The 129,484-nt window shown below is 44.0% G+C and overlaps 2 protein-coding genes across 2 annotated transcripts; both read right to left on the bottom strand.

The window, feature by feature from the left end:
* Positions 1-566: 566 nt before the first annotated feature.
* On the bottom strand, positions 567-47,399 carry LOC308661480 (complement factor B-like). The gene is made up of 18 exons (XM_081316413.1): positions 47,163-47,399; positions 34,609-34,818; positions 32,771-32,956; positions 29,422-29,595; positions 26,183-26,278; positions 25,220-25,356; positions 22,889-23,027; positions 19,982-20,134; positions 17,023-17,124; positions 13,184-13,321; positions 12,503-12,597; positions 10,663-10,783; positions 10,392-10,539; positions 9,027-9,106; positions 8,491-8,609; positions 5,972-6,104; positions 2,771-2,820; positions 567-1,118 (listed from the first exon to the last, which is right to left on the bottom strand). Exons 1-18 carry the CDS (start codon positions 47,218-47,220, stop codon positions 939-941), a joined length of 2,319 nt encoding a protein of 772 aa, XP_081172539.1. The 5' UTR covers positions 47,221-47,399; the 3' UTR covers positions 567-938.
* Positions 47,400-53,974: 6,575 nt separating this feature from the next.
* LOC308664609 (complement C2-like) lies at positions 53,975-111,861 on the bottom strand. Its single transcript, XM_081322002.1, has 18 exons — positions 111,580-111,861; positions 105,508-105,741; positions 101,830-102,015; positions 99,395-99,568; positions 96,391-96,504; positions 95,367-95,503; positions 90,740-90,881; positions 87,221-87,352; positions 83,817-83,906; positions 81,240-81,380; positions 78,308-78,405; positions 77,579-77,690; positions 68,279-68,429; positions 65,730-65,809; positions 62,448-62,539; positions 60,017-60,143; positions 57,451-57,500; positions 53,975-55,012 (listed from the first exon to the last, which is right to left on the bottom strand). Exons 1-18 carry the CDS (start codon positions 111,617-111,619, stop codon positions 54,824-54,826), a joined length of 2,289 nt encoding a protein of 762 aa, XP_081178128.1. The 5' UTR covers positions 111,620-111,861; the 3' UTR covers positions 53,975-54,823.
* Between the last annotated feature and the right edge of the window lie 17,623 nt (positions 111,862-129,484).

Here is a 129,484-nt window from a genome sequence, read left to right on the forward strand (position 1 = left end):
TCCTTTTGTGACCTTCTGACAAGCAAACTCAATGGGGAAGTCAGATTCATTTAGCAATCGTGTTACTTAACAATCACAGTTATTCAGTTAACAACCAAAGAAAGGTTGTAAAATGAGGCAAAATTCACTTAACTGTCTTGCTTAGCAACAGAAATGTTGGGCTCAATTGTGGTTGTAAATCAAGGACTACCTGTACTGTGTTTTCTTTTATCTGAATCAGATGTTACATTTTATTTTTATTTTACCTTATCTTTTGATACTGTCATAAGACTACTACATTAATAAACTACTATTACTACTTGCACAGGGCTCAAGGCACCCTCTGGGAAGACTCGATGCTGCCATCTTGGGGCGGCCAGCAGGGGGCAGCCTTCTTGCCACTGCCAGGTAGTCTCTGCCAACTCAGTGCCGCCATTTCTTCGCAGGACATCTCAACACTGGAAAGTCGCTGCCAGAATAACTCACTGAGGGTGCTGGATGGAGAACCGGACAAGAGAGTGGGCAAGCTGGCTGTCAGAGGATGGGGGCGAGTCATCGTAGACTGGGCTCAAGGCCCCAGTTGCAGTCACCATCTTGATTTTTTGGACCCCCCTTGCAGACACTTCTGTATAGAAACTAAGCCCAACCATCTCAAAGTAGGAGGTAAGCAAAGGATAACACATATCACATTTATTTTTTTTTTGTCTATACAGTTACAGTTGCATAGCTGTTGTTAACATAGAACAGGGGTCTTCAGACTTGACCCTTTTATGACTCATGGACTTCAACTCCCAGAATTCCTCAGCCAGAGTGCCTGGCTGAGGAATTCTGGGAGTTGAAGTCCATGAGTCATAAAAGGGCCGAGTCTGAAGACCCCTGACATAGAATTTACTTGGCAAGATTTGAAGAGAATGACTTCTATGTACAGAGAGCACCTGAGTGGGCTGGGAAGAACAAGTCTAGATGAACTCTAGTCCCTCATCGGCCAGCTGTTCTTTGAGCCAAGGAATAACTTTGAAGAGGTTGAGGTGATAATCCCTGGCAAAGGAGGGATTATGCCTCTGGAATTTTTGGGGTTCCTCACATGACGCAATATTATGACCGCAGACATCAACCACACCCCAACTAATCACGCCAACCTACAGAAGAAAGAGATAGAAAAACATGAGAAATCCCACCCTCGAATCTGACAGCTTTCACTGAAGGAAAACCACCATTAGATAAAGAAACAAAAACAATACCTCTCTTACGTGACTTTGCTTTGTGAAATTATGGCTGCGAATGGACATTCAGTCTGAAGATTCAGAGATAATTTTTGGAACTGCGGGACATGCGACCAACTTACACACAGCTCAAAGATAAGATATCTAAATGGCATGGGTCCGGATTACCTTAGGGAGCACCTGCTACCAGCATCAGCTTCCCATCGTCCTGTGCGCGCCCACAGGGAGGGCCTCCTTAGGGTTCCGCCGGTTAGGGATTGCCGGCGGGTGATTCCCAGGAGGAGGGCGTTCTCTGTGGGCACGCCCGCCCTTTGGAATGAACTGCCGATGGAACTTCGGACTGCCCCCGACCTTCGCTCGTTTCACCGGGACTTAAAAACTTGGTTGTTTGAACTGTCTGGCCTGGACTGAGGGATTTTAAATTTAAATTAATTTTAAATTTTAATTTTAACTTTATCTTAATTTTGTGGGCTTGTATTAATTTAATTCTATTTTAGTCTTCCTTTTTGTATTGTGTTAACTTGCCCTGTGAACCGCCCTGTCTCCTTCGGGAATAGGGCGGTATATAAATTCAACTAATAAATTAATTAATTAATTAATATCTACGGAGATTCTCATTCATTTCTGTTACGGTTTTCCTGAAAGTGCTTTTTATTTATTTATTTTATTTATTAATTTGATTTATATACCGCCCTTCTCCCGGAGGACTCAGGGCGGTGAACAGGGCAATACATAAAAACTAAATACAAAAATTAAAAATTATTAAAACGTGATTAAACAATGCCCATAATAAATTAATACAGATTAAAAATTGAAGTCCATTTATAAAAATCCCACCCAGTCCCATCAGGCCAGGCCAGCTTGTTTAAAGAGATGGGTTTTAAGATCGCGCCGGAAGGAGCGGAGATCGGGCGCCATCAAGAGGCAACTGGACTTTCTTGGTTTTTTTCCTTGAAGACGTTTCACTTCTCATCCAAGAAGATTCTTCAGTTCGCTCCTCATCCAAGAACTGAAGAAGCTTCTTAGAGGAGAAGCAAAATGGGTTCAGGAAAAAAGAAAGAAAGTCCACTTGCCTCTTGAAAAGACACCTTTGGAACAGAAAGGTAATAAGAATTTCATCCCGGCCATGATCTGAAGCCGACAGGTTGAATCTAGGGCAGGGGTGTCAAACTCAATTTCATTGAGGGCCGCATCAGCATTGTGGTTGACCTCAGGGGGCCGGGTGGGTGTGGCCAGGATGGGCGTGGCCTCCTGGGTGGGCGTGGCTAGAGTGCGTATGGCCCACTGGGTGGGCGTGACCAGCTCTACATCGTTCGCATCAAGGGTGCCTATGGGGGCCTGGGTAGGAGTGGGACAGATCTGAGGGTCTCTGGCAGGAGGAGGGTCTCTGGGCCAGGGCCAAGGCAGTGGGGGCCGTTCCCTCACTGTTTCCAGGATGGCTTCGCAGGCCACATGAAACCACTTCGCGGGCCGGATCCGGCCCCCGGGCCTTGTGTTTGACATGTCTGATCTAGGGCATTCACACACACAAGCTGTGGTCTAGCAGTTTTGGTGAACTAACCACTCACCTGAATATAACGCAACTTTTTCTGAATAATGAGAGGACCACCAGAGTCACCTGCAAGCCAAAAGAAAAAGAGATTTAATCAAGGGACTGAGCTGGGTATGGAGAGATCAGATCTATAACTCACACAGGAATCCAACTCGTCGGAGAATTTCAGACAGATATCAACATGTATGCAAATGTAGACGTCATTCAGTGATGTAAAAACTAGAGGATGTATTAGAGAAGGGATTGGGAACCACCTGCATGGTCCCACCCCATATAGCCTTGACTATACGCACTTTTGTTGACAGGGTGATGTCTCTGCTTTTTAGTGTGCTGTCTAGATTTGCCGTGGCTTTCCTCCCCAGGAGCAAGCGTCTTTTAATTTCTTGGCTGCAGTCCCCGTCTGCAGTGATCTTGGAGCCCAGGATAAAATAAAATCTGTCACTTCCTCCATTTCTTTCCCATCTATTTGCCAGGAATTGAGAGGGCTGGATGCCATGATCTTGATTTTCTCAATGTTAAGTTTCAAACCCATTCCTGTAACCTGATGCAATTTGAACCTAACCAGCTCACATCAGAAAACTGCTTCCAAAGTCTAAAACCTCTGTCTCCAACCTTTCTGGGCTCGAGGACCGGAGGGAAGGAGAGCAGTTTCAAAATTGGTGTGTGTGTGTGTGTGTGTGTGTGTGTGTGTGTGTGTGTGTGTGTGTGTGCATGCGCACGGGGCCATGCACACTGGCACGGCACTAGCAGCCCCGTTTGTGCGTGCAGCATGCGCTGGTGCGTGCACATGCGTGAATGACTGCACTAGTGGCCCTTTCGCACATGTGCAAATGGGCCATGAAAATCACCTGGGCTAGTGGCGCATGCACAAACGGGCTGCAGACACCTGCCCTGCGCTAGCATTCTTGTTTGCACCCATGTGCATGTGCACAGGGCTGCGGGCACTAGCGCAAGTGAGGGGAAATACGCACCTACGCATGCATTCACCAGCTAGCCATTTCCACAGCCTGCAGACCAAGAGCCCAAGCCCGGTCCCAGGCCACGGACCATAGGTTGTGGACCCCTGTCCTAAAAGTATGGGTAAAGGTTTCCCCTGTTCCGTCATGTCCAGCTCTAGGGCGCAGTGCTCATCTCTGTTTCTTAGCCAAGGAAGCCAGCATTGTCAGAAGACATTTCCTGTTCTGATTCAGGGTCAGCCTGTGGGTTCGGCAGTTGGGTCGGACGAATCAGAGGAGGAGGGGGGTGTTGAAGACCTTGCTGAGGGGGTTGAAGATCTTGCGGATGATAGCCCTCAGGCAGGCCCCTCCCACTTGGTCACCATGGAGACCCAGCTGTGTGAGCCTGACAGTGTGGATGAAGATGACCCACAGCTGGCCCTGTTCAAGGACGCCCGACGCAGGAGGCAGTCAAGTAGGAGTAAACAGAGGAAGGCTGTGGGGCTTCTCGGAAGGAGGCAGAGAGAGGCCACGCCCTGAACTCTTTATAAAGGGAATGTTTAGGGAGGGCTGGTTTGCTGAAAGCAACCGCTCAGATAGTGTTTCAAAGCTCCTGTATCTTGGTTTGTGTCTTGTTTGTTTTTTGTAGTAATAAATTTGGCAGACGTCATTCCAGCCTCTTGCCGTTTATAAAGGGGTTGCCTTTTCTGCAGGGCCGGTAGCAGGCTGGTACAGAACATTTCCATGGTCATGTCGCCAGCATGACTCATATGCTGAAGCGGACAGAACGCTGTTACCCTTCCATGGAATTGGTACCTATTTATCTACGTGGATTTGCAGGCTTTCAAACTGCTGCACTCAGGTCTTGAACCTGGACCTGTCAGCTTTCCAGCTGACAAACCTAGCGTGTTTAACCATCATGTCCCCATTTCCCAAAGGGTGTAGGGTGTAGTTATATTAATGAACTGATGCATTTACACTGAAAGACCCTGAAATACAGGGCTTCCTGCCTGAGCAGGGAGTTATATTAGAAGACCTCCAAGGTCCCTTCAACTCTATTATTTCTGTTACAGTCCATTCAGAGTGAAATATACAGTATTATATATTAATATATTGTATATATTGTAGAGATGGAGGTCAAGGATATGAAGGGACCGTGTGCAGAAAACTGCCTGCCTTAGTATCCTGTTATCCGCATGTCTATGAGCTCATTCCAATTAGCACTGCCAAGGACTGCCAGGAACCAGCTAGATATGGGAGACTCTGCCCTGGCTGGGATGTTCGGATGTTCTCTAAGATTGACTAGGGAGTACACCAATAAACAATGCTTTTGCTTTGCGCTCTTTCCTGCTTGTTAAAACTGTATGAATACAATAAACTCTGCGTAGGCAGACAGACATTTTGGGACACCCTGTGATGACTGGTCTCTGAATCCAACATATATAATATATTAATACCTGCTGTTATGCTCATGTGAATGTTACTGTTGAAAAGTCCAATTTTCTGTTCCCAGGTGTGTCTCCATTATAACTTCAGCCCAGAGCCAAAAGGAGCAGAAGGGCATTCTCTTAGATGCTTGCAAACAAAGTGTCTCCTTGCTTTTATATTCTTAAACATCTTTAATAAATAATTCCCTTTCTTCCTGCAAATGCTGCTCTACTGTTAGGTATATGTCTGTGGCCTAACTGGTTGGGTTGGCAATATATATGAACTACGATTGTATCATTGTGATAGAACTGTAATGTATCACTTTAAATGTGTAATGCATTGCATCATATTTTCTAATGATTGGCCAGCACTGTTTCCTATGGCCATAAGAGGGAGCTAGAGACATCGCTTCTCTCTCACTTGCTGTTGCTTGCTGTTTATCGTAGTTTGTGGGTTTGCTACTGTTTTGCTAAACCTGAAGAACTGTGTTTGACTTAAGGACTGGTAAGAAGACTGTATCGGATAATCCTAGGACTGTTGTTATCTGCTATCATTTTATTACTCGTGTATGATCTGGACTGTTCTTTCCTGGACTGCGCTATTGTCTTATCCCACAAGTAAAACTTTGTACACACCTCAGTGTATCTGTGCGGTTGCTGTGTAAACTTAACTACTCTCAGTATTCTCTTTTTCTGTGCAAGCTCTTGTTCGCTCAAGAGTTGCTCTGCTCATCCTTGTCATCTACTATGACTTGCAAGATCAGTTGCCATGAAGCTTTGGAGGTAACTTGGTTTCAAGAGGGCTAAAGGGTTTCTTATACCCAGGAAACAGCAGAGAGTACCATTATTCCTCACCTTTGCACGTATTGGGGTCCAGCACAGGCTCCTGTCCCCCCGTGCAGAGAAAGTTATCAGTCACTACTTCTTTGATATTGGTAATGTTTTTGTAGAATTTGACATTCCTAGCATCTTGTTCACAAGCCATTTTCTGGAAATAGAAAAAGGAAATAGAAAAATTGAGCACATCACTACAGATTATCACTAAGAGGCATTACATGTTGTTGTTAGCTGCGAAGTCAAGTCCGACCCATCACGACCCAATGGACAACGTTCCTCCAGGCCTTCCTGTCCTCTACCATCTTCTGCAGTCCATTTAAGCTCACGCCTACTGCTTCAGTGACTCCATCCACCTCATTCTCTGTCGTCCCCTTCTTCTGTTGCCCTCAACCTTTCCCAGCATTAGGCTCTTCTCCAGTGAGTCCTTCCTTCTCATTAGGTGGCCAAAGTATTTGAGTTTTAGCTTCAGGATCTGGCTTTCTAAAGAGCAGTCAGGCATTACATAGTTATCACATTTAGCCCCAGTTCATTGGAGCGGGGACTGTTGGAATGCAGTCTTTAATGAGTCCCAGTTTAGGGTAAGTACCAAGGTCTCTACTCATGACATTGCTGCAACCCTCTTTCTTTTTGACCACCGTCTCCTTTTTTCTGGTTCTCAAGAGATGCTGCAAGCTGCCTTGTATTCTCTATTTAGCTCACCCAAAGAACAGCTAAGGTTCTTGAACGACGGCTATGTTAAAATCCTGGTCCATCAAGCCTAATTTTCAGCTCTGGAGAATTTGGAGAAGTTATGAAAGGACATTCGATAAACACAGCCCGTTTGGGACAGATTTACCATTTTAGTGAGAAATAAATTTATATTAATTTGTAGGTCAAACTGCTCTGTCCATTAGGAATAGCAGGGTTGGGGTGGGGGGGAGAGAAAACAGTACTTGGCAAAGTGGTATAATCCAGCAAAAGGAGTCTCAAGAAAAGAGATGTTAAAAAAACAAGGTCAGCTCTGGTTGGCCTTTTGGCTTTTTTGACTCCCTTCTGGGCAGATAACCTCAGACAAGATGATTTATTTAGTTGCATTATCTTGGCCCTTTTGACTCCCGGCTGCAGGTACCCCTTGAAGGGAATCTGGTGTTTTTTTTCCTATAAGAGAGTTTGCCCATGAAAATGTAGACCTCCTCTTAAATCAAGATCAGGATTTTTCCTTTTTTATCTATATACAAGATTCAATCACCATTGAAACCAATACAATAATTCAACGAAATGGACCCTGGAAATAGATGTTATCCAACTTGATAGTTATTTAGTTCCAGAAACAACCTGGAAAATATTTATTTGAGATTTTATTCTGGTGTTTCTCTCTCTCTGTGTGTGTGTGTGTGTGTGTGTGTGTGTGTGTGTGTGTGTGTGTGTAAAACAGTCATATAAATTCTCTACATTTATTATTAATTTGATATATTCAATTGAGGCATTGGCTGACTCCCAAAGGAAGGAAGGGAGGGAGGGACGGAGGGGGGAGGAAGGAAGGAAGGAAGGAAGGAAGGAAGGAAGGAAGAAAGAAAGAAAGAAAGAAAGAAAGAAAGAAAGAAAGAAAGAAAGAAAGAAAGAAAGAAAGAAAGAAAGAAAGAAAGAAAGAAAGAAAATGATCAGGGAGGGACACAGGGAGGAAGGGAGGGAGGAAGGAAGGAAGGAAGGAAGGAAGGAAGGAAGGAAGGAAGGAAGGAAGGAAGGAAGGAAGGAAGGAGGAAATATCAGGGAGGGAGGGAGGGAGGGAAGAAGGAAGGAAGGAAGGAAAGATCAGGGAGGGAGGGAGGGAGGGAAGGAGGAAGGAAGGAAGATCAGGGAGGGAGGGAGGAAGGAAGGAGGAAATATCAGGGAGGGAGGGAGGGAGGGAGGAAGGAAGGAAGGAAGGAAGGAAGGAAGGAAAGAGGAAAGATCAGGGAGAAAGGAAGGAAGGAAGGAAGGAAGGAAGGAAGGAAGGAAGGAAGGAAGGAAAGAGGAAAGATCAGGGAGAAAGGAAGGAAGGAAGGAAGGAAGGAAGGAAGGAAGGAAGGAAGGAAGGAAGGAAGGAAGGAGGAAAGATCAGGGAGGGAGGGTGGGAAGGAAGGAAGGAAGGAAGGAAGGAAGAGGGGGAGGAAGGAAGGAAGGAAGGAGGAAAGATCAGGGAGGGAGGGCGGGAAGGAAGGAAGGAAGGAAGGAAGGAAGGAAGGAAGGAAGGAAGGAAAGAGGAAAGATCAGGGAGGAAGGAAGGAAGGAAGGAAGGAAGGAAGGAAGGAAGGAAGGAAGGAAGGAAGGAAGATCAGGGAGGGAGGGCGGGAAGGAAGGAAGGAAGGAAGGAGGAAAGATCAGGGAGGGAGGGAGGGGGGGAGGAAGGAAGGAAGAAAGGAAGGAAGGAAGGAAGGAAGGAAGGAAGGAAGGAAGGAAGGAAGGAAGGAAGGAAGGAAGGAAAGATCTGATATCTTGGAGCCTTCAGGTGTTAGATTTGATTTAAGGGAGCCTCACTCCACCTAATCTTGTTAGAGTATCTTGCTCAAAGATCTCACCTTTTCGCTATTCTTGATCTGAACAGGCCTGCGAACTAGCCCGGCACCGTCTTGGTTTTCGTACTTACAGTTGGTTACAAAGAAAGAACGAATGTTTCCCACAGGTAGCAGCTCATTCTCTGTTAAACCAAACAATATGAAAAGAGCTTAGTGAACTGCCAAAGGAAATTCCTTCCTTTGGAGGGAAGAGGAACATCTAGTGAGGAGAAAGAAAGAAAAGAGGGGAAGATGCTGGATGAATCAGGAATACCGTGGACCAGTGGTGGCCAACGTTTCAAGCAAGTTTGCTCCAAGTCCAATTCATTCATGTATGAGGTCGAATCAACCTAGGATGCAGCGCAACATGTTACAAGAGGGATGCAAAGAAATTCAGAGAACAGGTTCAGAGAAGAGCCATAAAGGAATTCTGGGAGTTGAAGTCCACAAAACTTGCCAAGGTTGAGAAATGTTACTTTGGAAGAAGATTTGGCCCTTAGGGAACCTACTGCTCTTCTGCCCCATGTTGGTTACTTTTAACACACAAACAATCCTCTTACCATGGTCCTGACACGTGGTTGTTGCGAGAGGCTTCCTCAGAGCTCGGGTTGTTCCTTGTGTACATGGTAAACAAATTGGCCTGTAGGGGAGAATATAGAACATTGAATAATAGAGTTGGAAGGGACCTCGGGGGTATTCTAGTCCAACCCCTGTTTGAGCAGAAGATCTTATTTTAGGGATCTCCAACCCCCAGTCCGTGGACCAGCACCGGTCTGCAGCATGCCAGCAACTGGGCTATGCAAACATGCGAAGCCCCATCCTCAGGATGCAGGCAGCACGCAACCCCCCCCTCCAGTCCATGGAAAAACCTTTCTCTATGGAACCATTCCCCAGTGCCTCAAAAGTTGGGGGCTGTTGCCCGAAATAATTCCAGGCAGATGGTTGTCCAGTTTTTTTTTAAAGCCTTCAGTGATGGAGCACCCACCACTTCTGAAGGCAATCAAGAAGTGCAAGGAGACATCAAAAAGAGCCTTGGTGGAGCAGAGGGCTAATGCCTCCTTAAGTAACACCAGCTGCCTGCAATTAGTGCAGGTTCGCATCCCACCAGGCTCAAGGTTGACTCAGCCTTCCATCCTTCCGAGGTAGGTAAAATGAGGACCCAGATTGTTGGGGGCAATTAAGCTGACTTTGTAATAATGCCGCTTGGGGGGTGTATGCAAGCCCTAATAAGCAGGCATATACATAGAATGAAGGCTACTGCTAAGCTTGTAAGCCACCCTGAGTCTTCAGAGAAGGGCGGGATATAAATGGAATTAAAATTAAAAAAAAATCAGCTGGGCCTCATTATGACTCTTGAGTTTCTGCCCAGATCTTTTTAAATGGAATTATTCTTCCCCAGGCACTAATTAGTCTTTTATGCATAACTTCTTCCAACCTAAAATAAAACAGGAAGCCCCGTGCTGGCTGAGGGATTCTGGGAGTAAAAGTCAACACATCGTAAAGTTCCCAAGTTGGAAAAAACACTGATTTAAGACATACCACCCCACCAATTTGCCTTTTAAATAGGAAACAACCAGCTCATCTTTGATAATAAAAGACCGAGATTAAAAATACCACACATTTCGTAGAACTAAATCAAAACCCAGAGGACCCAGATTGTTGGGGGCAATTAAGCTGACTTTGTAATAATGCCGCTTGGGTGTGTGTGTGAAAGCCCTAATAAGCAGGCATATACATAGAATGAAGGCTACTGCTAAGCTTGTAAGCCGCCCTGAGTCTTCGGAGAAGGGCGGGATATAAATGGAATTAAAATAAATAAATAAAATAAAATAAAACCAATGTCTTGATTCTAATATTTCTTTGAGACAAAACTGAAAGGGCTCTGCCGTCTCTCTCTCTCTTTGTGTCTTCCTGCGAGATCTCACCTTGCATTGAAAGAGTAGACCACTTTTTCCTTAAGTTTTATCAGGGCGATGTCATAATCATAGAATTCAGGGATTCCGTGATTTTTCAGCTTTCCGATCTGGTATTTTGGGTGGAGTCGAATTGCCTCCACAGGATACTGTTTCCTGACTAGGAAATAGGAAAGTAAAACATAAGACTTCCTGCTGTCTTGGGCTGCATAGCTTATCGCCACATGGTGGGACCATCAGCTGCCCATTTGGCTACTCCCTCTCAAAAGATAATTTTGTTTACCAATTGTGACTGTGATCTGGTCAGCCGTATCTTTCACAGTGAAGCAGTGAGCTGCCGTCAAGATATAATACTCAGAAATGAGGGTTCCTTTGCAGTGTTCAAACCCTACCCTACCGGAACGCTGTGATTGGAAGAGAAAAATCATTATGAGTAAGTCGCAAAAGCTTCCTACATAGATTTCCTTGGAAATAATCCCCATTGCATTCAATAGGATTTACTCATTATTCAACATTAATTGAAGAATTTGTACTATTCCCATAGCGATAGCACTTAAGACTTACAGTATATACTGCCACATGGTGCTTTACAATAGTCCCTGGGTGGTTTACAACATCAGTATATCATTATAGGGTCAATGTTTTGCTCCCTTGGGAACGTTGGGAAATAATTTTGAAGTTCAAACTTCAAACATCTAAGAGGATCTCCCCACTTGCATCCCAGTCAACATTTTTTTTTCCTGCAATGTCCCCATGAAACTGCCTCCAAGTCATTTTCAGCCCATGAATAGATCAGACATAAATAATCCTTCCTAGGCTGGTAATATTAAGGTAATATTTTCATCCTTATTCCAACATTGTGGGCGCCCCGGATTTATGGAATCGGTTGCCGGTTGAGCTCTGGATGGCACCCGACCTTCACTCCTTCCGGCGCGATCTGAAGACTTATTTGTTCGAACAAGCCAGCCTGGCCTGATGGGGGATGGGTTGGGATTTTATTGTTGTTGTAAATATATTTACCTACTGTTTTAGCTTGGGCATTTTGTTTGGTGGAGCAGTGGGCTAATGCCTCCTTAAGTAACACCAGCTGCCTGCAATTAGTGCAGGTTCGCATCCCACCAGGCTCAAGGTTGACTCAGCCTTCCATCCTTCCCAGGTAGGTAAAATGAGGACCCAGATTGTTGGGGGCAATTAAGCTGACTTTGTAATAATGCCGCTTGGGGTGTGTGTGAAAGCCCTAATAAGCAGGCATATACATAGAATGAAGGCTACTGCTAAGCTTGTAAGCCGCCCTGAGTCTTCGGAGAAGGGCGGGATATAAATGGAATTAAAATAAAAATAAAATAAAATAAAATAATTCTTTTTAACTTTTGTAATTTTCTACTTTTATATGTTTGCCCTGTTCACCGCCCTGAGTCCTTCGGGAGAAGGGCAGTATACAAATAAAATAATAATGATAATAATAATAATAATAATAATAATAATAATAATAATAATAATAATAATAATAATAATTATTATTATTATTATTATTATTATTATTATTATTATTATTATTATTATTATTATTATTATTATTATTATTATTATTATTATTATTATTATTATTATTATTATCCAGTAGCAGCCTCAAGATAATCTAAAATCAATGAGGCATCATGGAGAGAGCCCGTAAGAAACAAGGAATATCAAATCTTACTCTGGTTACAGGGAGTCCTCAACAACTGAGCCCAAAATTTCTGTTGCTAAGGGAGTCAGTTGTTAAGTGAGTTTCCCCCCCATTTTATGACCTTTCTTGCCACACTTGTTAGGTGAATCGATGCAGTTGTTCAGTTGGCAACACGGTTGTAAATTCCCTGTTGAATTTGCTTCTCAGAAGGTCACAAAAGCTGATCATGTGATCCCAAGACACTGTAACTGTCATAAATGCAAATCAGTTGCCAAACATTCGAATTTTGATCATGTGACCGTGAGGTGGTAAGTATGAAAAAAAATATATATCCAGTGCTGCCGTTGTAACTTTGAACAGTCACTAAATGAACTGCTGTAAGTCAAGGACTATCTGTATAACTAAAGAAAGCGTTCTTCTCTGAGCTTAATTCTATTCCAAAGGCCACCCTTACCCTGATGGAGATATTGGTGTTCCAGGGATTCTTCTTTTGATCTTCTGTTTTGTGTTCTTTTGCCAAGCCACACATAGACAAAGCTTCACTCTCATCTGGAAATAGAGAGGCACTTTTCTCAGACCTTTGAGTTTTCTACATAAGCTGAAGGCCTAGGCTAGGCAAGAAACTATGACTGAGGGATTCCTTGAAAAGGATAAGAAGGGTAATAGGAAGATTAGGTAGCTATGGAAAGTCACAATCCACACTAAAAAGGAAGCGGGGTAAACTCTGGAAGGGTGGGTTCTTACAGGGCAGCACGGTGACTCCGAGGTTAAGATGCTGGGCTTGTCAGCTGGAAAGCCAACAGCTCAGGTTCAAGACCTGAGCTCCAAGAGAATGGGTGAGTTCTGGTCCTCGCTCCAGCTCCTGCAACCTAGCAGTCCGAAAGCATGCAAATGCAAGTAGATAAATAGGTACCACTTTGATGGGAAGGTAACTGCGCTCTGTGACATCATGCCAGCCACATCACCGCGGAAATGTCTTCAGACAGTGCTGGCTCAATGGCCTGGAGACCCCTACAGTCAGCAATGACTAGCGGAGTCAAATCTGTAGGGTCCCTAAACTCAGCGGTTTTCCGAGAAGGATTACAAGCCCTATAGAAGCCTACAAACAAATCAACAAAAGGTAGGTTCACATTACCGATCATTTCATCAAAGGCTTTTTGCAGGTCTTCAATTTTCCTCATTATGAAGAGATGCTGCTCACCAGGTTTTTGTGATGCCAAAGCATTCAGGACATTCTCATTGGTTTCTTTTCCAACACCAAAGGCATAAACATCTGCAAGCAAGCATGGATAGGTTGGGAGGGAAGTACTAATGTTCCTGACCAAAAAAGGCAACAGTCGTTGTAGTGGTGAGTCCTTAATAAAGTGCAGCATTGCAATTTTTGTCAGTCTTCCTGGCTAACACCAGGCTATCAAAAATCTTTAGACATTTCATTGTGACACTTCGGCTACTAGTTTTGGCAGACTTCCAAAGCAGCTGGATTAAATGAGGATTATTATTTTTTTTACTTCAGACAAAAATAAAGCCACACACAATAGTTTGCCCACTGCCATTTTCAAAGTTGTAAATTACCTTGATCTTTTTTATTGCTTTAAACTGGGCTCTTCAAAGTTGGCCCTTTTATGACTTGTGGACTTCAACTCCCAGAATTCCTCAGCCAGCATGCCTGGCTGAAGAATTCTGGGAGTTGAAGTCCACAAGTCATAAAAGGGCCAACTTTGAAGACCCCTGGTTTAAACCCATAGCTTCTTTCTTCTAAATCTCTGAGTTGACTGACACTAGTGGCTTGAAGCGAAGTGGTTGTTGAACCATTGTGTTCACATCTAGCCTGGAAACTGCTAATTTTATACTCAACACCTACACTTAGGAGTTTTCATCTAGTATCAGAATTCTCTCAATGATCCATCACTATTTATTTATTTATTTATTATATTTTTATACCGCCCTTCTCCCGAAGGACCCAGGGCGGTGTACAGGGCAATAAATACAAAAACAGGATACAAAAGTTAAAAGCGATTAAATAAATGCCCAAGGGTAAAACAATAATTAAGATGTATTAAAAAACCAACCCTAACCCATCAGACCAGGTCAGACTGCTCAAATAGATACGTTTTTAGATTGCGCCGGAAGGAGCGAAGGTCGGGGGCCATCCGGAGCTCAACCGGCAAGCGGTTCCATAGGTCTGGCACGCCCACAGAGAACGCTCTCCCCCTGGGGGCCACCAATCGACATTCTTTGATTGGAGGCACCCTGAGGAGGCCCTCTCTGTGGGAGCGCACTGGACGGAGGGAAGTTGACGCCGGCCGCAGGTGTTGCCGTAGGTAATATGGACCCATGCCATGTAGGGCTTTGTAAGTTATTACTAACACCTTGAATCTCACCCGGAGGGCAACCGGTAGCCAATGCAGCTCGTGGAGCAAAGGTGTAACATGGGAGTATCGGGAAACCCCCAGCACAACTCGCACAGCTGCATTCTGCAGCAGTTGGAGCCTCCGAGTGGACTTCAAGGGCAGCCCCATGTAGAGAGCATTACAGAAGTCTAGACGAGAAGTCACGAGCGCATGAGTGACTGTACGCAAGGCATCCCGGTCTAGATAGGGTCGCAACTGGCGCACCAGGCGAACCTGGGCAAAGGCCCCCCTAGTCACAGCTCCAATATGCTCTTCTAAAGAGAGCTGTGAATCTAGAAGGACCCCCAAGTTGTGCGCCCTATCTACGGGGGGTAATAGCTCACCCCCCATGGCCAGAGATGGGATAATCGGAATTTCCCGGGATGCCGGCACGAACAGCCACTCAGTCTTGTCAGGGTTGAGTCGAAGCCTGTTCCTCCCCATCCAGACCCGGACCGCCTCCAGGCAGCAGGACATCACGTCGAGGGCATCACTGGGGTGGTTCGGGGTCGAAATAAAAAGCTGGGTATCATCAGCATATTGATGATACCCAACTCCGAAACCACGAATGATCTCACCCAGCGGCTTCATATAGATGTTGAACAGGAGAGGCGAGAGAACCGATCCCTGAGGAACTCCACAAATGAGAGGTCTCAAGGTCGATCTCTGCCCCCCTGCCAACACCGACTGCGAGCGTCCCAGAAGGTAGGAGGAGAACCACTGGAGAACTGTGCCTCCCACTCCTAACCCCCTGAGACGTCGCAGCAGGATACCATGGTCGATGGTATCAAAAGCCGCTGAGAGGTCTAAAAGGTCTAGGACAGAGGAGCAGCCCCTGTCCCGAGCCCGCCAGAGATCATTCACCAGCGCGACCAATGCCGTCTCCGTGCTGTACCCGGGCCTGAAACCCGATTGGTACGGGTCTAGATAATCAGCTTCATCCAAGAACAAAGGGAGCTGTCGTGCCACCACGCTCTCAACAACCTTCGCCAGAAAGCGAAGGTTGGATACCAGACGATAGTTGTTTAATATTGCTGGGTCCAAGGCAGGCTTTTTAAACAAGGCAATTATGCGTGTGCTTAATCAACAGAAAAGTAGGAACTGTCAACCATCCCATTTGGCCCATTCAAACAAAGAAACTCTTGGCTCTTTTAAATTACCAAGGGTATAGCTTTATTGAAAGATCCATATAGGTACAGCACAAGCAAAGCCAGTTCTGGGATTTTTCCCGCAAAAACCCACATAGGTAAAACCCTTTTTCCCTCTCTGGGCTGCCAGCAGTTCATAGTTCACCAATTGGGTTCACCAATTGGGTTCAGTTCTTTTGTTTGGGGAAAAGACTGTCTGAGCCACTCAAACATTTCATAACTTGACCTTGGTGTCTAAGGTCTCAACGGCAACAGAAGGCTCTCTTGCATTCCAGAAACTTCCCTCCCCACTTGGAAATTTGCCCACCTCCCTCCCTTGCTGTTTGGCAAATTATAAGTGACAGCTATTTTAAGAGCTTTGCTACTTTAAAACAATTATACTGAGCGTATGGCATCTGAAGATTCAATTCTGATAAGCTTCTAGGAATTGAAAACAGTGATATACAAGCATGACCAAAAAATAAATAATCACATATACTTGCCAACCTGCCAACAAAGGTGTGTATAGTCAAGGCTATGGTCTTCCCAGTTGCAAAGTATGGCTGTGAAAGTTGGAAAGGCTGAGCACCAAAGTATTGAAGCCTTTGAACTCTGGTGCTGGAGAAGACTCCTGCGAGTCACTTGGACTGCAAGGCGATCAAACCGGTCAGTCCTAGACGAAATCAACCCTGACTGCTCTTTAGAAGGCCAGATCCTGAAGTTGAAACTCAAATACTTTGGCCACCTAATGAGAAGGAAGGACTCACTGGAGAAGAGCCTAATGCTGGGCAAGGTTGAGGGCGAGAGAAGAAGGGGACGACAGAGAATGAGGTGGCTGGATGGAGTCACTGAAGCAGTAGGCGTGAGCTTAAATGGACTCCAGAAGATGGTAGAGGACAGGAAGGCCTGGAGGAACATTGTCCATGGGGTCGCGATGGGTCGGACACAACTTTGCAACTAACAACAACACTTGCCAAACACAATTCTTGATTTATCAAGTCAAATGTGGGCCACAATCCTTGCATAATGTCTGCAAGTTCTAGGTCCATAAGTATCACCCAATTATTTGTTCCTTTGTCTTTCAGTAATCCCACCCCCTGGCAGAGACAGTACATGCATTAATTTCCTCAGGGCCAATGTACGATCTTCAACTTGTGTGCTAATCTCACTAGGTTTTATATTCAACCAGGAACACAGAAATTGCTTTTGTAATATCATTTACTCTCTATTTTTCCTTGGGTTAAGATGCCAAGAAGTCAATCAGACACTCATAGAATAAAAGCAGCAACAACACAGTGGTTTAAGGTTTAAAACACTGGATTTATACTTTCTGACCTTGGCCTATAATATTGCCAGAAAGTCTTATCACAGGCAAGTGAGGCCAAACATTGAGAAATTCTGGTTTAAAGTACTTTTCTCCCCATTTCCTTCCTGGTGTGTACATCGTCAGAACTTACCTAAGAATTCATTGCGAGAACTGGAGCCGGATTTCTTAATGCTGAGGAATTCCTTAATATCATTCATGATGGGAATTGGATCCCCGCCCATGTTGTAGCGACCTGAAGGTTGAGAGTAGCAGTTACTATATGGTAGAAGCGATCAAGTTGCCCTTCAAAACTCTGACTGTGGTCCCACAGCTCTTCCAAAATTTCCATGGAACTGTAGAAATAATTCACTTCATTCAACTCAAATGAACTTGAATCACTGAAATAAAATTAAGCTAGAGGTCGATTTCTAAGAACCCCACTAATTTTTTGATATGCCATTTAAAGATTAAGTAATGATCTTGATCCAAAAAGGGTTTGACTTCCCCCAAGATTGTGTGTTGAACAACAGGGCAATCTTTTTCTCCTACTGACAATGAGCTGATTTTGCTGCCAAAGTTGGTTTTTTGGTGGTGCACCCCCTAGAGTTGAATGGGAACATTTAGGAATGATTCAAGACAATCCTTGGACAACCACGGACCCACCTGTGAAAAGGAATTTTGAGGACTGCAATTCCTGGTAGGAGCAGCTGGAGAGATAGATCTCCATCTTTTCCTCTCACCTGATTGATTTCTTTGAAGCAGGCATGGCTTTTAACTACACTCTTTGAAGTTTCTTTTTTAATTTGCTTTTTATTTTCAAAAGTTAACTGACTGGTTAAATGCAGATTTATTCTAACCCCTTGCTGGATTTTACAATGATTTTTTTGTGCATATGTCTTTTTGTTGTTGTTGTTGTTCTGCTCTGTTGTTCTGAATAACTTTCGCTTTCTCTGTAAGTACGTTGCGGCAATTTTCTGGATACTGAAAGTGACTTGACTGGATTCACATCTATATTGGACTTTCATTACAGGGATTTTGCATTTTATTAACTCTCAAAAAGTTCTATTTTTTAAAAAAATGGATCAAAATTTCCTCCTTTCCCCCTCCCCCCTATTTTTACTGTGAGGAATATCACCTCAATATTCTTTGTCTTCTCTCCTTGAAGAACTCTTTATGTTTGGCTGCTAAGTTACAGGAGAACAAACAATGCACCAATGTAAAGCCTCAGGGAGGCCTTTGAAAAAAGAATGCTTTTTACCTACAAGTTCAAACAGACAAGGCTAAAAGAAATATGGACCTTACAGATTTAGAGCTGATAGACTTGATGAGTGATAAATTGGATTTTTTAAAGAGCATTGATGGAGATTGGGGAATGGACCTATTATATATCCAACTGGAAAACAAATTTGATTGGGCTTTTTGGGATGATAGATCAACTTTGGAGAATGGATTTACTGTATTTAATCAGACAACAATTGATAAGGGATGTTATGAGGAAGCAAATCAGGATATTTGTTCCAGGATGGATCAGAGATAACTGTTGTGGTGATTTGAAATTATAAAGAAGTCGTGGTAGACTTTCTGCAAGTTAAATAAAATAATAGATTGTTAGTAGATTTTGAAACTTTAATTTTGCTGTTGCTTTGCCTGTTGACTGTTCTTAATATAGATAGGTGACAGGTCAGATAAGTTACAAAGAGAGATAGAAGTTTAAAAATTGGGGGCTTGGTTCCAAAAGAGGGGGAAACTAACATTGTTACAATATATTTATCAATATTCCACTAAGTTGGATAATATATGTATGTGTTTGTGTTTTTGTTCTTTTTAATGTAGCGTTTTAAATGCTCTCTTTATTTTTTGTTTTATTTTTGTACAATATTTTAGACTCTGTTTTAATTTTTTTAATAAAAAGGTTATTTAAAAGGTGGGGGGGGTTCAGTGGTGGGATTCAGCCACTTCGCACCAGTTCAGCAGAACCAGTGGCTAATTTTTTTTTGCGCAGGCCCAAAATGGATTTCCGGAAGTGGCATCCACACAGAGAACTGATTGTTCACATATGTGAATCCCACCACGGGGGGGGGGGGGGTTACACACATAGCAAGAGGTTTGAACCTGTGGATTCTGGATTCTGAGGGGGGAAAGGATAAAAATACAAAGCAACTTTTCCTGAATATACAGATTAAGAAAAAAAACCTGGGCCATGTCTAAATTTTATTTAAACTGCAAATTAAGGAATATATTGATTAAATAAATAGCATAAAGTTTCTTTCAAACAAATGTTAAAGTAGCAAGTATGTATCCGAATTATCAGCCAAAATGTTGGAGGTGTGGTGATGAAGATGCAACATATTTTCACGTATGGTGGACTTGCAAAAAGGTTAAGGCCTTCTGGATTAAAATTTGGTGGAATATGCAGAAGATTTTCAAGCAAAGGATAAAGTTTTGTCCGCAACTTTTCTTGTTGGGAATAATCACAGATGCTACGGTTGTGGACACTAAGTTGATGTTGAATTTAATTACGGCAGCAAGACTTTTAATAGGTCAGTATTGGAAGAAAGAGGAACTGCCGACCATAGAAGAATGGACTTTAAAGGTTTCCGACCTGGCAGAAATGGCAAAGATTTCGGCTTATTTGAAAGATCACTCGCAAGAACGTTATATTATGGAATGGAGAAAATGGATTGAGTATATCCAGAACAAATATAGGGTTAAGAAGTTTCATGTAGCATTTGAATAAGTCTTCCTTCTCTTTTTCTTTCTTTTTTTTCTTTTTTTTTCTTCTCTATATATATTTAATATTATTAAGGTTTGTATTATCCTATATAAGCTAGAGAGTGATAGATTTTAGAGTTTATGGTTGTTAGTATATGGTTGTTTATGATTGTTTTTTTCCCCTATACCTTGTATTTAGCTCTGGGAAGTCGGGGGGGGGGGGAGGGGTAGGGAGGGAGGGAGAGGGGAGGGGGAGGGGAGACTGTTAAAGATAAACTGTATGTTAAAACTTTTCAATAAAAAAAAACAAATGTTAAAGTACCTGCCCTATTAAATATTAAAAAGTAGCTGCAAAAATTAAAAAAAGAAAGTTTTTTTTTAGGTGTTCATTTTCTCACCATCACTCAGGAGAATGATCACATGGCGTGTGGAATTGGAAACAGGAGGAGGATTTAATCCACGTTTCTTCTCGTTAGCTTCCTGGGCAAGCATCATTTCATAGACAGATAACAAGGCCTTTTTCAGGTTAGTTCCTGATTTTTTCTTATGTTCTAGGGAAAAAAAGGGAAAAGATAAAAGAAGAAAAATGAACAGAATTAATTGCAGTTGGCTAGCTTTTGCAGAAAGGGACGCGGTGGCTCAGTGGGTTAGGACGCTGAGCTTGTCGATCAGAAGGTCGGCAGTTTGGCGGGTCGAATCCCGAGTGCCGCGTAACAGAGTGAGCGCCTGTTACTCGTCCCAGCTTCTGCCAACCTAGCAGTTCGAAAGCACGTAAAAATGCAAGTAGAAAAATAGGGACCACTACGGTGGGAAGGTGCGCCTTTGGCGTCTAGTCACGCCGGCCACATGACCACGGAGACGTCCTCGGACAAGCGCTGGCTCTTCGGCTTTGAAACGGAGATGAGCACCGGCCCCTAGAGTCAGAAACGACTAGCACGCATGTGCGGGGGAACCTTTACCTTTACCTTTACCTTTAGCTTTAGCAGATCTCATTTGCTATTCAGGCTACATATGTAGCAGCAATATAACCTAACTCAGACATGTCAAACTCGCGATGTCACGTGACGTCACGCCGATGTATCAGGACTGTTTTGCCATTGCTGGCAATGGGGTGGGCGTGGCTTCCACATGATGCGGCCGGCCGGCGGGCCGGCAGTTTGACACCCCTGACCTAACTGAACTTCAGACTTTGCTTCAGAAAAACAACAGTTGCTGTTCTTCAGTACTGAACATTTCTCAGTCTCAAGAATTCCTTTGTTATTAAACATTTTGAATGCATATTAATACTTCCTAGTTGGTAGAATGCGGACAACAGTATATTGGCTACTACATGGGTAGTATATAGGGGGACTCTGCCCATTATTTTTGTATTTCATAACAGTTGTAAATAGGGTTTATCACATGATCTACCTGATTTTATAATCTTGTTTGCAGTGGTCATTAAGGGAAGGATTGCAGACAGCTGGTCCATTGCCAAGCAAGGGAATTAATTTAAGCCAGGCCTCTCAGGAGGGGGAGGGCCTGCCTGCACATGTACCAAGGCTCTGGTTACAGACGGGACTCACGCTCACCTTTCAGCCCCTCCTGAGTGGGATGTGGGCTGGTAGATGCAGGCGGGGCTAATCCCTTCTTTGGCCATGACATGTCTATAAATGCAGCAGGGCCATGGTGGGGAGCAACCACTGGCCGGGCTGCTGCCACTGCCACTGCTGCTGCTAGGGGGGCTGTGCCAGGCATCCATCCCACCCAGCCAGTGGAAGGCACATTTAAGTGTCCCATAGAGTGAAACGCCTGGGGCCAAACATCCCTTGGTGAATGAGCTGGGAAAAGCAGGCAGGGCAGGAGCAACAGTGGAGGCCTCGCTATGTATAAATGCTGGTGGTGGGTCAACTACAGTGGAGGCCCATGAAGAAGTGGGTGTGAAAATTTGGCTGGTGCAAATTGTCCTAGACCCGTGGTGGCGAACCTATGGCACGCGTGCCACAGGTGGCACACAGAGCCCTCTCTGTGGGCACATGCGCCATCGCCCCAGTCCTAGGCCTTCAGCTGGGTTTTATAAAACCTTTTTGATTTAGGCCTCTGCTGCCGTGTGCAAAAAAAAGGTTCAATCAATCAATCAATCAATTTCAACTTCTTGCGGGGGGAAAAAAGATCTCGGAAAGTTGGAATTGATTGATTGAACTTTTTAGTCCCACCCAGTTTGCCATTACCACCGCAGTGGTACCACCCAATGGGCCACGCCCACCCAATGGGCCACACCCACCCAGCAACCAATGATACATAAGTGGGTTTTGGGTTGCAGTTTGGGCACTCGGTCTCTAAAACGTTCACCATCACTGTCCTAGACCCTCCTATGAATCCTGTTCCTGTAAGAAACCTTGAACTTCTGACATTGGTATTGGCTGACAATCCTGACCTGGCTCTCAGATCCTTGGACTGATTTTGGATTATTTCTCTGTGCACTCTTTTGTAGAGTAACAGCAAGTCGTCTGGGCAGGCATTTGAGACCCTGTTTGGTTTGCTTGTTTTTTACTATTACCGGTATTATCTCTTGACCTTGAGTAAAATGAATTATCTAGCGGCTAAGTATAAGTCACTAGGATAGGCTAGAAGTCTTGCAGGTTGCTGTAGGTAAGTATAAAAGTAGGAATCATAGACGGATATTAGTTTCCTGTTAGACTGCAATGGATGGTGATAATGAAAGAACCAGGAATGACCTTGGGGAAAATTGAAGAACGTTTTGATTAACCCCAATTCAGAGGAATTTTTTTTCCTGCTAGATTATATGAGGGTATTGATGAGAAGAGATGAGAAGAATACAAAAAACAACAACACACACATGGTTATTCCATTTGGAGATCCAAGAAGGGTGATTTTAGGGGGGGGGGGGGGAAAAACCTGTTGGTTTCAAATACATGGTTGAAATGTAAATCTATTCATGCCTACTCAGCAAAGAGGAACTGAAGCATGACTGATGATAAAAGGCAGAAAATTTGCAAAGCATAAAAGGAGAATGTGAGGTTCTGAATTTGAGACAGACCATACTTTAGTGGCGTATAAACAAATTATAAAATTCCCAGCAGAATTTAGAGAGGGAATGTAAGGGAAAAGACTTAAGGATGCAGACGTTGCTTGGAATAGAATGGAAAGGGTTAGAGGAGTGCCACGTAAGTGTGTGAAGTTACCCATTCCAAGTAAGAAAAAGACTTCTTTTTTTGAGTTATAAAGTTAAACAGGTTGTGGATGAGCAAAATGTTCTCCTAGCCGGATCTATCTCCCTGGCAAAGATCAGGAATATACCTCACCAGCAGTGTTGACATTCTCCAGTAGCTCAATCACCTTGGCTGCATCAGTGCTCTCTGCCTGCATTGTGTTCAAAAGCTCTTTGGTGTGTGTGGCAAAAGTGATGAGGGCGTAATTGGGGGAGACATCATAGCTGGAGATCTGCAAAGGGAAGCCAGAAGACAAAAATAAGCATGACTAGGTTCATTAACATTCAGTCCCAAGGGCAATAGAATAGAATAGAATAGAATAGAATAGAATAGAATAGAATAGAATAGAATAGAATAGAATAGAATAGAATAGAATAGAATAGAATAGAATAGAATAGAATAGAATAGAATAGAATAGAATAGAATAGAATAGAATAGAATAGGAAGGGACCTTGGAGGTCTGCTAGTCCAGCCCCCTTGCTCAAGCAGCAGAACCTATACCATCTCAGACAAGTGACTATCCTGTCTCTTCTTAGAAACCTCCACTGATGGAGCGCCCATGATTTCTGGAGGCAAGCTGTTTCAATGGTTAATTGTTCTCACTGTTAGGAAGTTTCTCCTTAATTCTAGGTTGCTTCTCTCTTTGTTCAGTTTCCAACCATTGTTTCTTGTCCTGCCCTCTGGTGTTTTGGATAATAATTTGACCCCCTCTTCTTTATGGCAGCCCCTCAAATACTGGAGTACTGCTATCATGTCACCCCTATTTCTTCTTTTCTTTAGTCTAGCCAAGCCCAAGTCCTGCAACTGTTCTTCATATGTTGAAGTCTCCAAGCCTTAGATCATCTTAGTTGCTCTTCTCTGAACTTTTCCCAAGGTCTCAACATCTTTTTTTTTGTAGTATGGTGGCCAAAATTGGATGCAGTATTCCATGTGTGATCTCACTAGAGTTTTATAAAGCGGTACTAATATTTAGTGTGATCTTGATTCTGTGCCTCTGTTTATACAACCCAGGATTGTATTAGCTTTTTTGGAAACTGCTGCACACTGCTGGCTCATAGTCAAGTGATCGTCCACTAGGACTCCAAGGTCCCTCTCACAGTTGCTCACCTAATCTGTACTTATATCTTTGATCTACTCTACTCTACTCTACTCTACTCTACTCTACTCTACTCTACTCTATTCTATTCTATTCTATTCTATTCTATTCTATTCTATTCTATTCTATTCTATTCTATTCTATTCTATTCTATTCTATTCTATTCTATTCTATTCTATGTTAGTTTCCATCCATTACTACTTCTCCTGCTTTCAGGTGCTTTAGAGAATAAATTGACCCCTTCTTCTTTATGTCGGCCCCTTAGAAGACTATTATCATGTCATTCCTAGTCATCCTTTTCACTAGACTAGACAAACCCAGTTCCTATAACTGTTCTTCTTATGCAGGATCCAATCTGGGTCTGGTACCAGGACCAGAGGTTTTGTCTTCCGAGCTTTTGGACTCGTACTGAAGCCCATCCAGAGAGACGTTCCCCAAAGATGAGTTCCAGCACAAGTCCGAAAGCTGGGAAGACAAAACCTCTAGTACTGATGACCGACCCAAATTGGATCCTGCAACATTATCTTGGGACACATGCATTCCCCTTCATTTGTGTTCTTCTTATGCTTTAGCCTCCAGTCCCATAATCATTTCAGTTGCTCTTCTTTGCATTCTTTCGAGAGTCTTAACATCTTTTTTATATTGTGGCAGCCAAAATTGGGTGTAGTATTTTAAGTGTGGTCTTACAGTATATTGGCCATTTTGTTTAAGAGATTAGATCTTACTCAAGAGTTAGGGCATCCTTTAGTTCCCACTAGTCTATTTCCCATCTGGCTTTTCCTTTTAAAAAATGTTTTTAATGATGATGATGATGATGACGACAACAACAACAACAACAACAGACTACACTAAGCTTTAGCCTCATTTCTGTTGGTTGGAATGACCTCCAGCTTTACAAAGCTCCCTATGGCAGAGGTCTCCAACCTTGGCAACTTTACAATTTATGGTCTTTAACTTCCAGAATTCCTCAGCCACCATGGCTGGCTGAGGAATTCTGAGAACTGAAGTCCACAACTTGTAAAATTGCCAAGGTTGGAGACCCCTGCATGGGATGGTGGAGAATATTTTGTGAAGCTAACAAGAATGTTATGTTGGGCCAGGCTCACATCAACAGCCATTTCTCAGTGGCTCTCCACATTTCCAGTGTTTCCTTGAACTAAAAAAAGGTCCATCTCTGCCTTATAATGTCATCATGCTTGCTGGGGAATTCTGGGCATTAAAGTCCACATGCCTTAAAGGGGTGAAGTTTGATAAACCCTGGTTTATAACTAGTGCCAGTACCTTCTTGGTACAGGACTGAGCAAAGAAATTATCTGATTCTTCTATACCTTTTCAATCAACTTGATTGTAGCATTCTGTGTACTCTTGAAATCCTCTAGTTTAATACTTTTTGAGGCATCGAGGAGAAAGTAGATGTTCATTGTGCCTCCTTTCTTAATGACAATCCTTCGCTTCTGTGTAGAGGCTGGAAAGGAAAGGAACTAGTATTCAGGTCGTTTTTCCCCAAGTTACATGTAATTTTGATATTTTGGACATTCTACCACAATGTACTGCTGCAGATTTCTGCACCACAATGTACTGCTGCAGATTTCTGCACCACAATATACTGCTGCAAATTTCATTAATGGAAATTACACCCAGGAGCTATTCCTTTGATAACTAGGAACACCTCTGTATTTGGAGGTGAGATTTAATCCAGAGCTGCAAGATGGTTCAAAAGGAGGTAGCAGACCAATATGTCTATGAGTAACAGCAGCTGCCAATCTAACAGGCATCCACAGAGAAACAACAAGCTTCATAGCAGTAGACATATGCCCAAGATATTATGGGTAGAATCTTCTGCCTTGGAAGAACCCCAGGTATTTACTTCCATTTTTCCTCAACTAATGATCAGCTTGAATATTTAGAAAAAATATTATGCAATGTTTTAGTTGTAATGCTTTTAGCAATTCTCATAGAAGAGAATCTTTGTCACTCAGAGTTGAGCGACAGAGTCCTTGGCGCTTTCTAAGCTTGGTTGTTAGCTGGCAGACATTTCATTACCCAACTAGGTAACATAATCAGTGTCAATGAGTTCTGTGAATTAATGTTCTTGAATGGAAAGAAGAGGGACTGTTTTTAAACAAAAAATGCTCGGTGCTCTCTTTGCTACATTGAAATGACATTCCATTAAATTGCCCTAGAATATTTACTACTCAGAGAAATTGAGAGCATCTAACAACGTAACTGTGCTCGCTCTTCTTATGCTAGGAAGGGAATTGTAATTATCCATTCCATTTACAAAGACTTACAGATATTTCTATTGGCATCTGCAGCTTCAGCAGTTTCAGTCAAAGATGAGATGAAGTTGGAGGCAACCTCTTCTGGGGTGTCAAAAGCAAATGGCTCTGGGAAGGAACAAGAGAAGGCTCAATTAGCAACAGATCATAAAAGAGAATGCCCCAAAATAAATAGAACTAATTTTTATGCAAACCTATATTGAAATATTAAGAAGGGTAGTTGCACATTTTGCTGCTCTGGGGCCCTTTGAGATAAGCATAGGAGACTCTCTAGTGTTCTCAATTTGGTCCATTTTAAGGAGACTATAGGTAAAGGTAGTGGTTCCCCCGCACATGCATGCTAGTCGTTTCCGACTCTAGGGGCCGGTGCTCATCTCCGTTTCAAAGCCGAAGAGCCAGCGCTTGTCCGAGGATGTCTCTGTGGTCATGTGGCCGGCATGACTAGACGCCAAAGGCGCACGGAACGCTGTTACCTTCCCACCGGAGTGGTCCCTATTTTTCTACTTGCATTTTTACGTGCTTTCGAACTGCTAGGTTGGCAGAAGCTGGGACGAGTAACAGGCGCTCACTCTGCTACGCAGCACTCGGGATTCGACCCGCCAAACTGCCAACCTTCTGATTGACAAGCTCAGCGTCCTAACCCACTGAGCCACCGCGTCCCTCATTACATATGTAACTAATATTTCTGTTCTGGTATATATATAGCTTTTATGGGCTCATCTATATGTTTTGAGTAAAAAAAAACTTTATTATTACTGAAACATTCTTTGAGATAATTGTCTCTTCTCCCATTTCCTTGATGACTGTTTTTTTTTCTTTTCTTACACAAAGCTTGCTTATATGTTGGATGATTCCCATGGAATATCACTTCCCTGGAGACACAATTGATCCCCACCTTGTTACTTTTCTGAAAGGCTCTGAAGACCTGATTCTGTCTGTGGATGTGGGGACTCAAAGCCAACATGGAGCCTATCAAGTGATTGATATGCTTGCATTTCTTGCCACCGATAGGGTGGGGGAGGGTTGTAGGGGGTTTATGCTTTGAATTTTTTTAATGTTGCAAGCTAGGAGCAAGGTGGTCACATTGTTAGGACGCTGGGTTGGAGGTTAGCAAACCCACGTTTGAGACCTAAGTGCTGCTGCATGCCGGGGTGAGCTCCTGTCATTCGCTCCAGCTCCTTGATGGGGAGCTGGAACGAGCTACCCCACCCCAAGAGCAACAGTGATGTCACCGTCCAATCTGTTCAAACCCGGAAGCCCCTTAAAAGGTGTCTCTGACACAAATGGGACAGGATATTGTAAGCTGCCCAGAGTCATTGTGTGTCAGTTGGGCAGCCGTATAAATTTGCTGTCATGGTTCCAATGAATGAGACAAATCAAACAAATTGCAGGCATATTATTTATCTAAAAAGTCTTAGTAATGAAACGAAACTTCGGCACTCATGGAGAGATGCCAGAATCTGAAATCTCCTCCCCCAAAACCCATCATAACACAAACACAATCCCCGCCCTTATCTACACGTCATAAATCACATTATTCAATTAGTTTTACATATGAGGTTTCACTTCCCATTCTGTACATGGGTTTTTGCAATCTTATCACCGGGTGATTCCTCCCTCCCAAATGAAGCAAAATAACAGGCTGTCTCTTATATTGTCAGTGAAAAAACATGTCAATGTTTGCAGCATTGACATTTGCTTACTGAATAAATAAACAATAAATACATATGCACCGCAATCAAAAGAATCTTTGCCAGCCACAAATCTAAAAAAATAAATAAATGAATTCCCCCTGAGGTAAATACATATCACAAGGAGGTTTCTTTCTTGATTTTGTATTCAGCTTTCAGATGACGGCTATTTTTCAGATGCACATTCCCTAAAAGGATATTTATTGTGAATTCTTGACTGGTGATAAAGCAATGCTCTGAGATTTGACCCAATCTTTGTGTTGCAGTTATGGTGTTCCTTAGAGCGAACTAACTCTAACAGAAACCCAGGGCTGATTCCCCCCCCCCCGCTACATTTCTAAGCTATTGCATAAAGTAGTAAAAAAAAAATCTTCTGTTCATCTGGAACAAGTTCCTGCAATTTCCTTGACAACGTTTTCCAGAAGTGAGTTGTCATTTCTCCTTCCTAGGGCTCAGAGAAAGTGATTGGCCCAAGGTCACCCAAGTGGCTTCGTGCCTAAGGAACGCACTGCCTCTTGGTTTCTAGCCTGGTGCCTGAACCACTACACCAAACAGGCCCTCAGTTGTGTAATAGAAATGCCTTAATAGCAAGTAAAAGGGGAGAGAAGTCAGGCCACCTAACATTATATCTGAAGCTTGCCTCTGACATAACCCCTGAATGCAACCACCAAACCAAACCATGATGAAGGTGCGTTATTCCTATACAATAGTTTTTGTAATCGAGAATTCCTCGCACAACCCCAGGCTTCACATCTTCAGTACAATAGTCCTCGACTTACAACCACAATTGAGCTCAAAATTTCTGCTGTTGAGGGAGACATTTGTTAAGTGAGTTTTGCTCCACTTTATGACTTTTCTTGCCACAGTTGTTATGTGAATCATTGCAGTTGTTAAGTCAGTATCACGGCTGTTCAGTGAATCCAGCTTCCCCATTGACTTTGCTTGTCAGAAGGTTACAAAAGGGGACCGCGTGACCCTGGGACACTGCAATGGTCATCCATATGAGCCTGTTGCCAAGCGTTCTAACGTAAACCGTGTGACCATGGGGATGCTGCAACGGTCGTAATTGTGAAAAATGGGCACAAGTCACTTTTTTTCAGTACCGCTGTAACTCTGAATGGTCCCTAAATGAATGGTTGGAAACTGAGGACTATCTAGAGCAGGGGTCTTCAAACCTGGCTGCTTTAAGACTTGTGGACTTCAATTCCCAGAATTCTGGAAGTTGAAGTCCACAAGTCTTAAAGCTGCCAAGTTTGAAGACCCCTGATCTAGAGGCTCTGTAGTTTATTCAGTGGTTCCCACTGGGTGGTGGAGTATGTTTGTTTTTGATAAGCCAGAATGTTTATGGTTGAATGCTGGTCTGTTTGCAGAGCATCCAGATTTTGATCGCATGACCATGGGGACGTTGCAATGGTTGTAAGTGTGAAAAACAGTCATAAGTCACTATTTTCTGTGCCGTTGTAACTTCGAACAGTCACTAAATGAACTGTTGTAAATCGAGGACTACCTATATTTAACCCCAATATCCATCCCTTCAGATATTCTTTCCCCTTTGCTCACGCCGACATTCTGGTTCTGCTCCACTCCAGCTTCCTGATTCTTGGCAAATCCGTTCACTGGATCCCACAAGGACGAGACCACGCTCACAAGTGTAGCGGACACGATATTCTACCCGATATTCATTGCCTTGTTTTCGACTACCAATTGGAATACCGGGGTTAGGGCAATGGCCAGCTAGGTAAGAGAAGAGAGGACACCGTTAACAATTAGTCATTTTGAAGTATATGCATTTAGCAGCAAGTACATTATGCATGAGGGACGTGGTGGCTCAGTGGGTTAGGACGCTGAGCCTGTTGATCAGAAAGTCAGCAGTTTGGCGGGTCAAATCCCGAGTGCCGCATAACAGAGTGAGCGCCTATTACTTGTCCCAGCTTCTGCCAACCTAGCAGTTCGAAAGCACGTAAAAATGCAAGTAGAAAAATAGGGACCACTACGGTGGTAACAGCGTTCCGTGCGCCTTTGGCGTCTAGTCATGCCGGCCACATGACAACGGAGACGTCCTCAGATAAGCGCTGGCTCTTCGGCTTTGAAACGGAGATGAGCACCGGCCCCTAGAGTCGGAAACGACTAGCACGCATGTGCGGGGGACCCTTTACCTTTACATTATGCATACATGAAATATCTTTCACTCCTCAAAAAGCTAAGAATTAAAGCAACAAAATGTGGGGTTCAAAAAAAAGGGAAAAGAAAAGGATGTCTGCTTTCTCTACTCTTGTTTGTATTAGTTCTTGAGGTAATGAACAGAGAGAGAAGACAAGATGGGAGAATTAAGGGGGGTGGGTAACTTATTATTATTATTATTTAATAAACTTATATACCGCCCTTCTCCCGTAGGACTCAGGGCAGTTCACAAGGTTTTTTAAAAGAAAACAATACAAAAATTAAAAACAATTAAAATGATTACATTAACCTTGAAAATAAAAATCCCAATAAAAATCCAATTAAAACCCCAGTTAATACCCTCAGTCCAGGCCAGAAAGCTCAAAGAGCCAAGTCTTCAGGTCCCGGCGGAATGAGCGAAGGTCAGGGGCAGTCCTAAGCTCTACAGGAAGCTGGTTCCAGAGGGCAGGCGCACCCACAGAGAAGGCCCTCCCCCTGGGTATTGTCCGCCAGCAATCTTTTACCGGCGGTACCCTGAGAAGACCCTCCCTGTGGGAGCGCACAGGACGAAGGGAACTTGATGCCGGCAGCAGGTGTTCCCTCAGATATCCCGGACCCAAGCCATTTAGGGCTTTATAGGTCATCACCAGCACCCTGAATCTCACCCGGAGGGCAACCGGAAGCCAATGCAGCTCGCGGAGCAGAGGTGTTACTTGGGAGTATCGGGAAAGCCCCATCACAACCCGCGCGGCTGCATTCTGCGCCAGCTGAAGCCTCCGGGTGGTCATCAAGGGCAGCCCCATGTAGAGAAACATATAAATTGAGGCATTTGCAACGATTTGGTCTTAATTTTGGAAGATCCATTCAAGGGAATAGTTCTGGATGATCTTCAGCCAGCTGGGTGCAGTTCTCTTTGGCTCGGTTTCTTACCCCAGTCTCTGCAAGACCATTAGCAGAACAAGGGGAGGAGTAATGAAGGGATTTTATTATGCTTAAGGTTGATGTTAGCAATATTGATATTTGTAGTGATATTTTGTAATCGTCTTTGTTTATGCGCAAGCAGCTATGTAGGTGCTTTATATTGGGAACTTAGTTATAGAAAGGCAAATGTTTCATGCTTTAGGTGCAGGGGATTGCTCACATGAAAAGAGCATGGTCAGGGGAGGGGGAAAAGCAGTTATAGTGGAGCCTGGGTTGTTGTGTATGAGTCATCATCTAGGAATTATTTTTCTGTACCTTTCGGTTCCTAGTACCAAGACCAGATCTCTTTGTTCTGGAAAGGTATAAAAGGTGGAAGACATCTTTCCTGGTTGTTGCCTTCATCTCTCTATCCGCCACAAAGACAGATGTGGCCACCCAACACTATTTTGATCAAAATAAAAGTTGTTTGCTTGCTGAAACCTCGGCTCAGGAGATTCTTTTCGCTCTTTTAAATTCCTGAGTAAAGCTGGGGCAATTGTGAGGCTAAGCGTAAAACCTTACAGTAACTTTTCATATATATTTTTTATTTGCAAGCATGGTTGTGGCAGCGGCAGTGGAACACGAGGAGGAGAAAGCGAAGCCCATCCCTGCAGCCCCCTTGCCTCCATTTCTGTGTCATCCCAGGACACTTTGGCAGGAATACTTTGCAGAGGCTGGTCTTGGGCCTGGTCTTGGTGGAGGGTCGATGTGTCTCCAATGCCCTGGGTTGGGGAAACTTTGGGTGGGTTGGCTGGGTGCAATAGAATGCCCTTCTTTCCTGCCCACTTATATACATTGATTTGTGCTTAGATTGTAAGCCGCCCTGAGTCTTCGGAGAAGGGCGGGATATAAATGGGATTAAAATAAATAAAATAAAAATACCCAAATTAAACGTAAATGAAATGCTGATGCCTCACTTCCACACTGAATACAACCGGCCTTTTCTACAGGAGCATCACACAGGAGTCCTGCACAAGAGCATGCAAGTTTTGAGGGAATTGACCCTGCATGACGTCTGCGTGTGCCAGAATGTGGAAACGAGGCATCAGCATTGATGGCTATTGGCTAATGGAGGTAGTGACAGATTTTATTTTCCTGGGCTCCAAGATCACTGCAGATGGGGACTGTAGCCAAGAAATTATAAGACGCTTGCTCCTCGGGAGGAAAGCCATGGCAAATCTAGACAGCACACTAAAAAGCAGAGACATCACCCTCCCAACGAAAGTGCGTATAGTCAAGTCTATGGTCTTCCCAGTTGCAATGTATGGCAGTGAAAGTTGGACCAAAGGAAAGGCTGAGCGCCAAAGAATTGAGGCCTTTGAACTGTGGTGCTGGAGAAGACTCCTGCGAGTCCCTTGGACTGCAAGGCGATCAAACCAGTCAGTCCTAGAGGAGATCAACCCTGACTGCTCTTTAGAAGGCCAGATCCTGAAGTTGAAACTCAAATACTTTGGCCACCTAATGAGAAGGAAGGACTCACTGGAGAAGAGCCTAATGCTGGGAAAGATTGAGGGCAAGAGAAGAAGGGGACGACAGAGAAGGAGGTGGCTGGATGGAGTCATTGAAGCAGTGGGCGTGAGCTTAAATGTACTCCAGAAGATGGTAGAGGACAGGAAGGCCTGGAGGAATGTTGTCCATAGGGTCGCGATGGGTCGGACATAACTTCGCAGCTAACAACAACAACAGGTGTGCCTATTGATAGTTTAGATGATGGAAGATTAAAAACTGTAGTGTTTTCGAAGACAGAAAAGGAAAGGAAGTCTGAATGGCAATTAATTTTCACACTCACTTCCGTCATCACAAATGGTTGTTTTTCCACTCCACTTCCCATTGGGAAGGCAGAAACGGACTTCAGACCCCTTCATGCTGTATCCTCCATAGCAAGTAAATGTGATGTTCTGGTTTATACTGTAATTCAGTTCTGGGGGCTCATAGAAACCATTTTCAAATTCTGAAATCCTGGGACAATGAATAGCTGAAAAAGAACAATACGTTATCAGTAATCAGGATGGAGTGCTTCAAGATTATATTCTCTAACTCAGGGCTTTTCAACCGGTGGTACGCGTACCACTTGTGGTACATTAACACGTGGCAGATGGTACACAGCCCTGTCTAGCCAAGTGTAGTGGAGGAAGGAAAGAGCCAGCTCAGGCAAGGACTTATCTAACTCATCCCACCTCAACAAATTAATCCTCTCCTCAATTTCTTGAGCTATTTCAGTATTCAGCATATGAAATTGTGCAGAGGTGTTGTCAAGGCTCCCCTAACTGGGACCTGCATATAAGGTAAAAGCAACACCTGCAACACCTTATAACAGAATTTCAGACTTTCTATGTTGCTGAGAGAACCAGCAGGACAAGGAGGATTGTACTTCCTCCATCCAGCCCACATTGCTGGGCGTCCATAAGAACAACCCGTGTAGTTGCCTTAACCCAGATTGAGAGATAATATGCTTCGTTCAAGATCTTCTGTAGTTGGCACCCTACCACCATCTTTGTCACCTTCCCTCCGAAGGGATAACTTGAGAAGTTGTCAGAAGTTGTCTAGAATAGCTGGACCAAAGGATTAAACACACCACTAAATAAATGTCCATGGAGATTCTTAATCATCCAGGTCATGGTTGTCCCAAAGGTGCTTTTGCAAAAGAAAATTGGATTTATTTTTTTTTGTTTTATTTCCCTTGAAAACGTTTTGGTTCTCATCTAAGAGCTGCAGAAGCTTCTTGGATGAGAAGCAAAATGTTTTCAAGGAAAAAAACCAAAAAAAGGCTAGTTACCTTTTGAAAAAAGTACTTTTGGGAAAAACATTCCGCTGCTTCTTTCAATGCTGGGGCACCACCCCATTTATCAAAGAGGTGTTCACGCTAAGCTGTGTTCAGAAATAGACTGACAGATAATAAATGAAGAGCATCTTTCTGGCTATAATGTCACTAGTGCAGGGGTCTTCAAACTTGGCCCTTTTATGACTTGTGGACTTCAACTCCCAGAATTCCTCAGCCAGGGCCACGTTTGAAGACCCCTGCATTAGTGGCACCTCAACACACAACGAAGCAGCTATTTATATTCACTTATCCCAGGGGTCTTCAAACTTGGCCCTTTTATGACATGTGGACTTCAACTCCCAGAATTCCTCAGCCAGGCACACTGGCTGAGGAATGCTGGGAGTTGAAGTCCACACGTCATAAAAGGGCCAAGTTTGAAGACCCCTGATCCCAATCCCATGGTTAAAGAGAGTCACTGATGATACTTTTTAAAGGACCACATACTTTGTGGAGATAGAATAGGGTTGGCAATCTAGACTGTCCAATTTAAACATCTAGTATTCTCTTTGAAGTCAACCCCAATTCAATGAGGAAGAAAGACTACTAAGATAAGATGATACCATTTTTTTTAATAGTAAAACCGTTAGGTCTCATCTTTGGAGTAAATGCTCAGCATCTCTGGTAGCAGAAGACGAGCAGGAAGGTTTCAGATGGAGCTGAAACACATTTGGATGCCAGCAAAGCTATAAGTCCCCCATGAAATCAAAAGAGGCCCTAAAAGTACGAGCTCCAGAACACGACATCCCCTCATTGTGTCATTGCTTTCATGGCCAGCTCTTTTTTTAAATTTAGAAATTAAATTATACCTTTGCACCTCGCCTGGGAGACGACCCTGTTATCTCTATTTTTCATAGTGCTCCAGTACTTGTTCCACTCGCATGTCCGGTACTCAGTAGGGTATGGATATTGGCCTTCTGGGCATATATACTGAAGCAATGTGTTGTTCTGCAGCAGTACTGTTTTGCCTCCTATAATTTCATATGGCTTCGTCAAATTGCAATGAGCATCCACGACATCTGATGGGAAGAAGCACAAGAAAACATTAAAAGGATTCCAGTGTCAACCTTTTTTCTAAGTCAGCATTTCTCAACCTTGCCAACTTTCAGCCAATCAGAATAGAGCTGGAAGGGACCTTGGAGGTCTTCTAGTCCAGTCCCCTGCTCATGCAGGTGGCTGTCCTTAAAAACATCCAGTGATGAAACACCCACAACCTCCGAAGGCAAAGCTATTCCACTGGTTAATTGACCTCACCGTCGGGAAGTTTCCCCTTAATTCCAGGTTGCTTCTCTCCTTGATTAGTTTCCATCCATTGCTTCTTGTCCTGCCTTCTGGTGCTTTGGAAAATAAATTGACCCTGTTGTAGCATGGGCGACCACGTGGACACAGGAATGAGTCAACATAGTACAAGATACCTTTATTGATTACAAGATGGAACTGAGTCCCAAAACCCCCAGTCCCAAAACCCCCAGTTATAGCCTACTGATGCCCATGAACCCAGCCAACCCGATTGCTCTGTTTTCCCGCCTGCCAGGTAACACCCAACCCAGTGTTGTATATTTCCCGCCGGACAGGTTGGCCAATCAGGACGCCCAACCAATGCCACCTGGTGTTGTGGTGGCTATACTAGCCTGGCATTTCTACATACACAACACCCCTTCCCCCCAAAGAGACAACTACTACTGTTAACATTCCTAAACTACTCTTCCTACCCACTACCCCTTCACTGCCTCACATAATCCATGAGGTATGCCGGGGTTTTGTGAGTCCTGGCCGGGTACCTTCCCGGCTGCTTTCCGGCCGCTGCTTCGCTTTCAAGGGTTACCTCTCCAGCCAATGGCTGATCCCCCTCATGTGTTAGCTCTGTGGTGAGTTCCTGCTGAGGCCATTTCGCTGGTACAGTTTTACTGTCTGTTTCTGATGGCATTGCCGGCCTTGATTGGGATGTTGTTGGCTTTGCTACTTGATTAGCTGCTGCTGCTGCTGCTGGAAGTGATGGTTGCCATCCATCTGAAAGATCCTGTAGTGGTTCTATAGATGACCCTTTTGGCTGCTGTGTATAACCCTTTTGTTGTTGTGGGAGGTTCTCCGGTGCCCGCTTCCTTAACTGGTCAATATGTCTTCTGACCTGCCGGCCCCCTTCCCCCTCAACAATGTATGACAACGGACCTATTTTATCCACCACCACCCCTTGAATCCACTTCTCATCCACCACCCCATAGTTCCTGGCCCACACTAAATCACCTACTTTCTGGCTGTGTTGGGTTGTTCCGCCTCTGCGGCCACCCTGTCTGGGTGTAGTCAGTCCAATCTGGTTATTAGTCTTCTTCCCCAGCGTAGCTCGGCTGGGCTCTTACCCATCACTGTACAGGGTGTAGTGTGTTGAGCCAGCAAAAATTGCGCCAGTCTCTGATGCCAATCCCCAGCAATAATTCTTCGCAGTGCATCTTTCGTTGATCTTACATTTCTCTCAGCCAAGCCATTACTGGATGGGTGGAACGGTGCAGCCGTTGTGTGTCTAATCGAGTTGGCCTTGAGGAAATCCTGGAATTTGGTAGATGTGAATTGAGGCCCATTATCAGATACAATTACATCAGGTAACCCATGTGTGGCAAAGAGCCCCCTCAGCACCTGTATGGTCTTAGCAGACGTCATACTTGTTACAGGCACCACCTCTAACCACCTAGAATAGCTATCCACGACCACTAAGAATAGTTGCCCTTGAAAGTGTCCAGCATAATCTATGTGTACCCTGGACCACGGGTTGTGTGTGGTTTCCCACCTGTGCACAGGAGCATGCGGTTGCTCAGGTCTGGATCTTTGACATTGACAGCATCCTGCTACTTGTTGCTCAATGTCTTTGTCCAGGCCCGGCCACCACAGGTAGCTCCTTGCAAGGGCTTTCATGCACACAATTCCGGGGTGATCCTCATGTAGGTCTTTTAAGACTCTACATCTGAGTTTGTCTGGCACTATCACTCTGTTGCCCCATAACAGACATCCTTTGTGTGAGGACATTTCATTCCTCCTCACAAAGTATGCCTGAAATTGTGGCCCAGGGTTTTTTTCTTGCCAGCCGGATTGTACCCACAATGCCACTCTACTTAGCACAGCATCACTGGCTGTGCCAGCTGCAATATCCCTTTCCGTGAGAGGGCATTCAGGGAGTTCTTGTAAGGCCAAGACTTGACCTACTGGTGCAGGATCAGGGTCAATTACTGGTAAGGGCAATCTGCTTAAAGCGTCTGTATGTCCCATATCCTTTCCGGGTCTGTAGACAATTTTGTACGTATATGCAGAGAGGAATAATGACCATCTTAACATCCTTGGGGACATTATTTGCGGTGTTTGTTTGTCTGTTGTAAATAGTCCCAGCAATGGTTTGTGGTCTGTGAAGATGGTAAACTGTCTTCCATATAAATAATCATGGGATTTTTTAACACCTGCTACTATTGCCAATGCTTCTTTATCAATTTGCGTGTAATTCCTCTCTGCCCTGGATAAGGTTCTGTAGTAGTATGCAATGGGTTTCTGTTCCCCATTTGCTTCCAAATGGCTTATTACAGCGCTCACCCCATATGGTGATGCATCACAAGCTAAGCAGATGGGTTTGTTTTTCATAAAATGTGTTCCTGTGGAGCCACTTGACAGTAACTGTTTGAGGTTCTCAAAACTCTTAACATGAACCTCCTTCCATGCCCAAGTTTTTTTTTTTGTATAGTAACCTGTGCAAAGGTTCAGCTATAGCAGTCTTATGTGGCAGGAATGTGTGGTAAAAATTAATTAACCCCAAAAAGGCTTCTAACTCTGCCTTATTTTTTGGAGCTGGAGACGATTTAATTGCTTTGATTTTAGATTCAGTAGGGTGAATGCCCTGAGCATTGATTCTATAACCCAAGAACTCCATGGATGCCACTCCAATGGAGCATTTCTCCCTTTTGAGCTTCAGGCCAGCTGCCCTAAATCTTTCAAGCACAGCCCCTAGCCTGTTAGCCAATATTCCCTCATCCTCTCCAGCAATTAACACATCATCAAAATAGAGACAAACCCCAGGAATACCTTTTAAAGTTCTCTCCATCACCTCTTGGAAGATACCTAGGGCTGCTGAGATGCCAAACTGCAGTCTGTTGACTCTGAATGCCCCCTTGTGGGTTACAATGGTTTGTGCATCTGCAGTTTCTTTGGTTACAGTTAACTGCTGATACGCCTGCGCTAAATCTAATTTAGCAAAGATGGTGCCCAACTGGATAGCTGAGAGGACATGCTTCACCGTTGGAATCGGGTAAGCTTGCGGATTTAAAGCCCTGTTCAGGGTCGCCTTATAATCCGCACAGATTCTAATTTCCCAATTGGGTTTGAGGGGGGTGATGATGGGGGTTTCCCAGGGCCCTCCTTCCACCGGTTCTAACACTCCCTGGCCTACTAACTTTTCCAGTTCGCTCTCAATCTTGTGCTTGAGAGCAAATGGAACTCTCCTGGCCTTAATTCTGATGGGGAGAACCTCCGGGTTTAAATTAAATTTAATGGGGGGCCCCTTGTACTTGCCCAATGTCCCATTGAACACGTCTGCAATTTTTTTGCAAACGTATTCGAGGTTCTTGGGTTGAATTGAATTGATTCCCCCTAACCAGATCCCTAACACCCCGAACCAGTTAAGCCCTACCAGACTAGCTCTCCTGCCCTCAGTTACCAGTAGTTCCAATGGGCCTTTAAATCCCTTAAAACATACTTCTATAGTGGCCTTGCATTTTAATTTAATCGGGGCCCATTGGAAATCTGCTAACTGAATTGGAGTGGGTTTGAGGTGAATCCGGCGGCTGCTCTTTTCCACAATGGCAGACAATGTTTCCCACGAAATAATTGATACAGAAGCCCCCGAATCGATCTCCATCTTGCAGGGAATTCCCTGCAACAGGACCTCGATTCTAATTTTAGGGCCTAGCATCTGATTTATGGTAGAGCGGCCCACGGATACTACGCCCCTTCCCTGGTTAGTGGTTAGTGCCTGGGGCCGAAGGAGCTCTGTGCCGCGACGCGTAAAGGGTTTGGTACCTGGTGCCCACGCTTCTAAGTCGTGGAGGCTGTCACAGACCCAGCTTCTGCAGATGGCCTGGATGTGACCCATCTTGCCACAGGCGCGACACTTTGCACTGCGGAACCTGCATGATGCTCTCGAGTGGTTTCCTCCACAGCTGCCGCATTTCTGCTCCGCATCTCTGCGACTGTTGTTTATGTCCTTCTGTGATCTGGTTGATGTTGTTGGCCTCCTTTGCCTTCCTGCGATGTCGCGGTGGTCATTTCAGATTGGAGTCCTCTTGAATCTTTGGGTTATTTCGTCTATCTCATTTTTGAATTCAAGGTCTCCCACTCCGCCGTCCACAAGGCTTTCTTGGTGAATAGAGCCACTCGTGTCATTGCTATGAAGGGGGAAATCTCGTAGGTCGGTGGACTCGTGTGTCATTGTCATCCAGGACCTCTTGAAGGTCCCCGGTGGGCTTCGCGATCACCTTATTTTGTAATCGTTCATCCCTTAACCCTAAGACCACTCTGTCCCGGATCCTCTCGTCCAGGTCGGCAAACTTGCATCGGCATGCAGCTTCTCATACTGCTGACACAAAGTCTGTAAGAGATTCGCCTGGTAACTGATTCCTACACTCGAATTTCCTTCTCCAATAGAGCTCAGATCATCTAGGCATAAAGTGTTGGCTCAGTCTTTTGTTTAATTCGGCGTACGAAACTGAAGCGACAGTGTCAGGGTGGCACAGTCCCACAGCTACTTTGTAAACTGCCAGTCCGCTGAGGGACAATAAAAATGCCGCTTTCTTGCGGTCCTCAGTAATGCCGTTGACTAATAAGTATCCTTCTACTTGCCCCACATAATCTTCCCATTCTTCTGGATGCTGGACATCAAATTCCCTCACGCTGCTGAGCTTCGACATTCTTCCGCCTTTGTTTGACGGCTTTTAAAATTTCCCACGGTGCGCTGCAGTCTCTCTGCTTTATGCGGCAGACGCTGTCCGGCTTTTCCGGAGTCCTGACTTACTGCGCTTCACGAGATCCCACCTTCATCACCACTGTTGTACCATGGGCTACCGCGTGGACACAGGAACTAATCAACATAGTACAAGATACCTTTATTGATTACAAGATGTAACTCAGTCCCAAAACCCCCAGTGTCCTCTTATAGCCTACTGATGCCCATGAACCCAGTCAACCTGTTTGCTCTATTTTCCCGCCTGCCAGGTAACACCCAACCCGGTGTTGTATATTTCCCGCTGGACAGGTTGGCCAATCAGGACGCCTAACCAATGCCACCTGGTGTTGTGGTGGCTATACTAGCCTGGCATTTCTACATACACAACCCCTCCTCCTCTTTGTGGCAACCTCTCAAGTACTGGAATACTGCTATCACGTCCCCCCTAGTCCTTCTTTTCTCTAGACTAGCCAAACCCAAATCCTGCAACATTTTTGTCTCCACGTCTTGAATCATCTTAGTTGCTCTTCTTTGCACTTTTTCCAAAGTCTCAACATCTTTTTTTGTAACATGGTGGTCAAAAATGGATGCAGTATATTATTTAAGATGTGTGGAATGAAGTTAAAGTTGATGGTTGAGAAACACCATTCCAGATCCTGAATACCCAACCTTTAGGCTATATGAGTTTTAATTTTGCTTTTGATGACTGCAAGTCAATCTTGACTCCCAGCAACTACATGAAAAAGTCCATGTCGTTTTCTTGGCAATGTTTTCCAGAAATGATTTTCCCTAGAACTGGGGGAAGGGACTGGCCCAAAGTCTCCCAGTTCTGACTTCAGGCCTAAGGCGGGACCAGAGCCTATACAGGTAATCCTCGACTTACGACCACAATTGAGCCCAAAATGTCTGCTGCTAATTGAGACAGTTATTAAGTAAGTTAGGTGAGTTTGGTCCCATTTCTTGCCACACAGTTGTTAAGTGAATCACTGCAGCTGTTAAGTTAGTAACATGATTGTAATTGTCTCAAAGGTGCTTTTCCAAAAGGCGAATGGAAGAGAGAGAGAGAGAGAGAATAGCTTCCTTTTGGCTCACTGAGGTGGGGAGAGGATCCCTAAGGCAGTGTTTCTCAGCCTTAGCCATTTTAAGATGTGTGGACTTCAACTCCCAGAATTCCTCAGCTGAGGATTTCTGGGAGTTGAAGTCCACACATCTTAAAATGGCTAAGGTTGAGAAACACTGGCCTAGGTTTTGAACCTCAGGAATGTTATATAGATGGCTTCAGGCAGCTAGTTGGTAATTGCTGGCTTTCTGCTTTAATTATAGATTTCCGTGTATCTGTAATAAACCTAGCTTATCAAGAACGGTGTCCTTGAATCTTAGCATTTGAGTCAGAGGGGCAGAAACTGTTTTTCTGTCCTCAGGAATCAGAATTTGGAGTCAACAGCAAACTTTGGTTTCAAATTCCAGCTAAATGCAATGATAAGCCTTCAATCGGGCTCCTGAGGAGTCAAAAAAGTCAAGATGGCGATGCAACCACATGATGGAAGCCTATTTCTTATGTGCAAAGGGCAGGGATTTGATCCAATAATTTGGTTAAGGGGGGAAAATGGTCCATTTCCATAACCTCAGTGTGTTATGTGGACGCAGCCAAATGTGTAAAGGTTTTCAGGTCAAGGTGTACAGGTAGCCCTCAACCTATGACTGAAATTGAGCGTGGAATTATAGTTGTAAGATGTGGCAGATCACCACTTAACGGTGCCAGATTTGACAGTCTTTCTGGTGGCGGTTGTTAAGTGCATGCGGCAGTCATTAAGCAAACCTGCTTTCAAAGGCTGTTTTATGGCTGGAAATGGGAAGTAAATGATGGAAAATGGCAAAAATGTCAAAAACTGCAGCCACATCACCCCAGGAAGCTGCAATGGCCGTAAATGTGAGCTGATTGCCAAGTATCCAAAGTGTGATAAATTGACCACGTGGAGCTGTGACCATTGCAACTTCAGAACTGGGTCCTAGGTAGTTTTGGGCAGGTACATTGTAACTTCAGACGGTCCCTAAGTGAGGACAGCCTTTATAATAATAAACCTTTGTTGTCAAAGTACAACATGTGTACATTGAGATTAGCTGAGCCTCCCCCCGTGCTCTCTCTCCCCAACACACAATGACAACAAACCCTCCATCTTACCACACCATGTGAACCAACTACACCACACACCGGCCTCCCAAGTCAATTCTGCATAAGTTCACAGAGATTATGTCCCATTTAAAAGCCTAACAGCCCACGGATAAAAGCTATTTTTCAGCCTGTTGGTACGGCTGGCTATACTCCTATATCTCCTACCGGATGGTAGGAGAGTAAAGAGATACCGTCCAGGGTGTGAGTCATCCCTGAGAATCTTCCTCACTCTTCCAAGGCAACGAGCCCTGGCGATGTCATCCAATGGTGTCAGGGAACAGCCCACAATGTCTTGTGCTGTGCTCACTACCCTCTGTAATACTTTCCTGTCCGCGGCTGTCAGACCAGCATACCAAACCACAATACCATACGAGAGGACACTCTCTATAGTAGACCGGTAAAAGAGGGTCATTAGCCGTTTTTCTACCCTGTTCTTCCGCAAGACCCTAAGAAAGTGAAGCCTCTGTTGGGCCTTTCTAGCCACCTGGGTTGTGTTAACTTTCCAGGTCAGATCTTCACAGAGGTAGAGGAGATACCTTCCTTTAGATTTCCCTTGCAACGCACAGGCAGGAAATCAAGATGGCAGCCTCAGTCCTGCTATTTTTTTTACTTGCATTGCAAAACAGGGAGAGTTTGATTGTTTGGCTGCGGCTGCCATCTTGACTTTTTTGCTTCCCTCTAGGGGACATCAGGAACTAGGCTAGGAATTTGAGGTTTTGTCCTCCCCTGTTGCACATTATTTTCATTGTTTGAAAAACCGTTGTGAGCTGGGGTTGTTACCTGAGGTGAAAGCTAGCCTCAGCTTCTTTTGAAAGGCAAAGGTTAACTCAGGGTTGAGTAAAATATTACTCAAGATCTGAGGACTGTGGTGTTATATATAGGTAGTCCTTGACCACAACTGAAATCAAAATTTCTGTCGCTAAGCTTTCTGTTAAGTGAGTTTTGCCCCATTTTACGACCTCTCTTGCCACAGGTGTTAGTCACCCAGTTGTTAAGTGATTCTAGCTTCTCCACTGACTTTGCTTGTCAGAAGGTCGCAAAAGATGATCACGTGACTGTGGGACATTGCGACCGTCATAAATATGAGCCAGCGCCATCCATCCAAATTACAATCACATGACGATGGAGTGGTGCAACGGTCTTAAGTGCGAAAAACAGTCATCAGACACTTTTTTCAGTGCTGTTGAAACTTCGAACCACAAAAGATTGCAAGTTGAGGACTACCTGTACTGAATGTATTTACCCTAAGTTATTTGTTATAAGTTATTTGTTTGCTTGCTTGCTTGCTTGTTTATAAATAAATAAATTTTATTGGCCACCATCTTACCATAAGTAACTCTGGGTGGCTTAAAGACATAAAAAGTACATTTACATTAAAACCTGTATATATTAAAAACTTAAAGTTAAGGACATCTTGATTCAATAAACTTCTTTCCCCCTTTCCTTTACCCTGAAGTCCAAGGAGCTCATTTTTTTTAGGTCAAGCTCTGAAACTATCTTGCCTTAATACAATTCCCCATTTTTTAAAAAAAGGGATATGAAAAGAGAAGTAACCCAGGGCCATTTTACCTCAGGCAGTGCAGTACTAAGGCAATCTGGAGTCACACTGGTTTGGGAAGCTGGTTATTGGTCTCCCCATTCCTTTGCATGGGCTGCATTGGGGAAGGGTGGGCTTAGTTTGCATTTGAACCCCCCCCCACTTCCAAAATCTGAAATTGGTCATATTCTATAACCCCACATTTTGAAAGCTGCATCAGGACCCCATCTTTGCGGAAAGAAAGATGGGGCCACCCTTTTCCTTTGGCTGTGGGATGAATAGGGTACTCCTCGGCTTACGACTACAATTGAACCCAAAATTTCTGTGGCTAAGCATGACAGTTGTTAAATGAGTTTTGCCCCCATTTGATGACCTTTCTTGCCACACTTATTAAGTGAATCATTGCTGTTGTTAAGTTGGTGACAAGGTTGTAAGTGAATCTGGCTTCCTTTGTCAGAAGGGTGCTCACAGGAGCATAGGACACTGCAACCATCACAAACATGAGTCAGTTGCCAAGTGCCTGAATTTTGATCACGTCACCATGGAGATGCTGCAGTGGTCGTAAGTGTGAAAAAATGCCATACATCACTTTTTTCAGTGCCATTGTAACTTTGAACAGTCACTAAATGAACTGTTGTAAGTCGAGGACTACTATAGTCCGTGAGGCAAGATTCTCTCCCTTCTCACTGGCAGTCCAAAATCACAAAGGTCTGCTGAAGTTTATTAGAATACAAGGAAATGCAAGGCATTTGGCCTTGGAAATAAAACATAGGGGATGGGGTCAAAAAAGTCAAGATGGCAGCTGTGGTGCCCTGCCTCCCCAAAACCGGCAATGTGTATAATAGAAATGTGGGCTTTTAGCAAAATGCATTATGGGGAGGGGTCCTTTGTGAGCAGGTATGTCCCTTTAGAACAGCAGTTTTTAATCCTGGCAGCTTTTACATGTGTAGAGATCAACTCCCACGATGCCCCATCCTGACTAGTGAATTTTGGGAGTTGAAGTCCACATATCTTGAAGCTGCCAAGACGGAGAAACTCTGCTTTACAGAGAAGCCATCTAGTCCTTTGGGTGTGGTTGACTTATTATTATTATTATTATTATTATTATTATTATTATTATTATTATTATTATTATTATTATTATTATTATTATTATTATTATTATTATTATTATTATTATTGACTTAAACTCCCAGCATCCCTCCCCATTAGCCATGTATACTGGAGGTTGCTGAGAAATGAAGTCCTGTAATATTTGGTAAGCTATGGATTACACCCCTCTGAGAGACAAATTGATTTATCTTTTGCATGTGTGCAAGCGTGGGTATAATATTGACAAATTCTTCCGATTGGGAAATGTCCAGATGAATGTTGCAGGTCTGTCAATAACCCTGCAGTTTAGTGTACTTAGTCTAATAGCTAATCCCGTTTGTTTAGGAAGGATTGTTTCTGAAAGTCCCATTGCTGCTGTCAATATGGCCTGCCTCACCATAAGCCTCAAACCAATAGCCAGAAACTTTCTAGGCCTTAGGGCCCTCTTTATTTCTGACAGAAGCAGACCAAACAACAAACAAAAACCACTATAAACGGCCTAAAAACTGATTACAATCTTGCAAAAAGCAAACAAGCTACTTTAAGAAAGAGAACACAACCACTCTGCTTTTTAGCAACAGCAGTAGCACTTAGACTTACAGTATATACCGCTTCACAGTGCTTTACAGCCCTGGGGCCTATCTAAGCGGTTTACAGAGTCAGTATATTGCCCCCAACCATCTGGGTTCTCATTTTACCAACCCTGGAAGGAAGAAAGTCTGAGTCAACCTTTTATCTTTATCTTTGTGGTAAATCTCAGTTTAATTCTTACTTAAGATATACTAAGCCTTGTGTAAGCTGCTGTTAAAATGCAGAAGCCAGTTAATAAACCTTCCGCATAAATCAGGAAAAGTGCTAGGCTTATAAACCTCTCTTTCTGAGATTATGCTTTTCCGGTGCAATTATTTTTAAGGAGGACTATAATGGTTGTTATTTTGTTTCTAAAGATTGCTAGCCACCCAGAATCATGTGTTTGAGATGGGCAGCTGTATAAATTAAATAAACAAATAAGATTAGTTAAATAAATGAAATGTAAGCCTTTGCCCGTATGTAGCTTTTCATACACTGGAAAAAGGGGAAAAACCAGGTGATCACACCATGCTTTATAAATGACAAATGCCTTATAATAATGCTGAAAACTTCCTTGTAAGAATAAAATGAAACCTATTGTGTATGCATTAAATATATATGCCAGTGTAAAGGTTACGTAAACAAAAAGATATATTGCATTCACAATTTTTACACTTAAATGATTTTGAAAAACATCCAAGGCATTTCAACAGATTTTGAAACAGACCTTTGCCCATTTCTGTCTTTTCAAATGTGCAGTTCAGAAGAGAAATGATAATGTTTGATTTCAAAATTCAAAATTCATTTTGAAAGCTTTCTCCTCTCTTAGACTCCAAAAATTCTGTGTAACTATCTCTTGATTGTTTTTCATAAATATTGCATATAAAGCACAGACATTGTCATATAAGGTAGAATAGAATAGAGCTGGAAGGGACCCTGGAGGTCTTCTAGTCCAGCCCCCTGCTCAAGCAGGAGAACCTATACCATTTCAGCTAAGTGAATGTCTATAAGGCTGCCTACATCACTGAATGTTGGTTCTTAAAAGCTGCCTCTTATTGAAGAACCATTATAAGTCCTCCATCCAATATTTGTGCATGTCAAAAAGCAGTTAGAAATATTTTTTATTGAAATTTATTTTTATTTATTGAATATTTTTTATTAACAGGATTATGATTAAACTATGATTAAATCAAAGATGCACAGTGAAAAAAACATAGAAAGTACAAAATCTCTGCTAAAAAAAAATCACAGTTTACACACACAAATTTACCATGCATAAAAATGTTGCCATATTGTGGACTATTGCTATTGAGATAAACCGTCCAAATTTGATAGAACTGTGGTTCCTCCCTCTGAAGTTTCATTATTCTAACTTTGTGATTTATTTATTTTTTTAGCATAGCAATTGAAGAGGCCTTGTTAATCCACAACACAGTTGCAGTATTATCTAGAGCAGGTAACCCAACACCCCCCCCACCCCCCACCCCACCCCGATCCGTGGACCAGTACTGGGCAGCGGCATGCCAGCAATCGGTCTGCACAAACAAACAAAGCCCCATCCATGGGATGCAATCATCACACAAAACTACACACCCACCGGTCTGCAATAAAACCTCTCTCCATGGAACCGGTCCCTGGTGCCCAAAAGGTTGGGGACCTCTGATCTAAAGTTTTCTTAAGCTGGGCAGTTAATAGCTTTAGCTGCTAAAATTAAATAGACAATCAATCCCTTGTTTTGAAGATGTCAAAAAGCAGCTATGCAGAATACAGGTAGCAAAGACTGGCAAAAAAGGAGAAAGCAGCAAATATTTACTAGCAAAGAGTTAAAAAAAAACTTTTTAAAACATCATTATTTTCATGTGACAACCCTTCTCCTACACCCTCCTGGCTTCATTTTCAGCAGAATAAAAGTCTGAGTAGTTTCAGGCTTCAAGAGCCGTTAGCTTCCTCCAAGCACAACCTTGCTCTAGGTACCTGGAGGAAACTCACCGGCTGTTTCTCGAATTTTTTAGCTTACCTGTGCCAAGTGCCCCAAGCACAATGGCGATGTAAAGGAACGGATGAGCCCTCTGCATTCCTGCCTCTCTTTCTCGTCCACCCTTCAGTTTCTCTGCTGCTATTTTGGTATTGACAGCAGCCGTGCAGGGAGCTGCTTATGAAATGTTGGTTTTCCTCCCTCCAAACGTGTTGCTGGCTAACCCCACCCTGACAAAAGCAGCTGAGTTTTGGGAAATCACACAGTCCATTAAGCAATTCTAGAGACGGGTGAGGTCAGAAGACCTTGGTCTGCAGGTGGATAGGAATTCCCAAGATTTTGGGAATGAAATTGGGCAAAACTGAATCTGGGAGGCAGGAAAGGAGGAAAGGTCAACTGGGAAATCCCCAGATTTAATATTACAAAGGAAAGTTTCACAATTTGAATTATGCCAGAGGATTACTGCAGTGTATCAGGACCCTGCTATTGCTAAGCAATGGCGTCTATGCTGGAGCCCAGGCCCATGGTTCTTACTCACCACCACCCACCCTCCTTGTTTGTTCTTCTAGTCTCCCACTATTAATCAAGACAAACTACAATACAAACAGCAATTTTTTTGGCATGTGATAATTAAACATAATTTCTAAAGACTTTATCAGCATGGACTATGAGCACAATATGAAGTCTAACTGATTTCAACTCAGGATAATTGATCTCAGGATTGTCTGGGAGTAGGCAGTGCAAACAAAAGCAAGGAGACACACATGGTCTGTACCAGTCCTTCAAAACAATGCGAAACACAGAGTTTCATGGCAACATTGTGAAGAGATTGGACAACCATTTGTGTGAAATGGTATAGGGCAGTGATGGCGAACCTTTTAGAGACCGAGTGCCCAGACTGCAACCCAAAACCCACTTATTTATCGCAAAGTGCCAACAATTTAACCTGAATACTGAGTTTTAGTTTAGAAAAAACAACTCATACATTAACATTTTTTGTCTTAAAGAAAAACACAATAACAGAGCTTTCAATGATACAAACAACTTTTTATTGAAAGGTAAAAGTTTGCAGTTGGCATGCTTTTGAACAATTAACGTGATTTTTGCTGTTGTATGCATGCTGATAATTTGTCTAACCTTGGCTCATACTTTGTAAGTTTGAGAGCAACACATGCAGTACTCAGGTCATCTGTTAGTCTGTTTCTGGTGTCAGATTTGATATAATTCAAAGCTGAAAACAGCTGCTCACAAGCATAAGATGATTCAAACAAGGTAAGGAAAGCAATCCCAGGTGCTTTCATTGACTTAAAATTATTTGGCAGAGAATTCCACACTTTAAGGATTTCATTTTCAGAACTAACTGTGCTGTCCTTTGTCATCCCTTCTATCTTCTCAGGTGTCGTAGAATTTATTTTTCCAGATAGAGTTTTTTGGAAATTCCAATAGCTCCATTTCCAGATTTCATAAATCTAACCAGTGTAAGCAGGAAAAATCAAGTTCTTGAAATTTGGCTTTATCTGGAGAAGTAAAAAAAACCCCAGAGGGTTGTCTCCCTCTTACAGAACTGTAAAAATCTGTTACAAAATTTACCCTTGCAGCTGCTACAATGTTAGAAAATTCCTTATAGATTTCCTGATGGCTTGTAGGATTGTCTGCAAATGTAGAATTTTCTAAATGCATTTTTAGATTTGGAAAATATTTCACCTGCTGACTTTCAAGGTCTCTCTCAAAAACCTGCAGTTTTCTCTCAAATGTTTTGATATCACAAAACATCCTTTCGGCTGATTTCCCTACATCTTGCAGTTGTTTGTTCAGTACATTGAAGTGTAGTGTAAAATCTGTAAAAAAAAACATGAGGTTGGTAAGCCAGGCCATATCAGTGAGCTGTGGATATTCCTGCCCTTTTTCATTCATAAACAGCCTAATTTCATCCAAACAGGCTACAAATCTCTCTCATCCTCGGCTCAGCCACCGAACGTTATTGTACATAAGTAAACAATTATACTGTGCCCAAACCTCCTCAAGAACTGCTTGAAACTATCGTAAATTCAGAGCATGAGCCATGATGTAATTCACCATTTTTGTGACATCTTTGAGGACATTGTCAAAGTTTTTGCTGCTTTCCCGGGCACAAAGAGCTTCTTGATGTATAATACAATGGAGCTGAATGACTTGATGTTTTGTTTCTTTAACAAAGATTTCATTTTAACTATGTCATTTTCAGAACTAACTCTGCTGTCCTAAATTCCAATAGCTCCATTTCCAGATTTCCCAAATCTAACCAGTGTGAAAGATCAAATTCTTCAAATTTGGCTTTATCTGGAGAAGTAAGAAAACACAGGGTTGTCTTCATCTTACGGAACTGTAAAAATCTGTTACTAAAATCCACCTTTGCAGCTGCTACATTGCTAGAAAATTCCTTCCTGGTGACTTGTAGGATTGTCTGCCAAAGTTGTAAAATTTTCTAAAAGCATTTTTAGATTTGGATGGCCCGTGGCTTTCAAACGCTTCCAAATGCCGCTTGCTCATTCACTCGCTCACTTACTGCCCTGTAGCTTCCAAACGGCACTTGCTCGCTCACTCGCTCACTGCCCCGTTGCTTCCAAACGCTTCCAAACGTCACTTTTTTGCTTGCTCACTGCCCCCTCGCTTCCAAACGTTTCCAAATGCCGCTTGCTCACTCACTCTCTCACTTACTGCCCTGTCACTTCCAAACGCTTCCAAATGCCACTTTTACGCTCGCTCGCTTGGCACGCATGCCATAGGTTCGCCACCACTGGTATAGGGTCTTCTGCTTGAGCAGGGGGTCCCCAACCTGTAGGACACAGCCCACTACTGGGCCATGGCCTATTCACAACTGGGCTGTGTTAGTGGTGGGCAGGCGTGCACAGCCCCACTCGTGCAAATGGTGGGCGCCAGAACTCCCAGCTCTATTTGTGGCCACACAAATAAAGCTTTCGCCCCCCCCCCCAGCGGCATTATTACAAAGTCATCTTATTGCCCCCAACAATCTGGGTCCTCATTTTACCTACCTCAGAAGGATGGAAGGCTGAGTCAACCTTGAGCCTGGTGGTACTCAAACCTGCCCTAATTGCAGGCAGCTGGTGTTACTTAAGGAGGCATTAGCCCACTGCTCCACCAAGTGTTGCTAAATACTGTAAGTGGTTCCATATTGGTCGTCATAATTGCTTCTGTTCAATCCTATTCTCCATAAAAATGTAGAAACATTTGTTTTGTTTTGGGGTTTTTTAACCCAACTTGTAGTGGGACTAGTAGGGACTGGTGGGGTAGGAAAGGAGAAAGCCTCAAAATCAGAAGAAAGGCAGAGCATCAATGCAAAACCTAGCCCTTTGGTACATTCAGCATGGCTGGCTGGAGAATTCTGGGAGTTGAAGTCCATGCATCTCAAAGTGGACAAGGTGAAGAAACACAGAGCCAGACTTTTGAGCCAATAGGTTAATTCAACTCGGTTGGCCACGTTGCCCTCTTATAAATTGGAATTGATGTGTCCTCAGTTGTATTGGGTTGGATTGTTAAAATTGCTGTCTTTTAACTTTCTTCACTGTCCATAAATAAATAAAAACCCAGGTCTGCCGGGTTTGAAAAGATAATACCAGTCCCAATTTTAAGATGCGCTTTAAGAATTTCAAGTATTCCCAGCTAACTCTTTTAACTCTGGGTAAGGGACGCGGTGGCTCAGTGGGTTAGGACGCTGAGCTTGTCGATCAGAAGGTCGGCAGTTTGGCAGGTCGAATCCTGAGTGCCGCGTAACAGAGTGAGCGCCTGTTAATCGTCCCAGCTTCTGCCAACCTAGCAGTTGGAAAGCACGTAAAAATGCAACTAGAAAAATAGGGACCACTACGGTGGGAAGGTAACAGCGTTCCGTGTGCCTTTGGCATCTAGTCATGCCAGCCACATGACTACGGAGACGTCCTTGGACAAGCGCTGGCTCTTCGGCTTTGAAACGGAGATGAGCACCGGCCCCTAGACTTGGAAACGACTAGCACGCATGTGCGGGGGAACCTTTACCTTTACCTTAAGCCCAGGATCATTAGATGGAACTCTTTTAGGCAACTTCTGGCAGGCCAAACATCTTATCTAGAATCCATTGTTGTATATGCGTTTGTACGTGTGCGTGCTTTTATTTATATAAGTTACCTGAATTTGTTTCTTGGTATTTTTATCATTTTTATCTGTGACGTGATGAATGTATAACTTTATTATCCTTCAGAAGAAAAAAGAGAAAAATCCATTGTTTGGGGCAAGGGTGTGAGTTCTTCTTGACATTCCTGGCTCTGTTGGGTCCCAAGTCCAACTGCTGCTGTCCATGTTTGAAGAGTGGGAAGGCTGATGGTTCTAAATCATTGGGTTTTTTTCAGCAAACACACCCACTTATTGTTGTGACTCAGGGCCAGCCTGTGGGTCCGGCAGCCGGCTCAGATGTCTCGGATGACTCAGATGAGGGGGAGGAGGAGTGTGTGGGAGACGAACCGGCTGATGATGGTTTGGAGGCTTCGCAGAGCCCCCAGCCGGGGCCCTCTTCTCAGCTGCGTGAGCCCGATAGTGCGGAGGATGATGACCCACAGCTGGCCCTGTTCAAGGACGCCCGACGCAGGAGGCAGTCGAGCAGGACCAAACAGAGAAAGGCTGTGGGACTCCTCGGGAGGAGGCACAGGGAGGCCACGCCCTGATCTCTAAATAAAAGGAGTGTTTGGGGAGGGGCTGGTTGCTGAAAGCAACCCTTCCGTTTGAGGATTCAAGTTCCAGTGTTTTTGTTTCTTGTTCTGGTGTTTGAGTAATAAATCTTGGCAGACGCTTTTCAGCCTCAGACGCTCTCCAGTCTCTACTGTTTGAACAGGGGTTTGCCTTATTGCAAGGCCGGTAGCAGGCTGGTTCAGAACACTTATATTCAGTTGCTATTTCCTTCGGTTTTATATGAAAAAAAGGAGAGAAAGGGGCAACGACCACAAGTCATTTATTTACAATTTTTATACAGGTAGCCTTCTACACACCGCCATTCATTTAGTAATGGAATACCATTCCAGACAAATGGTTGTCCAATGTCTTCTTGAAACCTCCAGCATCCATAACTTTCTCAGCAGACATGTCAAACTCGCGACGTCACATGACGTCATGCGACGTATCGTGACTTTTTCCCCATTGACGGCAATGGGGTGGGCGCAGCTTCCACGTGACACGTCTGGCCTGCGGGCCGACAGTTTGACACCCCTGTTCTAGAGACAAGCTTTTCCATTGATTAGTAGTTCTAATTGTCAGGAAAGTTCTCCTTAGTTCTAAGTTGGTTCTCTCCTTGATTAGTTTCCATCAATTGCTTCTTATCCTGCCCTCAGGTGCTTTGGAGAATAGCTTGACTCCCTCTTCTTTGTGGCAGCCCTTGAGATATTGGAACACTGCTATCATGTCCTTCTCTTCATTAAACTAGACATGCCCAATTCCAGCAAACGTTCCTTATATGTTAGCCTCCAGTTCCCTAGTCATCTTTGTTGTTCTCGGTACTCTTTCTAGAGTCTCAACATCTTTTTTACATTATGGTGACCAAAACTGGATGCAGTATTCCAAGTGTATGGCCTTATCAAAGCATTGCAAAGTGGTATCAACACTTCACATGAACTTGATTCTATCCCTCTGTTAATGCAGCCTAGCACTGTGTTGGCTTTTCTGGCAGCTGCAGCACACGGCTGGCTCATATTTAAGAGATTGTCCAGTAGGACTCCGAGATCTCTCTCACAGTTACTACTATGGAGCAAGATACCACCTATACTATACCTGTGCATCTGGTTTTTCTTGCCTAAATGTAGAACCTTTTTTTCCACCATTGAATTTCATTTTGTTAGCGCCGTGTTCAAGGCTTCAAGATCCTTCTGCATCTTAAGCCTATCTTCTGGAGTATTGGCTATTCCTGCCAGCTTGGTGTCGTCTGCAGATCTGATAAGTTCCCCATCTATTCCATTGTCCAAATCATTGGTGAAGATGTTGAAGAGCACTGGGCCCAGAACAGAGCCCTGGGGCACCCCACTACACACTTCCTTCCATGTAGATGCAGTTCCATTGAGGACCACACACTGAGTGCGGCCGGTCAGCCAGCTACGAATCCATCTGGTGGTGATGCTGTCTAACCCACGTTTTTCTATCTTATCAAGTAGTAGGTTGTGATCTACTTTATCATATCCGTTACTGAAGTTCAAGTAAATTATAGCCACAGCATTCCTCTGGCCCACTAATTTTGTCACCTGGTCAAAGAATGCATTAAGATTTGTCTGGCATGATCCGTTTTTGACAAACCCATGTTGGCTCTAGGTGTTCGTCGATTCGTTGCTTGATTATCTTTTCCAGAATCTTCCTAGGTAGTTTCTGAACGTTTCGTTACCAGACTAGGTAACATCTGCAGCAGGATTTTCTTGTCCAATTTTCCTTAGCTTATAAATAAAACAGGACAAGAAAATTGGATAAGAAAATCCTCCTGATGTTACCTAGTCGGGTAATGAAACGTTCAGAAACTAAATTGAAACAAGCTTGGAGAGCCAACCACTGCCAAAATCTAAAGTCCCGAACTAAAAGTATTTTCTATTATTTCAAAGTGGGTATTAGAGTTTCATGCCACCATAAAATCATAGCCGTTTTTCCCCCCCTTTAACTTCCTGAAACTACACGCACTCCTCTTCACTTACTCTGATTGTATCCTGGATGAAAAAAAACCATAATGCATCTATCAGGTTATTCATTTATTTGCAGAAGAAAATTCAAGGGCATGAATGATTAAGCAGAGCACTATGGTTTTCTGGGTCACTTTACTCTGGGTTTTGTGTTGCTTTTCAAAATGACGTCCAAATTTAAAATGTAATTATACTAAACAAGGGCATTCAGGTGTTGTGTGTGTATGTGTGTGTCCAACAAGTTCAGATGGCAGCCACAACCTCACAGTCCTAAGACCTGCCCCTCCCATGGACATCATAGAGTCTAATTTGGATATAGGTAGCAAGCCATTCCTGGCACTTCAATATTTCGAATCAAAAGCATCCTGTTTGAAACAGGAAACAGGATTTTTAATTTAAAAGTGCTTTGACTTACTTATTGCTTCCTGGTGATTTCTAACTGCCGCTTATCATGAATTCCTGATTCATTTGTTTGCTCAAATACCTTTCTTTTCTCACACAAAGGCCTACGCACCGAAATTCAATCTAGGCGAACAAGAATTTATATTAAGAGTCAAATGAGATATGCTATTCCACTGGCAGTTTATTTAACAGTATTCCTGTTGCCATGCTCTGTAAGAAGTCGTAACAAACACGGGGTGGGGGGGGGGAAAGAACAAGGAAAAAGCTTTTAATTGCCATTGTCTTAATCAACAGTAGAAAGCTTCAGGGGAATAGGATTAACTTTCGAATAAATATCACCAAAGGATTTTGGAAGACAAGCAGAGGTGCATAATATACAGTATAGTGTGAAAGAAACCACTGGGTTATTTTTATTTTATTTTCAGCTGATTGGCATTTTTGCAAGGTCTGTGGAAGGAATTGAAGGCTCTGACATGATGAACTTTGGACCAAATTTAGATCCTTCTGCTGCAAATATCAGTATTTCAAACGCCAGATGTCATCAAGGTAATTTTTAATCATTATTATGCTGATTGCTAGCTTGGCAAATATTGTACTAAGTTCTGGTTAAGAGCAAATACTAGAAGTTCACTGCATGGGAATGAATCTCAAGGACTTGTCCAGATGTTTTCTTAACCAATCCTGCACTTGAAAGAGGCTGATGTAGAAATCTCGTGGTTTGTCTCCTTTGCTTGGCTGATCTCGTATCATCTCCCCATTGTCGTTTTTCTTCTTCCGCACACATGGATCATATGTACCCCAGCTGATCACACCCACCTATCGGGAAAGACAAAGGAATTGTAAATAATAAACTAGATAACCTGGATGAGATCCAGTGAGTCACAAATTGTGATTATTAATGCTCTTGGCCAACCTAAATCTCATCGTTTCTTGCCCTTCACCTGGGGTGGCTGTGAACAAGGAAGCTTCCATTTTCCATTGGTGGTTGTTCATAAGCATGATGTCAAAATGCACATCATGATGTTATATGCAAGAGCCGTGATGGCGTAGTGGTTAGAATAAAGTATTGCAGGCTAACTCTATCCACTGTCAGGAGTTTGATCCTGACTGGCTCAAGGTTGACTCAGCTTTCCATCCTTCCGAGGTCAGTAAAATGAGGACCCAGATTGTTGGGGGCAATATGCTGACTCTGTAAGCTGCTTACACAGGGCTGTAAAGCAGTATGATGCGATATATGCTATTGCTATTTATTCTTTCACCATACCATCACACCATGTGCTATGTGTCCAAGGCGGTTCTGATTGTGATGTCACAATGAACTTTGCATGACTTGTCCCTTTGCTTCCCCACAGATTCTTACTAATTGAATATATGTGGTAATAGAAGCAGGGTTGAAATGCCTGCATGCCAGAGGATCCTTGCAGAGACTTTTTCATTCGGCCTCATCTCTAAAACATAGCCAAGGGTCAGGGTCTCCAAATTTGGCCTCTTTAAGACTTGTGGACTACAACTCCCAGAATTCCTCAGCCAGCTGGCTGAGGAATTCTGGGAGTTGAAGTCCACAAGTCTTAAATTGGCCAACTTTGGAGATTGCTGGCCTACGTACAGTGGTGGGATTCAGCCAGTTCACACCACTTTGGCAGCACCGGTAGCTAATTTTTTATTGCCCAGGCCCAGAATGGAGTTCCGGAAGCGGCATCCACAGAGAGAACCAGTTGTTCGCATATTTGAATCCCACCGCTGCCTATGTTGTACTTGGTAGCCTCCTCCAGATACACACTTGCATTTACTCTTAGTGTTGTACAGTGGCTAACGCGTAGCGCCAAGGCTGTGGTGACTGCAATGAGTCACCCATACAATACTCTTGGTTTATTCTTATTTCCGCAACCACACGTGTTGGCTGACCATTGCTATTCTAACTTCTGCCTTCCTGAGCTACTTTAAATTAAAACATTTTAAAGCATAAAAGAAGAGCAAGTGGGACATATCTGCAGGAAAATTAAGGAGGTTAAAAAAAAGCGGGGGGGGGTAGAGAGGCTGTTTTGGAAAACAAGATCACACAACCACGAGCCCATCCTTCTGCTTACTGCAAGAATCCAAGTAGAGCAGACCCAACAGAAGGTACTCTGGCCTCTGCTGGAACACATCCAGAGCCTTGGTGGAGCAGTGGGCTAATGCCTCCTTAAGTAACACCAGCTGCCTGCAATTAGTGCAGGTTCGAGTCCCACCAGGCTCAAGGTTGACTCAGCCTTCCATCCTTCCGAGGTAGGTAAAATGAGGACCCAGATTGTTGGGGGCAATAAGCTGACTTTGTAATAATGCCGCTTGGGGGTGGGGTGAAAGCCCTAATAAGCAGGCATCTACATAGAATGAAGGCTATTGCTAAGCACATTGATTTGTGCTTTAGATTGTAAGCCGCCCTGAGTCTTCGGAGAAGGGCGGGATGTAAATGGGATTAAAAAAAAACATCCAAGAAACGGGAGTCAACTTCTTCCATTCCAGGGTCTTCACTCTTGAGCAGGGCTTTCTGCTTGTTGGGAAGATTTTCTAACCCTCACCCTGAGGAATCTTGCCTTTTCTCATGCAGAGTATCTCAACTTTTCTCAGAGCATCTAAAGCAGACATGTCAAACACAAGGCCTGGGGGCCAGATCCGGCCCGCGAAGTGGTATCATGTGGCCCGTGAAGCCATCTTGGAAACAGTGAGGGAACGGCCCCCACTGCCTTGGCCCTGGCCCAGAGACCCTCCTTCTGCCAGAGACCCTCAGATCTGTCCCACTCCCGCCCAGGCCCCCATAGGCACCCTTGATGCGAACGATGTAGAGCTGGCCATGCCCACCTAGTAGGCCATATGCACTTTAGCCACGCCCACCCAGTAGGCCACGCCCACCCGGCCCCCTGAGGGCAACCGCAATGCTGATGCGGCCCTCAATGAAATTGAGTTTGACACCCCTGATCTAAAGTGTGAGCAAGCGTCCATCCCCACCACGAGGTTCTAATCACCGCCCCTACCATCGCTTCCCTGAAGGACTGCAGGACTTTGCCTAAGTTCACATACTGAACTAAGTTCTAACCATCGTGGTCAAGTCGTACCACTCTAGCTTAGTGCAATAAATCACAAATTTCAGAAAACCCTGGCTTAGGAACAGGTAGGATCATCGGGAGGACTGGGCGGAGCCCAGATGAAAAGAGCTTTGACCAACTAACGTCAGCCACTGCACGTGCCACATTCAAATCCAGCACATAATTCATTACCTGAAAATGTCTTTCTCTCCTTTCCACGAAGAGCGATCCTCCAGATTCACCTGCAGAAAGTGGGAGAAGGGAGATTAAACAGAGGACAAGCTTCACCGCTTCTTGCCACCTCCAGGAGGGAAAAGTTCAAAACTTCAGGCCTTGCAAAACTGCCCAAAACTTAACCCCTGATTAGATGAACAATAACAGGCTTCTTTCTTTCTCCTGATCAGAGATGTATCTTTACATCTGGGGAGACCGAAGACAGAGAACGTCTAAACCTACCGACCTAATGCCTTGGCCTAATCTGGACTTGTTTATTTAAAGTTAATTGTTTATTTCTCACTAGCCTTGGACAGGTTTATTTTTAAAAGAGGACAGATTATCTCGTGAAGATCACTACTTCTTAGAATTCTTCCCTCTGTGTTAAACATGGCAGAGTTGCTCCCACTTGCTTCATCTGAAATGCCAATTGGTATCTTATGGTTGATAAAGCCAAACAGCAAACCATTCTGGGTCATCAAGATGCAAAACTACGTCAGCTGGTATCCAGCTGTTCCATGGAAGAAGCATTTTGCAATTCCTCCTCCTCCTCATTCATCAATGCACTGTTGGATGAAGGATTGGGCTATGGATCATCCTGTTCCATGCTGATACATGTGGGTTGGTAGACAGATATTTTTTGACTTCCCAGTCTAGCGACCGATTGCCTCAAAATACGATCCAATAAACTTCTATATATAAACGGGGACCAGAACTCATGGCCTTCTGGCTTCTAATCTGGTGCCTTGAAACACTATACCAAACTGGCCCACAAAATGCCTACTTGGGCAGCAGGAAATGTACATTATTCCTAACCCCCATCTCATCCTTTGGGTGTCTGAAACCTACAAGGCACTGAACCAAGGAAGTTTAGAGAAGGAGGAAAAGGGTACTACAAATAAAAGTTGCCATAATATTTATTTATTTATTTATTTAGTTATATTTATATACCGCCCTTTCCCTGAGGACTCAGGGCGGTTTACAGGGAATTAAAAAATCCAACATACAAAAGTTAAAACCGAATTAAAAATATTAAATTGACCCTGTACACAATTAAAACCCCAAATAAATAAGTTGATTCAGCATGTAAGGAAATAGCCTGGACTGAAAGACCTCTGTTATTAGAAAATATTTGCCCAGCTGGGACCAGCAATGTGATGCATCCAATCTTTCCTCCCCACTCCTTAAATGTCCTTTAAAAAAATTGTTTTTACCTTTACACCTTGTATTTAGCTCTGGGAAGTCGGGGAGGGGGGAGGGAGGAAGGGGAGGGGGAGGGCTAGGAAGGGTTGGGTGGGGGGGAGGGATTGTTAAAGATAAAATGTATTGAAGAACTTTTCAATAAAAAAAATGTCCTTTAAAAAAAAAGAGAGAGAGAATAAAATTATGTAACTTGTCTCCCTACCTACCCACCCACCCAGCTCTGCGCTAGTTTATTTCAGCCGGAGGCAAAGTTGACTTGCCATCTGCTCTGGTGCAGCTCTGTAGAATCTCTGTGCTTCATCATCCCACTGATTGGGCCTTGACCCCATCTTTAGGATCGGTGGCTATTAGCCTGGATGGCTGTGGGACTGCCTCTGAAGGCCATCTGCTGGAAGACTAGTGGTCAGTTGGAGACTAGTTGGAGACTAGCCAGTTGGTGGGCCACTGTGAAAACAAACTGCTGGCTAGATGGGCATGGGATTTAATCCCGCAGGATATTGCTTATATCAGCATCTCTCAATCTTGGCAAGGTGAAGATGTCTGGACTTCAACTTCCAGAATTTCCTAGCCATCCATGCTAGATGGGGAATTCCGGGAACTGAAGTCCAGACATCTTCACCTTGCCGAGGTTAAGAAACGCTGGCTTTCGTCCATATTCTCACATCCAAAATTCAGCATCCTGTTCCTGGTTCTATTTAATGGGTAGTTGAAGGGATCACCGATTGGCTTATGAGGTCATCAGAACAGCCATGAAGATGCAGCACAGCCTCAAACTACAACTTACAATCATAATGGAGGCTGGAACTTAGGTTATAAGTTGTTGGCGGTTGTTAAGTCAAGACACCATGTGACTGGACTTGCTTTTACAACCGTTTTTGCGAGTCATTGCAGTTGTTAAGTGAATCGTGTGATTGTTAAGGGAACCACAAGGTCATTAAATGAATCCGGTGTATCCCAAAAAGTCACACATGGCATCATGCCACCACAGAACACTGCAACTGGTCATAAATACGATCCAGTTGCCAAGCGCCCCAAATGCAATCATGTGACTGGGGGTGGGGGTGGAAAAATGGGAGTAGTGTACAGCAGTTATGACTTTGAGGATGAGTCCCAGGTAGCTTTTTAAAAGTCCATTATAACTTCAAACGGTTGTTAGTGACTGGTCGTTAAGTCAAGGGTTACCCATTTTTCTAAACAATTGGCGAGCGGAAATGGTACAAAGCACTCCTTATCTAGTGACTCCAACATAGATGGCGCAGCTTGGCCAGAATTCAACCCTCCTTCTTTGACATTATACACACAATGGGGATACAATCACACCTCTTTGGCAGGTAAAATTCACCTTTGCAAGTGTATGCTTCCAACGACTTCTCTTCTCCACTGCACAGAAACCTGTCGGTCACCACTTCGTCAACATTGGACACATTGGAATATATCTTCTGAATAGCTCCAGAAACACATGTGGGACGCTGCAAGAAACAACAGGTTAACAACAGATCGGTTACTGGAGTAGCGAATTGGGCCATTGCATCAAGGGCTCGCCACCCATTCTTGTGCGTTGACTTCAAATCAGGTTTTGAATACTGGTGACTGCCTCGACTAGTCCCTACAGCAAGGTTGTTTCTCAACCTTGGCAACTTTAAGATGTGTTCATTGCCGAGTTCTGTTCTGTACCAGCCTGCTACCGGCCCTGCAGAAAAGGCAGGGACAACCCCTTTTACAAGAAGGCAAGAGGCTGGAATTACGCCTGCCAAATTTATTGCTACAAAAACAAATAGAACAAAACACAAACCAAGAAACAGGAGCTTTTCAAGCGGTTGCCTTCAGCAAACCAGCCCTCCCACGCATTCCCCCTTAAATACAGTTCAGGGCGTGGCTTCTCTCTGCCTCCTTCCGAGGAGCCCCATTGCCTTCCTCTGTTTACTCCTGATTGACTGCCTCCTGCGTCGGGCGTCCTTGAACAGGGCCAGCTGTGGGTCATCTTCATCCACGCTGTCAGGCTCACACAGCTGGGTCTGCGTCGTGACCAGGTGAGAGGGGCCTGGCTGAGGGCTCTCATCAAGCTGTCCAACCCCCTCAGCAAGCTCTTCAACACCCCCCTCCTCCTCCTCCTCTGAGTCGTCCGACCCAACTGCCAAACCCACAGGCTGACCCTGAATCACAACAAGTTCTCCCAACTCTGCCTCAGGGAAAACGATCAACGTAAATCTATCCTTCCTGTGGCCTATTGTTTTCCTGCCTTTTCTGAGTCCTGCGTTTCTAAATCAAGGTAAAGCAACACAGCCTAACAAATCTTATTTAGCTTCAGGCTGTCTTCTCAGTGCTGTCAGCTTGAAGAGGGGAGAGATTACTTGGTTTAAGCCTATGGTACAAATAGGCCTGGGATGAAGTGAATGCAGTGTCATGGGGACAGAAAAAATGAAATTTCCCGAATATGTTTATGCAAAGAGGAAAGGCTCGCAGTCACTTTAGCTCAGTCTTTTTCACCCTTGGCAACTTTAAGACAGGTAGACTTCAACTCCCAGAGTTCTAGGAGTTAATGTCCACCCATCTTAAAGATGCCAAGTTTAAGAAACATGGCTATAACTAATATATGTATTTATATTTTTCTCCGTTCCTCTCAATCGTACAAAGGTAAAGGTAAAGGTTCCTATGCGTGCTAGTCGTTTCCGACTCTAGGGGCCAGTGCTCATCTCCGTTTCAAAGCCGAAGAGCCAGCGCTTGTCCAAGGACGTCTCTGTGGTCATGTGGCCAGCATGACTAGACGCCAAAGGCGCACGGAACGCTGTTACCTTCCCACCGCAGTGGTCCCTATTTTTCTACTTGCATTTTTACGTGCTTTCCAACTGCTAGGTTGGCAGAAGCTGGGACGAGTAACAGGCGCTCACTCTGTTACGCGGCACTCGGGATTCGACCCGCCAAACTGCCGACCTTCTGATCGACAAGCTCAGCGTCCTAACCCACTGAGCCACCGCGTCCCTCAATCGTATACCTGTACATTATTTACATAATGCCAATGCTGTTAACTTTTTCTTTAGCCAGATCCGCATCTCAAAAACCCACGACTCTTGGTTTGGTTTCATAATCAGCTTTGGTGGGATTCAGAAAAAAAAAGTGAACTTGGACAGAGACAAAAAAAAAAAAAAAATAATAAAGCTTCTCTGCTTTCTGTCCTGTGAGGTTGCTCCCTGAATAAGTTGGAGAGCGTGTGTGTGTATGTGTGACATTTGTAGAGAACAATTGGTTGGTTTCACTGGATGAAAAGGATGGAGCATTCTACTTCTACTTTCCCCATAGCCTGCAAAATCTAGAATACAACGAAGCATAGAGTACCCCTGCATGGGTTTTTACAAGAGTGTAACAACATTATCACAAAAAAATAAACTTGACTGTAAAAAATTCGATTTTTGTTAATAGAGTTATCTAAGCCTGGAATATCTTACCCATTTCAGTTGTCTCAGCTACTAACTTGCCCAGTTTTAATTCCAATTTAACTTCTCATCCAATATTTAAGAGTTCCTAAGGGGGCGTGCCTATCGTCCCTGTGACATTTTAGTTTTTCTTCATTTTTGTTTGTTCAAATTTGTAATTTTGTTTGACCAATAAATAAATAATAAATAATATGCTTTAAAATTAACTTCTTTTTTTTTCAAGGGGAAAGCAAATTAACATCCCCCCATTCATCTTCTTTAAGAGATTTTTCCACCATTCTTTCCTCTTCTCTTTCAGGCTCTCATTACCCAGAATCCCTGAGCAGGGAGCTAAATACTCACACTTCTTTTGGTCTTGATCTGCACATTCATTCTCTTGTGGTCCAAGGAGATGAACTCGGCAGGCACCTTCTCAAAACTCAGAAGCTCGAGTTCTGTGGAGCAGAAAGGGACATATAATTATGGGTTTAGATCAGGAGTGTCCAACCTTTGCAACTTTAAGACTTGTGTACTTCAACTCCCAGAATTCCCCAGCCAGCATGGCTGAGTGAAGAATTCTGGGAATTGAAGTCTACACATGAGAGTCATGTAGACTTAACCTCCCAGATGTCTGTGGAGATTCTCAGTCATCAGGTCATCGTTCTCTCAAAGGTGCTTTTTCAAAAAAAGAAAGAAAGAAAAATTCCAGTTATCTTTTGGAAAAGTTTCTTTGGGTTCACCTCCCAGAATTTCCTCAGCCAGCAAAAAATTGTAGGCTAAAACATATAAAGAAGGGTTGCTGGAATTGGGTATGTGTAGTTTAATGAAGAGAAGGATGAGGGGGGACATGATAGCAGTGTTCCAATATCTCAGGGGCTGCCACAAAGAAGAGGGAGCCAAGCTATTCTCCAAAGCACCTGAAGGTGGGACAAGAAGCAACGGATGGAAACTGATCAAGGAGAGAAGCAACCTAGAACTAAGGAGAAACTTCCTGACAGTTAGAACAATTAACCAGTGGAAAAAACCTGCCTCCAGAAGCTGTGAATGCTCCAACACTGGAAGTTTTTAAGAAGAGACTGGACAGCCATTTGTCTGAAATGGTATAGGGTTTCCTGCCTGAGCAGGGGGTTGGACTAGATGACCTCCAAGGTCCCTTCCAACTTTATTATTATTATTATTACATCGTAAAGTTGCCAAGATTGGACATCCTGGTTTAGACAGATGAATAATTATGGTCAGGAAACCTAAGAGCAAGGAAGACCCATCCTCAAACAAAAATAACTGAACACTTTTGCTGTTTCTGAACAGAAAGAGCAAGAAACGTGACCAATAAAAGATTGGGAAGGATGGTTTGCATTCTGTCCCCTCAGAAAATGGAATGGTGAAAGGCAGCCACCTAGAGTGGAGCAATTTCCTCTTCTGAAGGAACTGCTTGTTTTGTTTTGTTCTTGAAAAAACCCCGTTACAAGATTTGTTTTCTATTTTTTTTAAAAAAAATTGTTCTAATGAAACTGGGCTGGGTTGTTTGTAAGCGTGCCAAGAAATGTGAACTCAGCATGTGGAATTTCTTTATAATATTTGTTCCGAACTATTTCTTCATCCTTCCTCTGAAATAGCAAAGGTTTTAACCTCCCAATTTCCTCAGAATCTCTCACATTAGAACCGCAAAGATAAGGATGTGCTGACCAGTCTAAATTGGTCAGTGACCGGGTCTGGATAAGCTGAGGCAGGATATGGGGTTTTTTTCCAATTGATTTTTTTTATAAAAAAAATAAAGCATTAAAATATTCCTCAATCTTTTTGCCCTTAGTTTTCTTGAGAATAGCTTGTAGTCATTTCCCCAATACTCAATATTTCTAAATATTGGGGAGGAGCGGGGGGGGCAGGTTCAACCCTACGTCCCTTTTTTGTGGAGTGCTTCAGGCTTCAGGGATTGCGATTCTCCCAGTTCCTGTTTAACATCTACATGAAATTGCTGGGAGAGGTCATTTGGTGTTAAGACGGTACAGTATCATCAATATATGGGTGATGCTGGCAATTGACACTCAACAATATACTGTATCTCTGTCTCTGGTTGGGCACGTCAGACATTGACCCAGTGCCTGGAGCAGTGTTTCTCTACCTCAGCAAGTCTAAGATCTGAAAACCTATTTATTTGAACAGGCCGGCCTGGTTTAAGGGTTTGGGGTATTTTTAATTATTTATTGTAAGGGCTTCATTAATTTAATTTTACTTTTAACTTTTGTAACTTTTGTAGTGCTTTTATTGCCCTGTACACCGCCCTGAGTCCTTCAGGAGAAGGGCGGTATAGAAATTCAATAAATAAATAAATAAATGTGTGGACTTCAATTCCCAGAATTCCTCAGCCAGCATTCTGGCTGGGGAAATCTGAACGCTAAAGTCCATACATCTTAAAGTTCTGGAGATTAAGAAACAGGGTGTGTTGGTTTAGGGCAGGGGTAGGCAATCTTGGCTCTTTTATGACTCGTGGACTTCAACTCCCAGAATTCCTGAGCCAGGAATTCTAGGAGTTGAAGTCCACGAGTCATAAAAGAGCCAAGGTTGCCTACCCCTGGTTTAGGGAACCGGAGTTGTTTCTTTGATGCTGGTTTAATGGTTTCTTCAATATTCCTATTGTTCTTGGTGTAGAGTATACCACTCAGAGTTATGGCACATAAGATGGACAGCCATATCTCATCAATCAATCAATCAATCAATCAATCAATCAATCAATCAATCAATCAATCAATGTCATGCTTCCTAACATGTATGTTCTCTTTTTTTCAATGCACTTGAACTTTTTTGTACCTTTTGCAAATATTATTTAACGCAGATTGAAGACCGGATGTTAGCAGACCGTTCACTGTTACTTTGAGATGAGAAGCTGGTGCATTTTAATAAGAACATATGTCAAACGTTCAAATGAACAAAGAAAGTGTAATGGGGCTAGCTTCAATTTGCAGGTTTGAATAGAACAATCAGAGCCACAGAACACACACATTCATGAGAATGATGCACGGAAATAATGAACTGAGGTGGGGGGAAAGGGGTTGCGAAAAATGGGTGTATCTCACAAAATTGCAATCAGTAACTGCATCTTTGGGGAACTATTCATGTGGGGGAAATGAGTGCAATATTAAAAATAAAAGTAAAATGAAGCCTAACAAACCAAAAGTGACAGATTTGCAACAATTGAGAAACCGAGAGGAACTGAAAGTAATAAGATTTCCAAAAATGGAAAAAATGAAGGAAACCATTTTGTAAAAATGAGGAACTGATATTGACAGAACGGCCCCAGGGGGACAGGCATAGGGTGCTTTTGGGAGGAATGTTAAAAGGATGAAAAACGGCCATAAGTCACTTTTTTCACCATCATTTTTACTTCTTTTATTATGACTGATAAAATAAATAAAATAAATAAAAATGATGTCTTATCTTGTCCTTCAGCAGCTCAAAGTGGCAGAGATAAGGCTTTCTCCTTCACCTTTTTCCCCGACTGCAAAAGCTGCATGAGATAGGCTGAGCTACATCTAGTTTCACGGAGTGAACCTCAACCCGTCTGACATCTTGGTCACGAGACCGGCCTGGCTCAACCAGAGTCTAATGGAGCTCGGTGCAAAGTATGGAGAAGACGGGTGTCCTTACCGTGATCTCTGCATGTCGTCGTTCCGGGCTTTTTCTTCATGGCTCTGCTGGCCCCTTCGGTGCAAGGTAGGCAGATTGGCCTAGAAAGAAAAGATGGACCTGTCTGATTTCATTTATTTTTTATTTTTTATTTTTATTACATTTATATCCTGCCCTTCTCCGAAGACTCAGGGCGGCTTACAAGCTTAGCAGTAGCCTTCATTCTATGTATATGCCTGCTTGTTAGGGCTTTCACACACACCCCAAGTGGCATTATTACAAAGTCAGCTTATTGCCCCCAACAATCTGGGTCCTCATTTTACCTACCTCGGAAGGATAGAAGGCTGAGTAAATCTTGAGCCTGGTGGGATGCGAACCTGCACTAATTGCAGGCAGCTGGTGTTACTTAAGGAGGCATTAGCCCACTGCTCCACCAAGGCTCTAATGGCCATTGGGAGAAATCCCGGGGGGGGAGTGTCCCAGAAAGGTGGGCAGGTAACAAGAGGAACGAAGGAAGACAGGATCGCAATTCAAATTGGGTAGGGCCACCTGTAAATTTCCAGCTTTGGACATTTGTAATGGGAAATTAGCGACGAGGTCAGCAAAACTCCAAGGGGCACTCCAAGGGGATTCGGTGGGCCACGACACAGGGCTGTGGCCAGGTGGCCCTTGACTGGCCACTCTTCTTGTCTGGGATACATAATCCACTGCATCCACTACCAAAACCTGTACCTGTTGGTTTACTTAAAAGGGGCTTTCTCTGTCCTTACTGACACTACTGGGAAAAAATTGCAATAAAAATAGAAGGGAAACCTCTTGGTAACCAACAGTCAACACGAGAGCAAAAGCATTGGTTGTAATAAACGTAGAAAGCCAGGTGGTCACAAAAACATTAAGCCTCATTCATCACTCTCGTTTAGTGACTGCCTTGCACAGGGACCGTCCACAGTTACCACAGCAATGAAAAAGTAACTTTGCTACCAGTCCTCTCATTTATGACCTTTTCAGGTCTGTAAAGCAAAAACAACAACAACAACAAAAAAACAAAACCCTACTTACTTTAATACTTTACCCAAGTATTAACACACTCGCATTTCCTCCTATCTATCTTATTCCAAAATCAGACTATGTACTGTGTTTTAAAAGGGACGCGGTGGCAAAAGGGACGCAGTGGCTCAGTGGGTTAGGACGCTGAGCTTGTTGATCAGATGGTCGGCAGTTTGGCGGGTCGAATCCCGAGTGCCGCGTAACAGAGTGAGCTCCTGTTACTCGTCCCAGCTTCTGCCAACCTAGCAGTTCGAAAGCACGTAAAAGTGCAAGTAGAAAAATAGGGGCCACTACGGTGGGAAGCGTTACGTACGCCTTTGGAGACGTCCTCGGACAAGTGCTGGCTCTTCGGCTTTGAAATGGAGATGAGCACCGGCCCCTAGAGTTGGAAACGACTAGCACACATATGCAGAGGAACGTTTACCTTTACGGTGTTTTATTTTGTTGATCATGTCACAGGACCGATCAATCAATGAACTACTACTATTTCTTACAAGCGTCGTTGCAGCACTATTTAGCAATCATTGTAGATTTTAGAAAGAGCCAGCGTAGCCATATTCCACTCTGCATCAAGCTGTGGAGTTGGTCAACAGTATTAAATATCTGGGGGTGCAGATAACTAACAATCTGACTTGGTCTCTCCACACGTCATCCTTAGTGAAGCGTGGAAACCAGTGTTTGCATTTCTTACATCGGTTGAGGAGAGCACATCTTTCTCCTTCTGACCTGGCCACTTTTTACGGAGGCACGATTGAGAGCATCTTAACAAACTGCATCACTGTCTGGTTTGGTGGCAGCAGTGCCTCAGATAAAGTGTGGTAAGGAGAACTGAGAAATAATAGAGGAAGTCATTATTCAGGATACTGCTTATAAGCGCTACATACTTAGACCTCGATGATTGTTAGAGACCCCCCCACTTTACAGTCTGTTTCTGTTGCTCCCCTCTGGGAGGAGGTTTCGAAGTATTTATAGCAGGACTACTAGATTCTGTAATAGCTTTGTTCCCTATGCCATCCGTCTGGTAAACTCACAAAATTCCTTTTTCTTGCCATGTATATGTATACATCCAAAATAGACAGTGTTGTTTCTCTGGGCCATATATGTGTGTGTTTGAGGGTATATGGAAAATTGATGGTTTTTTTGGTTATGTTTATGCAGTGTATATTGGAAGTGGTTACCCTTTGAGAGCTGTATGCAATGAAATCTCATTTTAACGCATGCTGATCAGTGTACATTTAAAGTGACAAACTTATTATTCTATTCTTTTGATCAATCAATAAACTACTGCTGCTTCTACAAGTGCAGTGGCAGTACTATTTAGCAACTGCTTCACTTAATGACCAAGTTGCCGGCTAAATGAGAACTACCTGTAATAGCATAGTGCGAATGAGTTTCCAATGGAAGAGCCTGCGAATTCCTTTAGGCTTCCGTTGGGATGTGCAGAGAGCATAATTAGTGTCACCCAATGAATGTTTCTGAACAAATCAGGTGAACTTTAAAACCCTGACAAAGAGACACGATACCTGATTCGTCCCCCGAAGGACACAGGTTTCTCCAGTTCAATGAGGGAGATATCGTAGTCGTAGAATTCTTGGATGCCCTGAGCTGTCTTGGCTCGAATGTTGTATAATTCGTGGTCAATCCGTCTCTTTATCTGTATCCTGATTTCTCCTCCTGCCAAGGGGAGAAAGAAACAGAGATCCTCAATTTTCTTTTTCTTCTGTAAAAACATTGCATTGAGGAGCCGCCCTTGGTGCTCTCTGAGCTTGGTTGTTTTCTTGCAGACGTTTCATTACCCAAACTAGATAACCTCATTGGTGCTTGAACTACTTGTTATGGACTAACAGTGCTTGTTACCTAGTTTGGGTAATGAAATGTCTGCGAGAAACCATCCAAGCTCAGAGAACTCCTTTCAAGCCTGAGCTACAAGTATTTTCATCTTTATTGGTAAACCTGGCATTGCTGTCAGGAAAAATGGCCTCCCTCTTTTCCTGTCATTTCTGGAGATGACAAGAAAACAGCCAGCATCAATCTGCCAGGGATTTAGTTGGTCACAAAGATATCTCAACTTTCCAGTAGAAGAGAATAGCTATGTCACAGGGTTGAACTGTGGGGTGGTTCTCTGAGCTTAAAGTTGTTTTCTTGCAGACATTTCGGTGCCCAACTATGTACCATCATCAGTGTCAGTTGATGATGATATTACTGATGATGGTACCTAGGTGGGTAATGCAACATCTGCATGCAAACAGCCAAACTCAGAGCCTTGGTGGAGCAGTGGGCTAATGCCTCCTTAAGTAACACCAGCTGCCTGCAATTAGTGCAGGTTCGCATCCCACCAGGCTCAAGGTTGACTCAGCCTTCCATCCTTCCCAGGTAGGTAAAATGAGGACCCAGATTGTTGGGGGAAATTAAGCTGACTTTGTAATAATGCCGCTTGGGGTGTGTGTGTGAAAGCCCTAATAAGCAGGCATATACATAGAATGAAGGCTACTGCTAAGCACATTGGTTTGTGCTTTAAATTGTAAGCCACCCTGAGTCTTCGGAGAAGGGCGGGATATAAATGGGATCAAAATAAATAAATTAAATAAATAAATCAAGTGCTCCATATATCTTAGCCTCCTTCATAGGAGGAAGCTTCCACCATGGATGAACTACAGGTCTCCGCTTTGCATACAGTAGATGCAAGACTTCCGTTCCTTCTTAGGAATGTCAGCTAACTAAACAGAGCAAAGCTTTGAGCTGATAGGCCAAAGATGGACTCCTCACTGCATTATACTGACCTGAGGGCCAAGCTCTACAGTCCAATTAATGCGATGTGCCTTTGTGTGTTACCAGGTGTTGGTTTCTTGGTGTCCATTTTTTGTCTCCTGTCCCTCTGGTGAAGAACAGTTGTTCAAGAGACTGCAATTTTGATTATTAGTGAGAAAATATCAACCGTGATTCTACACCGGGGGTGTCAAACTCAATTTCATTGAGGGCTGCATCAGCATTGCGGTTGCCCTCAGGGGGCCGGGTGGGTATGTCCAGGGTGGGCGTGGCCTACTGGGTGGGCGTGGCTAGAGCGCGTATGGCCTACTGGGTGGGCATGGCCAGCTCTACATCATTCGCATCAAGGGTGCCTATGGGGGCCTGGGCAGGAGTGGGACAGATCTGAGGGTCTCTGGCAGAAGGAGGGTCTCTGGGCCAGGGCCAAGGCAGCGGGGGCCGTTCCCTCACTGTTTCCAGGATGGCTTTGCGGGCCGCATGAAACCACTTCGCGGGCCGGATCTGGCCCCCGGGCCTTGTGTTTGACATGTCTGTTCTACACCCTTGTCTCTATGCGTACGATGGGTTTGTGTGATTGATATTGTATTTTAGTAACAAATCACGGTTAAACATTGGAAGTATCCAGGAGTGCTACTTTATCACTGCAAAGGAGTGTTTCTCAACTTTGTCAACTTTAAGATGGGTAGACTTCAACGCCCAGAATTCCCTAGCCAGCAGGTATGGAGAATGCTGGCATAATGGCTGGAGAATTCTGGGCGTTGAAGCCCATCCACTTTAAAGTGCCAAGGTTGAAAAATCCTGTTGTAGAATATAATCACAGAAATCTTGAAAGCCCCTGCCATTTCTTACATGAAAACACAATCACAGTGGGGTTATTATTCTAAGTCCCCTTCTCATGTCTCCCCTTTTCCCAGGACTGAGTTGCCTTTATTTTTTTTTCCCCCTTTAGGGCTCCTACAGTATCTACTTTCATCAAGGTGTTCTCCACCTATTCCATTCTGTGAGTGTGTGTGTTTGTGTATCAACAAAACTAAAGGAAATGAAACGGAGGGGCAGGCCTTGAAACACGTACGGTAGACATTCTGAAAAAAATACTTTCCCCAGGATATCGTCATTCATCTCCTGACCAACCAAACAAGAAATAATACACCAGGAGCTTTGTCATATTAGGCAGGTAAACATTCAGATGGACTTTGCCACAAGGAAGCAATTACTGATTACCCCTATAATTATCATTCTCCTTTCCCATTGGCACATAAGCACTTTCGACTGAGTTGAGGCTATACCGGGTTTTGCATGATGAGATGCATTAGAAATGTGTGTGTGTGTGTGTGTGGTGGGGAGAGACAGGATTCTGGTGGTTTTATTTATTTATTTTTTATTTTATTTTAATCCTATTTATATCCCGCCCTTCTCCGAAGACTCAGGGCGGCTTACAATCTAAGCACAAATCAAATGTGCTTAGCAATAGCCTTCATTCTATGTATATGCCTGCTTATTAGGGCTTTCACACACACACCAAGCGGCATTATTATAAAGTCAGCTTAATTGCCCCCAACAATCTGGGTCCTCATTTTACCTACCTCGGAAGGATGGAAGGCTGAGTCAACCTTGAGCCTGGTGGGATGCGAACCTGCAATAATTGCAGGCAGCTGGTGTTACTTAAGGAGGCATTAGCCCACTGCTCCACCAAGGCTCCATTATGAGGTAAAATGGGCCTTAAGGCTTGACCAGAATGTGTCAAATGAGCCTGAACGTGTGAATTAAGCTGCCCAGTGTCACTTTAGATAGTGAGATGGGTGGCATATAAATTTAATAAAGAAACCAATAAACAAATATAACCTCCTGACTCTAAAAATGCAAAAAAAGGGTGGGTGGGTGTGGAATAGTTGATCCTATCTACCCTCGGTAGGTTCCAAGGCCCATAGAATACAGGTAGTCCTTGACTTACAACAGTTCATTTAGTGACTGTTCAAAGTTGCAACAGCACCGGGAAAAGCGACTTTTGACCGGTTTTTTTACATTTGCAGCCATTGCAGCATCCCCATGCTCATGTGATCAAAATTCAGATGCTTGGCAACTGCCTCATACTTATGACGGTTGCAGTGTCACGGGGTCACGTGATTACCTTTTGTGACCTTCTGACAAACGAAGTCAATGGGGAAGCCAGATTCACTTAAACAACCATGTGGCTAACTTAACAACTGAAGTGATTCACTTAACAACTGTGGCAAGCAAGGTCGTAAAACGAGGCAAAACTCACTAAGCAACTGTGTCGCTTAGCAACAAAAATGTTGGGCTCAATGGAGGACTACCTGTATAGAATGGAAGGCTGAATGTGATGCGCATTGGCTCTGTTTTTTAAATACCTGTCTTAGTAAAACTAACAGCAAATCCAGTATTATGTCTATACACTAGTCAGGGGTAGGCAACCTTGGCTCTTTTATAACTCGGGGACTTCAACTCCCAGAATTCCTGAGCCAGCATGGCTCAGCTTAGAAACCTCTCCCTTTTCCCTCAGCATGGCTGGCTCAGGAATTCTGGGAGTTGAAGTCCACGAATCATAAAAGAGCCAAGGTTGCTTACTCCTGCAACTAGGTCAGGGGTCAGCAACCGGAAAAAGGAAAAGAGCCACTCAGAACCGGTTCCATCATACAAACAAAAAAGTGGGAGCCACAAAAAGTGCGTGTGTGTGCGTCCACTCATGCGCATGCGCAAAAAACATTTTGCGCATGCGCAAAATGGGAGGCACCTGCGTGGCGACGGGTCTCCCCTTTGGAGAGGTGCGCGCCGTCCTGTTTGGAGACCTGCCGCATTTGTCAAACATGGACGAACGCGGCAGCTGTGCAAACGTGACGGCAGCGGTTTTGAGAGTGCGTGCGCACCTCTCCCAAGCCGCCGCCGTCCCATTCGGAGACCTGCCGCGTTCGTCAAACATGGACGAACGCGGCAGCTGTGCAAACGGGACGGTGGCGGTTTGGGAGAGGAGCGCGCGCACCTCTCCCAAGCCGCCACCGTCCCTTTCGGAGACCTGCCGCGTTCGTCAAACATGGACGAACGCGGAAGCTGTGCAAACGGGACGGTGGCGGTTTGGGAGAGGTGCACGCGCACCTCTCCCAAGCCGCCGCCGTCCCTTTCGGAGACCTGCCGCGTTCGTCAAACATGGACGAACGCGGCAGCTGTGCAAACGGGATGGCGGCGGTTTGGAGAGTTGCACGCGCACCTCCGCCCTTCGGAAAGGTGCGCACGCACCTCTCGGAATGGGTGGTGCCACTCTCCATTTGGAGAGGTGCACGCGCACCACTGCCCGTTCGAAGAGGTGCGCGCGCACCGGGCGACTGGGAGCCGCAGGAGACAGCTCAAAGAGCCGCATGCGGCTCCGGAGCCGTGGGTTGCCGACCCGTGGACTAGGTAGTTCCAAAAAGTTCAGTGGAACTAGGATATTTTGCTGCCTGGAAAAAACAGACAATAGTCTTATTTCACTTGATTTATAGAAGCCAACCAGATTTGCAATTGGAACTTAATTTAACACTGGCTACCACAAGCGATCCAGCTATGATATAAGTGCTGCCCAATACACTGATATTTGTGTCCCTGGCGCCTCAATCCAGCTGCTTCACTGACCTGGATGATTGAGAATCTCCACAGACATTCAGGCACAATTTTGAGAAGAAGAAAAAAAGAACCCGACTAAGCCATGAAGATGCTCAACTAATGGCCAATTACAGGTAGTCCTCGACCTACAACCACAGTTGAGCCCAGAATTTATATTACTAAGTGAGAAATCTGTTAAATGAGTTTTGCTCCATTTTACAACTTTTCTTGCCACATTTGTTAAGTGAATCACTGCAGTTCTTACATTAGCAACACGGTTGTTAAATGAATCTGGCTTCCCTGTTGGCTTTGTTTGTCAGAAGGTCACAAAAGGGGATCACTTGACCCTAGGACACTGCAACCGTCATAAATATGAGCCAGTTGCCAAGCATCTGAATTTTGATGGTCCAACCCCATGGACAACGTTCCTCCAGGCCTTCCTGTCCTCTACCATCTTCTGGAGTCCATTTAAGCTCACGCCTACTGCTTCAGTGACTCCATCCAGCCACCTCCTTCTCTGTTGTCCCCTTCTTCTCTTGCCCTCAATCTTTCCCAGCATTAGGCTCCTCTCCAGTGAGTCCTTCCTTCTCATTAGGTGGCCAAAGTATTTGAGTTTCAGCTTCAGGATTTGGCCTTCTAAGGAGCAGTCAGGGTTGATCTCTTCTAGGACTGACCCGTTTGATCGCCTTGCAGTCCAAGGGACTCACAAGAGTCTTCTCCAGCACCATAGTTCAGAGGCCTCAATTCTTTGGCGCTCGGCCTTTCTTATGGTCCAACTTTCACTGCCATACATTGCAACTGGGAAGACCATAGCCTTGACTATACGCACTTTTGTTGACAGGGTGATGTCTCTGCTTTTTAGCGTGCTGTCTAGATTTGCCATGGCTTTCCTCCCCAGGAGGAAGCGTCTTTTAATTTCTTGGCTGCAGTCCCCATCTGCGGTGATCTTGGAGCCCAGGAAAATAAAATCTGTTCTGAAATTCTATCCCCGACTAAATGCAGGAAAACCATGCCTCTGAATCACTGAAGAAGGGAAGACCACAGAACTATGCTAGAACCACGATAGAATGCATGCTTTTTTTAAATGTAGCATCTTACCTAGAACCACTATCCAATTAGACATATTTTTCCATTGGTTGAAGCAGTCAACTTTAAGATGGGTAGACTTCAACGCCCAGAATTCCCTAGCCAGCAGGTATGGAGAATGCTGGCATAATGGCTGGAGAATTCTGGGCGTTGAAGCCCATCCACTTTAAAGTGCCAAGGTTGAAAAATCCTGTTGTAGAATATAATCACAGAAATCTTGAAAGCCCCTGCCATTTCTTACATGAAAACACAATCACAGTGGGGTTATTATTCTAAGTCCCCTTCTCATGTCTCCCCTTTTCCCAGGACTGAGTTGCCTTTATTTTTTTTTTCCCCTTTAGGGCTCCTACAGTATCTACTTTCATCAAGGTGTTCTCCACCTATTCCATTCTGTGAGTGTGTGTGTTTGTGTATCAACAAAACTAAAGGAAATGAAACGGAGGGGCAGGCCTTGAAACACGTACGGTAGACATTCTGAAAAAAATACTTTCCCCAGGATATCGTCATTCATCTCCTGACCAACCAAACAAGAAATAATACACCAGGAGCTTTGCCAAATTAGGCAGGTAAACATTCAGATGGACTTTGCCACAAGGAAGCAATTACTGATTACCCCTATAATTACCATTCTCCTTTCCCATTGGCACATAAGCACTTTCGACTGAGTTGAGGCTACACCGGGTTTTGCATGATGAGATGCATTAGAAATGTGTGTGTGTGTGTGTGGTGGGGAGAGACAGGATTCTGGTGGTTTTATGAGGTAAAATGGGCCTTAAGGCTTGACCAGAATGTGTCAAATGAGCCTGAACGTGTGAATTAAGCTGCCCAGTGTCACTTTAGATAGTGAGATGGGTGGCATATAAATTTAATAAACAAACCAATAAACAAATATAACCTCCTGACTCTAAAAATGCAAAAAAAGGGTGGGTGGGTGTGGAATAGTTGATCCTATCTACCCTCGGTAGGTTCCAAGGCCCATAGAATACAGGTAGTCCTTGACTTACAGCAGTTCATTTAGTGTCTGTTCAAAGTTGCAACAGCACTGGGAAAAGCGACTTTTGACCGGTTTTTTTACATTTGCAGCCATTGCAGCATCCCCATGCTCATGTGATCAAAATTCAGATGCTTGGCAACTGCCTCATACTTATGACGGTTGCAGTGTCACGGGGTCACGTGATTACCTTTTGTGACCTTCTGACAAACGAAGTCAATGGGGAAGCCAGATTCACTTAAACAACCATGTGGCTAACTTAACAACTGAAGTGATTCACTTAACAACTGTGGCAAGCAAGGTCGTAAAACGAGGCAAAACTCACTAAGCAACTGTGTCGCTTAGCAACAAAAATGTTGGGCTCAATGGAGGACTAGCTTCTGCCAACCTAGCAGTTCGAAAGCACGTAAAAATGCAAGTAGAAAAATAGGGACCACTCCGGTGGGAAGGTAACAGCGTTCCGTGCGCCTTTGGCGTCTAGTCATGCCGGCCACATGACCACGGAGACGTCCTCGGACAAGCGCTGGCTCTTCGGCTTTGAAACGGAGATGAGCACCGGCCCCTAGAGTCGGAAACGACTAGCACGCATGTGCGGGGGAACCTTTACCTTTTTTACCTGTACAGAATGGAAGGCTGAATGTGATGCATTGGCTCTGTTTTTTAAATACCTGTCTTAGTAAAACTAACAGCAAATCCAGTATTATGTCTATACACAAGTCAGGGGTAGGCAACCTTGGCTCTTTTATCACTCGTGGACTTCAACTCCCAGAATTCCTGAGCCAGCATGGCTCAGCTTAGAAATCTCTCCCTTTTCCCTCAGCATGGCTGGCTCAGGAATTCTGGGAGTTGAAGTCCACGAGTCATAAAAGAGCCAAGGTTGCTTACCCCTGCGACTAGGTAGTTCCAAAAAGTTCAGTGGAACTAGGATATTTTGCTGCCTGGAAAAAACAGACAATAGTCTTATTTCACTTGATTTATAGAAGACAACCAGATTGGCAATTGGAACTTACTTTAACACTGGCTACCACAAGCGATCCAGCTATGATATAAGTGCTGCCCAATACACTGATATTTGTGTCCCTGGCGCCTCAATCCAGCTGCTTCACTGACCTGGATGATTGAGAATCTCCACAGACATTCAGGCACAATTTTGAGAAGAAGAAAAAAAGAACCCGACTAAGCCATGAAGATGCTCACCTAATGGCCAATTACAGGTAGTCCTCGACCTACAACCACAGTTGAGCCCAGAATTTATATTACTAAGTGAGAAATCTGTTAAATGAGTTTTGCTCCATTTTACAACTTTTCTTGCCACATTTGTTAAGTGAATCACTGCAGTTCTTACATTAGCAACACGGTTGTTAAATGAATCTCGCTTCCCTGTTGGCTTTGTTTGTCAGAAGGTCACAAAATGTTCTGGAGGAACGTTGTCCATAGGGTCGCGATGGGTCGGACACGACTTCGCAACTAACAACAACAACAACAACACAAAAGGGGATCACTTGACCCTAGGACACTGCAACCGTCATAAATATGAGCCAGTTGCCAAGCATCTGAATTTTGATGGTCCAACCCCATGGACAACGTTCCTCCAGGCCTTCCTGTCCTCTACCATCTTCTGGAGTCCATTTAAGCTCACGCCTACTGCTTCAGTGACTCCATCCAGCCACCTCATTCTCTGTCGTCCCCTTCTTCTATTGCCCTCAACCTTTCCCAGCATAAGGCTCTGCTCCAGTGAGTCCTTCCTTCTCATTAGGTGGCCAAAGTATTTTTTATTTATTTTTTTTTTAAATTCCATTTATATCCCGCCCTTCTCCGAAGACTCAGGGCGGCTTACAAGCTTAGCAGTAGCCTTCATTCTATGTATATGCCTGCTTATTAGGGCTTTCACCCCCCACCCCAAGCGGCATTATTACAAAGTCAGCTAAGGAGCAGTCAGGGTTGATCTCTTCTAGGACTGACCCGTTTGATCGCCTTGCAGTCCAAGGGACTCACAAGAGTCTTCTTCAGCACCATAGTTCAGAGGCCTCAATTCTTTGGCGCTCGGCCTTTCTTATGGTCCAACTTTCACTGCCATACATTGCAACTGGGAAGAACATAGCCTTGACTATACGCACTTTTGTTGACAGGGTGATGTCTCTGCTTTTTAGCGTGCTGTCTAGATTTGCCATGGCTTTCCTCCCCAGGAGGAAGCGTCTTTTAATTTCTTGGCTGCAGTCCCCATCTGCGGTGATCTTGGAGCCCAGGAAAATAAAATCTGTTCTGAAATTCTATCCCCGACTAAATGCAGGAAAACCATGCCTCTGAATCACTGAAGAAGGGAAGACCACAGAACTACGCTAGAACCACGATAGAATGCATGCTTTTTTTAAATGTAGCATCTTACCTAGAACCACTATCCAATTAGACATATTTTTCCATTGGTTGAAGCAGTGAGCAGCTGTTAGAACCCAGGTACTGGAAATCAAGGCACCTCGGCAAGTAGAACCAATATGATGCTAGAGCAAAATTTAAATTCAATATACGGTTAACACCCCAGAATTATGTTCTAGGTTAGAGGTCCCCAACCCTCGGGCTGCGGCCCATTACCGGGCCATGGCCTGTTCAAAAACGCGCCAAAGGAGAAATGGCAAACGCTTAGCACAAAGCTCCACTCACGTGAGCAGAGGCATTTGCACTCGCACGAACGGAGCTTTGTGTATGAGCACCATCTTCTCACACAAGTGGAGCTTTGTGAGTGAGCAAGAGGCACTTTCACATGAGCATGGGGTGTGCACCTGGACCGCTCACACAAATGGAGCTGTGCGCACGTACATGAGCCTGCCACTCACTTGCCCCCCCCTCGCCCCCATGCCAGGCTGGGCTACCAAGCTGGAAAGATTGGGGGGCGCTGTTCTCTGTCACCCGTCCTTGACTGAGGGGCTCTCCAGATTCCCATCCTTTAACCATTCAACGGGACCAAATATCAGGGATAAAACAAGTTAATTGCAGGTGGGGCCCACATTGGAATCATGAATATTTTTACTCAGCTGGATTCCCTACAGGAATTTGGGAAGAGGAAAGAGATCACAGAGACTTGGGTGGGTGATGGTGGAGAAGACTAGTCTGTACTCACTGGGTTTTGGAGACGCACGTGCCACGGATTCTTCTGATCCCATCTTGCATTGTCCGAGTAGTTTGCCAAACCACAAATGTCCTCCAAATCTCTAGGATCTAAGATAGTTAGAAAGTTAAAGAATCTGGGGGGAAACGTGATCATCATCAATCTTGGCATTTGTATGTTCTTTCTACACAGACTTTCAAGATCATCGCTCTTTCAGCACACCAACACAATGCACCTTTTGTCCAAAGGCCCCCATTGGCTTTGTTTAAGTGGCAATATTTTTCATGTTACTAGAAATGAGGTTGTGGAAATCAAACTATGTTATTTCGATAATCTGTGTGGGGTGTGTGTGTGTGTGTGTGTGTGTGTGTGTGTGTGTGTGTGTGTGTGTGTCAGTCAGTGTCAGTTCTTGGCAACTACCTGCTCTTTGCAGATTTCTTGGAGAGATTTTTCGGATGTGATTTGCCATTGCCTGCTTCTTAGGGCTGAGAGAAATTGACTGGCCCAAGCTCACCCAAGCTGAGTTCATACCCAAGACAGAACTAAAATTCACAGTCTCTTAGTTTCTAGCCTGGCGCCTTAACCAGTGCATCAAACTGGCTCTTTTATTTTACATTTACATGATGCATTTCCAGCACTGCAAAAAGCCAGGTTTCATTTCTATTTCGTTCTGGAACTTATTACCTGCTTTGGGTGTCCTCCTGGATTCACAGCTCAATCTGGAAGATCATATAGGAGCTGTGACCAGGGGGGCTTTTGCCCAGGTTCACCTGGTGCGCCAGTTGCGACCCTATCTGGACCGAGATGCCCTGCGTACGGTCACTCATGCGCTCGTGACCTCTCGTGTAGAATACTGCAATGCTCTGTACATGGGGCTGTCCTTGAGGACCACTCGGAGGCTTCAACTGGTGCAGAATGCGGCCGCACGAGTTGTATTGGGGGTCTCCCGATACTCCCATGTAACACCTCTTCTCCACGAGCTGCATTGGCTTCCAGTTGCCCTCCGGGTGAGATTCAAGGTGCTGGTGATGACCTATAAAGCCCTAAATGGCATGGGTCCGGATTACTTACGGGAGCACCTGCTGCCGGCGTCATCTTCCCTTCGTCCTGTGTGCTCCCACAGAGAGGGCCTCCTCAGGGTGCTGCCGGTCAGAGAGTGCCGGCTGGCGGCCCCCAGGGGGAGAGCATTCTCTGTGGGCGCGCCAGACCTTTGGAATCAATTAGCGGTTGAGCTCCGGATGGCTCCTGACCTTCGCTCTTTCCGCCGTGATCTGAAAACTTACCTATTTGAACAAGCCGGCCTGGTCTAATGGGTTTGGGGTATTTTATTTAGTAATTTTGAATTATTTATTGTAATGGGCTAGTTCTATTTAATCTTATTTTTAACTTTTGTATATTGTATTTTTATTGCCCTGTACACCGCCCTGAGTCCTTCGGGAGAAGGGCGGTATAGAAATTAAATAATAATAATAATAATAATAATAATAATAATAATAATAATAATAATAATAATAATAATAATAATAATAATAATAATTATTATTATTATTATTATTATTATTAAATAAAATGATTCAAAACAGGGAAACAAATATTGAACCATCTACAACTGAACAAATAGAGGGGGGGAAAACATAAAATGAGGGAGAAGTTATGCAGGAAGAACTGCTCACATTCAGGCTGGAACTATCTATAGGAAGTAATAGCAATAGCACTTTGACTTATATACAGTATATTGCTTCACAGTGTTTTACAGCCCTCTCTAAGCGGTTAAACAGAGTCAGCAGTGTTTCCCCAACAATCCAGGTCCTCATTTTACCGACCTCAAAAGGATGGAAGGCTGAGTCAACCTTAAGCTGGTCAGAACTGAACTGCTAGCAGCTGGCAGAATTAGCCTGCAATACTGCCTTCTAACCACTGCGCCACTGTGGCTCTTCAGTCCTCAACTTACAACTATTCATTTAGGGATCATTTGAAGTTACAAGAAAACCGAATTTTAATGTTACTATTTATTATCTGAATATTGTAATATTTTATCTTGTTTTTACTTTGCCGTAAGCCTCGTGAAGTTGCCTCTAGGTCAGGGCTTTTCAACCTTTTCACCCATTGTACCACTTTTAGAATATGGCAACAGCCGAGTACCACCAGTCGCCTAGCAAGGTGTCAAAAACTTGATGACCAAAAAAAAAAAGGAAAAAAGTGATGAAGTACAGGTAGTCCTCGACTTACAACGGTTTGCTTAGTGACTTTTCGAAGTTACAATGGCACTGAAAAAAAGTGTCCCCCAAGCCACAGCCGAGCAAGACACCTGCCTTCCCGACCGCCGGCACTCTTCCTCCTGTCTGAGATTTTCATTGTTGTGAGCATTTCTGTTGAGGATTGGCAGCGGGGGTGGGGTGGAGGTGGGGTGTTTGGTTTTTATTCCCCCCGTCTGCTGGGTGATTGCATCAGGGTTTGGTCACTTCACATGACCCTGGGACACTGTGACTATCATAAATATGAATCAGTTGCCAAGCATCTGAATGTAAATCACAAGACCCTGGAGATGCTGCAACATTCGAGCTGATCGGCGCTTCTTCTGGGCTCAGAAGTGCCAGGATCAGCGCTGAGCTCCAGCTGGAGCCTGGTGCTGATCCTGGCGCTTCCGCTGAGCCCTGACAGCCCTGCAGCTCCAGCCATCTCTCGCTCAGGCTTATGTGGTGCTGCCACCGGTTCAGCTCATTCCCCTCCCCCGCTACCACTTCTCTTAGGATGGTCGCGTACCACCTGCCAGGTGCCAATGTACCACAGGTGGTACCCGTACCACTGGTTGAAAAGCCCTGCTCTAGGTGAGGTGGGCAAGCATGTTGGCATAAGAAGCTGAACACTGGGTAGATGCACCAACCCTTTGCCCCTTTCCCACCTTGCATCCCAGTCCCTGGTAAATAAGATAGATCCTACACACCCAACAGATCTTCAAAAGCTTTCTTGAGCTCCTGTGGATTTTGCATCACAAAGACATGCCTTTCCCCTGGCTTCTTTGATGCAATCTCATTCATGGCAGTCAAGTCAACGTTGAGGTTCCCAATGCCAAAAACATAGATATCTGAACGAAACAACAACAGGACATGCACTGATGATGTTACCTAGCTGGGTAAAGAAATGTCTGCAAGAAAACAACCAAAGACCCCTCAACAGGACGTATGTTAACCTGGGACATTCTGGAAGAGAAGACAGGACAGTCCCCAAATCTTATCAAGGGATTCTTTCAGTTTTATCAAGCCAGTTAAATAGCAGTGAAATTCAAGGATGAATGGGCTGGATGCACTGAAAGCCACATGAAAAGAATTAAAATAAGAGCTTGACCTTTTCGAATTCATTTTGAGGGAAACTAAGCGGGCAGAAGATTTCCAGCAAACCTGTGATGAATCCAGCAGGGGTTTTATGCTATATTTTAAGACCTCTGAGAATATTTGCAGTGACCTAAAATGTTATGACTTTTCTCTGTGAGTTGCCCCAGGAAAATACTTTTAACTGAAATTACTTTTCCTGGAGAGATGCAGGAGTGATTGCATTTTCTATTTTCAATTATTGCTGCATAAGTACTTGCCTGGCTTTTTAAGAATTGCTCCTGCTGTTTTCCAGCAGCAGTTTTTTCTCAATTGCTCTATTTGGGCAGCCTCTTTATCTGAGTTGCTTCTTCTAGTGCAGGGGTAAGCAACCTCGGCTCTTTTATGACTCATGGACTTCAAGTCCCAGAATTCCTGAGCCAGCTATGCTGGCTCAGGAATTCTGGGAGTTGAAGTCCATGAGTCATAAAAGAGCCGAGGTTGCCTACCCCTGTGTGTTAGTCACAGATGAGCTGCTAAATTACTTACTTCCCTATTGGCCCTTTAGACAAGAGTTGGCAAAAATAAATAAATAAATATAAATATAAAATAATAAAATAAAATAAAGAATGTTGAAATATTTAATTTAATAACAGCTGGAACAGTAAAGTGGATAAGCCCTAATAAGCAGGTATATACATAGAATGAGGGCTACTGCTAAGCTTGTAAGCCGCCCTGAGTCTTCGGAGAAGGGCGGGATATAAATGGAATAAAAATAAAAATAAATAAAATAAATAAATAATGGGCTAAAACACACAGTGATAGTTGATTGATTGGAGTGAATGGGCTCCTGCATGAGGCAATCTACGTTTTGATTGGTTGCTGGGTGTAAAGGGGCCGTTTCCCTTCCCCCCCCCCACACACACACCTTTTCCTTCTGTGTGCCCTGTATGGAGTGTATGCTTTGCGATTTACCTCACAATGCTCCTGTTTGCCTGGCTATCATGACTGGTGTAAATATGGATGTTAAATATATTTATTTATATAAAACTACAAGTTCGTGACAGTGTCTATGACTTCATTTGGACACCTGCTATGCAATTCCCTGACAATAAATAAATAAAATCTTATATATTTTGGAGACCATTTACCATGGGTTGGACCCTGAACTACAGCCTTCCCCTGACAGTGGAAAGTGAAAGTGAAAGGAAAGCTTTTCTGCAGAAAGGAGAAAGTGATGCTTCAGAGTGAAGCTGACTTTTCATGATGACACTTGGATTTTGTGAGAGACTGAGGAAGTGAGTGGCATCAGGGTGAGGAAAAGATGTTTGGTTTATCTAGAACAGGCATGTCAAAATCGCGACGCCATGTGACGTTGCACGATGTATCGCGACTTTTTCCCCATTGTCGGCAATGGGGTGGGTGCAGTTTCGGTGTGACGCATCCGGCCAGTTTGACATGCCTGATCTAGAAGAAGCAATTTGAGAGAAGCAATGAAGTTCCAGATATAAGAGGTAACCTGGGGAAAAAGCATTTCAAGAGGAGAAAAAAGTGATTTATTGAGGATCACCTCATAACAATTGGAGAAAATTAAGTCTTGTGGCTTCATAAAGGTTAATACATTTATTCTGCATTCTGCTGTGAACTCTAGGCCACAACAGCTAAGCTACAGTATACAGGAAGTCCTCTACTTAATGACCAGAGTTATGACTGACCAAAAAAGGGGGCTTATGACCCAGATTCAAAATTCTGATAGACGCGTCCACCCCACAGTCGGGTGACAAAACTTTGGGCACTGGGCAATATGATTACATATATAGCCCTTTGCAAAGTCCTGCATTCACGTGACCACATTTTATGACAATTTTGCCCAAAGCTGGCACTTCCTAGTTTTTGGCAAAACCAAAAGTGAACCATTTCTTCACTTAAGAACCACAGCTTTTGCATAATGACCACGGCATCTGCTTTACGACTGCTGCAAAAAAGGTCATAAAATTGAGTCAAGTCATGTGACCAACTCATTTTCGGATTCTCATGAGATAGGACCACAATGGCCAGGCTCCATTACAGTCATATGTCGAGGATTGCCAGTAGTGAGTTTTCAATTGAGCAGTAGTTATACAGAGGTTTGGTCTGCTGTAGGAAATCAAGGTTCTCGAGGGGAAAGTAACACAATTCATTCTTTTGAAAAATCATGCATTTTCTTGACTCACCGAGATAATCGTTTCCGTTTTCTTTCACATTCACCATACCTTCTATGCTGCGCACTGCCAGTTTGGGAGAACCCCCAAGATTGGATTTTCCTGAAGACAAAAAAAATAATAAAAATAAAAATAAAAATTAGAGGACAAAATCAAAGAGTAATTCCCAACTCATGTGCTTACAGCAAAACAAGTGAGCCAAGAGGAATAAGTTGTGGGAAACTGGAGGATGATCATACATTGAACTGGCGTTGTGTTCTTAAATGAAAGAAAAAAATACGCCAGCTAAGAAAAATGAAGACCTGGCATGGTTCCTGGGCAGTCTGAAGTCCATGACCAGGTAGGCCTCTGACTGTGCTAAAAACAAGTGGTAGGAGAATTTTTTTTTAAATTGCTTTGATTGATAGGCTGGAGTCTTATCAAAACAAAAGGAAATTTCAGACTAAGTTTCTATCTAGTGGAGGCTTTCCAAGGCCACAAGCAGAAGGTGTTTCCCTCACAGATGATCAGTTAGAACTGAAGAAGGTTCTTGGATAAGAAGAGAAACATTTTCAAAGAAAATGTTTTAAGCATGTGTGTGCTTTAAGTCCAGCTGCCTTTTGGAAAAGCATCTTTGGGACAGCCATGACCTGGATGACTGAGAATCTCCACAGACCTTCCGACTTCTGTCACAGTTAGAACAGTTAGAACAATTAACCAGTGGAACAACCTGCCTCCAGAGGTGGTGAATGCTCCAACACTGGAGGTTTTTAAGAAGAGACTGGACAGCCATTTGCCTGAAATGGTATAGGGCAGGGGTCGGCAACCTCGGCTCTTTTATGACTCGTGGACTTCAACTCCCAGAATTCCTGAGCCAGCTATGCTGGCTCAGGAATTCTGGGAGTTGAAGTCCACGAGTCATAAAAGAGCCGAGGTTGCCGACCCCTGGTATAGGGTTTCCTGCCTGAGCAGGGGTTGGACTAGATGACCTCCAAGGTCCCTTCCAACTTTATATTATTTTTATTATTATTACATTAAAACACACGCATGCCTAAAACTGGGCAGCAATTTTTGAAAGCACAGGGAGCAAAGCATTCTGGGAAGGTGGTTGTAGACCACATTGTAAAATCAATTCTGAAATGATGAGGATTAGGTCTTCCTCCACCCCATCTCCCCCAAACCCCTGGGGAATTGGGAGAAAAAGAGAATCGGAAAAATGAGCTGTCCTCCTCAATCAGTTCCTGAGTGTTGATTGCTAGTGAGGAGATCTAGTCCGTGAGTTCCCTTTGTGGCTTGCTGATTGTCTCTTTTGAAAGGTATATAGATGTTCGTGTCTACGTGCCTGTTGGTGGCCGGTTTGTCTGAATGCCGGGCTTCCAGGAATTCTCTAACATTTTTGAACTTGGCATGATCTAGGTTGCTCACAGTTCCCCAGTTGAAACTATGGTTAATTCTGTCCATGTGTTGTACAATTAAAGAGTTTTTAACATATCTTCGGATTGCAAGTTGGTGTTCACGGCTGCGCTCTGCTTGTCTCCTGCCTGTTTGTCCTATGTAGTGGTTGTTACAGTCTTTACACTGTATGCTGTAGATCAGCAATACCCAATTTTTCCAGCTTGCCGGCTAGACATGGCACGGGGGGGGGGGGGGGGGGAGAGATGGCAAGCACACCTGCGCCCCCTACAGCTCCATTTGTGCAAGCGGTGTGCACATGCACCCCCACTCACACGAATGGAGCTTCACATGTAAGCAGAGGGTGCTTACGCTCATGCACAAAGCTCCATTCATGTGAACGGAGGGCACTTGTGCTCACGTGCAATGCTCCACTTGTGTGAGTGGAGGACGCTTGCGCATGAATGGAGCTTTGCACATGAGCGCAAGTGCCCTCCACTCATTTCAAGCGGAGCTTCAGACGTATGCACGGGCTTGCCTGCTGCTCACGCAAGTAGAACTTCACGTGCACACACTTGCCCATTTTTCCCATGGCCCAGTTTTGAACAAGCTGCGGCCCGGTAGTGGTAGGAGATTGGGGTTTCCTGCTGTAGATTACTCCTGCTTTTTCTTCTGAGGCTACTGGGTCTTTTGGTTTACGTAGGATGTTTTAGAGCGTTAGTTGGTTTGTGTGCTGCAATGCTGCCATCTGGTTATAATAGGCTGTTTGCGGTTTCCGAGATGTTTTTGATGCATGGCACCGTTATCCTTTTCATAGAAAGAGATGGTGTTAGACTTCCGGAGAAAAAAGGAGGAACCTGCCCCACTTTACATCGGGGAGGACTGTGTAGAGTGAGTTTCCTCCTTTAAATTTCTGGGAGTCTACCTCTGTGAAGATCTGACCTGGAAAGTTAACACAACCCAGGTGGCTAGAAAGGCCCAACAGAGGCTTCACTTTCTTAGGATCTTGCGGAAGAACAGGGTAGAACAACAGCTAATGACCCTCTTTTACCGGTCTACCATAGAGAGCGTCCTCTCGTATGGTATTGTGGTTTGGTATGCTGGTCTGACAGCCGCGGACAGGAAAGTATTACAGAGGGTAGTGGGCTGTTCCCTGACACCACTGGATGACCTCGCCAGGGCTCGTTGCCTTGGAAGAGTGAGGAAGATTCTCAGGGATGACTCACACCCTGGACGGTATCTCTTTACTCTCCTACCATCCGGTAGGAGATACAGGAATATAGCCAGCCGTACCAACAGGCTGAAAAATAGCTTTTATCCGTGGGCTGTTAGGCTTTTAAATGGGACATAATCTCTGTGAACTTATGCACTTGGGAGGCCGGTGTGTGGTGTAGTTGGTTCACATGGGTGGTAGGATGGAGGGTTTGTTGTCACTGTGTGTTGGGGGGAGAGAGCACGGGGGGGGTGGGAGGCTCAGCTAAACTCAATGTACACATGTTGTACTTTGACAATAAAGGTTTATTTATTTATTTATTATTTATTTATAGCTCATGTGGTAAGAGCAACACAATGAGAGCGAAACCCCAGTCCCTCCTAGCACTGATGGTGAGAACTGCCCCCGACCTCCGATCATTCCGCCGGGGCCTGAAGACCTGGCTCTTTGAGCTCTCGGGCCAAGGCTGAGGAGAAATTTTAATTGGGGTTTTAATTGTGTACAGGGTCAATTTAATATTTTTTAATTCGGTTTTAACTTTTGTATGTTGGATTTTTTAATTCCCTGTAAACCGCCCTGAGTCCTCAGGGAAAGGGCGGTATATAAATATAACTAAATAAATAAATAAATAAATAAATAAATCTAGTTTGGGTAATGAAACTTCTGCAAAAAACAACTACCAAGCTCAGAGAGCACCAAAGACCCCTCATTTCAACCCTGAGCTATAAATATTCTCCTATATTGTACAACAGCCATGGCTAGACAATGAACGGTCTCCCCCATTCCAAAAAAAACCCACACCTCCACTTTCAATCTCTCCATTTCTCCTTACCATCTGTAAGCAGAATGATAGCATGGCGGACTTTGCTCCATTGATCCTTTGAAAATGCTTCTTCGTTAATCATCATCTCGTAAACAGCATAAAGGGCCGCATAAATGTTGGTGCCGGTTGCATTGCCGTGATCTGCAAAAAAAAAAAAAAAAAGGATTAGTCTTGAGAAGTTCTTCCTTTTTAAACCTCATTTGACGGACAATATAAGGGGCAATGCAGAGGCAGCAAGAGGGAACCGCAAGAGATAGCATTCCCAAAGGTTTCGTGCATTTATTTGTGGTTAAAAAAAAGTGGGAAGTCTGCCTGCGTGATGGAACATGGATGAAAAAGAATGCTGCCACAGATCCCAATTAAACGTCTACTTTATCAAACTTTGCAGTGGGGCTTTATTTTATTTATTTATTTTAGGGTGTGGCATCAACAGAGGTCGTGCTGTAGGGTGAATGCTGCTCTCAAAAAAAAAAAAGAAACAACTGTGCCATTGCTAGGGTTATTTATTACAGATAGGCAGACACCTCAAATACTTTCCCCCAGAATGTTAAGATGGTCCATTTTTATGTCAGCCTACAGCTACAGGCTGGTTCACAAACCCGGCAAAGACATGGGCTATGCAGATGGCCTTAGGAGGTTGCCATTGCCACAGGTGGAGCCAGATCCGCCTCCAGCCGCTCGCATCTTGTCAATTCAAGATTTGCCTGAACTTCCCCTCCATGCTGGGGATGTAGCTGCGGAAACAGCCGCAGACAAAATTTTAAGCAGGGTGCTGTCCTGGGTTCACACCAGATGGCTGGAAAATAGCCCGGGGCCTGAGTTCCAGAGCTATTACGCACATAGACATGAGCTTTCAGCGCATAAGGGTTGCATTCTATGGGGGAGCAGGGTTATTGTCCCCAGTTCATTAAGGCACAGAGTGCTCCAGTCTCCGCATGAGGGCCATCCAGGTATCGTCCGGATGAAGGCACTGGCACGGAGCTACCTTTGGTGGTCAGGGTTAGATAAGGCTATTGAGGCCCAAGTACACGGGTGTTACACGTGTCAACAGTCCAGACCAGAGATGCCGCAGGCCCCTGTCCACCGATGGGAGGAGACTCATACACTGTGGTCAAGGATTCACATTGACTTTGCCGGGCCCTTTCAGGGACAGCTGTTTTTGATAGTGGTCGACAGCCACTCTAAATGGCTGGAAGTAATTCCTATACTCATTATGACTACTGCTAGGACCATCTAGGTGCTTAGGAAGCTTTTTGCTACACATGGGCTGCTGGACATCTTAGTCTCGGACAATGGGGCCAGTTCACAGCGTCCGAATTTCAGGCCTTTTTGAGGGCCAACCGCATAAGGCACGCATCGTCGGCTCCTCTTCAGCCCTCGACTAATGGGCAGGCTGAACGCATTGTGCGTATGACGAAAGAGTCAAACGCATTGTTTCAGGGGATTGGTACCAAAGGCTGGCTGATTTCTTGCTATGCCAGCACACTACGCCATGCACAGCAACGGGCAAAAGCCCAGCAGAGCTCTGCTAGGGAAGAAGACTGATCACGAAACTGGACAGGTTGCACCCTGACCGGGTAGCAGCAGACACCACATGCCCAAAGGCACCAAGGGGGTTGCAAGTGGGCGATGGGGTGTGGGCCCAGAACTACGGGCATGGGAATTTGTGGGTGCCCGCTAAAATTGTTAAGGTCTCAGGACCCCTCTCCTACGAGGTGATCCTGGAAGGAGGGGCGAGTCATTTGCTGACATATCGATCAGCTGCGACAGCAGTTTGCTGAACAGTCACTAAACGAGGACTCCCCAGAGGGTCCGCAACAGCCGGCAGCCAGCAGTCTAACAGAGCAGTTCACATGCTCTGAGGACTCTTTCAGACATTACAACGGGGAGGTAGCCATAAATGGACACAGTCCGGAAGTGCAAATTGGGTCTCCAGACGGGGAAGAACAACCCGAACAGTGCAGCAACTCTGCTGACCTAGCTACCACACTGGACTTTGGTTGGGCTGACCAGGAATGGCCCCACCCACTCCACCCCTGCCCCGCCTGCCCGCAGGGCCACCTACCACCTCCATGGTCCGCCGCAGCAGATCACCCAGGTGGCCTTGCCGCACCATGGCGGCCACACCCCTCCACCCGCGCCCTCCAGCATCATCTGCGTGCGATGGGGCGCGAGGGTGGAGTCTTATCCCTGCTGCCTGGATGACATGTCCTTGGCTGCGCTGCTCTGCACAAGCGACGCCCAGGGGCGACTCTCCTCCGGGGGGTCTACTGGTGAGGAGGGGGCCACAGGGGGATGCGGGGCTGGGGCAACAGTGCGCGTGCCCACAGAGAGGTCTCTGAGTGCCAACTCTGGCACGCGTGTCATAGGTTCACCACCACTGACCTAGGACATTTAGGCACTGACCTTTGGCCATGCCCACTTCATTCCTAGCCACCCACCACAGCTGATTCACAACAGGCTTTCGTCCTCCGCTGACCTTCCCCCAGCAATTCCCCACCACCAATGCCTCTCCCCCGCCGTCCCTCCACTCTCAGCTCATCATCCTGGCCAATTCCCCGAGGCACATTTCCACCCCAATGCTTTGGTGCACGGGGCAAATAGCTGCACCTCCCAGCAACCGATCAATGCTGTGGCTTGCCTCCTGCGCCTGCAAACACACCATTGCAGCATCCCCGTGGTCACATGATCAAAATTTGGATGCTTGGCAACTGCTTCATATTTATGACAGCTGCAGTGTCCCAGGGTCATGTGATCATCTATTGAGACCTTCCGACAAGCAAAGTCAATGGGGAAGCCAGATTCACTTAATAACCATGTTATTAACTTAACAACTGCAGTGATTCACTTAACAACTGCGGCAAGGAAGGCCGTAAAATGGGGCAAAATTCCACTTAATGAATGTCTCACTTAGCAACAGAAATTTGGGGCTCAGTTATGGTTGTAAGCCTATCTGTACATGTGTATGAGATAAATTTGTGCGCAAGGGGGAGAGACTATACCAGGGGTCAGCAACCTGAAACAGTGAAAGAGCCACTCGGAACCGGTTCCTTCACAAAAGGAAAAACTGGGAGCCGCAAAAATGTGTGCGCATGGATGAACATGCGCACATGCGCAGAACAGGGTTTGACTGAAGAGTGGAGCCAAGGCGAGATATGCACCTACCCTGCATATTTGAATTGATTGGTTGAACTTTTTTACTCCCACTTTTTTTTGGGGGGGACTGCACATGGCAGAGGACTGGGAGCCACAGGAGACGGCTGAAAGAGCCGCATGCGGCTCCAGAGCAGTGGGTTGCAGACCTGTGCTCTATACAGTGACACAATCACATGGGGCTTGTATCACAAACTTGTCCGTTTTGACCACTCCCCCCTCTCAGGCGCCAATGATGAGAAGCAGTGTATAAATATTTTAATCAAAATAAGGGATCGATCAAATTTATAAGGCCATCCAACTCACAACAACTCTGGGCAACATACAGAGATATTGGGAAAGAAATACCACATGCAAACCGGTCCAAACATCTACCTTTGTAATTCATATTATTTTCCATCCTCTCAAGCACCATATCAGCATCTTCAGCATCAGCACTGCCAATGTCGACCACCGTCTTGGGCTGGCTGGCATAAGATATGACTGCGAATTTGACTGGAACATCAAAGCTAGAAATCTGAGGAGCAAAGAAAAGCCAAAACACACACACACAAAAAAAAACAGGATTACATTTTGGAGACCATCCAACAAATAGGTTATTTTCTTTACCATCGAAGAACCTTTTTCCATATGATATTTTTCTACCAAAGTATTTCATTTTAATGTTTGGCAAAAAAAAAAATTCTGAGGCATACTTGAGAGCCAGTTTGGTCTAATGCACCAGGGTAGAAAGTGGGAGACTGTGAGTTCCAGTCCTGCCTTAGCCATAAAAGCCAGCAGGGTGACCTTGGGCCTGTTAAGTCTCTCTCTCTCTCTCAGCCCAACCCCACTTCACAGGGTTGTTGTTGTGGGGAAAATAAGGAGAGGAAAGTGTGTTGGATGTGTGTGGGGGATATGTTCGCCGTTATGAATTTATTTATTTAGATTTATATACCGCCCTTTCCCGAAGGACTCAGGGCGGTTTACAGGGTATTTAAAAGAAAATCCATACAAAAGTTAAAACAATTTTAAAAAGATTAAATGAAACCCTGAGAGAAAATAAAAACCCCAGTTAAAATTAAAGATTAAAAATTCTCAGCCTGGGCCAGAGAGCTCGAAGAGCCAGGTCTTCAGGTCCCGGCGGAATGAACGGAGGTCGGGGGCAGTCCTAAGCTCCGCAGGCAGCTGGTTCCACAGGGCAGGCGCGCCCACTGAGAAGGCCCTACCCCTGGGTGTTACCCGCCGGCAATCTTTAACCGGCGGCACCCTGAGAAGACCCTCCCTGTGGGAGCGCACAAGACGAAGGGAGCTTGATGCTGGCAGCAGGTGTTCCCTCAGATATCCCGGACCCTCGCCATTTAGGGCTTTATAGGTCATCACCAGCACCTTGAATCTCACCCGAAGTGCAACCGGAAGCCAATGCAGCTCGCGGAGTAGAGGTGTTACGTGGGAGTATCGGGAGTATCATTTGTAAAAAATAATGAAGGAAGGATACAAATAAATAAACTAAAAATAAATAAATAAAAATATTCCACAATGCTCCTTCAACTGATAAGAAGCAGGATCCGGTTCTGCTCAGTTTCAAGGTAGATTGAGTTGATCAGGAATATACAATATAAGTAGTCCTCGACTTAAAACAGGTTGCTTAGCAACCGTTCGAAGTTCCAACGATCCTGCCCGGGGTTAGTTACGACCTGGATTCAAAGTGCTGACGATCAGCCCTTCCCCCAGGTCACATGACCGCACTTTGGGTACTCGCTAACCAAGCCTGTTGGTGGTGAACCACAATCGCAGTGAACCACATTTTACGACAGCTTTGCATTTTGGGAATGCCTTTTCTTTTCTTTTCACTACTTTACAGTGAAATAACCAACTTTAGGCCACAATTATTAAAGGGCCAAATGCTGCAAAGAGCTCGGGTTTTTTTTCAACAAAATCTTTTTTCTGTTGAAGTTGAATTACGCAGAATTTTCTGTCCAACGAAAGCAGGAACTTTTAAATGTTTACTGAGAGGGATAGAATCAGCTGTCCTTGTTTGTGTGTGATATTAAGGACTGATAAGTCACTGATAGGTTGATAACCTGGGGGTCAGCAAGCCTTGGCATTGTTCTTAGAAAATCCTCCCAACAACACACCAGCAGCTGAATACACAAGAGTGGAAGCCCTTGTTTTGCTTTGACGACCCAGCACTATTTCAAAACCAGCTTTTAATCCATTTCTCCCTATTCAAGGTGACTGTACTGCAAACTGACAATCATTGAACAAGAGTGATCACCCCACAAAGAAATCTATAAACGCTTCTGAATTCTGGGAATTGAAGTCCTTGGGAGTTGTCAAGGCTGAGAAACACTGCTACAAATGGTAGATTCAATATGATCTTCAGTGACCTCTTAAAACCTAATTTTGGAGGGCATCGTGGCAGTAAAAGAGCTCTGTTCTTAATCAACTAAAATCCAAGTGCAGGGGAGATTTTCAAAGTAATAAAGGCAGGATAAAAATCTAATAAATAAAATGGGACTGTAGTGTGTAATAAGCCAGAGGAACTTGCAGACTCAAATGTTTCTGGCCAAAGGAGGAAAGTGGCATTGCGTTGTTACACCATTAGTTCTGTTAATTCTATTAGTACCAATAGTAACAGGTGCCATTCTAACTTTGAACGTTCACTAAACGAATTGTTGTAAGCCGAGGCCTATCTGTACTTGGAACAGCTTATGTCCTGCCAACGATACCTTTAACATTATCAAACAACAACATCTGCCTATCCCAGGTCCTTGGGAAGAACTTGATAAATGAATAAAAATGCCAAATCCAGTCGAAACATCTACAGTAGCTGACTGAATGACCAACCATAGTAATATTAAATGTGTTCCGCCTGACTCGGAACAACCCTAGTGGCTCACAACAATCAAATAAAGAAATTACAACTTCCTTGTGTTCCCCCTAAATCCCTCCAGCCAAAGGCTCTATAGCAGGGGTGTCAAACTCAATTTCATTGAGGGCCGCATCAGCATTGCGGTTGCCCTCAGGGAGCTGGGTGGGTATGGCCAGGGTGGGCGTGGCCTACTGGGTGGGCATGGCTAAAGTGTGTATGGCCTACTGGGTGGGCGTGGCCAGCTCTACATCGTTCGCATCAAGGGTGCCTATGGGGGCCTGGGCAGGAGTGGGACAGATCTGAGGGTCTCTGGCAGAAGGAGGGTCTCTGGGCCAAGGCCAAGGCAGTGGGGGCCGTTCCCTCACTGTTTCCAGGATGGCTTCGCGGGCCGCATGAAACCACTTCGCGGGCCGGATCCGGCCCCCGGGCCTTGTGTTTCACATGTCTGCTCTATAGTGATCGGAGGATTAACTTTTCTTTTCTTGCTCTGATCCCCATAAAAATCACATCCCAGCAATTAGTTAAAACTTTCTGTTGGCACCCACAGATATTTATATTCTAGGTCAATTCTCCAGGCTGCTAGGGAAGGAATGATCACTGCAGGGATGCAGTCAGGGAAAAATGGCTTATCTACAGCACCCTCTTTCTCCTGCATTGCTTCTGTCTGATCAGTAACATCTGGGTCCCAGCTGTAAACCACACTCATTTTGAGTTTCAAGGGGTGTGCTTCTTGGCAGTTGTGCCTGCCCTATGGAACAGCGTTATATTGCCTCAATCTATGGAGATTCTCAATCATCCAGGTCATGGTGGTCCCAAAAGGCAACTGGACTTCCTTGTTGTTGTTGTTGTTTTTTCTTTGAAAACATTTTGCTTCTCATACAAGAAGCTTCTTCTATTCTAACTGACTAGTTATTGCCTCAGTACTGTTGGTCTTCCATAAGAGAAGAGTAAAGGCCCTAGAGTAGAATGGAACCATGTTTCTGATGGTGATTGGTGGGGAAGATAGTTATTCTTTCGTTATTCTTAATTGATGTATTAACTCTATAGGTTAAGCTTCCTGGAGCCCCTTTGTGCAAGGGTATAAGGAAGATGGTCTTGACAGAGATATGCAGAATTTGTCCTGTAGGCAAAAGGGCTGAAGCATTATTGATGTCCAGAGTTAACAAGATAACATTCAGAAGGCAGATGGCTCCCTAATTCAATGGAGTATAGGAAGGATGGGGACAATCAAGACTTGTAAAATTCAGTTACTATAGCCAATCTCAATCAAAGGAGAGTTAGGTTTCCTGTAGTGTTTTTCCCCCCTGTCTGGACCTAGTGGAGGGGATATTTACCAATACAGGGATCATGCAGGTTGATAAATTAATAAATAAACCTACATAACCTACTCACATTCTCCAGCCTTGGTGAAGATTTCCTTCCTCACTTCCATCTTTCGGGGATTTAATTTTGTACGCAGTCTGATTTGATTGCTTATAGTACAGTTAACCTGGGTTAGACCTTGTTAAAGTTCAAATCAGTTTATATTTGCAGCGTAAACATGTCCTTATGTCAATAGTCACCAGCACTGTTGCTAACACCACCGCTCTCAAGCACTAGGGGTATTATTATTATTATTATTTATTGAACTTATATACCGCCCTTCTCCCGTAGGACCCAGGGCGGTTCACAAGGCAATTAAAACAACATTACAATACAAAAAGTTAATAACAATTAAAATAGATTAAATTATCCTTGATTAAAATCTAAAACCCCTATAACTCTGATTTAAAAAACCCAATTACAATAAGTTAAAAATTAAAAATTCTCAGTCCTGGCCAGAAGGCTCAAAGAGGCCAGGTCTTCAGGTCCCGGCGGAACGAACGAAAATCTGGGGCAGTCCTGAGCTCTGCGGGTAACTGGTTCCAAAGGGCAGGCGCACCCACAGAGAAGGCCCTCAATTCAAATGGATATAAAGATTTATTGTAAGCTTAAGCTTGCTACAAGAATCTGAACTACTAACAGTCAAAGCAATTTGGCAGTAGATAAGGAATTCAAGATGGGCTGGACTTAGAATGATAATGTGTTTGACCCCTGCCTCGAGCTCAGCCTGGTCATCTCCTAGATCCGCCTCCCAATTCTTTATCCAACTCTATATCTACAGAAACTTACCCTGATGATGATTTGGCTTACAGCATCTTTAAAGATAGAAAAGTTAGGTTCTGTAACGCTGTGGGAAGCATCCAACAGGAAGTAAACATAGAGGAAGCTATCTTTGGTCAGTATAAGTCTTCGGCCTAAATACGGAGCTAATGAGGAGAAGAAAGAAATTGTTATTTCCTAAGCAAAAGAACTTACTTCCACTGATACCAGATACTTCTTTCTCTCTTTCCCTTTCTATAACCTAGGATATCTCCAAAGAAGCTGAAAGTGATTCTGAAGCCACAAAAAAATGGACTGCCCAAAGGCAAAGCCATAGAATTTGCTTGTATAAAATGTATCATGAAATTGACCTGATGAATATCCACAGTGCCACCATTTTGTGTGTTTCTCAACCTTAGAATATGATTCTGCAAGCGCCTGTGACTCATTGCCTGCTTCAGTCCCGCTGGAGATCTCCCCTGCATCTATCCTTTAATTAATTCAGAATAAAATTGCGTAGGTTCCTAATCGATACTGAATGGGCTCTCTTTAAGTGCCATGGTATCCTCCAAAACTAATTTTTAAGAGATCTGTGAAGATCATATTGGAACTACCATTTATAACAGTGTTTCTCACTGTTTGATACTTGAGAATTTCTACTTCCAGAATTCTCAGACTTCACTTTCGAACTGCTAGGTTGGCAGAAGCTGGGACGAGTAACAGGCGCCCGCTCTGTTACGTGGCACTCGGGATTCAACCCGCCAAACTGCCGACCTTCTGATCGACAAGCTCAGCATCCTAACCCACTGAGCCACCGTGTCCCTGAAAACCCTGGTCTAATTAGTAGTCATTAGTAGCTACCAATAGCTACTGATCATGTTATCTTGGCCTTCCCAGGTAAACCAGACAGGAAACACAACTAGGTGAGTGAAAATTACTTTATCATAAGGCTACATTAATAGTATTTCGCAAGTCTGAAACTACAAATTTCTGCCTGCCACTTTTAACTGGTAGACCCATTAGACTAGCTGCTCTGGAGAGAAAAAAGACTCACTTTTAATTGTCCCAGAAGGGTCCAACTCGAAGGTGGATACCTCACTCAGAACATCCGTCAACGAGGCCCCAAATTCAGCTTTAACATCTTCAGCTCGGTCATAAGAATAACTGGCTGTGAGGAGGAGAAAAGGGGATCATCTTGTGTTATTGTGAAAGAGATGAAGATGCTGGTTCCAGTATTTGAGGGGCTGCCACAAAGAAGAGGGGGTCAAATTATTTTCCAAAGCACCAGAGGGCAAGACAAGAAACAATGGATGGAAACTAATCAAGGAGAGAAGCAATCTGGAATTAAGAAGAAACTTCCTAACAGTGAGGACAGTTAACCAGTGGAACAGCTTTGCCTTCAGAAGTTGTGGGTGCTCCAACACTGGAGGTTTTTAAGAAGAGACTGGACAGCCACCTGTTTGAAATGGTATAGGGTCTCCTGCTTCATTAGGAGGTTGGACTAGAAGACCTCTAAGGTCCCTTCCAGCTCTACTCTGATTGATTGATTGATGAGAGATTGCTCTGAACAATATTTTATAATTAATCTGATCAATAATCTTTCCATCTTTCCAACATAAGAAAGGAATTCAATTTTTTTTACAAATATCGCTATTAGCAATATTGCTATTCTCAAATACTGGAAATACAAATACATCTTTATTTAACAGGTTATTTCAAAACATCAGAAAAAAGCATTGGCTGAATACAGGTAGTCCTTGACTTGCAACAGTTCATTTAGTGACCATTCGAAGTTATAACGGCAGTGAAAAAGTGACTTATGACTGTTTTTCACTCTTACAACCACTGCAGCATCCCCACAGTCATGTGATCAAAAGTCAGACACTTGGCAACTGGTTCATATTTATGATTATTGCAGTGTCCCGAGATCAACTTCCCTCCGCCCTGTGCGTTCCCACAGAGAGGGCCTCCTCAGGGTGCCACCGATCAAAGAATGTCGTTTGGTGGCCCCCAGGGGGAGGTCCTTCTCTGTGGGCGCCCCGGATTTATGGAATCGGTTGCCGGTCGAGCTCCGGATGGCGCCCGACCTTCGCTCCTTCCGACGCGATCTGAAGACGCATTTATTTGAACAAGCCGGCTTGGCCTGATGGGGGATGGGTTGGGTTTTTTATTGTCATTTTAATATATGTATTTACTGTTTTTAGCTTGGGCATATATTTAATTCTTTTTTAACTTTTGCATTTTTTGTATTTTTATATGTCTGCCCTGCTCACCGCCCTGAGTCCTTCGGGAGAAGGGCGGTATACAAATAAATTATTATTATTATTATTATTATTATTATTATTATTATTATTATTATTATTATTATTATTATTATTATTATTATTATTATTATTATCATGTGATCACATTTTGTGACCTTCTGACAGGCAAAGTCAATGGGGAAGCCAGATTCACTTAACAACCCTGTCACTAACTTAACAACTGCAGTGATTCACTTAACAGCTGTGGCAAGAAAGGTCATAAAATGGGGCAAAATTCACCTAGCAATTACCTCATTTAGCAACAGAAGTTTTAAGCTCAATTGTGGTCATAAGTCAAGGACTATCTGTAGTTAGCATGGTAACAAAAAGTGTCTTAAAATTCCTTAATTCAGGTTTGTTTTATTAACATCCAGAGTCCATTTGTTAGACATGTTAACAAAATATCTCCAAATGTATTACTTTAACACCAAAAGAAGACTCAGATTTGACACAGATAAAAAAACTACAGACCGATATCATTATTGAACGTGGATTATAAATTTTTTACTTCAGTAATGGCTGAGAGACTGAAAAGATACTTAACTGAATTCATACATTCAGACCAGAATGGTTTCTTACCAAAGAGACAAATCAAAAACAACTTAAGAGTGATAATGAATGTATTAGAATACTATGCATTACATCCAGGGAAACAAATGACACTAATATATTTAGATGCTCAAAAGGCGTTTGATAATGTTTCCTGGCAATTTATGATACAGCAATTACAAATAATGGACTTTGGACAGAATTTTATAAATATCATAAAAATGATATATAACAAAGAGCAAAAGTGATTGTGAATGGAGATTACACTGAGAACTTTGAGATAAGGAAAGGAACAAGGCAAGGATGTCCATTATCTCCATTGTTATTTATTTTTACTTTGGAAGTCTTAAATAGAAACATTAGACATAGAAATCAAAGGATTAGAAATAAAAGGCGAAACATATAAATTACAAGTATTTGCTGATGATTTGGTATTTATTTTAGAAGAACCTTTGGAGATGATTTCTAAACTATTGGGAAAGATAGAACAATATGGAGAAATGGCAGGACTGAAAATAAAGAAAAACCTAAAGTAATAGCTAAAAAACTTACAAACAAAAAAAACAAATATCGGAAAAAACAGAATTACAGATAGTTAAAAAGGTTAAATATTTGGGAATACAGTTGAGAGCAAGATGTTCAACGATAAAAGAAAATAATTACACAAAATTATTGAATCAAATAAAATTGGACTTGGAAAAATTGAAAAAAATTGCAATTGTCAATATTAGGAAGAATTGCCACAGTGAAAATGAATTTACTACCGAAAATCTTATTTCTATTTCAAACAATACCTATAAAATAGGAGAAATTTTTCCCCCGAAGATTTGAATTAATTAATTCTTGAAATTCATTTGGCAAGGAAAGAAAGAATCTAGTAGCTCTGCTATAAATACTTCAAAACCTCCTTCCAGAGGGGAGCAACAGAAACAGACCGTGAAGTGGGTGTGAGGGGTATCTAACAATGCTTCGAGCTCTAAGCATATAAGCAGTGTCCTGAATAACAGGAAGCAGGATTCCTATAATCTTCTCAGCTGTCCTTACCACTCTCTGTATGGACCTTCTACCTGAGGAGATGCATCCTAATTGAAAAGGAGATGCATCTAGTGAATGTAAAGAAAGGATGCAGAAGCTAAAGGACAAGTGGTGACACTGGAGACCATCTAACCTAACCCGCTGGAAAAGAGGTGTCCTTGAAATGCATACCTCTACAACTTGGCTGCATATCAGACCATTCGCCATCCAGCATGCAGACCCGTTGGGGTGATCCAATCAAGTCTAAGTTATTCTGACACCGGAATGAGATCCGATCACCAAGATGGTTGCCTTTCCCTGTAGCAATCGCCCCCGGGGGCACAGCAAGAGTGCGGCAGTGCCCAACTGTGGAGAGAAGACAACAACATCAACCCAATTGTAGAGGTGAGACTGTAGCAGATGATGTGGGAAGATACGTAGCTACTCTCATACTGCTTCCAAATGCTTCTTCATTTTTACAGCAGAGTACACAGGTAGTCCTCGACCTATAACAGTTCATTTAGTGACCGTTCAAACGTTACAACAGCACTGAAATAAGGGGCTCATGAACATTTTTCACCCTTACAACCGTTGCAGCATCCCAATGGTCACATGATCAAAATTCAGACACTTGGCAACTGGCCTGTGATTCCTTTTCGCGACCTGACAAGCAAAGTCAATGGGGAAGCCAGATTCACTTAACAACCATGTTACTAAATTAAAAATGGCAGTGATTCACTTAACAACTGGGGCAAGAAAGGTCGTAAAATGGAGCAAAAAAATCACTTAACCTCTATCTCACTTAGCAACAGCAATTTGGCCTCAATTGTGATCGTAAATCGAGGATAACCTGTATTGTGTGAAGTGTGCACGGATGTTGCTAACAGAAAATGTGGTGAAGGCCACTCATCTTGAGTTGAACAAGTAAGATGTTTAGTGTGGAGGCTGTTTAGTGTATTTCCAAAATGTACGCAAAAGCCTACTGTGAACCCGCCCAAAAGATAAATTAGAAGTAGAGGTGATGTCATCTTCACAGCCAGGAAGGGACACCTATCATATGTTGTATGTAGTATGTTTTAGGTGTCGTGTATGTGTCTCGCTGTGAGAGTGGGCAACTAAATTTCATTTTTGATGTGCGCCATTGTGCCCACAGTAAAAAAAATGACAATAAAGATTAGCTTACCTATCAGAGGTGGACATATTGAAAGCCTAAAACAAAGCCTTACCTCCATCACGACAAAGCCAAAAAAATACTGGAATAGGATTCACATCTTAATACAGAAGATTCTCAAAGTGAATATATAGATAACAGCAGAAACTTTCCTTTTGGGTTTTATGGATAAAGACTTTGGTGGGGGTGGGAAAGGAATGTTGATCTTATTATATACAGTATGTTGACAGCAGCAAGACTACTTTATGACTGCAAATGGAAGGACACTTTGATTCCCACAATGGATGAATGGCTGCAAAACGATGGAGTTAGTGGATGAATGGCTGCAAAAATTGATGGGAGTTGGCTAAATCGAGTGCTTTGATTAAAGAAAAAAACCACAATTAATTTTGTTTCTACTGGGAAGCCACTTCTGGACTTTGTGCTTGAGGTGGAAAGGAAAAAATAAAACCTTGGTTTGGGTTTTTACCAATTAGATAGGTGTCGATGCTGCTAACATCGAATGTTATTGCTTCACAAGAGATGAAGAAGTAGCTATTTCATATGTTAAACTTGTGTATTACTTTAAGACTTGCGTACTGCTTTAGTTTAAAGTTGGGAGGAGGGAAGAGTAGGAATGCACTTTCAAGGCCATTTGTCTCTCTTTGGCGGTTCTTCTAACGGAAGGGAAACTGATTCTTTAAATTAATTGGAGAATATGATTAATGACAAAATTAGAAAGGTGGAGAATTGTGTTTTAATATATTGTGCAAGGGGTGGAGATTTCAGATTCTAGCTTCCTTCGAGCAAGCATTTGCAGGTGTATTAGGCTGAATAAAGGACTTTTAAGGTAAACAATGCCTCCGAGTCACTTGAAAAACCCATACGTCGGAAACTTGACAATAGGTTTATTGTTGTAGAAATGGCTAGTTTATATTACTACATAAAAAGTAAAAAGTTGAGATTTGATGCTATTATCTTATTCTACTGCACCAAAGGGGAGTTGGAAGTTAACACCTTTTCTTTCTTGTTTCCCCTTGCCTTACGCTTTTCCCTGCCCTTCTCCTTCCCTAACTTTCCCAGTATTTTCTTTAGTAGCTTTGTTAGGGACGCGGTGGCTCAGTGGGTTAGGACGCTGAGCTTGTCGATCAGAAGGTCGGCAGTTTGGCGGGTCGAATCCCGAGTGCCGCGTAACAGAGTGAGTGCCTGTTACTCGTCCCAGCTTCTGCCAACCTAGCAGTTCGAAAGCACGTAAAAATGCAAGTAGAAAAATAGTGACCACTACGGTGGGAAGGTAACAGCGTTCCATGCACCTCTGGCGTCTAGTCATGCCGGCCACATGACCACGGAGACGTCCTCGGACAAGCGCTGGCTCTTCGGCTTTGAAACAGAGATGAGCAGTGGCCCCTAGAGTTGGAAACGACTAGCACGCATGTGAGGGGGAACCTTTACCTTTTTAATAAAAAAAAAGATTTACCTCCATCATCACAAACAGGAGCAGTCCCATTCCATTGACCGTTGGGCTGGCAGTATCGCTGGGATGAGCCAAGAAGCTGGTACCCATCAGAACACTGAAAACTCAGGATGTCACCAATGGGGTGGAAAGTTCGTCGTGGGGTGAAAAAGCCATTTTCAAAGTCTGTCTGCCCCGGGCAGCGTATGTCTGCAAAAAAAAAAAAAAAGAGAGAGAGAAGAGATCAGAACTAGAAGACCCAAAATTTAGGCTCAGAATTAAAATGGTACAATGAAACGACATGTTTCAAGTGTAAGTTATATCTTGCCTTTTCTCCATAGCAGTCTCTGGAGATTTTCCTTCATTCAACTCATGGTTGTGCCAAAGGTGCTTTTTTTCCAAAAGGCAACTTGGACTTTTGTTGTTCCTTGAAGACGTTTCGCTTCTCATTCGAGAAGCTTCTTCGGTTCAGAATCAGAACCAAAGAAGCCTCTCGGATGAGAAGCGAAACGTCTTCAAGGAACAACAAAGTCCAAGTTGCCTTTTGAGAAAAAAAAGCACCTTTGGGACTCCATAGCCCTTGTTCCACTACCGTGGGGTGGGCACATAGGTCACCATTGGCATCAAGTTCCCCAGGAAGCTTCTGTGGCTCAGAGGGGACTAGAACACCTTCACCACTAACCCATACAGGCTTTTGGGCAAAGGAGGAGGAAGTAGTTCAGAATTTGCCAGGACTTGAACCTAGGTCTCCATGCTCACCGTCCAACACTTCTTGGTGCCATCTTTATATGCCATCGCTTATCGAGGAAATGCTACAAATCTCTCTTTTCTGGTTTCACAAAGGTTTTGTAATGGTAAGTAGGAAAGACCTTGGGAGACTGGGCAAAGGGATATGACAAAGGGAGCAGTCAAGTAAGAGACAGCATAGCCAGCAACTGGAGAGCGGGATGGGGCAAGAGGCTCAGAAGAGATCCTCTTTCATTTCTCTGGCTGTCGGAAGAGATTGGGGCAGGGGGGGGGGTGTATTTGTAGTTTGCAAGACTCTGTCAATGTAGCTTTACAATAAATTCAAATTAGCTCATCTGGTAGTGATTCCTATTTGGTTTACCCCAAGAGGCTGGCAAAGGTCCGGGTGCCTTGTCTTGCAGTACAGCTATTGTAGTAGCATTGCCTCAATCCTCTAAATCTATCAAATCAGGTCTGCAAAAATTCAGACAGTCACTAGAGGGCAGAAAAGAGTTAAGATGATCTTCTCCTTACATTGTCCTGGTGGTAGCCTTGGGTCTTGCAACCTAAATCTCGTAGCCCTTGGCTTGAAAAGCAGGACAAATAAAGTGGTGGAAAGCTCCTAATCTCAGGGGCTAAAGCAGGGGTGTCAAACTCGCAACGTCACGTGACGTGTCGCGACATATCTCGGCTTTTTTTTTTGCCATTGCCGGCAGTGGGGTGGGCGCAGTTTTGCCAGGATGCATCCGGCCCGCGGGCCGGCAGTTTGACACCCCCTGGGCTAAAGGATCAGAAGTCGCTTTTTTCAGTGCCGTTGTAACTTCGGTCACAAAATGAACTGTTGTAAGTCGAGGATTACCTATAGTAAATCCTGCTGGGAAACCTGGTCCAAGAAACTGCTTAAAGATGGGAAGGGCCAATTAAGTCACTCAGCTGACGTGGAACCCCTGGAGGGTCAACTATTATTGCAGGTTTTAAAATCTTTGCTAATTTTTAAAGAAACTACTGCAAAATTATGTTAAATCGCCTCTGTGGAGCAGAACTCTACATGCCCCATTGTTTGCAAAGTGCTCACTGCCCTTCCCTTTCCAAACATTTTGAGGGGGGAAAATAAATGTGAAGTTTATGCAGTTTTTTTTTAATTATCTTTTGGACTTTCAATATTGGCACCAGCAAATGTAATGACTGGGAAATTCCTATCGTTGCATAAGCATAAATGAGCTCTGATAAGAGGAAAGAGAAACAAAAATGCTAATGGGTAAGAAATATGATGGTTTTAAAATGATACAGAATGAACATGTTATACAGACCTTGGCTGATAACCATTAATGCAAACAGACCAGCATTCAACAATAAATGTTCTGGCTTATCAAAAACAAACATACCCAGTGGGAACCACTGAATAAATTACAGAGCCACTGAATAAATTACAGAGCCTGAACGGGCTCACCAAACTTGGCAGCTTTAAGACGTGTGGACTTCAACTCCCAGAATTCCTCAGACAGCCATGCTGGCTGAGGAATTCTGGGAATTGAAGTCCACACGTCTTAAAGCAGCAGGGTTTGAAGACCCCCTGCTCTAGATAGTCCTCAATTTCCAACCATTCATTTAGGGACCATTCAGAGTTACAGCGGTACTGAAAAAGTGATGTCAGGTTTCTGACATACGGGCTTTTCAAGTGACTCTGAGGCATTGTTTACCTTAAAAGTCCTTTATTTAGGAAGGAAGCTGGAATCTGAAATCTCCGCCCCCTCGCACAATATGTTAAACAAAATTCTCCACTTTTCTAATTTTGTCATTAATTATATTCTCCAATTAATTTAAAGAATCAGTTTCCCTTCCGTTAGAAAACCCCGCCAAGTTCTTATCTTCTTTAATTTCATGGCCTTGAAGGTACAATCCACCTCTTCCCCCCTCCCAGCCTTAACTCAATCTCTTAAAGCAATACACAAGTTTAACATATGAAATGGCTACTTCTTCATCTCTTGTCAAGCAATGACATTCGATGTTAGCAGCGTTCACAGTTACGACCTTTGCACCATCCCCCTGGTCACACGGTTTACATTAGGACGCTTGGCAACTGGTTCATATTTATGACGGTCGCAGTGTCCCGGGGTCACGTGATCCCCTCTTGCGAGCTGCTGTGTGGGAACGGCCAGTTTTTGGCCTCCCAACCTTCAGCTTTCCCAAACGTTTCTTATCGGCCTCTATGTGAATTACAGTGATAAGCACACTCTCCTGGTTCGCACAGGATGGCATGTGGGAGGTTTGGGAAACGCTATGATAGAGCTTTCACATATACCGTATTTATCGGCGTATAACACGCACTTTTTCTTCCTGAAAATAGGGGGCAAATGATGTGTGCGTGTTATACGCCGATATAATTTACGTTTTTTCCCCCCTGAAATTTCCTTTTTAAAATGAGGTGCGTGTTATACGCCGGTGCGTGTTATACGCCGATAAATACGGTATCTTTTAGTATCTTGTTTTTGTAATGATCTCATAGGCACCTGAGTAGTTCTCACTACGTATCCAATTATCACTATGTATCCTATTTTTTTTGAGATTGATGGGGTTTATGCAATGTTGTATTTGGTATTCAGAAAAAGGAGGTGAATAAAAGTTCAGCGGGCAGTTGCTCAGGTGTTTTTTTTTTTGAGAGAGAGACGAGGCTGCCTGGCTGGTTCAGAGCATCTCTATCGACCCGGGTCTGAATTCTTTTCCCTACACTGCTGACAAGCAAAGTCCAAGGGGAAGCCAGATTCACTTAACAACCATGTTATTAACTTAGCAACTGCGGTGATTCACATAAGAGCTGGGGCAACAAAGGTCATAAAATGGGGGGGGAACTCACTTAACAACTGTCTTGCTTTGCTTAGCAGCAGAAATTAAGGGGCTCAGTTACGGTCGTAAGTGGAGGACTACCCGTAGTTATAACTTGTTAACATGATGTGTAAACGGTAGCCTAACACTTACCTCTGCAACGTGCCACTGCGGTGGGTTTTCCACTAGGATGGTGCATGGGGGTCCATTTGCCATCCGACTGGCAGACTCGGCTGGGTGTGGGATACGGGTACGTGCCAACTGGGCAGGAAAAGGTCAGGATGCTTCCTGGATGATATCCATCGGAGAGAGAGATGCCCCCACCTTGGATAGATACCCTTGGACAGGATAGCGTTCCATCAAGGACCAAACTTTGGGTGGCAACAGCTGCAAGGCACACGAAAGGGATGACATTGGTTTTGGTTATGAAATAGACCCCTTTTATGAGATTGTCAAGAGAGGGAGGGAGGAAGCAAGGAACAAGGAAGTTTCCAAAAGAAGACTTCTGCTCTGAGATCATTATTACAGTCTTATTAAATAAATGGACTCTTATGCAAACATTTGGGGGGTAAGGAGATGCAGAGGTTTCATAGAATAACAGAGTTGGAAAGGACCTTGGAGGTCATCTAGTCTAACCCCCCCTGCTCGACAAGAAGAGTCTATACCATTTCAGACAAGTGACTGTCCAGTCTCTTCTTAAAAGCCTCCAGTGATAGAGAACCCAAAACGTCTACAGGAATGCCGTTCCACAGGTTAATTGTCCTGCTAGGAAGTTTCTCCTTAATTCCAAGTTGCTTTTCTCCTTGATTAGTTTCCATCCACTGTTTCTTGTCTTGCTTTCTGGTGCTTTGGAAAATAGGTTGCCCCCCTCTTCTTTGGGCCAGCCCCTCAAATATTGGAAGACTATCATGTTGCCCCTAATTCTACTTTTCAGTAAACTGGACACTCCCAATTCCTGCATTCTTCATATGTTTAATAATCTGCTTGCATTGGGATATTACATAGCTCAGACATGTCAAACACAAGGCCCGGGGGCCGGATCCGGCCCGCGAAATGGTTTCATGTGGCCCGCGAAGCCATCCTGGAAACAGTGAGGGAACGGCCCCCACTGCCTTGGCCCTGGCCGAGACCCTCCTTCTGCCAGAGACCCTCAGATCTGTCCCACTCCTGCCCAGGCCCCCACAGGCACCCTTGATGCGAACGATGTAGAGCTGGCCATGCCCACCCAGTAGGCCATACGCACTCTAGCCACGCCCACCCAGGCCACGCCCACCCAGGCCACACCCACCCAGCCCCTTGAGGGCAACCGCAATGCTGATGCGGCCCTCAATGAAATTGAGTTTGACACCCCTGACCATAGCTTAACTCATTGCTGCTCTATGTCAGGTAGAAAAATAACTTCATCAATCCCTGCCCTCCAAACTGAGTTTTCAATTTAAAAACAAAACAAAACACAAAACCCAAACCACAAACAATTTGATCTAAATCCTAATTTGCTGATGATGCAAAGTGTTTTCCCCTTCCAGTTTTTAGCTTACAAATCATAGTTGCTTCACATGCTATTTCCTGCCTTCCCTGAAATAGGCAGATCTGCAAGAATTAAAAAGGGTGTAAACAAAACAATAAAAAATGATTGGAAATGACAGAAAACGAAATCGAAAGTGTACAAATTGTGGATATGAAATCCTGCGTAAAGAAACATCAAAAGTTGCTCTGCAAGTAAAAAAAAAAGGTCTGCAAATGGAGATAACGGCACAGTAGATATGCAAGGCTGTATTTGTATCCTGGTATTCCTCGCACACTTTTATCCTCACAACAAAATTGTGGCATAGGCCTGGTGCTGGCTCAGTTATTCCCATTTGCCTTTCTCCCTGCACAAATTCACCTTGCTAGTCTCTTTTTAAGTGCTGTTTCCCAGCCCCTGAGACAGATTAAAGCAGTGTTTTTAAAGTGTGGGACCTAGAACCTCTAGGCCAGCCCCAAGTTTCTCTCTGGGGTCGCCAAAATCAAAATTATTTACCGGCCCATGTTGAAAAATAATGCAATCTTAAACTCCCACCAAACAATCATGAGAAACAACATGGCATCAAGTGCATCACTTTAAATTTTTAACTCCCACAGCAGTCTTGGAAGACTGATATACTGCAAGTAAATCTTATATGAGCTGAGACTGTTTGTTTTTTTAATCCCATTTATATCCCGCCCTTCTCCGAAGACTCAGGGCGGCTTACAATTTAAGCACAAACCAATGTGCTTAGCAATAGCCTTCATTCTATGTATATGCCTGCTTATTAGGGCTTTTCCCCCCCAAAGCGGCATTATTACAAAGTCAGCTTATTGCCCCCAACAATCTGGGTCCTCATTTTACCTACCTGGGAAGGATGGAAGGCTGAGTCAACCTTGAGCCTGGTGGGATGCGAACCTGCACTAATTGCAGGCAGCTGGTGTTACTTAAGGAGGCATTAGCCCACTGCTCCACCAAGGCTCCTGTTACCCTATGGACAAGGGACCATTGAAACTATAGCTCACATCCTACTAACTCTACTGTACCTTTCTGTAAGGACTCATGGACCCATCTCATAGCACCTCACCTGGGAAACACCAATCTTTTTTTTAATCTACAATTGTCATCAGATCAGACAGATGTAGTCTATTTGAATGCGGCTAAATTTTGTTATGCCGTCTGCAAAATTAGGCTGACTTTGACTGCCCACTGACAGTTGTTAAATATTATCTTGTCTTCTTTTATTTTTTTAATGCTTCTTATTTGTGACACTATGGGACACGGTGGCTCAGTGGGTTAGGACGCTGAGGTTGTCGATCAGAAGGTCGGCAGTTTGGCGGGTCAAATCCCGAGTGCCGCGTAACAGAGTGAGCGCCTGTTACTCGTCCCAGCTTCTGCCAACCTAGCAGTTCGAAAGCACGTAAAAAATGCAAGTAGAAAAATAGGGGCCAACTACGGTGGGAAGGTAACAGCGTTCCGTGTGCCTTTGGCATCTAGTCATGCCAGCCACATGACCACGCAGACGTCCTCGGACAAGCGCTGGCTCTTCGGCTTTGAAACAGAGATGATTGTAATTCCTCTCTGGACAAGGAAAGACTGGAAATCACCCATAAGCACTCCATAGAACTGCTCCTTGCAAGGAGACCGCAAGGCAGCATCTCCAGCAGGTTTTGCCAATGACCAGGATTTTAAGGATTTCCTTATAGATAAGAGATGGAATGTGAAAAGAAGGGATCATTTGTTGTATTTTAAGAGAATGTGTTAAGTTACCTGTTTACACCTGCAATGAAGGGGGAAGGTTAGGGGTTTTTTTCTTCACCATATTCCTATTTTTTCTTTTTTTTTCTCTGATTTTCTTCCTACTTTTTTCTGCATCTTCTATTTTTTTTCCTTTTTATTCTGTTGTTCTTTGTTTTAAGTTTATATTTGTTCTTTATTATCGTAATTGTGATTTTTTAAATAAAATTACTATTTAAAAAGCAAGCTGTGAGCTCAGGCACTGCAGGACAAACTTGTCCCCAGAGCTGGGGTTTTTTATGTCATTAGTTCATGATTAGTTCATCATCTACAGCCTGTACCTCAACAAAGCTTAAACTTGCCCTTTTTAGCTGTTGCAGTTTTCCAATAGCAGTTTTCCCCTCTCACCAGCCCAATTTTTCCCATGCATACAATCTTGGCGTGTTTCATCAATGACAGTTCAAATCCATCAAGTGAACTACACGGGCCAAGTTCCCACAACACACCGGGTGAAAATGTAACTTGCTTTGTGCTTCAGTTTGTTATGTGCAAACTCAGCTTGGATCTCCTGCAGGGCAGGGGGGTCCCCTACCCTGGTCCAGCACTGGTCCGCGGCATACCAGAAACCAGTCCGCACAAACAAGCAAAGCCCCATCTGCAGGATGCAGGCGGTACATGAAACCACGCCCCCTCCGGTCCGTGGAAAATCTCTGGTGCCCAAAAGGTTGGCGACCTCTGCTGTAGGGAAGAGATCCCGCCAAGTTCTGTAGAACTTTGCTTTCAACTGCATGAATTTCTTTGCTGATTTATTTCCCATTAGATTTAGTCCTCGACATATGACCAATACTAAGCCCAAAATTTCAGTTGGTAAGCAAGACAGTTGTTAAGTGAGTTTTGCCCCATTTTAGGCCCTTTCTTGTCTCAGTTGTTGAAATGAACCTTTATTGTCAAAGTACAACTATGTGTACATTGAGATTAGCTGAGCCTCCCTTTGTGCTCCCACCCCCCAACACACAGTGACAACAAACCCTCCATCTTACTACACCATGTGAACCAACTACACCACACACCGGCCTCCCAAGTCAATTCTGCATAAAATTCACAAAAGTTCACAAAAGTTATTTCTCATTCAAAAGCCTAACAGCCCACGGATAGAAGCTGTTTTTCAGCCTGTTGGTACGGCTGGCTATACTCCTATATCTCCTACTCGATGGTAGGAGAGTAAAGAGATACCGTCCAGGGTGTGAGTCATCCCTGAGAATCTTCCTCACTCTTCCAAGGCAACGAATCACTGCAGTTGTTACATTAGTAACACAGCTGTGACGTGAATTTGGCTTGCCCATTGGCTTTGCTTGTTAGAAGGCTGCAAAAGGTGATCTCCTGACCGCCGGATGCTGCAACTGTCATAAGCACATGCCAGTTGCCAAGCATCTGAATTTTCATCACATGACCACAGGGATGTTGCAATGGTCGTAAGTGGTGAAAAATGGTCATAAGTCCCTTTTCTCGGTGCTGTTATAACTTTGAATGGTTATTAAACAAAATCAAGGACTACCTCTAGAATTCCCCTTCCACCTGGATGTAAATCTCACTAAACTGGTGGGACCTACAGAGAACAGGCAGAATCCAAGGTAACTTAAGCGCAGCACAGAAGGCTAGAAAAAAAAAAACTAAAACAAGAAAGCAAAATCTTGGCGGGGGGGATGGAGTAAGAGAAAAACAAGAGTTGGAAGGGACCTTGGAGGTCTTCCAGTCCAGCCCGCTTGCTCAAGCAGAAGACCCTGGGCCTACACCATTTCAGACAAGTGACTGTCCAGTCCCTTCTTAACCCCCCCCCAGTTTTGAAGCACCCTTCTTCTGGAGGCAAGTCGTTCCCACTGATGAATCGTTCCGACAGTCAGGAAATTTCTCCTTACTCCTATAATAATAATAATAATAATAATAATAATAATAATAAGTTGGAAGGGACCTTGGAGGTCATCTAGTCCAACCCCCTGCTCAGGCAGGAAACCCTATACCATTTCAGGCAAATGGCTGTCCAGTCTCTTCTTAAAAACTTCCAGTGTTGGAGCATTCACCACCTCTGGAGGCAGGTTGTTCCACTGGTTAATTGTTCTAACTGTCAGGAAGTTTCTCCTTAGTTCTAGGTTGCTTCTCTCCTTGACTAGTTTCCATCCGTTGCTTCTTGCCCTGCTTTCAGGTGCTTTGGAGAATAGCTTGACTCCCTCTTCTTTGTGGCAGCCCCTGAGATATTCGAACACTGCTATCATGTCACCCCTCACCCTTCTCTTCGTTAAACTACACATACCCAATTCCAGCAACCTTTCCCTATATGTTTTAGCCTCCAGTCCCCCAATCATCTTTGTTGCTCTTCTCTGTACCCTTTCTAGAGTCTCGACATCTTTTTTACATCGTGGTGACCCAAACTGGATGCAGTATTCCAGGTGTGGCCTTACCAAAGCATTGTAAAGCGGCATTAGTACTTCCCTTGATCTTGATTCCGTCCCTCTGTTAATGCAGCCTAGCACTGTGTTGGCTTTTTCGGCAGGTTCTCTCTCCTTGGTTAGGTTGGGTCCCCCCAAAGGTTCTTTTAAAGGCGGAGAGGCTTTCATGGGAATTCTCCCGCCCAGGATTCGAATTCCAAACCGGGAAGAAGAGTTAAAAAAAAGACCGACGGGGACGGGAGGAGGAGGAGGGGTGCGTCCGAAAGAACGCCAAAGCAAAAGGCAAGCCTCACAAAAGCGAACCTCGAATTGGAATTAGTCGAAAGTGGGCAGAAAAACAAACCAACATTGGAACCAGGTGAGAGAGAGAGAGAGAGAGAGAGAGAGAGAGAGAGAGAGAGAAATAGAAATAGAAATAATAGAAAGAGAAAGAGAAATAGAAAGAGGTGCTTTGACCCCCTTCCCCGCCCAAAATCGTCCCTCCGGGGGGGGGGACTGAATCGCCGCCCCCCAACTCGGGTGGCAGCGTCTCCCCACTACCTGCCACGAAGCAGGAGAGCCAACAGAGCTCGGGGACCATGTTGCGCAGCCGAGGAATCCCGATCGCCGCTCCGCTTTCCACCCCGCAGCCTCGGAAGCCGGGAAATCCCACCGCAAACGTTGCCAACCAGCCAGCCACGGAAAAGCCGCTCCGCTTTCGGTCCGCCTTTCCCGCTAGACAAAATCAACTAAGCGGCCGGGAAGTAGGGTGGTGGTGGTGGTGGCGGCGGTGCATTGATTGGCGGGAAAAAGGAGAATTGCGCAAACTTGGGTCAAAACCCGTCCCGGCTCTTTCTTTCTTGAGGTAAGCCAAATCGGAGTCTTTCCTGTTGCTTCAAATCCGGAGTGGGTGGATGGGGGGGGGGGTCAAAGAGGGGTGAATCGAAGCTTTCCCTTCCTTTATTTTAACCCATCGAGATCGCAGCTGCTGCGAGTTAAGTGTGGGGGGGGGGTGGAAAATGCTGACCTCGAAGGGATTTTACCCCCTTTCCGCCCCCCCGGGAGAGAGAGAGGGGGGGAAAATGCAATTTGGCCACAGGCGTGCGTGCACACGTAACTGAGCGACACGCGTTCCGTCCGCGCAACGTTTGTTCTCGCAGCGTGGAGAAGCTGCTTTAACTTGGTTGGTTAAAAGCTGCCGGCTGTGGCGTTCGCGGGGCTTTCTCGCTCGGCCCGGTCTTAATAATAATTAATAATAATAATTAATAAATAATAATAATAATAATAATAATAATAATAATAATAATAATAATAATAATAATAATAATAATAATAATAATAATAATAAGTTGGAAGGGACCTTGGAGGTCATCCAGTCCAACTAGTCCTCCTGCCCGCCTTGATTTCCCGTAAACCAAGTTTACAATACTTTAGTTTGGAGTCCAGGCAACGAACACCGCGCCCGACTTCGCCCGACTTCGGTAAATACCAGGGTTTTTCCCATCCCAGTTAGATGGAGTTGTAACACAGCTCAGGGGTATCTGAGGACAAAACCAGGAGAGCATGAAACTCCTTATAGGCCATAAGGGTTGAGGATTATGGGAACTGTAACACTACACCTCTTAGATTTATATCCAGTGGGCAGCCGGTTGGGGAAAGACTGCCTGTGCCTGCTCTGCTAATTTGGCTGGATTTTAGTGATTAAACATAGGAGGAGAGGCTGTGGGCAAAGGTCTCCCTTTATTGTTGTTTCTTTCATTAAAAGAAATCTTGCCAAAAAACGGGGAGGGGATCGAAGTAATAACTAGGGGAAATCAGCCTTTTCCACTTTGCCCTCAGGGCAGAGTTATTATTTGACTGATTTTAGGACTGAGACATTATTATTAATAGTATTAGTATTATATAATTATATTATTACATATTTAATAATAACAATATAAGGGACGGGATGGCTCAGTGGGTTAGGACGCTGAGCTTGTCGATCAGAAGGTCGGCAGTTTGGCGGGTCGAATCCCGAGTGCCGCGTAACAGAGTGAGCGCCTGTTACTCGTCCCAGCTTCTGCCAACCTAGCAGTCCGAAAGCACGTAAAAATGCAAGTAGAAAAATAGGGACCACTACGGTGGGAAGGTAACAGCGTTCCGTGCGCCTTTGGCGTCTAGTCATGCCGGCCACATGACCACGGAGACGTCCTCGGACAAGCGCTGACTCTTCGGCTTTGAAACGGAGGTGAGCACCGGCCCCTAGAGTTGGAAACGACTAGCACGCATGTGCGGGGGAACCTTTACCTTTACCTTTAACAATAACAATAATAGTATAAAAAATACGACTTGCCTGTGTCCGAAAAGTCGTGGGAACATAGGATGGAAAAGTCGTGGGAACATAGGATGGAAAAAGTTGTTGAGAATGAGAGGGTGAAGATCTTGTGGGACTTCCGAATACAGACAGATCGCCATTTGGAACACAACACGCCAGATATCGCAGTCGTAGGGAACCGAAGCGTACAGGTGATTGATATCGCTGTACCAGGAGATGCCAGAGTCGAAGAACAAGAACTGGAAAAAATTACGAAATATCACAACCTGGCCATCGAAACTGCACGATTATGGATGAAACGTGTAACGGTGATACCCATTGTCATCGGGGCACTGGGAACTATGTCCAAAAACTTTGCAAAATACATCAAGAAACTGCAGCTTCCTGCAATAACTCCAGCAATGCTACAAAAAACTGTGCTACTCGGAACATTTTAAGGAGGTACCTGGTTGATACCTAGGATGCTGGTAGCAACCTGTGTCAACCATCAGCGCCAGTCAGTTTGAATCTCCAGTTGACTGAGGTTCATGTTTAATGAATAAAAGAATAATAATAATAATAATAATAATAATAATAATAATAATAATAATAATAATAATAATATAGAGAAAGTCATAGAAAATGATAAAGTTAAACTGTTCTGGGACTTCAGAATTCAAACAGACAACCACCTGCAACATAACACCCCGGACTTAACAATTGTTGATAAGAAAGAAAAAAAATTCTGGATAGTGGACATGGCAGTGCCTGGAGACAGCAGAATAGACAAGAAAGAACTGGAGAAAATAACAAAATACAAAGACCTACAAATAGACATAGAAAGACTGGGGCAAAGGCAAGCAAGGGTAGTACCAATAGTAATAAGCGCCTTGGGTGCAATCCCAAAACAACGGGAGCACCACTTGAACACCATTGGCATTGACAAATTCGCCATTAGTCAATTGCAAAAGGCAGCCTTACTAGGAACTGCTTCCATCCTGCAACAATATCTATAATACCATCAAACATCCACATCTGCCTATCCCAGGTCCTTGGTAAGGACTCGATAGGTAGACAAAAATGCCAAATCCAGTCTGAACATCTGGCTGACTGTGCGATTAATAATAATAATAATAATAATAATAATAATAATAATAATAATAATAAAATAATAATAATAATAATAATAATAATAATAATAATAATAATAATAATAATAATAATAAACAAATAAATAAAGTTGGAAGGGACCTTGGAGGTCATCTAGTCCAACCCCCTGCTCAGGCAGGAAACCCTATACCATTTTAGACAAATGGCTGCCCAGTCTCTTCGTAAAAACCTCCACTGTTGGAGCATTCACAGCTTCTGGAGGCAGGTTGTTCCACTGGTTAATTGTTCTAACTGTCAGGGAGTTGCTCCTTAATTCAGCAACTCTAAACAAAAGCATCCAGAGGGTATAAAAGCCTACTCCTTACATGTCGTCAGTCCTTCTTTTCTGCCAGCCATCTTCCCGTCTGGTTCTCCCCTTCAATAAACTACAACCTTCTTCCCAAAGCAGTTGCCGTGTTTATTCCCAGCTTGGATGAACCATAATGAAGACTTTTCTTCCAACAATTTCAAAAGAAAAGATTGGACAGCCATTCGTTGGGAATGGTCTGGGGCAGGGGTAGGTTGGCTCTTTTATGACTTATGGACGTCCCAATGCTGGCTCAGGAATTCTGGGAGTTGAAGTCCACGAGTCATAAAAGAGCCAAGGTTGCCTACCCCTGGTATAGGGCCTTGTGCTTGAGCAGGGAGGGGGTTGGATATCCACCTCTGTTACAGGTGGTCCTTGGCTTACAACAGCACTGAAAAAAAGTGACTTATCCCCGTTCTTCACACTTAAAACCATTGCAGCATCCTCATGGTCATGTGATCAAAATTCAGACGCTTGGCAACTGATTCATATTTTTTTTAAGGTTGCAGTGACCCGGGAGGTCATGTGATCACCTTTTGTGACCTTCTGAAAAGCAGAGTCAATGGGGAAGCCAGATTCACTGTGACTAACTTACCAACTGCGGTGATTCACTTAACAGATATGGCATGAAATGTTGTAAAATGGGACAAAACTCACTTAACAAGTGACTCACAAAAATCTGGGGCTCGATGATGGTCCTAAGTCAAGGACCATCTGTATTCTGTTAATCCTATGAGAAGTGAGTTAACAAGATAGGGACTGGTTCAAAATCCAATAGGGGTTTCTGTGGCTATGGGGGAGGGGATTAGAAACTGGGTCTCTCTGCCCCTAGGCCAGCATCCTCTCCGCTACCATATCCTAGATTTTGTTCTGTCCCAGCCTATGTGAGTCCTTGTTATACTCACAAGGAGAAACCCCTCTTCCAAGAAACAGGCAGGAACCACAAGAAAAAAACCAACCCCTTTTATTCTCACAGACCTGAGTCAATGTCCAAGGCAAACAAACAGTCTACAGAAACTCAATCCTCAACACAAACATTTACCTTCGGCAACCAGCACCTCCCACACCTTCCCTTTTATAATTCAACCAAGGCATGGCCTCCTTTTTTTGATATAAATTTTATTAAACAAATTTTAAATAAAAAAACAAGAACATTATTACAAAGTACTGAAAAGTGCATCAAATAGAAAAACACCAAAACATCCTAGACACCAAAAAAACAAAAAAAAAACAACATTAGACAGGACCGGGGAGTGTAATACTACCCCTAATTTCTTTTTCTCGTGCATCCCAGGCTAAGTAACCTTTAATTACCAAATATTAGAAATCTATAATTGTATATATCTCCAGATTCTATACCTCAGACATGTCAAACACAAGGCCCGGGGGCCAGATCAGGCCCGCGAAGTGGTTTCATGCGGCCCGCGAAGCCATCCTGGAAACAGTGAGGGAGCGGCCCCCACTGCCTTGGCCCTGGCCCAGAGACCCTCCTTCTGCCAGAGACCCTCAGATCTGTCCCACTCCTGCCCAGGCCCCCATAGGCACCCTTGATGCGAATGATGTAGAGCTGGCCACGCCCACCCAGTAGGCCATACACACTGTAGCCACGCCCACCCAGTAGGCCACGCCCACCCTGGCCACACCCACCCAGCCCCCTGAGGGCAACCGCAATGCTGATGCAGCCCTCAATGAAATTGAGTATGACACCCCTGCTATACCTCAAATAATAATACACAATCATCTGGTATTTCCCATGTTGAGATTAAATATTCTATTTTGTAACCATGAATACCAGGAGTCCCAACTTTTATTGAAAAGTGATTCACTTTTCCCTTTGAGAATATATGTCATTCGATCTGACTCTGCGCATAGTAATACTTTCTCTATTACTTGATAGTCCGTTGGGATGTCCTTCATCTTCCAATATTGCGCATAAATCATACGCGCCGCTGTTGTAATATGTATTACTAGATACCAAACATTTTTGGGTACTTCTTGTGGCTTCATCCCCAAGAGGAAAATAGCTGGGTCCAACTGAAAATCATATCCTGTTATTTGAAATAACCAATTTTTTATATTGGTCCAGTAACGCCTAACCTTTGGACAAGTCCACCATTGATGGTAGAAAGTGCCCCTGGCAGAATCACATTTCCAACATTTGTCATTTGCATTGGGAAACATTTTTGAAATTCGTGCGGGAGCTAAGTACCATCTATACAACATTTTGTAGATATTTTCTTTAAATGCCGTTGCTAACGTTAATTTTATATTTTTCTTCCAAATTTGTTCCCACTCTTCTAATTCTATAGTGCGACCCCCAGGCAATCATTACGTCATTTATTGTTCCCCCTTCCATCCCATGGAACAAAAGTAGATTATAGGTCTTAGATAAAAATTTAGCATCACTTCCCCATAAAATCTTGTCTAATTCTTGTGGGATTATATTGATTCCAAATTCCTGCTTATCCCTATTAAACCTTGAGCTCATTTGAGAATACGACCACCAATCCAACTCTATGCCCCCAGAATGTAACTCCTCCCTGGATTTAAGATTGCCTCTCATATCTATGAGATCTTTATACCTATAGTTTCTGTCTGGATTGTGTAACGTTGAATAAGTTACAGCTTCCAAAGGAGTAAACCAGCCAGGTATTTTTGTATAGATCCACCCTCTCATCATACGCCAAGAGTTTATCAATACATCCCTAATATAATGATTAGAGAAAACTTTATATTGACTATCCTTCCTTGTCCAGAGATAGGCATGCCATCCCTGCGTTAAGTTATATCCTTCAATAGTTAACACCCTCCTTCTAGATAACACAACCCAGTCCCTAATACAAGCCAAGGCAGAGGCATGGTAATACAGCTCCCAATGTGGGAGCCTCAGTCCTCCCCTTGTTTTGTACTCCTGCAGCGTTCTTCTTTTAATACGCGGCTTTCGATTATTCCATATGAATCTACCAACTATCTGTTCTAGTTTTTTAAAAAAATTCTTATCTAGTTTTGCAGGAGCAGTTTGGAATAGGTATAACCACTTTGGCAAAATATGAGTCTTAATCACTGTGATTCGTCCTAGGATTGAGAGTTGAATGTTTTTCCAGCTGTCTAATTTCTTCTCCATCTCAGTCATCAATTTTTGATAATTTAATTCCTTTATAGATGGACACCTTGAAGATAGCCAAATACCTAAATATTTAACTTTTTTAACTATTTGGATCCCCATCACCTCTTGTAATTGTACCTTGGATTCAGTTCCAATATTCTTTACCAAAAATTTAGTTTTATCTCGATTAATCTTTAAACCTGCTACTTCTCCAAAGGCACTAATTTCCTCCAATAATTTAGGGCCTGATTCCAATGGGTCTTCCAAAATAAAAACTAAGTCATCAGCAAAAGCTTGAAGCTTATATTGCTGATCATTTATTTTTAATCCTTTAATATTATTATTTTGCCTAATTATAATCAATAGTGGTTCTAAAGTCAGAATAAACAGTAGAGGTGAAAGGGGGCATCCCTGTCTCGTACCTTTTTGTATATCAATTTTCCCAGTCATTTCACCATTGAATAATACTAGGGCAGATTGCGTAGTGTAAATTGTTTGTATAGCTCTTACAAAATTTGGTCCAAATCCCATTTTAATCATCTGACATATTAAAAATTCCCAACTAACCATGTCGAATGCTTTCTGAGCGTCAAGAAATCATTGCCAACTGTTTGCTAGGGTGCATCTCATAATATTCCAACGTATTCATCACTATTCTCAAATTATCTCTTATTTGCCGATTTGGAAGAAACCCATTCTGATCTGGATGTATAAATTCTCTTAAGAAAACTTTAAGCCTGCCTTCCAGAATTGAGGAGAAAATTTTATAATCTGCATTCAATAGCGAAATGGGTCTATAATTTTTAACCAAGGTACGATCTGAATCTTCCTTTGGGATCAAAGATATATAAGCCTCTGTCCATGACTGGGGTATTTTCCCTTCACTCAAAACCTCATTAAATAAATCTTTTAAATGGCCACTAAACATTTCCAACATCTCTTTATATAATTCCGCCGGGAGTCCATCCGTTCCCGGGGTTTTCCCATTCGATTGTTTCTTAATTGCCTCCTTTATTTCCCCTTCTGAGATCTCTGAATTCAAAATTTGTTTTACATTCTCAGGAACCTCCTGTAAATCCACCCTTTCTAGGTAACTTCCAATCCTTTCTTCTAAAATTGGGTCTTTCTTATACAATGCAGTAAAAAATTCCTGAATCACCTTTTTCTTTTGATCATTTGATCCCACCATATTTCCCATCCCATCCTGTAACCATTCTATTTTTCTCGCGATTGCTCGCTTCCTAAGCCTATAGGACAACCATTTTCCAGCCTTGTTGGCATGTTCAAAAAAAATTGTTTATTCTTTTGAATTTTCTCTGATAATTCATGTTGATCCAGGAGGGAAATCTCGTGTCGCGTAATATCTTTTCTCTCCCTCGCTATTACTGAGGATAGGTCTTTCTGAAGAGCCTCCTCGGCCTCTGTCAACATTCCCATCAACTCCAATCTCTTAACCCTCTCTTTCTTCTACTTATATGCCGAATACTTAATTGCTATCCCTCAAATCACTGCTTTCACAGTGTCCCATATAATTTGAATTGGTGTATCTTCCCTTCTGTTCTCCTCAAAAAAGTATCCCATTTCCTGGTTCAACAAGTTTTTGAATTGTTCTTCTTTTAAAAGAGCTGCTCTCATTGTCCATCTATACCTCTTCTTTTCTCCTTTCCAAACCAAAACTAACGGGCTGTGATCTGCCCAGTCATTAGTCGTAATCTCTATTTCCCTAACCATCTCTTTCAATTCATGGGATGCCCATATCATATCAATTCGGGTCCATGTTTGATGCCTGGGAGAGAAATAAGTATATTGCCTCTCTTCCCTGTGAAAATCTCGCCATATATCACATATACCTAATTCCTCCCTCACTTGATCCCACACCTTAGGCAATGTTCTTTTTACCCCTTTAAGTAAACGTTGCCCCGGGGTATAGTCTTTATCAACATCTACTATTGCATTGAAGTCTCCTACGATGCATATATGCTCGTATTCTAACCCTGCTATTACTTTATATAAACCTTTATATAAAGGCACACTGATTACAATTTGGTGCATACACATTTACCAATAAGATCTTCTTCTGAGCCAATCGAAGTTCTACCATCACTACTCTACCTTCTCTATCTGAATACACCCAGTGGGCCTCAATATTTCGCCGGACGTAAATCACTACTCCCCTTTTCTTTTGTTCTGCCAGGGACACAAAAACTTCCCCCAATTTTGGACACGCTAGTACATTCTGTTGGCTTTTAATGATATGGACTTCCTGGATACAAATTATATCATATTTTAATTTACAAAGTTTGGACCAAGTTTTTCCCCTCTTAGTAGGAGCATTAAGACCCTTAATATTGACAGAAAAAAGGTGAACCTCTTCCTGAATGTCACTGCTTCGCTGTATTCTTTATTATTTTTTTTGCTAACCGTGTCTCCATTTGAGGGCCCGAGCCACCCAATTCCCCAGCATCTTCCTTATCTATACTATTCTTTTCTTTTAATCCTCCACTTCTCCCCTTGGAATCCAATTGAACTTCTTCCTGGCTTTTGCCTTCTAACTCCTCCTCACTCTCCTGATTGAACTGAGATTCAAAAAATACATGGGCATCCTGTAAGTTATCAATACAATATCTCTTGTCCTGCCACATAAAAGCCAATCCTTCTGGAATCAGCCATCGGTAGCGAATGTCAAATTTCCTAAACTGACTTGTTAGGAAATCATATTTTTTCCTCTTATCTCTCACTCTTCTTGGTAGCTGCTTAAGAATAATTACTGATCTTCCTTTAAAGGATATAGTCTTCTCTCTTGCTTTCCTTAGGACCTGCTCCCGCACTGATGTTTTATTCCAGGGGTGTCAAACTCAATTTCATTGAGGGCCGCATCAGCATTGCAGTTGCCCTCAGGGGGCCAGGTGGGTATGGCCAGGGTGGGCGTGGCCTACTGGGTGGGCGTGGTTAGAGTGCGTATGGCCTGGGTGGGCGTGGCCAGTTCTAAATCATTCGCATCAAGGGTGCCTATGGGGGCCTGGGCAGGAGTGGGACAGATCTGAGGGTCTCTGGCAGGAGGAGGGTCTCTGGGCCAGGGCCAAGGCAGTGGGGGCCGTTCCCTCACTATTTCCAGGATGGCTTCGCGGGCCACATGAAACCACTTTGCGGGCTGGATCTGGCCCCCGGGCCTTGTGTTTGACATGTCTGTTTTATTCAGTCGGACATGTATCTCTCTCGGGAGTTTGTTTCAACGTGCATAACTAGTGTAAACCCGAAATACGTCATCTATATCCCTCAACATCTCTTGTGGGTTCACCTCAAGCACTCCAGCCAAAATCTCTGTCACAATGGTTTCCAACTGCTCCTCTCGGTCCTCTTCAATGTTTTGTAAACGTAGGAAGAAGGCAGATTTATCTAATTGAAGGGCAATTATTTCATCCTCCAGGCCTTTATTAGCTATCACCAGCCGGTGTTCCATACTTTCCCCTTTTACATCTGTCTTATCCATTCTCGTTTCTACCACCTGGATCCGTTCCTCTTGACTCACTACCATTGTCTGCATTTCCTGGAGCTTTGTATGTATACTCCTTATTTCTCCCTTCAAACCTTCCATCTGGTTACCCATCTCAGCCTTCATTTCCCTCTTTAACTCCTCAAATCCTATAGCTGTGGTCTCCTGATTTTTCAACATTAAGTCTTGAAGTGACTTAAACATATCCTGAACTCCCTGTATAGATAAAGCGTCTTTATTCCCTGTCACTGTCTCATCCGGAAATTTGCGAGCTGTCAGGGGTGTAGTTGACGGGGATTGTGTGGGCACAGGCACTATGGTCTTCTTCTTGGCAAAAGTTGTTATGGTCGCCATTTCTGTTATTCTTTGGTGCTCTTCCAAAATAGCCTACAGTTACTCAATCTCCAAGACTCCTCCCCAAGCACCTCGTACTCTCAATATTATCCTAATCACCCAATTTCTTCTCTAAGTTTATTAAAGTAGGGGTTAAATATGTTATTATATAAGGCATAAAAAATAAAATATAGAGAGAATATAGTAAATAGGCCCTATCAATGGCAAAAAAGAAAGAAAATAAGTAATAATATGAATAAGCCAATATTCAAAAAAAAGGGGGATGTAACCCAGTTCAGTATATTTAAATTCCTTATTCTTCAAGGAAGCGTGGCAGTCCAATTCAGTTCAGTTCAGTTCCTCTTCTCTTCTCTGCTGACAAATGTTACGATGTTAAACCTCCAAGAAAGAAGCAGAAAGAAAAAAACCGATGCCAGATCAAATAGAAAAGGGGGTCTCTAGGCTGTTATGCATTAACGAATTAACAAATCACCATCCAGATCCCAGATATTTCAAAAGGAGAAAAAAAAACACTTATCAAAATTTAAAGAAAGAGTCTGTCCATCGAAGAAGAACACCAAAGAAGTAACTGGAATCCTCAAATCAGCCTGTGAGTCTCTCTAAGGCGGCTATTGTTAAAAGCCTGTATTGTTGTCTGCCGCTTTAATCAATTAAGGCTGGATAATACTTCACGCTGCTCACCGCTCAAATGATCAACAAACGAAGGGGGGGGGATTCTCATTCTCTTTTGATATTCACTCTTAACTCTGCCTGGAAGTCAGTAGCTTCCTTCTAAATTGCTGAGTCACAGCTCCAGGGCAGCCATTCTTCAGGAGCCTTCTCTCAACACCGGCACCACGGGAGGATTTCTCACTGCTAAGCAGGGATTTTGCAAGTTCCCTGCAATTGCCGAGCGTCCTCTCTTCTTCGCCTGCTGATCCCCAGCTGGCGATGGCTATGTAGAGCCGCATAGTATCGGGAAAACAAGCTGCGATCCGAAGAGATATTCCAGGACCCGCTTGTCTGCTGTGACCTCAGCAGTCCCAAGGCATGGCTTCCTAATGCCTTCTCCTTTGCCTTTGGAGCCGCCCCATTGCATTCCTCTGTCCTACTCGCTTCTCTTGCTGGTGCTTTCGTGCATCCTGGATTTGTCCCAACTGTTCTTCACCACTGTCCAACTCAGGCTCCTAGCACAGCTGTGTCTCAGCCTTAGCACGAGTAGAGGGGTCAGGCTCCTCGTCCGACTGTAAGTCTTGGAGCTCCTCAGAGCCTTCCTCTGACTCTAATGTCACTCCAGGCCCCTCCTCCTCATCTGATTCCTCAGACTCAGCTGCCGAATCCACTGACTGGCAAGGTGTTAGGTAGATGACTATGGCCTAACTGGTTGGGTTGGCAATATATATAAACTATGATTGTGGTGTTGTAATAGAAACTGTATTGTATCACTTTAAATGTGTGATGATTGGCCAATGCTGTTTTTCCAACGGCCATAAGAGGGAGCTAGAGACATAGCTTCTTTCTCTCTGCTATTCTCTCTGTAACTTTTGCTGTTACTTGCTGATTATTGTGGTTTGTTGGTTTGCTACTGTTTGCTAAAACCTGAAGAACTGTGTTTTTTGGCCTACAGACTGGTAAGAAGTCTCTGAATTGGATACTCCTTGGACTATTGTTATTTGCTATCATCTCTTTACTCATGTATGACCTGGACTGTTTTATCTTGGACTGTGCTATTGTATTATTCCACAAGTAAAGTTTTTAACACACCTCAGTGTATCTGTGTGGTTGCTGCGTAAACCTGACTACTCTCAGTATCCCCTTTTTCTGTGCACGCTCTTGTTAGCTCAAGAGGTACTCCTTATCACAAGGGATCACAACAGATTTGGGGCTGAAAGGCAGGAAATGGTCCAAAATCACCCAGGGAACTTCTGTAGCTAAATTGCTAAATGAAATGTGGCCTCTCCACCTTCCTTGTTCATCACCCCGTGGCTTTGGGGCTGAGAAAAAGGAACTGATCCAATGTGGCTGAGGGCAGACTTAATCCTGACTCTTCTGCTCTTTATTATGGTTGGTCACACAGTCAGCCAGAGTTCTGGTCCAACCCCTTGTTCAGGCAGAAAACCCAATACCAGGGGTCCCCAACTTTTGGGCTGCAGCCCACTAGTAGTCCGTGAAGGGTTTGCAACCGAACGGTGGAAACGGCCAGCAAGCACGCACACATGTGCATCCGTGAGCTGCGGACAAAAGTGCGCATGCAAATGGAGCTGCACATGCATGTGCTTACTAGGCGCTTGCGGGGAACCTTCCCTTCTCCCTCCCCGCCCCCTCCCTGCCGGTCTGCAAAGCCAGAAACATTGGGGAATTCTGCCCTATACCATTTCAGACAAATGGTGGTCCAATCTCTTCTTAAAAACTTCCAGCGTTGGAGCATCCACAACTTCTGGAGGCAGGTTGTTCCACTGATTAATTGTTCTGTCAGGAAATTTCTTCTTAGTTCTAGGTTGCTTCTCTCCTTGATTAGTTTCCCTCTGTTGCTTCTTGTCCTGCCTTCAGGTGCTTTGGAGAATAACTTGACTCCCTCTTCTTTGTGGCAGCCCCTGAGATATTGGAACACTGCTATCATGTCACCCTCATCTTTCTTTTCATTAAACTAGACATACTCAATTCCAGCAACCATTCTTCATGTGTTTTAGCCTCCAGTCCCCTAATCATCTTTGTTGCTCTTCTCAGTACTCTAGTTTCTAGAGCCTGTGGCTAAGCAAACTGTGGCTACGTTCCTTTGGCTAAGCAAAGACTAGAATCTAGGTCAGGGCTTTTCAACCTTTTCACCCGTTGTACCACTTTTAGGATATGGCAACATCCGAGTACCACCAGTCACCTACCAAGGTGTCAAAAACCTGATGACCAAAAAAAAAGGAAAAAAGTGATGAAGTACAGGTAGACCTCGGATTACAACAGTTCACTTTGTGACTGTTCAAAGCTACAATGGCACTAAAAAAAGTGCCCCCCAAGCCACAGCCAAGCAAGACACCTGCCTGCCTGCCCGGCGGTGCTCTTCCTCCTGTTCGAGGTTTTCATTGTGAGCATGTCTGTTGAGGATTGGCAGCGGGGGTGGGGTGGGGGGTATTCGGTTTTTATTTTTCCCCCCCTCTGCTGGATGGTTGCAGCAGGTTTTGGTCACTTCACATGACACTGGGACACTGTGACCGTCATAAATATGAATCAGTTGCCAAGCATCTGAATGTAAATCACAAGACCCTGAAGATGCTGCAACATTCCAGCTGATCGGTGCTTCTTCTGGGCTCAGCAGAAGCGCCAGGATCAGCGCCGAGGTCCAGCTGGAGCCTGGCGCTGATCCTGGCGCTTCCACTGAGCCCTGACAGCCCTTCAGCTCCAGCCGTCTCTCGCTCAGGTGTAGTGTATCCACCACAAGAATGACAGCTGTCAAAGGCCGTTCCACGTGGCCGCACTGACAGCTGTCAAAGAAGCCGCGCATGCGCAGTAACAACCGCAAGCTGTCAAAAGGCCGCTCCACGTGGCCGCACTGACAGCTGTCAAAAAAGCCGCGCATGCACAGTAACAGCCACGAGCTGTCAAAACGGCAGCAGCCGCAAGCTGTCAAAGCGGCAACAGCCGCAAGCTGTCAAAGTCGCGCACGCGCAGATACACCAGCCAACTGACAGCCGCTAGCTGTCAAAACGCCGGCTAGGTTTACCCGGTTTCCCAGCTGAAGCAGCAGCCAGCTGACAGGGTTCCCCAGCTCAGCGGCGCATGCGCTATCACTGGGGAAATGTCAAAAGCTGCCAGCTGATTATTGGGCACGGCCTCTCGGCGGGAAAATACCCGTCCCTGATTTGTTAGCCCGTTTGACAGTTGCCTATATAAAGGCTTGTTGTACAGTTTTGCCCCGTCCGGGCTGAGTTAAATAAATGTTTGAGCTGAAGCCATCGTCTCCCTCTTCATTGCTCGAGATAATTCACAGGCTCATTCCCCTCCCCAGCTACCACTTTTCTAGGATGGTCGCGTACCACCAGGTGCCAATGTACCACAGGTGGTACCTGTACCACTGGTTGAAAAGCCCTGATCTAGGTCCTTGTTCAGACATTTTCATCACCACACAGGAGATCCCAGTTCCCATTCTGTGTACAGAAGCTAACTAAAGGAGCAGCAGGTGATTTGATGTAATGGTCTGTGGGAATGATCTTGTAGATCGCCAACCAGGCAAGACTATGATAAATAGAATTCTTTAAGCCCAAAGGAGGAGGGTGGGTGAAAGACCCTTCTTAATTTTGGGGAGAGTAAAAATGAAGGAAGGGAGGGGTACTTTCAGATTTGCAAGATTCTGTTCATGTAGCCTTACAATAGGGACACAAAGCTGGCACTTCTGGGTGTGCTTCTTCTCTGGACTACTTCGTGTGGCTGATTATTGCACAGAAAGTGGGATGGCAAGCTTCAGTGCATTTCAGCCCAATTGATGGGACAGGAATGGAAAGCAGCTGGGCTGTATATTACTAAGAGGAGAAAAAATGGAGTGAAGCCTTTGCGCCCTCCAGAGGTCAGATAGGAGAAGGCAGGTGGGAAATTGTCCCAAGTTAGAATGATTCCAGTTCTGGCCAGAGGGAAAAGTTGAGAATTCTCTAAGAGGGTATTTCTGAAAACTTGGTTTCTTTAAGATGTGTGGACTTCAATTCCCAGAATTCCCCAGCCAGCATTGAATTCTGGAAGTTGCAGTCCACACATCTTAAAGCTGTCAAAGTTGAGAAACACTGTTGTAATCATTGTAAAAGGCAAAAATGTAGAGTCCAGCAACATATTTTAAGGAGGGCCCAGACAAACCAGACTGAGGGACCACTGAGTGTAAAGAAAGGCAGTGAGGACAACCAAGGGTCTTCCTTCTGTTTAAGGGAACCACTTAGATTTAGCCTTGAAAAGAAGGACAAAATACCGTAAGTAAGTTCTTTCATCAGAAGGTCATAATGCATGTGACATTCAAGACATGGTTTTATTATTGCGGTTGTCCATCATGTTTATTATGACCGAAAGGTGAAAATAGCAAAACACATATATAATTGACAGGCTTGGCAAAAGATAAACAATTTGGCAGCTACAATCAATTAACAGATGCTGCACAAAACACTTCAAATAAGGACCTAATAACGACCTTGTTTTTATAACCCTATTTATTTATTTAGCCTATGGCATATCATACATGGAATAAGGTAAAGGTAAAGGTTCCCCCACACATGCGTGCTAGTCGTTTCCGACTCTAGGGGCCGGTGCTCATCTCCATTTCAAAGCCGAAGAGCCAGCGCTTGTCCGAGGACGTCTCGGTGGTCATGTGGCCGGCATGACTAGATGCCAAAGGCACACGGAACGCTGTTACCTTCCCATTTTTACGTGCAAGTAGGTTGGCAGAAGCTGGGACGAGTAACAGGTGCTCACTCTGTTACGTGGCGCTTGGGATTCGACCCGGCAAACTGCTGACCTTCTGATCGACAAGTTCAGTGTCCTAACCCACTGAGCCACGGCGTCCCTATACATGGAATAGCTACATATATTAACATTTCACCTAGATTAGTAAAAACACAATAAAATATAAATGTTAAAAAGATCTATGTTCAAATACCAGTGTAGGCCATCTAACCACTGAAGTGCAGCATTGTTTATATTAAAAAAACAACACAGATACTGGACCGGTAGGTGCCCTCAGCTTACAGCCGGTCACGATGTGATCTACAGTTTGAAGTGGTACCCTGCAGTCACACTGACAGGAGGATAGTATGCTCCACAATTTGCCACGGCCAACCGCCAATTCACCATGGCACAACTCGCCACAGCCAACTCGCTACTGGATAACTCACTGTGGGACAAGGTTTACGCTAATATCAAAGAAATGCTGGAATATAATCATTAAAGAAAGGATGAAAAAGGAAGGATAGAATGAAATGTGACAGACAAACATTTAAATACTTTTTTACTTATTTTAAATAATTAAAATGAATTGTGAAATTGTCCTGCGGTGAGTTGGGCCTTGGTGAGTTGGCCATGGTGAGTCCCCCGTGGTGAGTTGGCCGTGGTAAGTTGAACGTAGTGAGTTGACTGGTGAGTTGTCTGTGGTGAATTGGCCATGGTGAGTTGGCCATGGTGAGTTGCATGGTGAGCTGCCTGTGGTGAATTGGCCATAGTGAGTTGCCCATGATGAATTGGCCATGACGAGTCCCCCATGGTGAGTTGGCCATGGTGAGTTAGCCATAGTGAGTTGCCCATGATGAGTTGACCATGGTGAGTTGTCCCATTCACCCCAGCAGACACTGTGTAAGTTGCAAGAATTGTCCATTGCTGATGTGGTAGTTCAAAGACTTACATCTTTTTTGTGGGGTCATTCATCCAGCAGTTTGAAAGCATGCAAATGCAAGTAGATTAATAGGTACCACTTTAATGGGAAGATAACAGTGTTCCGTGCACCTTTGGTGTATAGCCATGCTGGTCACAAGACCACAGAAAGTGTCATCAGATGACGCTGGCTCCCTCGGCCAAGAAACTGAGATGAGCATCGCACCCTAGAGTCGGATATGACTGGACAGGGGAATCCTTTACCTTTACCTACGTCTGAGCATTCAGCAATTCATTTGGCTTTCCATTGGGAATTGATCATTCCCAAAGGTACTTTTTCAGGAGGCAACCGGACTGTTTTTGCTTAAAGACGTTTCACTTCTCATCCAAGAAGCTTCTTCAGTTCTGGTGAGTTCTGAACTGAAGAAGCTTCTTGGATGAGAAGCGAAACATCTTCAAGGATAAAGTCCAGTTGCCTTTTGAAAAAGCACCTTGGGGACAACCATGACCTGCATGACTGAGAAGCTCCATAGATATTGGGAATCAATGTTAAAGTTGTTGGGCAAATGTTATACAAGTGACAGTGGAGTCTTCCTGGCTTGGAGTTTTCCAGCTGATAAATGAAGCAGGTTGGCATTGCAAGTTGTTCATAAGTTTTCTGTATTCTATATTTATAACCATAGTTAAATTGCCACTGAAATTTTAGGACTTTTATTTGAGAGTAAACTGTAATATATTCCGAAATATAACTTCCTGGCTTCAGGTGGGGAAAAAAAGCCAGATGCTAAAAACTATTGTTAAAATTTGAATGCAGTTAAATATGGTCCACGTTTCAAAATCTGTCCCAGGGCAATATCTATACTACCAACAAATATACAGTAGATTTCAAAACTGGGAACTTTTTGAAATCTACCATGTATTTGTTGGCAGCACATTTAACTTGCGAGACCACCTGCTGCCAATGTCAACCTCCCATCGCCCAGTTCGCTCCCACAGAGTCGGCCTCCTCAGGGTGCCGTCGGCCAGGCAATGCCAGCTGGAGACCCCCAGGGGGAGAGCCTTCTCTGTGGGCACACCGACCCTCTGGAATGAACTGCCTCCGGAGCTGCGGACGGCCCCTGACCTTCGATCCTTCCGCCGTGACCTGAAGACATGGTTCTTCCAACAAGCGGGCCTGGACTGACCATGGTTTTTAATTTGTTTGTTATTGTGTAAATTGTCCCGTATTTCTTATATTCATTGTTTAATTCTTTTTTAATTTTTGTATTTTATGTCTCTTAATTTTTATTGTTGTGAGCCGCCCTGAGTCCTTAGGGAGAAGGGCGGCATATAAATTTAATAAATTCTAATTCTAATTCTAACTTGGGTTTAGAAAGAACTATTCTATATTTACATAAATGAATTTCCTATTGAATGTGAAGAAGGTTGGGAAAAACAGCCTAATAGAATAAAAAT

This window comes from Vipera berus, assembly GCF_964194415.1.
Source record: "Vipera berus genome assembly, chromosome: 2".
NCBI lineage: Eukaryota > Metazoa > Chordata > Lepidosauria > Squamata > Viperidae > Vipera > Vipera berus.

What these genes read in the sequence shown, in the direction of transcription:
- LOC308664609 (XM_081322002.1), bottom strand. Translation starts at nt 111,619, where the DNA reads ATGGTCCCCGAGCTCTGTTGGCTCTCCTGCTTCGTGGCAG. An exon ending in ACGTGCGTCTCCAAAACCCA is followed by an intron (nt 77,691 to 78,307) that starts GTGAGTACAGAC and finishes ATTTTGCTCTAG; the next exon opens with CATCATATTGGTTCTACTTG. An exon ending in GGAAGCATACACTTGCAAAG is followed by an intron (nt 57,501 to 60,016) that starts GTGAATTTTACC and finishes CACTTTCTGCAG; the next exon opens with GTGAATCTGGAGGATCGCTC.
- LOC308661480 (XM_081316413.1), bottom strand. Translation starts at nt 47,220, where the DNA reads ATGCAGAGGGCTCATCCGTTCCTTTACATCGCCATTGTGCTTGGGGCA. An exon ending in CTCCCAGGCGAGGTGCAAAG is followed by an intron (nt 32,957 to 34,608) that starts GTATAATTTAAT and finishes GTTCTTTTTCAG; the next exon opens with CTATTCATTGTCCCAGGATT. An exon ending in CAATCAAGTTGATTGAAAAG is followed by an intron (nt 23,028 to 25,219) that starts GTATAGAAGAAT and finishes TTCCCTTTGCAG; the next exon opens with ATCTCCAGCTATGATGTCTC.